This window comes from Rattus norvegicus, chromosome 6, assembly GCF_036323735.1.
Source record: "Rattus norvegicus strain BN/NHsdMcwi chromosome 6, GRCr8, whole genome shotgun sequence".
Lineage (NCBI taxonomy): Eukaryota > Metazoa > Chordata > Mammalia > Rodentia > Muridae > Rattus > Rattus norvegicus.
In genome coordinates this window covers 43896958-44041136 of record NC_086024.1, presented here as the reverse complement: position 1 = coordinate 44041136, position 144179 = coordinate 43896958, and the positions used below count along the sequence as shown (strand labels likewise).

Genomic DNA, 144179 nt, shown 5'->3' with positions numbered 1-144179 from the left:
CACACACACACACACACACACACACACACACACACACACCATTAGGCTGTGGGGGAAATCTGAGAGCTAACCATAACAGATTCTAAGTTAAAATCCCTATGGGAGATTTAGGGTGTAGCAATCTTGGAAGAGTAGAGCATCATGGGGCTGCCTCAGTTATCAGGCAATGTAGAAGTTCAGTTCTCAGTCCATGTACATCATACATACACCCTTAAGTAAGTAAATAGTTGCCTTCCATGATAAAATGATTCTTAATTTATCAAAGGTCATTGGTCCTCTTTGTTAGGCAAACTTTGTGAGCCTTCTTATCTTCAACTCACTGGATGGAAGTTCTTTGGATCTTCAGCACAAATACAGAAGCACAGTGATTAGTTCATCTGAAACATCTGTTTTTCACTTCCTGGAAGGAGCAGGAGAGGTTGCCAATGCATATGCATATTAGAACCAGGGCTTGAGCTGCACACATGGATGCAATACTTATTTGTAGAAAGTTCCAAGTAGCTGAGTGTCTCATTGGCGTAGAGAAGTAAGAGAGAACGTGTGGTAGAGGAAAATGAACAGGAACCACAAGACCTCCCTCCCCAAGAATTGTAGCCCCTAAGAAAGAGCCAAGAACACCATTAACAGTCAATGCAAGCCAGGTTCTGACTATATGAGCTGATGAAAGCCAGCATATGACTCCTTGAAGAACACTGTCTCTCCAAAAGAAGAGAGGGGGTGTAGTTGGCAGGAGCGAGGGAGGAGTTTGGATATAAGGTTGTGAATTGTGAGTGATGGACCACTTACATTTCTAATTTTGTGACTTTTTGTTACTCTTCCATACTCTCCAACCACAGTTCTTTTTACAAATAACTTGCAGAGCACTGACAGGAGTTGGATCCAGAGGGAAGGTTTGCAGACTTCCAGAAAAGATAACATTTTGTTACTTTAAGTATTGCATTTTTATTTTCGAAGTTACAATCTAATTACATAATTTCCTTTTTCCATCCATCTCTCTAAACTCTCCCATATACCTCTCCTTTCCTTGCTCTTTTTCAAGTTCATGATTTCTTTTATAAACAAGTTGTACATATACAAACATACATACATATGTGTGTGTATTCTGAATTATAACTTATAAAAATCAATACATAGAATATATAGATAACCAATCTCTAGAGGCAGAAAAACACAACCCACATTTAATAAACAGTATCTTCATTATCTTTGATGTGTGTGTGGGGGGTATGTATATGTGTGTGCATGTGTGTGCATGTGTGTGTACACATCCCCATGTGTAGGTACACATGTACATCTGAGTGCATGTACATGAAGGCAAGAGGTAGATGTCAGCACCTTCCTCGGTCACTTTTCTAGCCTTTGTTTTTGTGAATTTGTCCATGCTTGAACACTCCAGTGAAGATGTCTCATCGTAATGAAACATAAGACGCAGCCGGAAATCATTTAATCATCTTTCAAATTACATTTCTTTCATGTTGCTCTGCATGTATATATGCATACATGCATGTGCACATAGGTTAGCACATTTGTGCTACACTGGTTCAAAGTCGAGTTGAAGCATACATATAAAAGTAGTCATTTAAGGTACTAATTAAGTAGATCAGTTACTAAGTCAGCAGTACAGCATCCACATATGGTACTCAGATGAGGAAGTAGCCACGGAAAGTTAAAATGAATCCTTCTGAAAACACAGGATGGGATTCCTGGAAAATTCGATGCATATTGAAAGTTCACAAAATAGAATATGTATTTACATGAAAAGATAAATGTGTATTTATGTAAAGAAATTAATTAGATTGTACTCAAACATTCAGTTTCAGCCTCGTCTAGCCACTAAGTAAAACCCAAAAGATATTTTTTTCTATATTGTCTGGGAGAGTTAATATTAGGAAAATTACCAAAATTGGCTTTATAGTTACAAGCTTCTAGACTAACGTTAGTACAGGAAAAGTAGAACAAGTCTGGTAGCTCATGAATCCAATAGATGACAATGTGCTTATTTGGCTAATTCTTCATAAAAAAACAAAGTAACAGTTCAGAATACAGAATTCATGCACACATATGAGTCATTACATAAATTTTAATGAATGCAATTTTATTTAAAACTTTCAAAATTTGTTTTTGTCAGCAAATTAAAATTCTCTCTCCATATATGAAAATTTCTGCTTTTATTTCTATGTATTTATCATGTGTGACATATTTTGAAATGTGTATACATTGCATAATGATTAAATCCAACTAACTAACCTGAGTTATCTTTTATATCAGTGTTTTGTGGTGAAGTGTCTTAAGTCTACTCTTGGAAAATCTGAAAATTGTAATGGATTATGATTCATGATGGCTGCTATGCTGTACTACAGGTTGGAAAAATAACTCTCTAAGTTCTGTCATCCTTGGTAACTTAGCCACAGTGTGTGGTAACACATTTCTCCATGTCTCATGGGAAAATGGAGTTAGTGCATTGCCTTCCTCCCTTCAGTGCCAGTGACAACAAAATGTGAGGATTCATGTGAGTCTTGGCGCACAGGAAGGAAAATACCAAGTCCTCCAGAATCTTAGTCCATGACGTCCTCCTGTTTCTGCCACTCTTTTTATCTATTTCTTCTTTTCCACTTTATTATTAATGAAATTTAGAATTTTATAAAGAAAAAAGCAGAAAACATGCACAGAGTAGGATTTACATATCAAATACTTTCTAAACTAGTGGTTCTCACTGTTCTTTTTCTATTGGATATTTTTTTATTTACATTTCAAATGTAATCCCTTTTCCCCCACCCAACCACCTGCCCCTTTCCACCTCCCTGCCCTGACATTCCCTTACGCTTGGGGGTCCAGCCTTGAGAGGACTAAGGGTTTCTCCTCTCTTTGGTGCCCAACAAGGCCATCCTCGGCTACATGATGTTCAGCTGGAGCTATGGATCTGTCCATGTGCACTCCTTGGATGGTGGTTTAGTCCCTGGGAACTCTGGTTGGTTGGTATTGTTGTTCTTTTGGGGTTGCAAACCCGTTCAGCTACTTCAATCCTTTCTTTAACTCCTCCAATGGGGACCCCATTCACAGTTCGATGGTTGGCTGCGAGCATTTGCTTCTGTATTTGTCGCTCTCTGATAGAGCCTCTCAGGATACTTGGCTCCTGTCAGCATGCACTTCTTGGCATCAGCAATATTGTCTGGGTTTAGTGGCTGTATGTGTATGGGCTGGATTGCCAGGTGGGGCAGGCTGTGAATGGCTAATCCTTAGTCTCTGCTCCAAACTTCGTCTCCATATCTCCTTCTATATATTTTTGTTCCCCCTTCTAAGAAGGACTGAAGCAGATGTACTTTGGTCATCCCTCTTGGGCTTCATGTAGTCTGTTGATTGTATCTTGGGTAATTCGAGCTTTTGGGCTAAAATCCACTTATCAGCGAGTGCATACCATGTGTGGGTTTTTTTTTTTTTTTTTTTTTTTTTTTGTGGTTGAGTTATCACACCCAGGATGATATTTTCCAGTTCATTCCATTTGCCTATGAATTTCATGAAGTCATTGTTTTTAATAGCTGAGTTGTACTCGATTGTGTAGATGTACCACATTTTCTGTATCCATTCCTCTGTTGAAGGACATCTGGGTTCTTTCCAGCTTCTGACTATTATAAATACGGCTGCTATGAACATAGTGGAGCATGTGTCTCTGTTATATGTTGGAGCATCATTCGTGTAAATGCCAAGGAGTGCTATAGCTGGGTCCTCAGGGAGTACAGTGTCTACATTTCTGAGGAACCTCCAGACTGATTTCCAGAGTAATTGTACTGGTTTGTAATTCCACCAACAATGGAGGAGATGGAGGAGTGTCTCTCTTTCTCCACATCCTCACCAGCATCTGTTGTTACCTGAGAGTTTGATCTTTGCCATTCTGACTGGTGTGATATGGAGTCTCAGGGTTGTTTTGATTTGCATTTCCCGGATGACTAAGGATGTTGAACATTGATTTTGGTACTTCTCAGCTATTCGATATTCCTCAGCTGAGAATTCTTTGTTTACCTCTGTACCCCATTTTTACATAGGGTTATTTGACTCTCTGGAGTATAACTTCTTGAGTTCTTTGTATAGTTTGGATATTAGCTCTCTATTGGATGTAGGATTGATAAAGATCTTTTCCTAATCTCTTGGTTGTTGTATTCTATTGACAGTATCCTTTGCCTTACACAAGTTTTCTACTTTTATGAGGTCCCATTTGTTGATTCTTGACCTTAGAGCATAAGCTATTGGTGTTCTGCTCAGGAAATTTTCCCCAGTGTTCATATCTTCAAGGCCTTTCCCCATTTTTTTCTTCTATTAGTTTGAGTGTATCTGATTTTATGTGGAGGTCCTGGATCCACTTGGACTTGCTGAGAATCAATCAATTTGCATTGTTCTACATGCTGACCTCTAGTTAAAGCAGCACCATTTGTTGAAAACACTACCTCTTGTTCTATGGGATAGTTTTATCTCCTTTGTCAAACATCAAGTGACCATAGGTGCGTTGGTTCATTTCTGCATCTTCAATTCTATTCCATTGACCTACCTGCCTTTCTCTGTACCAATACCATACAGTTTTTATCACTATTGTTCTGTAATACAGCTTGAGGTCAGGGATGGTGATTCCCCCAGAAGTTCTTTTATTGTTGAGTATAGTTTTTGATATCCTGTTTTGTTTTGTTTTGTTATAGCAAATGAATTGCCAATTCCTCTTTCTAACTCTATTAAGAATTGAGTTGTAATTTTGATGGAGATTGCACAGAATCTGTAGATTGTTTTAGCAAGATAGCCATTTCTTTCTTCAGAGCCTTGAAGTTCTTTTCATACAGATCTTTCAGCTACTGGGTTCGAGTCACACTGAGATATTTTATGTTATTTGTGACTAATGTGAAGGGTGCTGTTTCCCTATGCTGTGATTCTTTCACATAGTTCCTCATATTGTGGTGACCCGGGACCGTAAAATATTTTCATTGCTATCTTGTTACTGTAATTCTGTTAGTTTTATGAATCATAATGCAAACACCTAGGCTTTCCAATGATCTTAGGCAACCCTTGTGTAAAGATTGTTTGACCACCAAAGGGGTTATGACCATAGATTGAGAGCCATTATGCTAAACACGAGAGATCATGTTTGTAAAATCTCCCACTTTCCTGAAATTTTCAGTGTTATTCTTACTTTAAGCCAAAGTAATATCACTCACAGAATCACAGAAGAGAAGAAGTTTTATTATTTTCTCATCTTTTATTGGATTGTGGTAGTATCCTTACTTTGGTCTGCTGTTGCTTCTCCCTTGGTTTATTTACATATCCTCAGAAATGTATTACATAATGCTATACAATTTTTGAGGCTTTACAATAGCTATATTTCAAAAAATGAACTTTCATAGACTCAAAGCAAAACCTGTGTGCATATGTGAGTGCACACATGCATGTCAGTGTGTGCTTGTGTATGTAAATGCTCAGGAAACAGGGCCACCATATCTTCTTTTTAAAACAATCATAATACATTAGATCATTAGTCATATTCTGCTAACAGTATTTTCTATTCAGTTGGTGTTTTTTCTTAATAAGAGGTGAACGTTTTATCTACTTAATTTTGAAATATAATTTTTAACGCAATTATCTAACAGTTAAATGACATCACTTTCTTTGGAAATATGAAGATCACATTTCTCATTTACAGTCAAAATAGACTAATACTGAATCACATAAAATTCCACTACTGAGTAAATATCAATTTTATTGTGCTATACTAAATCATTTTCCTGATTTCCTTTACTCTTAGCATGATGTGATCATGGAGAATCCCTTCCACTTACTGTAAGGGTCAGTTTCCATGCACTGTGACAGGATGCCAGTTAGGGTTGCTTTGGTGCTGTTATGTATTCAAATGCTAAATTCTGTACCCCTAGATATGGTTGCCCCATGATAATCATGTTTTTATGTTTACCACCAGTTTTTGTTCTGTAAACCTTGCTCTCCATGTTAATTGGTCAATAAAAAGGTAAACCCTGACATTGGGCAGTAGAGAGAGACAGGCAGGACATCCTGGGAAGGAGAAATGAACTTTGGGAAGAAGATAAAGGCTTTTCTTTTTTCTTTTTTCTTTATTTTATTTTATTTTATTTATTTATTTTTTGCCAGTAGATATTTGAGGAGAGGGATGTGATTACATGCTTGGAATGCATAGCTAGCCATGTGACTGGATGGAGGTAGGTAGATGGGTTAACATAGATAAGCTATTTAAGAGTCTGCCCAGCTAATGTCTAAGTTTTAAAATATTAAAGGGTCTCTATGATTACTTGGGGAACTAGCTGGATAATGGATAACTGCTACCATATTAATATATTAATTCCATTAATACAGATTATATAAAAACTTAGTCATTTTTACAGATACCCGACGTTATCAAGTGAAAGAATGAGAGGTTTATCTTGGCTCATGGTTTTGGAGGTTTCAGTCTATGGTTGGTTTGCCCTGTTGGTCTCATGTTATGATAGACAATTAATACTACGGAAGATCTCCCTGAGGCGGTAGTGAGAGTTCCTCAATACCTGCCCCAATGTTCTGATTCTTGAAAGAAGGATACACACACACACACACACACACACACACACAGTCTTATATTTTTATATGCCTTAATCAGCTCAATGTCTAGGTCACTTTTAAACTTCCATGTTGCTAATGCTTCCCCTCTGATCTTCCTGAGTTATCACTTACTAAAATCTATATTCCATCTTTGTTACCCTAGACCTATCTTCCCCAGGTCTTACCTGATTGGTATGCTCTCCCTTCAGCAGCTCTAAAGCCTGCATCATCTTATTTCTTTTCTCACAATTTTAACTCCTCCTTCTCTCCATCCCCTTGCCCTGGAAACTGAAAGCCTCGCCTCTGTCTCCCTGCCCAGGCATTGGCTACAGGCAACTCTATTTACCAATCAAAGCCAACTGGAGGCAGGGAGCCTCAGTGTCTTACATGTGGGATTCTCAGTCAATTTGGGAACCCGAATAGCATAATACAATCATTAAATCAGATCCACAACAGTCTCATGTCAGCAGTGCACATATGATATTGGAAGCATTCGACCTTCTCCCAAGGAAACAAATAGTGAGAGAAAAAAGGGCCAGTGTCCTAAAGGTTCTATTACCTCTCAGTAGGTTAAAAGTCTGGGACCATGCCATGTAATAATTGACCTTTGGGTAATACTCAAGAACAGGATGCTAGGATCTATTGTGCATCTAGGGAAACTAACAGTCTAAGTAGCCTGTGCAGAGTTACACTGTGAGTGGCTAACCTGAAGCTCATTAAAAACAATGCTAGTGGTTTGGCTTTGAGGCAGAAACTAAACTCTTCAGTGCAGGGTCCTATGCTAGGTTTGTTTGCCAAGGTTATACTAGTTATTGGCAGAGAAGTGATGTCATCCCTTGCAGAATGTATGCAGGGCATCATAGCTCATGTTATGCTGAATGTTACAGCAACTAGGATATCTGAAAAAACCACTCCAACTCTAAAGGCATGTTAGCACCACAGGGATTTGTTTTTTCCATGACCTCGATGCAGTGGTTTATGTACACAGGCTTTACCTTCTCTTAGAGTCTATCTATCACTGTGTGTTTTGCATGTGGAGAATGAAACTGTAGGAAAACTCTGAGAGACTTTAATGGCTGAGTCCCGGAAGCAATGTGATTGCCTAGCATAATCACATGGCTCGACTATAATGAGCTGAGTGTGGACACCTGGAAGTAAAACCATCGCCTAGAACTTAGTCACAAGACACATCTCTAAGGAGCCTGGAGAATGGGGTACATCAGCTGAGCACGCAGGGAGATGAGGTAATTTACAAATTTTGGTATTCTCAACTTGTGTTAATGTTGCCTTAAGTTGTGTTTTAAACTTAATCTTCACGTGATAAGATACAAAGAGATAGGGTTTTGAAGAGATAATTAGCATTCTTTTGTAAACTGTTTTTTTTTTTTTAATGTTACTAGATAGCATGTAAAAGTGATCCAGAGAGCTGGCTAACCTCTCCCACTATGCATGGTTACACTGAGACTTCTCCATTTAGGAGAAAGTGGTACTGTACCAGATACTGAATTTGAATTCAAATAAAGATCTATTATCTATAAGTCACCCAGTTTATGATATGAAAGTCTGAATGGATTAGAGCCCTGGGAGTTAATTCCATCTTCTCCTATATCAACGAGTCCACCCCTATCCTAACTCAAGGTCACACCCAGTCACTTTACCATCACAGGTCAGGAATTTGGGATATCAGTCAGGGCTGAACAAATCTTTGTATTCTAGATTCTTTGTATTGTGTGAAAAAGCTGAAGCTTCTTTCCATAGATAAATACATCCATCCTTCTGCACACACAAACACGCACACACACACATACACACACACTCACACACACACAGAGTGCAGTGAAAGGGATGACTGGCCACCAAACCACTATATAATCTCTTTGGAAAAATACAAAAGAAAATGTCCTTGGTCTCAGCAGTCCTGAAGAGCATCTGTCTGTCTTTGCAGTAGATGAGGCTCTGTGAGGCTCTGTGTTCATCAGGGCTGGTAGCTTTCCCCATCTATTCCTTTTGGTCTGTCTTCTTTGACCATTGTGGAGCTGAGTATTGGGATAAGCTTTGCTGGCAGATAGATCAGATTCCATACTCACCTTCCTACTTGTTCAAGTTACTTAAAGCTTTAGCAGCTAAAGACGCATACTATACCCAACTGTAAACCCCATGAACATTCATGCCTTCTAGAACTTGTCCACAATTGCTCTATTATAGTGGAGGCATTCTGTTTCCCCGTAACCAAAGTTCCACCCCTTCTCCCCTTGGACTTATTATTTATTTCTATCTTTATTTTATTCTCAAGTTGTCACTTTGATGTTACTGGAAAGATGTCAAGGAAGTCCATGCTGATCCTTAGGTCTGTGTCTGAGTTGCGCTATTTACTAAAGCCAAGATGGCTTACTGGCCCTACGTACTGGCAGATGCTGGAGAAACCAGGACTGGTATTTAGGAATGACTCTAGAAATAAGAGAAACATACTTGGAGACTAAGGGACACCGTTATCATGTTTGCCAAAAGAAAAACTACCCAAAGCATTACAAAAGAAAAAAAAACAGTTCATTCATTTGCCTGATGCAACCAATTATTTTTCTATGCACATGTCAAGACCTTCCTCTTCGAACAGAAGACACTGGGAATGATTGATCTGGAGCTGAGGGGTCTGACCCAAGTTTGGTGATGGAGGAAGTTCATAGAAAGGCTAGAGGGTGTTCCAAAGCTAGTTTCAAGAACAACAAATGACTTTTTTTTCTAATTAAAGAATGAAAACCAGTTAACCTTAATCATCCCACAGGCTTCTAAAGTAGTTAGAGAACCGAAAAACCAATTAATAAAATCTGAGGGATACCTAAGGACATTTGAAACAAAACAAGACGCTGGTGAGGCATCAAAGACCTTTTCTCTACCAATTCTTTTTTCAGATGGAGGGTAGAGTGGAGCTGTCCAGAGTTCTGCATTGATCAGGATGATGGCTGTTGTCAGAAAAATTTGTGTCCTCCTGGTAAACACAAAATTCCTCAGATCTAAAATATTCTCAAGGATTAACATAGTAGTTACGGTCTAATTTTCCATGGGTTTGCAGAGGTTAAAGAGATCACAGCCAAGCAGCTTCCAAGCATGGAAAAAGGAAGTAATCAAATTGGCTCATATCCCAGGAAATGGTGAGGTCTATTTACTGAACAATATGAGCTGGCAGAGAGGAGCACTTTTATATACGCACACACACGAACTGTGTGTGTGAGTGTGTGTGTGTGTGTGTGTGTGTGTGTGTGTGTGTGTGTGTGTGTGTCTGGGACCAGAATCTTAACTGGTTTTCCTAAGAAATGACCTTGGTCACTGACTTCTTCCATTCAGGGAAGCTTATATCCTGGTCTCTTCTATGTTCCATGGTGGAAGGCGGTGGCTTACTCCTTCATGGTATGCTTTCATATTGCCATCCTTGGGGATAATTTTTAGAAACTTAGGACAGTCTTCTTTAATGTGCCAAGAAGCAGCACGAAGATACACACAATGCCTATGGCATTGGTCCAAGGGCCTTCAGTGGAGTCTAGCCAACAAGACTTTGTAGGTGACCAGTTGATCAGTTACCTGACCTTGATGAATGTTAGCCGCCCCATCTCTACATGAATCTGTCATTTTTGTAATATCATCAAGATGACCACCATCTTGTGAGTCTTTAAATATCGTGCAAGTGTTCAGTGAGTGTTCATATTAACAAATAAAAACTGTTCCCATCATATATTGATATTCAAATGCAAACTATTTGTGGACACATTTTAGATATAATCATCATATATGCACTCTGAATCCATTTCATATTGAACAGGTTCTTTACAAAGTGAGACCCCATAGGGGAAAATTATGGGATCTGTATAATCAAAAACTTGTTTTCCTCTATGCCTCATCTTCCCTTAGATTAACTGAAAGCAAACCAGTAACTCCTGATATGCAATATGTGATATGACAAGACACTCTGAGGAGAATCAGTTCACTAGAACTTGAACATGCTAAGGAAGAATGGATCTCTGAATTGGCTTTGATATGATGAATAGTTCTTGTGATATGGCAAGTTTCTCCCTTCCCTTTGGAAGGGAACCAGTAGTTCTTAACCTTCCTAATGCTGTAAACCTTTAATACAGTTCCTCATGTTGTAGTGCCCCACAACATTTTCACTGCTACTTTACAACTGTAATTTTGCTGGTAGTATTAATTGTAATGTAAGTATGTTTGGAGGCAGAGGTTTGCCAAGGGGCTCCACTAGGCTACACAGTGCTGAGATGAACATACAATACTGGAGAAGAATCTTAAAGGTAACTCTTTGCAACTGCAAACAATGCAGTGATCTATGAAATTATAGTAAGACACTAGGATGCTCTCAATTGCTAGTGGGGAAAATGTAATCACAAAAATGCATACTTACTAGCAAGAAACTCCAGTCAGAAGGTGATGTCGAATTGACTGAGGAAGGCTATGTGCACCCGTGTTTAGAGTTGTCAGTGAATGCTCTTCTAGATGGGCACCTTTGACATCTTGGGTCTTGAGGACTTCTTGATTTGGGAGAATCATGATACTTCAGGACCATTCTATGGAGAACTAGGGCAGGTAAAAATCCATGAGTATAGCCTGTGAATACACTGTGTCACTGGAGGTAATGCAATGCAAAGAGTTTGTGAGGAAAAAGGGAGATGGCTATTTGGTGGTGCTATGGCTATGAATTGGTGACTGATAGCTTCTAAGCAGAGGGATGATGTGATTGGATTAGTGCCTTAGAAAATTTATTTTAGTAATGTTACTAGGAAAATGAGTACACGAGGAACGTGTAGAAATAGGAAGTGAGTACAATCATGACTTCTCACCCACCTCACCTCTGGAATTCATGCTCCAGCCAAAACATCTTTAAAGTGGAAATGGTCATGTCAAGGCCGTGGACAAAACATTCTGCTCATGTTTTTCAATAGCTGCTTGGAAATTCAGATCATGAGTCATGTTCATTACTGGAAGGACTTTCAGCCGTGATGTTTAGGAACATTTATACATAATTTGTTTAGGAGTTCAAAGGGTGTAATAGTTAGAACAGTGGCTACCATCCACAGATTTGTCCTAATGGGTGAATTTCAGCATCTTGGAAATGTTATAATAACTGGAGAATGAATCATCAGGGTTAACTGACCATTTCTGGACCAATGCTGCTGACAGGCAGGTGTAGCCAGTGGTGCCTGGTTCTTGTGAATACATGGTGGGTTTGCTGTCTTGCTACTTCTCAAATATCATTTTGGGTTCTGGTATATTTTGAATAAATGAATTGGGTCAATTAAAAGGTACATTGCTACAATCTGTTAAAGAAAAGCAGTAAACCCCAGTGCCAAGACCAGAAGAAAAGTCTCCCATGGAATGAGCCAAAGTCACCATCTTTGCCTGGAAAAATGTAGCCAATAATTCTGTCTGAACTGTGAAATAGAAGTGTGTGTTTTTTCTGCCTTCTATTGGCAGAGAGATTTGGACCACATGTGTATATATTGGTTAGTGGTAGATACTAGTTTATCTTGCTTTTATTTTCTTGCACTGATCTTCAGGATTTTCATTTCACTGTACTAGAAAGTTATGGGAAGGTCACCATTGTCCTCAGAGAGACTAACGTGAGTGCAGATGATAAGGAAAATCTGATCTTTGAGCCTGCGTGACTGTAGACAGTCACACATGTAGCATTGAAGCTGTAGTGCTGGTATATGATGTTTATTATTATTATTTTTAACATTTGGGTGCTGAAGGTTAAATGTTTGGCGGCCTACATGGTGATTTCACAGCAAAACTTTTCCCATGGTTAAAGTCATGACCCATGGTAGGAGGCTGTGGCATACATACAGCTTGAGAGACATGGCTTCTGGTGAGAGAAACCAGCTGACCTTCATAAGTACAGCATCATGCCTGAATTATTTTATGCTTGAGTATGCATAGAACTGCTTATGTTTATGTTCTCACACATAAAACCCCCATACTTATCAGTTTGATTTCAATTCAAAAACTCCATTCTCTTGATTTCTCACCAAAACATGAAATATAAAAGGGACAACATTTATAATATCTGTCAAACTAAATGTGCCATCCAACCAACTTCCTGCCAGCATTTTTTTCCTGTACCAGAGGGGTGTACTAACATGGACAGCTTTGCCAATCAACAGTTTGGTGGGTATTTTTGTTTTGTTTTGTTTTGTTATTTAGTGGTCCAGTTCCTTTGTTGAATAAAAATGTTCTGGAAGTTATTGTTTCTTAGGGAAACAGAAGTCAATGTTGACTCTTCAAGCTACAGTTTTTTTTTTCAAGAACACAAGTAATTTCATTTTAACCCCATTTTTTTGTGAATAAATGCGGGGATGTATTAGGTTATTTACATTGTAGAATCTTCACTGTGACCCCAGGCAAACTTCTTATCTGTGAGTTAGGATGACTGGACATTAAGACAACTGATTGTTAGACACAAGGGTAAACTTTTCCATCGTGCAAATGTGGAGAATCATTTTGAGAAGATGCTTCTTAATGCAGAGTGAGAGTTATGACAGTCCTATAGATCTCTTCAGAATAGCCCCTCTTCCCTCCTGCTATGTTGACTCCGTAGGATTTTGAGTCAATCATCCTAGGATCCTAGGATTGATGATACCAGTTATCCTCTTTGCCAAAAGTGTTAAAACAGGTGGGAAAATAACAAATCAAAACCTAAAACAATCCCAAACAAACAAAAAATTTCAAACAGGTGTTTCAAGGAGGAGGACTATGGCCAATAACTGTTGCAAGGGAGATTTATCTCTTTGACATCTGTGATGTTTTCTCTCCTTTACTGTTTAACCAAACTCCATTCTTTTTTTAAAAATTTTTATTGTATATTTCTTTACCTACATTTCAAAGGTTATTCCCCTTCCTGGTTTCCTGTCCATAAGCCCCCAGTCCCTCCCCTCCCCCCCCATATGGGTGTTCCCCCTATACATCCCCCTTATTGACCTCCCCCATATTCCCCTGCAGTGGGAGTCAAACCTTGGCAAGACCAAGGACTTTCCCTTCCACTGGTACATCAACAAAGCTATTCTCTGCTACCTATGCAGTTGGAGCCCTGGGTCAGTCCATGTATAGTCTTTCGGTAGTGGTTTAGTCCCTGGAAGCTCTGGTTGGTTGGCACTGTTGTTTTTATATTGTTGCAAGCTCCTTCAACTCTTTCAAACCTTCCTCTAATTCCCTCCAAGGCGGTTCTATTCTCATTTTGGTGGTTTGCTGCTAACATTGACCTCTGTATTGGACATGCTCTGGATGTGTCTCTCAGGAGAGATCTATATCCAGTCCCTTTCCACATGCATTTTTTAGTTTCATCAATCTTATTTAGTTTTGGTGACTGTATAGATATGGGCCACATGTGTGTCAGGCTCTGAATGGCCATTCCTTGAGTCGCTGCTCTAAACTTTGCTTCCATATCCCCTCCTATGAATATTTTCCCCCTTTTAAGAAGGAGTGGGAGCATCTACATTTTGGTCATCCTTCTTGGGCTTCTTGTGATCTGTAGATTGCATCTTGGATAATTTGAGCTTTTTGGCTAATATCCACTTATCAGTGAGTGCATATGAAGTATGTTTTTCTGTGATTGAGTAAACTCACTCAGGATGATATTTTCTAGTTCATTCCATTTGCCTATGAATTTCATGAAGTCATTGTTTTTGATAGCTGAGTAGTACTCCACTGTGTAGATGTATCACATTTTTTTAATCCATTCCTCTGTTGAAGGGCATCTGGGTTCTTCCCAGCTTCTGGCTATTATAAATAAGGCTGCTATGAACATAGTGGAGCATGTGTCTTTGTTATATGTTAGAGCATCTTTTGAGAATATGCCCAAGAGAGGTATAGCTGGGTCCTCAGGTAGTATAATGTCCAATTTTCTGAGGAACCCAGACTGATTTCCAGAGTGTTTGGATCAGTTTGCAATCCCACCAACAATGGAGAAGTGTTCCTCTTTCTCCACATCCTCACCAGCATCTGCTGTCACCTGAGTTTTTGATCTTAGCCATTCTTACTTGTGTGAGGTGGAAACGCAGGGTTGTTTTGATTTGCATTTCCCTGATGACTAAGGATGTTGAACATTCCTTTAGGTGCTTTTTGGTCATTTGATAATCCTCAGCTGAGAATGTTTTGTTTAGCTCTGTACCCCACTTTTTTAATCGTGTGATTTGGCTCTCTGGAGTCTAACTTTTTGAGTTCTTTGTATATTTTGGATATTAGCCCTCTATCAGATATAGGATTGGTAAACATCTTTCCCCAATCTGTTGGTTGCTGTTTTGTCCTTAATGACAGTGTCTTTTGCTTTACAAAAGCTTTGGAGTTTTAAGAGGTCCCATTTGTCGATTCTTGATCTTAGAGTGTAAGCCATTGGTGTTTTGTTCAGGAAATTTTCCGTAGTCCCCATGTGTTGGAGACTCTTCCCCACTTTTTCTTTGAGTGTATCTGGTTTGATATAGAGGTCCTTGATCCATTTGGACTTAAGCTTTGTACATTGTGATAAGAATGGATCAATCTGCATTCTTCTACATGCTGACCTCCAGTTGAACCAGTACCATTTGCTGAAAATGCTATCTTTCTTCCATTGTATGGTTTTAGCCCCTTTGTCAAAGATCAAGTGGCTATAGGTGGGTGGGTTCATTTCTGGGTCTTCAATTCTGTTCCACTGATCTACCTGCCTATCTCTGTACCAATATCATACAGTTTTTGTCACTATTGCTCTGTAATACTGCTTGAAGTCTAGGATGATTTCCCCAGAAGTTCTTTTATTGTTGAGTATAGTTTTCATTATCCTGGGTTTTTGTTATTCCAAATGAATTTGCAAATTGCTCTTTCTATCTCTATAAAGAATTGAGTAGGAATTTTGATGGGGATTGCAATGAATCTGTAGATTTCTTTTGGCAAAATGGCCATCTTTACTATATTAATCCTGCCAGTCCATGATCATGGATGATCTTTCCATCTTCTGAGATCTTCCTCAATTTCTTCAGAGATTTGAAGTTCTTGTCATACAGATCTTTCACTTTCTTGGGTAAAGTCACACCAAAATATTTTATGTTATTTGGGACTATTGTGAAGGGGGTCATTTCCTTAATTTCTTTCTCAGCCTTTTTATCCTTTGAGTAGAAGAAGGCTACGGTTTGTTTGAGTTAATTTTATACCCCAACACTTTGCTGAAGTTATTTACCAGGTTAAGTAGTTCTCTGGTGGAACTTTTGGGATCACTTAAATACACTATCATATCATCTGCAAATAGTGATATTTTGATTTCTTCCCTTCCAATTTGTATCCCTTTGACCTTCTTTCACTGTCTGATTGCTCTGGCTAGGACTTGAGTACTATAATGAATAAGTAGGGAGAGAGTGGGCAGCCTTGTCTAGTCCCTGATTTTAGTGGAATTGCTTCAAGTTTCTCTCCATTTAGTTTAATGTTAGCTACTGGTTTGCTTTTATTATGTTTAGATATGGGCCTTGAATTCCTGATCTTTCCAGGACTTTTATCAAGAAAGGGTGTTGAATTTTGTCAAATGCTTTCTCAGCATCTAATGAAATGACCATGTGGTTCTTATCTTTGAGTTTGTTTATATAGTGGATTACATTGATGAATTTTCGTATATTAAACCATCCCTGCATCTCTGAGATTAAGCCTACTTGATCATGATGGATGATCGTTTTGATGTGTTCTTGGATTTGGTTTGCAAGAATTTTATTGAGTATTTTTGTGCAAATATTCATAAGAGAAATCGGCCTGAAGTTCTCTTTCTTTGTTGAGTCTTTGTGTGGTTTAGATATAAAAGTAATTGGGGCTTCATAGAAGGAATTTTGTAGTGCTCCGTCTGTTTCAGTTTTGTGGAATAGTTTACACAGTATTGCTATGAGGTTTTCTATGAAGTTCTGATAGAATTCTGCACTGAACCTATCCAGACCTGGGTTCTTTTTGGTTTGGAGACTTTTAATAACTGCTTCTATTTCTTTAGGAGTTATGGGGTTGTTTAGATGTTTTATTCGTTCCTGATTTAACTTTGGTACCTGGTATCTGTCTAGAAAACTGTCCATTTCCTCCAAATTTTCCAGTTTTCTTGAATATAGGCTTTTATCGTAGGATCTGATGATAATTTTGATTTCTTCAGATTCTGTTGTTATGTCTCCCTTTTCATTTCTGATTTTCTTAATTTGGATATACTTTCTGTGACCTCTGGTTAACCTGGCTAAGAGTTTATCTATCTTGTTGATTTTCTCAAAGAACCAGCTACTGCTTTTGCTGATTCTTTGTATAGTACTTTTCGTTTCTACTTGGTTGATTTCAGCTCTGAGTTTGATTATTTCCTCCTGTCTTCTACTCCTCTTGGGTTTATTTATTTCCTTTTGTTCTAGAGCTTTAAGGTGTGCTGTCAAGCTGCTGACATATGCTCTCTCCTGTTTCTTTTTGCAGGCACACAGAGCTATGAGTTTTCCTCTTAGCACAGCTTTTATTGTGTCCCATAAGTTTGGGAATGTTGTATCTTCATTTTCATTAAATTCTAAGAAGTCTTTAATTTCTTTATTTATTCCTTGACAAAGTTGTCACTGAGTAGAGCATTGTTCAACTTCCATGTATATGTGGACTTTATGTCATTATTGTTATTATTGAAGACCAGTCTTAGTGCGTGGTGATCTGATAGGATGCATGGGATTATTTCTATCTTTCTGCATCTGTTGAGGCCTTTTTTGTGACCAATTATATGGTAAATTTTGGAGAAGGTTCCATGAGGTACTGAGAAGAAGGTATATCCTTTTGTTTCAGGATGAAATGTTCTATAAATATCTGCTAAATCCATTTGGTTCATAACTTCTGTTAGTTTCTCTACATCTTTGTTTAATTTCTGTTTCCATGATCTGTCCAGTGATGAGAGTGGGGTGTTAAAATCTCTTACTATTATTGTGTGAGGTGCAATGTGTGCTTTGAGCTTTAGTAAGGTTTCTTCTATGAATGTAGGTGCCGTTGCATTTGGAGCATAGATATTTAGGATTGAGAGTTCATCTTGGTGGATTTTTCCTTTGATGAACATGAAGTGTCCTTCCTTATCTTTTTTAATGACTCTTGTTTGAAAGTCAATTTTATTTGATATTAGAATGGCAACTCCAACTTGTTTCTTCCGGCCATTTGCTTGGAAAATTGTTTTTTAGCCATTTACTCTGAGGTAGTGTCTGTCTTTGTTTCCGAGGTATGTTTCCTGAATGCAGAAAAATTCTGGGTCCCCTTTACGTATCCAGTCTGTTATTCTCTATCTTTTTATTGGGGAATTGAGTCCGTTGATGTTGAGAGCTATTAAGTAATAGTGATTGTCGTTTCCTGTTATTTTCACTGTTAGAGGTGGAATTATGTTTGTTTGTTTCTCTTTTGGTTTCATTGCAAGGAAATTATATTCTTGCTTTCTTACGGTGTAGTTTCTCTCCTTGTGTTGGAGTTTTCCATCTATTATCCTTTGTAGGGCTGGATTTGTAGAAAGATATTGCATAAATTTGGTTTTGTCATGAAATATCTTGGTTTCTCCACCTATGTTAATTGAAAGTTTTGCTGGATACAGTAACTTGGGCTGGCATTTGTATTCTCTTAGGGTCTGTATGACATCTGTCCAGGATCATCTGGCTTTAATAGTCTCTGGTGAGAAGTCTGATGTCATTCTTATAGGTCTGCCTTTATATCTCACTTGACCTTTTTCCCTTACTGCTTTTTTAATAGTCTTTCTTTGTTTTGTGCATTTGGTGTTTTAACTATTATGTGACGGGAGGAATTTCTCTTCTGGTCCAATCTATTTGGAGTTCTGTAGGCTTCTTGTATACTTATGGGCATCTCTTTCTTTAGGTTAGGGAAGTTTTCCTCTATAATTTTGGTGAAGATATTTACTGGCCCTTTAAGTTAGGAGTCTTCACTCTCTTCTATAACTATTATTCTTAGGTTTGATCTTCTCATTGTATCCAGGATTTCCTGGGTGTTTTGGGTTAGGAGTTTTTTGCATTTTACATTATCTTTGACAGTTGTGTTGATGTTTTCTATGACATCTTCTGCCCCTGAGATTCTCTCTTCTATCTCTTGTATTCTGTTGGTGATTCTTGTGTCTACGGCTCTTGTCTCTTCGTTTGGTTTTCTATATCCAGGGTTGTCTCCCTTTGTGCTTTCTTTATTGTTTCTATTTCCATTTTCAATTCCTTTACCTGTTTGGTTGTGTTTTCCTGTAATTCTTTCAGTGATTTTTTGTGTTTCCTCTCTAAGGGCTTCTACTTGTTTACTTGTGCTTTCCTGCATTTCTCTAAGGGAGTTCTTTATGTCTTTCTTAAAGTCCTTCATCATTATCAAAAAATGTGATTTCAAATCTAAATCTTGCTTTTCCAGTGTGTTTGGATATCCAGTATTTTCTTTGGTAGGAGTACTGGGCTCTGATGATGCCAAGTAGCCTTGGTTTCTGTTGCTTAGGCTCCTGTGCTTGCCTCTAGCCATTGGGTTGTCTCTGGTGTTTCCTTGTTTTGCTGTTTCTAGTAGTGACTTGTCCCTGCTGTAGGCCTCTGCGTTAGCACTCCTGTAGAACTGTTTTCCTGCTTTCTTTCAGCCTTTCCTGAGAACAGGTGTTCTGCTCTCAGATATGGCTATGTTCCTGGAGACTGTCTTCCAGTTCAAGGCACGGGCAGGAATCAAAAGGTCCTGCCCCTGATTGCTCGTGTAGGTCCTTGCACCCAGCGGGCACAGTTGGCACTATGCAATTCCCTCTTGGGTCTGGACTGTGGGCAGAGATTATTATCCTCTGACTTTCAGGAGTGTCCACACTTCTGAGGTTCCAGATGTCTCCCCCACGGGATTTGGGTGCACGAGCTGTTTGGTGGGATCAGTTCAGACCTGGGCACAGACCAGAACTGCAGGTACCAGCAGCTATCTGTTCCTATATCCCTCTGTCCAGCGGCACTGTGCAGTTTCCCCTTGGACCAGGGATGTGGTCCTAGGTTTTCAGAGGTGGCAATTTGTCCTGCGGCTCAGGATGTCTGTATTCCTGGGTGGTCCACTCTCTTCCCCACAGGACTTGGGTGCAGAGAACTCTCAAACTCCATTCTTATCTTTAGACCATTGTTTCTCACACTGTGTTGTAAACTCATATAAGGTCACATAATTAAATGTATGTGTGTGGGAACGGGAAACATCACAAAAGTTGGACATCAGCAAAATATTTCTGTATATGTCATAACCAAAATGAATTCCAAATCAAATGCATAATTTGAAGAGGTTTGACAGCGACCCTCTGTGTTTCATTGGGTGAAGTCACTCCAAACAGCATGTGCACTTTGCATGACACATGTTTTCTTTCATACCCCACGAGACTAGTGTTTCAGTCATGAAGCAACTTTGTTCAAATCAGAGACTATAGGGTGTTTTGAATTCTAGTGATTTAAATGTCTATAAAAGGTTTTTGCCTTTAAGGAAACGTAATGGGTTAGTTATAGCAAACTGAACTAGCATATTGCTTCTATCGTGACCCATCATAAAAATGTCAAATAGTATAACTTTATATTAAATTGTGTTCAAGTGTTAGATTGTTTTAAAAGCTGCAATTTGACTTGCTCACTGGAGTCACATAAAAAATTATCAAATACATTTTGGCTTTGAATTTGGACAGGATTTCCAATAAGGCCTTGCAAATACTTCTGCCATGCTGTATTTCATATTTATGATCAACATAGATGACTTTAAAACCAAACTATCCATAAGTCTTGAAAAAACAATAAAGATGCTCTGAGTCCTACAAACATTCAGCCAAGATTTATTCCTTATATAGAAACAAATAAGCAAGTGTATCTCATTAGTGTGAAAATGCTTTTGTCTTTAATAAATTTTTGTGTCAATTGTTTTTGTGTATAAAGAATTACTTTAAAATAAATTTATCATGAAGTTTTATCAGTAAATATTTATGTTGGCTACCTATCTTATCTATTTGTATGCCAGGGTTATTGAAAAACATTGAGCAAAATGAGATTGTGCATAGAAAAAATGCATGAGGAGCCTGGTGTCAATCCTGCCAACCTGAACAACACTGTGCTGTAATCGCAGTCCTTCTGCACTGCACCTTTAAGTCCCACACTCTTCACGCATTCTACAGGTCTCTGGTGGCACAGGCCTTCCTTTACTGTTAAATGTATCCATACTCTTTCTTCTCTTGATACCTTCTAGAGCCCACCCACCTTTAAGGGTGAGCAAAACCAGGGCTGAGCTACCTGTGTCCTCACCCTTCAGTTTTACTCATGCACACACACCTGCTCATGCTCGCATAATGCTCATATTAACCAGCAAGTTCCATGTGGGTGAAGTGATCCTTTCCTGACTCTTCTTCATTGTCAGTGTCTGACTTTTTCTTACCATGTCTTCTTCAAAGCTTGTGACACACTAGTTTTATCGAGGATTTGGAGGTTTTGATTTTTGATTTTGGTCTCCTCCAGTAGATTTGCTAAGGTTATAGATGATTCTCAAGAATGTCCCCGTTTAGTAAATTGAAGTCCCAGTGGATGCAGCTAGAAGTTCTAGATAAAGAATAATCACATGACCACCACACAAAGTACAGAAAACAGCAGGGAAGAGAAAAAAAATACTGCATAGAAACCCTTTCATGCTGCCTATAGAAGGCCGTCTCAATGAGTTCTAAGAGGAAAATCTAATAAAAAAGAAGAGTATACACTGAAAAGAGGACATTGGACTACCCAGGCAAATCCACTCAGTCCAATGGATGTTTATTCTCCCGTGTGAGCGGTGCGGAGTTCATTGCTAGCTCAAAATAATGAATGAAACCAGAAAAGGCACAGAGACATTAAACAAATTGCAATAGGCAGTTTGATGGGTATGAAGGGGGCAGAGAGCCTCATTACTTATTTTAACTGTGGTCTCCCACAATACATATGCACAGTAATAACGACCATAAAAATATCTGATTTGTGGAGCCTTGAGAGATCAGGAAGATGCAGCGAGGGAAGGAGATAATCAATCCCAAACTCATCTGCACATCCAAATCTCAACATGAATAGATTTATCCTCATTGGCGTAGCAAGCACCACTTTCTTTCTTTACATACGGCTTGAAATACCCATTGCTTTAGAACTGGAAGACAAAAGAAACCACTTTCCATGTGGCAGAGTCTGAGAGAAGTCAGTAGGAGATAGTCACAAGTTAGAGGGAAAATTGTGAGCTGAATGGGCTAGGGTGTTTAGGAGTCTCATTCAGGTTGTAATTACTGATAAGTGTGTGAGCATTTTCATTTGTTATGATTAACCAGTCTTAGGTGATCAATTCTAGTTGACAGCTCTTGCAGAAGCTGGAATTTCCAGTCTGAGATGGAAATCACTCTAATATCCATCAATTCTTAGCAGTTCTCACATGACATTCTCCCTTCTACCAAGTCCGGGGTTCAATCAGTAACCTGCACATCTCATTTACTCTGTGTAGTAGCAAAGGGAAAACTATTAGGGGCTGGAACAAAAGCTTAGAAGTTGCTAGCCCTGACTGCTCTTCCTAGAGGACCTTAGTGGGTTCGGTTCTCAGCACCTATATGGCAACTCACAGCTGTTTATGCCTCCAGTTCCAGGGGACTTGGTACTCTCACACAGACACACATCAAGGCAAAAATAGGTAGGTGATGAAAAAATAAATAAAAGAAGAGCAATGAATTGGTTCATGAAATTTAGTTACAGTGCCTACATACAAAATTTGTTTCCTTTGCTAAGCAATGAATGAATTAGTCAATCAATATATCAGTGATGGTTTGAATGAGAAATGCCTTCATGGGTTCATGTTTGCGAGCACTTGTTTGCCAGCTGTGGGTCTGTTTGGGGAGGCTATGGAGCCTTTATAAGGTACAGCCTTGCTGGGGGAAGCATGTCACTGGGACTGGCTTTTAGGGTTTATAATTGGTGCCACTTCCTGTTCTCAATCCCTCCTTCTTGTGCGTGAGGATGAAATTTGCTCCTTCTGTATCCTGAGTGTCAGACCCATGTCTTGCTGTCACTCAGTGCCTGCCAAGTCGGACTGGATCCCTTTTCCCACTATAAGATAAAATAAACATTCTTCCCTAAGCTAATTCTGATCACAGCATTACAGAAAAATAACCAATATGAATTTTATTTTACTCTTTGTGTATGTATATTGTGTGTGTATGTGTGTGTATGTGTATGTGTATGTGTGTGTATGTGTGTATGTATGTGTGTATGTGTGTGTATGTGTGTGTATGTGTATGTGTGTATGTGTGTGTATGTGTGTGTAGGTGTGTGTATAGGTGTGTGTGTATGTGTGTGTATGTGTGTGTGTATGTGTGTAGGTGTGTGTGTATGTGTGTGTATGTGTGTGTATGTGTGTGTATGTGTGTGTATGTGTGTGTATGTGTTCTTGTATGTGTGTGTATGTATGTGTGTAGGTGTATGTATGTGTGTGTATGTGTGTATGTGTGTGTAGGTGTGTGTGTATGTGTGTGTATGTGTGTGTATGTGTGTGTAGATGTGTGTGTATGTGCATGTGTGTGTATGTGTGTGTATGTGTGTGTATGTGTGCATGTGTGTGTATGTGTGTGTAGGTGTGTGTGTATGTGTGTGTAGGTGTGTGCGTATGTGTGTGTGTGTGTGTGTGTGTGTGTGTGATGCTCATGTGTGTGAACTCAGGTGTGTACATGCTCTCAACTTTCACCTTCTTTTGGCTTCTTATTTGGTTCCCTGCATGACAAAATTGCTGTTACACAGACTTCTGGGATCCTCCTGCCTCTGCCTCCTCTTTCCCTGTAAATGCCCTGCTATTGTGTGGTCTTTCATGTTGTCTTTTTACACGGGCTTTGAGAATTTAAACTCAGATCCTCATACTTGTACTGCAAACACTTTATCCACCAATCCATCTCCCCAGCCCTAAATATCATCATTGTCATCATCATCGTCGTCATCACAGTTTTCCTGAAGAATGAATATGTGTGTGTGTATGCATTGCATATGTGTATATATATATATATATATATATATATATATATATATATATATATATATGATGTTTTGGATTTTGCTTTATTCTGGTCACTGTGACTATAATGAGCAAAACTAAAATTAAGTAACTTGTATTATTTTTTTAAAGTGTTTGCTCGCAATCACAGATGTGCAAAGTTGAGAGCCTGGGATGGCCAACTTACCCTCTGGGTCTGACAAAATGTCTGGATGGAGCTCATGTTCTGTGTCCTCTGGTCAGTCTCCCTCTCTCTTCTTATAAGGGCAGCACAGTGCACAAATGAAGCCCCTACTCAGATGACAGAGCAAAAAGCACCCCCATAAACACACTAGGCTAGGAGCCCCTGGTCCTAATATCTCACAGTGGTGAACCAATTTCCCACAGGAACCATCGGGGGACACCTGCACTCATGTCCACCCTGTGAGCAGCGAATGCTCTTGTGTGGATCGCCTTTCCTTTACACGCCCTTTATGTTGCCGGGTTTCCTCCTCCCTAATCTTGTCCCCCTCCTCTGCCTCATGCCATCCTCATTAGTCCCCACTCTTCTGACTTGTTCCTTCCATAGCATATGCGTGCGAAGGTGTGAGGAGGGGAGGATGTATGGGTGTGTTGGCCCCTTGTCTGCCACAGAGAGCACTTCACACAGCCTCGCCTGAGTGCGACTTCACAGTATCTGTGCTTTAGCGCTTCATTAGAAGAATAATTTGGTGATGAAAGGGTGTTTTCCTGACACATTTGACACACAGCAATCCTCAACTTCGAAGGACATGGAAGATTTCCAAGTGATTATTACTCTACTCTTGAGGGTTCCCTCCCCTTTTTAGTTTATTCGTTTTTTTTACAAAGCCTGTGCATGAGTACTGTATTTGCATCAGTTGCATTCTTCCTTACCCTCCAGCTCCTTCCAGGTCCTCAAATTCAAGATGCAGCCTTTATTATAACCATTAACACACACACACACACACACACACACACAATTCATTTTTGGATTTAAAAATTAGAACAAATGACCCTTCAAACAGAAAATCTTGGCTTTTTTTTTGATCAAATAATTAGCCTTTGATTAGAGTAAGAGAATAACGGTAACTTGTTCATAAAAGCATCACACCTCCCTGGAGAGCATTTTACTTCTCTGAGCTTCAAAAGACAGAGTGGGCACTGCACATTCAAGCAGCTTTGGAGAAACCCATGGAATGAAGGTTCTAGAACCGCACCATTGCTGCTGCTAACTGCCTGGACCATGATTGCCAGGCCATCTTTCCTCTACAAACTCAGTATCTCTCTGTGTGATGCTGTGGGGAAGAGACGGAGAATGGTAAGTGGAGGAATTCTCAATCCATGTCCAGTAGAGAAATGCTAGATTTCAAATCAAGAAAACACAGCCAGGCTATATTCAATAACCCATTTAGTATTATGATTATGATTGGTATTTTGATTTGGTATTATGATTTTGACTAGAGAAACAGACTTTTGTTTTATCCTGTGGGGCTCAGATTTCAATTAAGCAGGTGTGGTGAAACGGGGCATAGATAAGTCCAGACCTCTGTCAAGGCCAGCTTGGGTGAACAGGATCTAGATTCTAGACAAACCGAAACCCATGTGCTTGCAGGCAAGCACACCCCCTTTCTAAGAGGCAGCCTGAAGGCGGCAGTGTAGTGTGGCTCTGGCGCCCCCTCGTGGTCTCTTTCGCAATTTTCCTGCAACTTCAAGGACACCGGTTCTTGGAGGAATAAAATGCCCCTTAGAGAAAGTCTTAGTGATGATTGCATGGAATCTGAGAGATTCATGGGTGGGATTAAAGATGTATCCAAGGAAAAGATGAAGAAAGAGACTATATTTTTGTTACAGGAGGCAGAAGGCAGGTATTACAAGAGTATTTACATTCAAAACTAACATTCACAGTAGAGTCAAACATAAACTGAGGTGTTTCCTGATTGGTTGATACAGTGTATTCTCTAAAGTGTTGTTTGTTATTTTAATTCACACTAGCAGAAGCTGACTGCCGCTCTAGGAAGTATCTTAGTGGCTTTGTGTGAAAGGGAAAGGGTACCTTGGCTTTTCATTCTGTGTGTAGCTATAGTGGGGAGTTGAAGAGGGTGGGTGTGGACACCGGCGGATCCTGGCCCGCAGCAGCTCTCTGCTCCCAGACCCGGTGAGAGAGAGACCCAACCGCCTGGTCAGGTGGGCACTCCTGAGGCTGCAGAGCGGAAGAGACCACCAACACTGCTCACCCCTGCCCACATCCCTGGCCCAAGAGGAAACTGTATAAGGCCTCTGGGCTCCCGTGGGGGAGGGCCCAGGAGCGGCAGGACCCCTGCCTGAGACACCACCAGAACCTGAAGGAAACAGACCGGATAAACAGTTCTCTGCACCCAAATCCAGTGGGAGGGAGAGCTGAACCTTCAGAGAGGCAGACAAGCCTGGGAAACCAGAAGAGACTGCTCTCTGCACACACATCTCAGACGCCAGAGGAAAAAGCCAAAGACCATCTGGAACCCTGGTGCACTGAAGCTCCCGGAAGGGGCGGCACAGGTCTTCCTGGTTGCTGCCGCTGCAGAGAGCCCGTGAGCAGCACCCCACGAGCGAACTTGAGCCTCGGGACCACAGGTAAGATCAACTTTTCTGCTGCAAGGAAGCTGCCTGGTGAACTCAAGACACAGGCCCACAGGAACAGCTGAAGACCTGTAGAGAGGAAAAACTACACGCCCGAAAGCAGAACACTCTGTCCCCATAACTGACTGAAAGAGTGGAAAACAGGTCTACAGCACTCCTGACACACAGGCTTATAGGACAGTCTAGCCACTGTCAGAAATAGCAGAACAAAGTAACACTAGAGATAATCTGATGGCGAGAGGCAAGCGCAGGAACCCAAGCAACAGAAACCAAGACTACATGCCATCATCGGAGCCCAATTCTCCCACCAAAACAAACATGGAAGATCCAAACACACCAGAAAAGCAAGATCTAGTTTCAAAATCATATTTGATCATGATGCTGGAGGACTTCAAGAAAGACATGAACACACTTAGGGAAGCACAGGAAAACATTAATAAACAAGTAAAAGCCTACAGAGAGGAATCGCAAAAATCCCTGAAAGAATTCCAGGAAAACACAATCAAACAGTTGAAGGAATTAAAAATGGAAATAGAAGCAATCAAGAAAGAACACATGGAAACAACCCTGGATATAGAAAACCAAAAGAAGAGACAAGGAGCTGTAGATACAAGCTTCACCAACAGAATACAAGAGATGCAAGAGAGAATCTCAGGAGCAGAAGATTCCATAGAAATCATTGACTCAACTGTCAAAGATAATGTAAAGCAGAAAAAGCTACTGGTCCAAAACATACAGGAAATCCAGGACTCAATGAGAAGATCAAACCTAAGGATAATAGGTATAGAAGAGAGTGAAGACTACCAGCTCAAAAGACCAGTAAATATCTTCAACAAAATCATAGAAGAAAACTTCCCTAACCTAAAAAAAGAGATACCCATAGACATACAAGAAGCCTACAGAACTCCAAATAGATTGGACCAGAAAAGAAACACCTCCCGTCACATAATTGTCAAAACACCAAACGCACAAAATAAAGAAAGAATATTAAAAGCAGTAAGGGAAAAAGGTCAAGTAACATATAAAGGGAGACCTACCAGAATCACACCAGACTTCTCGCCAGAAACTATGAAGGCCAGAAGATCCTGGACTGATGTTATACAGACCCTAAGAGAACACAAATGCCAGCCCAGGTTACTGTATCCAGCAAAACTCTCAATTAACATTGATGGAGAAACCAAGATATTCCATGACAAAACCAAATTTACACAATATCTTTCTACAAATCCAGCACTACAAAGGATAATAAATGGTAAACCCCAACATAAGGAGGCAAGCTATACCCTAGAAGAAGCAAGAAACTAATCGTCTTGGCAACAACACAAAGAGAATGAAAGCACACAAACATAACCTCACATCCAAATATGAATATAACGGGAAGCAATAATCACTATTCCTTAATATCTCTCAATATCAATGGCCTCAACTCCCCAATAAAAAGACATAGATTAACAAACTGGATACGCAACGAGGACCCTGCATTCTGCTGCCTACAGGAAACACACCTCAGAGACAAAGACAGACACTACCTCAGAGTGAAAGGCTGGAAAACAACTTTCCAAGCAAATGGTCAAAAGAAGCAAGCTGGAGTAGCCATTCTAATATCAAATAAAATCAATTTCCAACTAAAAGTCATCAAAAAAGATAAGGAAGGACACTTCATATTCATCAAAGGAAAAATCCACCAAGATGAACTCTCAATCCTAAATATCTATGCCCCAAATACAAGGGCACCTACATACGTAAAAGAAACCTTACTAAAGCTCAAAACACACATTGCACCTCACACAATAATAGTGGGAGATTTCAACACCCCACTCTCATCAATGGACAGATCATGGAAACAGAAATTAAACAGTGATGTCGACAGACTAAGAGAAGTCATGAGCCAAATGGACTTAACGGATATTTATAGAACATTCTATCCTAAAGCAAAAGGATATACCCTCTTCTCAGCTCCTCATGGTACTTTCTCCAAAATTGACCATATAATTGGTCAAAAAACAGGCCTCAACAGGTACAGAAAGATAGAAATAATCCCATGCGTGCTATCGGACCACCACGGCCTAAAACTGGTCTTCAATAACAATAAGGGAAGAATGCCCACATATACGTGGAAATTGAACAATGCTCTACTCAATGATAACCTGGTCAAGGAAGAAATAAAGAAAGAAATTAAAAACTTTTTAGAATTTAATGAAAATGAAGATACAACATACTCAAACTTATGCGACACAATGAAAGCTGTGCTAAGAGGAAAACTCATAGCGCTGAGTGCCTGCAGAAAGAAACAGGAAAGAGCATATGTCAGCAGCTTGACAGCACACCTAAAAGCTCTAGAACAAAAAGAAGCAAATACACCCAGGAGGAGTAGAAGGCAGGAAATAATCAAACTCAGAGCTGAAATCAACCAAGTAGAAACAAAAAGGACCATAGAAAGAATCAACAGAACCAAAAGTTGGTTCTTTGAGAAAATCAACAAGATAGATAAACCCTTAGCCAGACTAACGAGAGGACACAGAGAGTGTGTCCAAATTAACAAAATCAGAAATGAAAAGGGAGACATAACTACAGATTCGGAGGAAATTCAAAAAATCATCAGATCTTACTATAAAAACCTATATTCAACAAAATTTGAAAATCTTCAGGAAATGGACAATTTCCTAGAAAGATACCAGGTATCGAGGTTAAATTAGGAACAGATAAACCAGTTAAACAACCCCATAACTCCTAAGGAAATAGAAGCAGTCATTAAAGGTCTCCCAACCAAAAAGAGCCCAGGTCCAGACGGGTTTAGTGCAGAATTCTATCAAACCTTCATAGAAGACCTCATACCAATATTATCCAAACTATTCCACAAAATTGAAACAGATGGAGCCCTACCGAATTCCTTCTACGAAGCCACAATTACTCTTATACCTAAACCACACAAAGACACAACAAAGAAAGAGAACTTCAGACCAATTTCCCTTATGAATATCGACGCAAAAATACTCAATAAAATTCTGGCAAACCGAATTCAAGAGCACATCAAAACAATCATCCACCATGATCAAGCAGGCTTCATCCCAGGCATGCAGGGATGGTTTAATATACGGAAAACCATCAACGTGATCCATCATATAAACAAACTGAAAGAACAGAACCACATGATCATTTCATTAGATGCTGAGAAAGCATTTGACAAAATTCAACACCCCTTCATGATAAAAGTCCTGGAAAGAATAGGAATTCAAGGCCCATACCTAAACATAGTAAAAGCCATATACAGCAAACCAGTTGCTAACATTAAACTAAATGGAGAGAAACTTGAAGCAATCCCACTAAAATCAGGGACTAGACAAGGCTGCCTACTCTCTCCCTACTTATTCAATATAGTTCTTGAAGTTCTAGCCAGAGCAATCAGACAACAAAAGGAGATCAAAGGGATACAGATCGGAAAAGAAGAGGTCAAAATATCACTGTTTGCAGATGACATGATAGTATATTTAAGTGATCCCAAAAGTTCCACCAGAGAACTACTAAAGCTGATAAACAACTTCAGCAAAGTGGCTGGGTATAAAATTAACTCAAATAAATCAGTTGCCTTCCTCTATACAAAAGAGAAACAAGCCGAGAAAGAAATTAGGGAAACGACACCCTTCATAATAGACCCAAATAATATAAAGTACCTCGGTGTGACTTTAACCAAGCAAGTAAAAGATCTGTACAATAAGAACTTCAAGACACTGAGGAAAGAAATTGAAGAAGACCTCAGAAGATGGAAAGATCTCCCATGCTCATGGATTGGCAGGATTAATATAGTAAAAATGGCCATTTTACCAAAAGCAATCTACAGATTCAATGCAATCCCCATCAAAATACCAATCCAATTCTTCAAAGAGTTAGACAGAACAATTTGCAAATTCATCTGGAATAACAAAAAACCCAGGATAGCTAAAGCTATCCTCAACAATAAAAGGACTTCAGGGGGAATCACTATCCCTGAACTCAAGCAGTATTACAGAACAATAGTGATAAAAACTGCATGGTATTGGTACAGAGACAGACAGATAGACCAATGGAATAGAATTGAAGACCCAGAAATGAACCCACACACCTATGGTCACTTGATTTTTGACAAAGGAGCCAAAACCATCCAATGGAAAAAAGATAGCATTTTCAGCAAATGGTGCTGGTTCAACTGGAGGGCAACATGTAGAAGAATGCAGATCGATCCATGCTTATCACCCTGTACAAAGCTTAAGTCCAAGTGGATCAAGGACCTCCACATCAAACCAGACACACTCAAACTAATAGAAGAAAAACTAGGGAAGCATCTGGAACACATGGGCACTGGAAAATATTTCCTGAACAAAACACCAATGGCTTATGCTCTAAGATCAAGAATCGACAAATGGGATCTCATAAAACTGCCAAGCTTCTGTAAGGCAAAGGACACTGTGGTTAGGGCAAAACGGCAACCAACAGATTGGGAAAAGATCTTTACCAATCCTACAACAGATAGAGGCCTTATATCCAAAATATACAAAGAACTCAAGAAGTTAGACCGCAGGGAAACAAATAACCCTATTAAAAAATGGGGTTCAGAGCTAAACAAAGAATTCACAGCTGAGGAATGCCGAATGGCTGAGAAACACCTAAAGAAATGTTCAACATCTTTAGTCATAAGGGAAATGCAAATCAAAACAACCCTGAGATTTCACCTCACACCAGTGCGATTGGCTAAGATCAAAAACTCAGGTGACAGCAGATGCTGGCGAGGATGCAGAGAAAGAGGAACACTCCTCCATTGTTGGTGGGATTGCAGACTGGTAAAACCATTCTGGAAATCAGTCTGGAGGTTCCTCAGAAAATTGAACATTGAACTGCCTGAGGATCCAGCTATACCTCTCTTGGGCATATACCCAAAAGATGCCTCAACATATAAAAGAGACACGTGCTCCACTATGTTCATCGCAGCCTTATTTATAATAGCCAGAAAATGGAAAGAACCCAGATGCCCTTCAACAGAGGAATGGATACAGAAAGTGTGGTACATCTACACAATGGAATATTACTCAGCTATCAAAAACAATGAGTTTATGAAATTCGTAGGCAAATGGTTGGAACTGGAAAATATCATCCTGAGTGAGCTAACCCAATCACAGAAAGACATACATGGTATGCACTCATTGATAAGTGGCTATTAGCCCAAATGCTTGAATTACCCTAGATCCCTAGAACAAACGAAACTCAAGACGGATGATCAAAATGTGAATGCTTCACTCCTTCTTTAAATGAGGAAAAAGAATACCCTTGGCAGGGAAGGGAGAGGCAAAGATTAAAACAGAGACTGAAGGAACACCCATTCAGAGCCTGACCCACATGTGGCCCATACATATACAGCCACCCAATTAGACAAGATGCATGAAGCAAAGAAGTGCAGACCGACAGGAGCCGGATGTAGATCGCTCCTGAGAGACACAGCCAGAATACAGCAAATATAGAGGCGAATGCCAGCAGCAAACCACTGAACTGAGAATAGGTCCCCTATTGAAGGAATCAGAGAAAGAACTGGAAGAGCTTGAAGGAGCTCGAGACCCCAAAAGTACAACAATGCCAAGCAACCAGAGCTTCCAGGGACTAAGCCACTACCTAAAGACTATACATGGACTGACCCTGGACTCTGACCCCATAGGTAGCAATGAATATCCTAGTAAGAGCACCAGTGGAAGGGGAAGCCCTGGGTCCTGCTAAGACTGAACCCCCAGTGAACTAGTCTATGGGGGGAGGGCGGCAATGGGGGGAGGGTTGGGAAGGGAACACCCATAAGGAAGGGGAGGGGGGAGGGGGATGTTTGCCCGGAAACCGGGAAAGGGAATAACACTTGAAATGTATATAAGAAATACTCAAGTTAATAAAAAAAAAAAAGAAAAAAAAAGAAGAGGGTGGATGTGGATGTTTGTAGGAGGTGGGACCATGGGGGGCATGGCAGAGAGTGTGTGATAGAGGAGGGCACATTATTTAGGTCAAAGGACATTAGGCATAATGGAAAAAGTAGAGGAGAATGAAGAACTGAAAAGTTTGGTTATCAAAAGTGAAGAGATGAGGTCAAAGGAATCAGGGCACAAACTGTGTGAAAACTCGTGACCAGTGGACGTCCCGTTTGAGTATGGCTGAGGGTCTTTTGTGCTAGAACTGCCTTGAGGGCTCTGTCACAGCAACCTTAACTGAGATGAAAGTGTAGGACTTAATGGCAACTGGAGTAGGCTGAGACACTGGATATTTCGTGAGGTCCAGTGCAGTGAGGGTCCATGCAGCTCATTAGAACAGGAACCATGTTGCGTGGGGGCGTGGTCAGCAGTTAAGGGGCATTGCTCTGCACGTTTGCTTTGCGGGCATCAGGATGTGAGAGCCAGGTGTGCAGGACTGGCTGTCGCCCCAGCTCTGAGAGCACAAGGAAGATCAATGGGACTTGCTGGCTGCCAGCCTACTGGGAAAACACAAGCTCCGTGTTTAACGAGCGGCTCTGCCTCAAAGAAACAAAGAGGACTGAGACAGACGAGGACACCTATCACCTTCTGCTAGCCTCTACAGCACGTGTGCACATATATGTGCATGCGCAAACACTCACACTGTCACACACACACACACACAGAGAGAGAGAGAGAGAGAGAGAGAGTGAATTACATTTTTTTCAAGCAGAAAAACCTATTTTTACATGAATCTGAGCCCCTTAAATTTAACTGTAAACCTTTGGAATCTTCATCCCAGAAGCATGTTTGTCACACCCACACTGACGTCAGCATCTGAACACTCTCTCTGCTCTAAGTTTCTAGCTGGGAGATAGTTCAATATTGGAGTGGGAACCTGCTGTTTTGTCCGCAATAAGCCAGATGGACTGAACTCTGATGTTTTTCAGATTTGTGCACTTCAGTTGGATAATGCCGGTGAGTCTGGTTTCAGTGGAATAAATGTAATGAGTCAGATAAAAAAAAAACCTGATGTCAGTTAACGGGCGCGGTGCAGAGGTGCACAGGTGATTTAGATGCTTCAAGAGCATAAGGGACTGACAGAATAGAGCCCTGAGAATTAGCAACATTGGTGAGATGCAGAATTTCTAAAAAATCAACTCCAAGGATTAGGTAGAAAAATCCTTTGTCATTTTAGAATTTTTTGGCAGTCAAAAAATTCATAATTTAAAAATAGTCCGTGAAAAAAGTTAAAATTTAGAAATATTAAATTCATTTAAATTTAGAAATATTAAATTCATTTAATATTTTATATATGTAAGCTGTCATCATGTTCCTGGGCTTTAAAAAAAATAAACTTTTTCCCATGGAGAACATTCTGGATTTCTTGAATCAGCAACAGATATTCCAAGTAGATTGTATGGATTGGTAGCTTGGGAAAACTCTAAAATCTCCTGTCAAAATCCTGGTTCAGTTGGTTTCCAGTCCTCTTCCCAGGTGGGAAGAGGCTCTCTGGGATGGCAGATTGGGCCAGGGTGTTGATACAAGGCTCTGGTTTCTGGGATTCCCACATGGGCTTGTTTGGTAACTTCAAAACTCTAGATAGGACTTAGTTTCCCAGCAAGAAATGGTCATCTCCAGTCACTGGAAGACTAAAAGGTGCAACCTCTTTCTACATTTCAAAGTTGTTGTCAGTACTGGACCAGGTGGAATGTAAAATGCTCCAGAGTTTGACCACATAGATTGGAAGATGGCTCTTTTCATGGGGATCTCATGCTCTCCTGGGGTTCTCTTTACTTAATTAGTCAATACAAAACACTGTCTCAGGAAGAGGGGTTGCTGGACTGCTTCTTTCTCCTCTGCAGAACCCTCTAGCTGATCCCTAGAATACAGGGAAAGAGTTTTCCACCCAGAGAATGTTCACCAAGGCATTCTGCACCCCAATGCTGAATGCCGGTTAAGCTGGTTTCTTATGGGCAGTGCCTTTTGAGAAGAGCATGGCTTTTCAGACAATACATTGGTTAGTTCTCCTTGGATTTTATCACTTCTGAACCGCTGAGGAATTAACATATCTTTCAAAGCTCAGACGATATCAGTGTTAGAATGAGAATGTACACAAATACAATAAGCATCGTAGCACGGATTTCCAGAAAGCTGGCAAGAGCTGCGTCTCTGCTTTATATTCCTGGCTTGATGGATGTAGCCTTGTGCATTCTCAGGGTTCAGATGAAATAGTCTCTAAAATGGATTACTGTATATTTGAAAGCAATTTCTCACTCCTGCTTCAAGAGTTCAAGAGAGATTGCCTTTGGAGGTTTAACAGCTGAATACTGACTGGGGGGCAGCTAACTAACCAAGTGGAGGATAGACTCTTGAATAAGAAATTACTTAGCAAATAACCTGATACAGTCACATGGGTAGATGTGCACATAAGGGTGTGGAGCACAAATATCTTTTTTCTGATATCATCTAACAACATTTTAATTTTACCAATGGTAGATAAAGCTCAATCATTTAGACATTTGATTTTGTGGCATCGACATGGCTTTGACTGACTTACTATTCCAGAATTATAATGATGGGGACTAAGGCAGGAATGGGTGGGGCTTTGCATCACCCTTGTCAGGAATATAACACAGTGCCCAACTGCTACATTCTGGAGTCTTGGCTTTTCTGGAGAAGATGGACAGGGATGCAGACTGGAACAGGGTTACTCTTCAGAAGAGGGAAGGACTACCCTCTCCTCTGCTTGTTGGGCAGATGCCCTCATATGCTACTGACATCAGTTACTTGTAGCTCAGCACAGCTGTATGTAGAAAAAAGACGAGGCTTTAGCACTGACTGGATAAACTATCTGAATACAGAGGAGCCACTGTGTTGTAAGATGTGAATTAGACTTAAAAGACGGACAGCTCCTACTTTCTTAGAAAGGGCTATAAAGCGGAGGTGATGGGGATGACTTGAATGACTGTGACCAGGGTCACAGATAGGTACAGAATACACGAAGACATGCTGGCCCCTGAAATGAACTCCTAGATCTTCCTCTGTCTTTCTTCCTGCCATTTCTTCCCTCTCTTCCTCTCTTCTTAATCCCTCTCTCCCACTCCAAGCCTTGTTCCAGAAGATCAACAGATTAAGGCTTCATGCTGAGAATGCTGTAACTTAGTGGATATACATGCATACATACACGAACACGCACACACACACACTCACACACACACACACACACACACACACACACACACTCACACACCCCTAAAGCTAAAGAAACTAATCATATCATTTACTTTGAAGTATCCACAATGTACCAATTGGCAAAGATCTTAGAAAATATTGCAAGTTCAGTCATACAAGTAATCAGGCTAAAGATGAATTTATCCTCTCAAATTTCTATAATCCTTGGCAAGTGGCAAAACCTGACATTTTCTATGGATATTTAGAAGAAATTCATGGTTGAAAAAAGAAAAGCAGAAGAGCAGAGTGAGAGAAAGGGTGACCTGTTCAAGTAGATCCATTTTATTCAAGTGTAATGTCTCTATTTTTGATAAAACCTCTTATGAGGTGAGTGTCCATGCTTAGGAGCATATGAGCATGTGAGAATGCTGTTTATTCCTAGAAAATGACCATGTTTGGTGAAATAAGGTCTTCAGAAGGCAGAAAACCAGCCTAGGGCAGATGCCTCGCCTCGAGATAGAGACTAAAGAGCAATTCCAGATGCTTTCCTGGAGATACCAGGGTAATTCTTTATATAATTATAGACCATAAGGTCAACATTCTTTTGAATATCCTGACCAAACTGTCTCCCCTAATAAGGCATTCAGAGATGGTTCTGATAACATAAAATTGCTTGGGCATATACAAACAGAAAGCAGAACGGAAGCTCTCAATCTGAGAGGAAATTAACTGCCACTCACAGTGCATTAAGCAAAGGGTGACATTGCAAAATTCATGATTAAATGTACATTATCACTAACTCATATGCACTGCCTGGAAATATTTGGAAATGAGAAATAACGAAGCTAAAACCTGATGAAGGAGAGTCTCCAAATCCCAGGGCACCAAGACAAAGAGGGCTTTGGATTTGAAGTGGTCAAAGGGATAAATGAATGGCACTTGGGTCTTGAAACCCTCTTTGCCAGAATGACAATAATTTTCTTTTAGTACAGATAATCTGCGACTATTGTAGAATAGATTTCTGATATCAGGTTTGTATGTTCCTATGAGTATACATACAGCACACTGAGACATTTAATTCCCAACAGTGAAAGTTTGCCTTGATTTTTGTCATAATATCAAGAGCTGCCTTCACTGTGTTCTGGACTTGAGATAAAAAAAATAAAACAAAAAGATTTTCCTTACTGTTAAGAGTTTCTTGAGATGGATACCTCCAGTTCCCCAACCCCTATTGCTACATACCACTGTTCAACTTCCTGACCCTCTGTACATGAATCCCAATCTCCTCCTATACTTGATTCTGACCCATTTCCCCTCCCCCTCCTCACTTCCTCCCAAGTCCCTCCCACCCTCTACCTCCTATATTTTGTTCCCCTTCTAAGGATTGAAGCATCCACACTTTGGTCTTCCTTCTTCTTGAATTTCATATGATCTGTGAATTGTATCATGAGTATTCCAAGTTTCTGCAAATATCCACTTATCAGTGAGTACATACTGTGTATGCTCTTTGGTAATTGGGTTACCTCACTCAGACGTTCCCAGGACCCAACATTTCTGACGTGTCCTGTGACAGTGACAGATGGCCTGATCAAGATCCTATCATGTCCAGTACCTCCCTAAAGGCAGGACAACCAAGGAACCTGTGACCTCAGCAAAGGCAACGAGGCATTCTGATAGCTTTCTAAAACCCAGAGACAGAGCTGTATGAGAAAAGAAACCCAGAATGCACAGGAAGCAACCGAAGGATGTGTAGAGCAATGAAAGTGTCAGAGGGGAACTTGGAGCAAGGTGGAGTAGGAGTCCCGGTGGAAGCTTGTTTTCCTTTACCTGAGTGTGTTCATGGTACACAGTGCTACGTTTCATTATATTATGTCATGTACTTTGACCATATTAACTGCACATTCTGGTTTTGGTCCTTACTTCCCCCTTCTAGTAGTTTCAATGGTCCTGATTTACGTTCTCTCTCTCTCTCTCTCTCTCTCTCTCTCTCTCTCTCTCTCTCTCTCTCTCTGTGTGTGTGTGTGTGTGTGTGTGTGTGTGTGTGTGTGTGCGTGCCCATGCTATTTGTTGAGCTAAAAGCCAGAAAGGTCACAAAACAGATGTAGCAAGGTAAAGCTAGGTCAACTGAAGCATTAGTCACTAATAGATATCAAATATGTGAAAGAAATGGTTTGGTATATAACATATAATGGAATCCAAGATGGAGACTAAAAGAATAGTTTACAGATCATATGATTATATCTGAAACTATTATTCTTAAAATTTCCATATTAAATGATACCAACTCAAAGTTCCCAGAGCAAAATAGCAGGAGGAAAACCACACCCAGGATAAGTGGAGTCATATCGGAACATCAATGAAATATATAGAAAAGGTTTGAGAGGCACCGGAGTCAGGGAAAGATAGTTTTCAAGACAGCAACAATGAGAATATTAGCTAATTATCATGTGTAATGAGCTGGGCTGAGACAAATGAACGTTTAAAGCCTTCCATTATCAGATTTATCTGGTGAAAGCGTCGTCCACAAAAACATAAAGTAGCAATAATTTAAACCCCCAAATGCTAAATGTAGCCCAGCTCCAATAAAGTTTCACTATATGAAAAACATTTCAGATGTGCTTATGTTCATATCTATGCAAACACACACACACACACAAACACACACACACAGACACACACACACAGACACAGTGACACAGAGACACACAGACACACACACACACACAGACACCCAGACACACAGACACACAGACACACAGACACACACAGACACACAGACACACACAGACACACACACACACACATAGATCATGTGTAGCTCATCGCTAAATCATATAAAACTTTCAACACACACACACACACACACACACACACATACACTATGTCTGAGCTTTGAGTTGCTATTTCACCAGTGACAGTATGTGACTGATAGTTCGTTTAACTTTGAAATAAACAGTGTTCCTGAATAAAATTAAATTTAAAACATGGCATTCCATACTTACAAAAAAGATTTAAGTTATGAAGACTGTGTGTATGTAAAAGACTGACTTCGGTCTTGAAGTTTGACTGGTAGAGAATTTCTGGTCTTCCTCCTCAACCTCTGGCCTACATCTTAGCAAGCTGCTGCTTCCTTTATTGATACTCGTTAAAAGTTTGCAGCATACTAGACCTGACCTGAACAGAAATCTACACACACCCATTATTTGCCAACTTGATGCATAGAAGCCATGAAACCCCACCAGGCACCACTTACTGTTTTCTTGAGCCATTTGGATATAGTTGGGAAGCAACATGGCTCTCTTCCCAGGAAACCTCATTATGTGAGTAGTAAATCTTTCCGACACTCTTTTTGTGTGAGATTGATGTCATCGGTCTTGACAACTGACCCCAGTTGGGGGTGGAAGGGTATAGCTTCATTCCATGGCTTTCGTTGGATGGCAGAACAAACATTACAAAATTCGGTCAAACATGCACTGGTGGAGTGTTCCTGAAGTCCTGCTGAAGTGTGGCACAATCTGGCACAGGAAGAACATTTGACATTTCCAGTTAAGCCATTTATGTACCCACTCCAAGCATTTTTCTTTCCATGGTTCCCCCAAGAGAAATAAAAGTGAATATACAATATGACTTATCCAGGGAAGTTAGGAAAACTTGTTAGCACTGCTTCAAATTGGAAGCTACCCAATACACATTAATACTATAATAGACACATTTTTGGTATATTCATGAACTGAGGAGTAACAGAGGGAAAAATATACTCAACTACATGGGATGGCTCACGAAATTTGTATATGTGCAAGGGAAGCAGCCATACTCACAGAGGCAGTGGAAAGTCACATTTATTTTAAACCCAAACATCAAAAGTAGTTTCCTCTCTTTGGAAGGAGGAAGCTAGAATTGTCTAGAAAAGGGTCCAAGGGAATTTTAAACATGCCGAAAAAAAAAATGAAGTGTTTCCTTCCAGGGCTACATGAGTGTGTGAAATTTCAAATATTACCGGTTTGAGCACTTATATACTCTGATACACATCAATTACACTTCAAACTTCAGATATTAATTGATGTATTAAGCTTGCTAGCAGGTTCCTCTTAGCATAGCATGTATGCTTGCTTCAAAATCATCTTGTTACAAAGGCTATCAATGCTGTGAGGTAAAAATTTATAACTCTGTTTTGTATAAAAAGAAAATTGAGCACAGGATTGCCAAAGGGGGAAAAAAAAGAGGGAAACCAAACAACAAACAAACAAAAACCCAAAAGTTCCCCAAACAAAATATTTTCCACTTAAAATACTGTATTTCAGTTTAGATTTTAAAAATCTTTGTATAGACATTTAGCCCACTCTTGCCCATGCCCATTTATCCTTTCTCTTGTGCCATCACCATCACAGGTGACCCCTGTGTTGACTAGTTTTATATAAATTTAACCTAAGCCAGGATCATTTGGAAAGATAGAATTTTCCTTTCTTGGTAAATTGTTCCCACCAGATTGACCTGTGGGTAACCATGGAGAAGATTTTGATAGAGGCAGTGGCACCCCTAGGTTGGCGATCCCATAATCCGTAAGAAAGCAGGTTGAACAGTAAGCAGCTTCCCTCCCTGGCCTCTGTGTGTCCTCCTGCCTCCAGGTTACTGCCTGGTTAACTTCCTTTAGCCATGGAATGTGGGCTGAGATTTGTAAGATGAAGTAAATCTTTTCTTCCTTAAGCTGCTTTCAGTCATGGTGTTCTAGCAAAGCTATAGTAACCCTGCCTAACACACCTCCTACATGTTTTCTTTTCCAGATAATTTCATGTCCACTTTCATATTCTGTACATGTACATGACTTGATTGTATAAAAGCTAGGGACCACAGGCAAGAGAGAGCAGCTGGAGTTTGCATTTCCATGGCTGGATTAATTTACTTAATGCGATTGTCCATTATATTACATAATATTCTGTTATGTATGTCCATAGTTCTGCAAATTACATGACTTCATTCTTTCTATGGCTGAATGTAATTCTACTCACTATATTTACATTTTCTTTGCCCATCCCTCTATTGTTGAATGCGTAGGTGGATCTAAAATAAAGATTGATTGCAACCATTTCTGTGACATGTTGATTTTGAGCTCTTTGTGGGTAGTATAGCAAGGTCATACAGTAGTTCTATTTTCATTTATATTAAGAAGCTTCAATGCTGACTTTCATAATTGCTGAATTAGTAGACATTTCCCACCTATAGGCTAAAAAACCCCCTTTCTGTTTACATTCTCGCCAGCATTTGTTATTTTATTCTTTCAAATATATAAAAGCATATAGTATACTTAACTGGTAATACACCACATTTTACCCTATTTTATTTTAAGTATGCCCAGACCACTTAGGTTAGCATACAGGTGAGTGAAATAACGTAAAAAATTTAAAACTATAATAGAGCATTGAGCTTCATGAAACTTGCTGAATACCATAAGTGGCAAATCAAATTGTTTGAGAACAGGAAACACCAATGGCCACTGTGGGGACATGATGGGCTGCAGAACTTCAAACAGGTAAAGCACCAGACACAGAGTACACCGTGGAGCCCTGGCTGGTCACTCCTGGGATCATTTCTTTGATAGCCTTCACTGCCGTGGCCTGTATCATTAGAGAGCATTGTACTGTGGGCCACTAGTTTGAGATATAATAAAATATTAAAATCCCAAGATTTTACAGAATATCACCTCTGCACCATTATAAAACTTAAAATTATGTTAATTTTATGTTGGGGAACTGGTACCTATTTACTTTTACCAATGTGTTTTATACTATATTTTCAAGTTACTGATCACCATTCTTTCACTTTAAGTTTAAGAATTTGTTTTTGTAATTCTCACTTAGTAACCGCTGTTTTCATTGGTAAAAGAGAATCTCAAGATAGTTCTGACTTTTGTTTCTCTGATGGCTAGGGAAGAAGCACATTCTTTTCTAGGTTCATTGGCTCAATTTCTGAAGGCAAAGGATGGCATAGTTCAATGTAAAATTCTGCTCCATGAAGCACAAGGCCCTGGGTTCGGTCCCCAGCTCCGAAAAAAAGAACCAAAAAAAAAAATTCTGCTCCATGGACTTACAATCTCAAGGGGCTCCCATACTGTGCCATTTACACCATGTGGTAGTTTTTTGGATGAATCTGGACTTTGTGCAGCCGAGCGCTGAACACAGAGCCTGAGCTGCAATGGACGCTGTCGATAAAATGGACTCTTCCTGTGATTTACAGTTTAAAATGCTAAGTCTTTCCTCTGGCTATCCAGGAGCCACAGGCTCAGAGAAAGTAACACACCTTAAGAGTATGAGATAACGGTGTATACAAAAGTCCCTCGAGTATTAACAGCACTGGCAGTAGGCATAGATGAGACCACACGCCAGAGCCCTTCTCTTCTGCCATGAGCCGATAAAGTAAGCAATGTTATACAATGACTGGAAAGGAAATAGATAGCTTTTAGCTGCCGCGTTTCCTTTGGGTGACATGATTACAATGCACCAGGGAGATAGGGGTAGCTGCCCTTGTCAGGAACAATTAGTTATTGCTGGTAATCATTACAGGTTACAAGGAAAATGTAAAGGACAAAGAGTAATGTCTAACAGCATTCCCCTTTATGCCTTACTTGTTTCGAAGATTTATCTCTTTCTATCTTTCTACATTCATGTGTATTTTTTCTTGGCTCCATAGTTGTTCTCTGATGTCTTTGCTCATCCCCAGGGAGATACAGTAATGATGGCAGGCATGTTCTTTCAATCAAATCTGTAAATAATGTTGATAGGAAACAAAATTGTCGAATAAAGTAACTTATCCTATTTATAGAATAGTTGTGTTTTTAGCCAATTAAAAAATTAATCACCATATGGAATTTGCAGTAATATTCTTGCTACCCTCACCACTAGTCTCTGCCCAATCAGCCATGAGGCTGGTAATTCTACGGCACGCATATGACCTCCACTCTACACAGAAACCTCCCATAGTTCCCAGCATTATGGGGCAATTTCAGAGATTCAGAGAATTCCAGAAACTAGAAATAGGAAGATATGTAGTGTTTAAATAAACCATAGGTCAACACAATTTTTCCTGTTGTAGATTAGACAGAGGTAAAGATGTTGGGCTTTGCACTAGTGAGGTGTCTGTCGGAATACAAAGCATTCATAGACAATGCCTAAATGAGAGGAAGTGAATGCCAATAAAACTTTATTCACAAAACAGGCGATAGTCACTGCCCTACAGTATAATTTAATGCTTCTGAGCCTAGACTGGCAATAAGGTCTATTTACATTTTCACTGGAATGTAGTTAGGCTTTTATGATTCTGGAAAAATATTTTTATTGTGTGAAAATGATACTGAAATTTGTAAATTGTATAATAAAACATAGCATAGTTTTTCTATTTAAACTCAGAAGAGTCAAAGGACTGTTTGAATATTTGAACATAACTTTAGGATTCATTCCTGACAAAGCCAGATATCCATACAGAAATAACTATGAACAATGATTAAATGCTGAAAGATTTATTACTAGAAATTAAACCTGTACAGTATTGTAAATATATTAATATTGGCCCTACACTTGAGAAATTAGTATTATTTTCTGAATTCTTTCTTCTTCATACCCAGTGTAGCCACATTAAGAAGGAGAGGACACGGTAATCAGTTGGTCACTGTATTAGTCAGGATTTGTCTTGCTGTGATGAAACACTACAACTGAAGGCAACTTGAGGAGGAAAGGGTTTATTTCACTTATATTTCTATATCACTGTTCACCATCAAAGGAAGTCAGAATAGGAACTCACACAGAGCAGAACCTGGTGGCAGAAGCAAAGTAGAGGCCATGGAGAAGTGTTGCATGTTGCTTGGATTCTCATGCTTGCTCAGCCTGCTTTCTTTAGAACTCAGAACTGTCAGCCCAGGACGGTCCCACTCACAAAGGGCGGGGCCCTTTCATTTGAACACTAATTAAGAAAACCCCTTAAAGTCAGACCTTGGGAGGCGTTTTCTCTGTTGAGACTCCATCCTCTCAGATGACTATAGCTTGTGTCAAGCTGGTAAAAACTAGCCAGCAAAGGTTGTCGAAGTTGACAAACAAGCACATCATGTAAAGCCACAACCTTTCTCTCTTGTTCATCCCCAAGATCATGCATTTTAAAAAGACGTCACAACATAAAACATTTTAAAACTGAAAAAGTCCCACGGGCTTACCAATTCAAACACTTCAAAAGCTGTCTCTTAATATCCAGTCTTTTTAAAAATACGGTCTCTATAAAACCTCACAAATCACTTTTTTATTTATTCATTTTTCCTTCTCTCACTTCTCCCAGTTCCTCTCCCAGATCCACTCCTCCTCCCTTTCACTTAAGCAAACAACAACAAAAACTATTCAAACAAATGAACGCAAAAGCAGAGCGGGCCTCCCAGGGATATCAACCAAACACGACATAAAAGTTATAAGACTAGCTTCAAATCCTCATGTTTAGACTGGACTAGGCAACCCAATAGGAGAAATAGGTTCCCAAGAGCAGGAAAAAGAGTTATCCTCGCTCCTATTGTTGGGAGTTTCACAAGAGCACCAAGTTATAAAAAATCTCTTTTTAAAAAGTTTAAGGATTTTAACTCTGGGCTCCTGTAAAATCAAAATAAACACATCCTTACTTCAAGAGAGAACCAGGGCACAGGCACAATCACATCGAGGCAAAACCAAACTCTGATAGTATGAATAATTCAACGCCCAATATCAGATATCCAATCACAGTCTTCAGAGCTCTTCCTGGAGACTTGTGTCACTTCTCTGGCTACACCCTGTACAGCACATATGTTTGTATTCTAAGCTCAGGCCAGCTCCAGTTCACATGTACTACTGTTATTAGAGCTCATCCCATAACACTGGCATCTCCAAAAATGCTTGAGTCTCTTGCGGCATTTGGGATGAACTTTCATCAACAGCTTGCCCTGCGCTCGATTCAGGGACTCTAACCCTGCTGCACAGAACCAAATCTCAGTTGTTCTCCATGACCCCTTCATGCCTTTAAAAGGAGTATCACCAGGGTGAGTCTTACTAAGTTCTCCAACCAGTTCAAGATACAATCTTGGCAGCCTCTGAAACACTTCTGCATGCTGACTCTCAAAAAACACTTCCTAGAAAATTTCATTTCAGTGATGCTCTTCTCCTCTTAATCATAACTAATTCCTCAGCTCCAGCAAATCAGTATTAATTGTCCCAGTAAAACAAAATTATATCACTGTAGTGATTCTGATATCTTGTTAATCATAGCTAATTCTTCAGCCTTAGATTATTAGGTTCCTTTTTATTCTCCTCTCATACATTACATCCTGACTCAAGTTTACCCTCTCACTTCTCCTTCCAATCCCTTCCCTACCACATCCCCTCTCCTGTAGATCCATTCCTCCTTTTCCCGTCAGAAAAGAGCAGGCCTCCCAAGAATGTCACCTAAACACAGCATAATGCGTTACAATAAGGTTAGGCACAAACCTTCATATCAAGGCTGGACAAGGTAGCCTAGTATGAAGAAAAGGATTCCAAAAGCAGAAGAGTCCGAGACACCCACCATGCCCACTGTTAGGAGTTCCACAAGAACACCAAGCTACACGACTATAACATATATTCAGAGAACCTAGTGCAAACACATATAGGCTCCATGTTGCTTGAGTCTCTGTGAGTCCCAGTGAGTCTGATTCAATTGCTTCTGTGGGCCATTTTATAGAGAAGCACAGATTCATAACTCAAAATAGCAAGTGGCCCTGATAGAGTCATTAAGGGACTTTCACTTCCCTCTGGAACTTCACAAGCTGGCCCTCTATTGTCTTGTATTGCTTTCAATATTCTTGTCTTTCGAGCTCCTGTAGAACTTTCCATCAAGCATTGAATACTCAATGGCTTTTCTAGGTCAAAATCGCAAAGTTTTTCCATGATTCTCAAAAAACACATGGTCAGGTCCATCACAGCAATACTCCACAATCCTGGTACCAATTTCTGTTACAGTTAGGATTACCGTTGCTGCGATGAAACACCATGACCAAAGCAACTTAGAGGGAGAGGGAGAGGGAGAGGAAGAAAACAGTTTATTTGGTTTGTACTTACTTTTCATCATTGGAGGAAGTTAGTGCAGGAGCTCAAGCAGGGCAGGAACCTGGAGACTAGACTTGATGCAGAGGTCATCAAGTTCTGGTTACTACCTTGCTCCTCGTAGCTTGTTTAGCCTGCTCTCATATAGAACGCAGGACCACCAGCCCAAGGGTAGCCTCATCCATAATGATTGAGAAAATACTTTACAGGCTCGTCTACAAACCAATATTGTGGAGAAATTTTTTCCTGTCCATCCTCTCGGATGACTATAGCTTGCGTCATGTTGATATAAATCTACTAGTACAATCAGTCATAACTTTGTCTTTGAGCAGAGTAGTTCAAAGTGACAGATTATAACATAAAATTGTTTGTGTGTGTGTATCCATAGTAGGGAATAGCAGAATTTTAGTTAAAACAGAAAACACTAGATTATGTCATATCATGCTGTCTGTCTGAATGTTATACAGTCATTTTTTATTCAATACATATAAAGCATAAAGTATATTTCCTTGAATATTTTCTTTCTATTAGATCCATTTTCCATTCATGGTCCACCCTTCTATCTGAAATAAAGATATTCATTGAACAAATATATATAAAAAAAAGTACCAATGACAAATGGTCAACCCTCAAAATGAAATCATACAATCAATATTATAAAGTGTGAGCAGGTTATATTTATGTATTTAGGCACATGTGTGTGTACACATACACACACATACACACAGAGAGAGAGAGAGAGAGAGAGAGAGATGAAGAAAGAGATGTGTATGTGTAACAACAACTAAAAAATAATATCTCATGAATTTGAAAGAGAACATGCTATTGTACATGGGAAGGTTTGGAGGGAAGAAAGGTATAATTATAACCTCAAAACTCCTTATTTAAGGGGACAGTGTTTCTGTAAAGTGATTCTTGCACCATATTTTCTTTTACCCCAACAGAGAGTTACTCTGCACAATACTCTGTGAAACTGTTTGGCCAGTTACAAAAACAAAACAGTACACAGCAGGATTTTAGTCAGCTGAGACACAGGAAATCACTAGGAGTCATTTCATCCTCCCTGTGTCTGCCTTCTGTACATTGATCTCCACTCTCCCAACAGAGTGCTGACCTTGACCATTAGTGTCCTGTGGTGTCTAACGCTGTGCGCTATGGCTTGGTTGTGTTCCCCTATGCTCAGAAGTGAGTTGGGAGCCTGTTCCCCAGATTCATCTATTAAGGACCCCCAGAGAAGTAGTTGAAGAGAAGATGAGGTCATGAAATTGGAGCTCTGAGGGTGACATCAGCGACTTTTTGAAGATGAGAAAGTGGGACCTGAGCTGGAACACTTCCTTTGTCTTACCACGTGATGGCCTATGTCTGTTACCATGTAGATGGGCTTTGCCAGATCAGGACACTGCTCTCTTGTGTTTCCTAACCAGGAATTTGCATAATATTCTATTCTTTCTTTATGGACAAATAGGATGCAAATATTTGTTTTGGGAACAAGAAATGAATTAAGTCCCGAGAGAGTAGGCTAGTGTGGAAGACATTTTCAAAGATGAGTTAACCTCCTACCCTACTTACGTGTTGTTTCGCAATTCATTTTTCCCTTCTCTCCCATCAAAAGGCAGAGTCTTGCTCTCTCAAAGGTTCTGCTATGACTCGGTGCTACTTAAAATGTGTCAGAAGGTATGCTGTCTGGTTTCTAGGCTTAAGAGGTTTAAGAGACCTTGTAACTTCCATTGACACCTTCCCTGCTGGAGTCATGGCTATCATAGGAGTCACATGCCTTACTAGAAACACTGAGTGGAAAGAGGATTCTAGTTGATCAGTCTGTCATAGTTGAAGTACCATCGCATCACAGCATAGTTTAATTTGACCGTATAGTAAATGTTAAAATTATAGTCATTATCTTTGCTAGGGCTCCTTCTGTGCTTTATCTGTGAATGCCTCCTCCTAAACCTTGTAATACACATCAACACACAGGAGAGAAAAACTGAGCACCTTAGCTTTCCCATGCCAGGATCAACGTCACATCTATATGTGTTAGAACACTCTAACAAGTGTTCGCAACTTTCACAGTCTAATACTCAAATGTTCCTGATCCTGACTACAAACCTGTTAGTGAATTTCTGTATGGGCTACTGAGTGCAAATATAAGCACATGAGCAGAGGTTGTCGTTCAAAACTTTCCTATATAAGGCAAAATTGTTGAATGAGAAAAGATTTTCTAAGTGCATTTAGACAAGCGATTTCCTTACTTTTGGCTTAGCTAACTCTCAGTAGCTAGCTTTCAATTATTTTAATGGTTATTGGTAATTATAGGTAGGAACTTTTCATGACTTTCTCACAGTAAGGTTTTGACCATTTCCCCCCAAATTTGTCTAGATGACTTCAGGCTAGCTGCTTAATCTGCCAGGTGGTAGATTTTCCACCAAATCCTCCTACCTCAACGGTAGTTCCTGTTTCCCATTCAGTAATGAGCTCGTGTTCCCATCTTTGGAGTCCTTTACTCTTCACATACAGGTTTGCTTATTGAGGTCCACTGTGGCTCTTCCTTCAGTATGCAAACTCCTACAGTGAAACTATTTGACAGATGAGAAGGATAAAAGGGAGGAGGATGCAAAAAGCTATCTGCAGTTTGGCTTTATGGCTTTCCGTTTGGTATTACTTTGAATTCAGCTGGGTTGAAGCAGAGTGAAGCAGAGTTCAGCCAACCATGGCCTTGACTGAGATAAGAGGCATCACAGGATCCTTGCTGCCCTTTCATAACTGAAGCGCCTTCCATCACTGACATCAGTGGATGCCGTTGCAGAGGCACTGATAACCCAGTTCCTGCCTCCCTAGAGGACGAGATCTGAGAGTGTATTCTGAATCCTTTTTTTTTAAGACTCATGCTCAAGAATACTGATTTATTTTTAGTGGGACTTTGTTCCTTTCTGCTTAGTAAGGATTCCTCTGAAAGACAATTTTGTACTACCAGGCCCCTCTGATTTAAGTGTCTCATAATAGATGGGAACAAATCGTGAAGGTCATGGAATCTTGATTAAATATTTTAGAATAGAAGATAGATACTAGTTCTCCAGTAAAGAAAAGGCTTTAAGATCAATTCAGAATATTTTCCATAATGTATAATTTTTTTCTTGCAGTCTTAGGAAGTGGATCAGCCATAGTGAAAGGTGTTAGATACAATAGGATAAGCTTGAGTGGGCGGAAACAGGTGCTGTGTAGCTCTGTTTTTCCTACAGTAGAAAATAACCACACCGGTTGATTTAGAAGGATTAGAAATTCATTTCTTCCAGTTTTGGAGTCTTGCACAGGATAAAGCCAGCCTAAATCCTAGCAGGAAGGAAGGGGAGGTTTATGGGCATCCCATCTATACCTGAGTCACTGTTGGTAAGATGAAGGCTGCTGGGGGAGGCAATGTCACTTTTTCTCCTTTTCTTTTTTGTTTAATTGGATATTTTATGCATTTACATTTCAAATGCTATCCCCATTTCCCCCTCTCCCTGTTTCTATGAAGATGCTCCCACTCCCTCCACCCACTCCCTCCACCCACTCCCACCTGAACACCCTGGCATTCCCCTACACTGAAAAAAGGAATCTTCACAGGACCAAGCTCTTCTCCTTTTGATGGTAGACAATGTAACCCTTTGTTACATATGCAGCTGGAGGGTCCTTCCATGGGTACTGTTGGGTTGATGGTTTAATCCCTGGGATCTCTGGGGGGTCTGGTTGGTTGATATTGTTGTTCTTCCTACGGGGTTGCAAACCCCTTCAGCTCCTTCAGTCTAACTCCTTCACTGGGGTCCCCTTGCTCAGTCTGATGGTTAGCTGCAAGCATCCTCATCTATAAGTAAGACTTGGGGTGGGGCCCCCTAAAAGGCTACCCATGTTCAAGTACGTGGTCCTACATCCATGCATACACAGCAGCATTAAGTGTGTTCTGTTTGTCTGGTTGTTTTAAATCACTTGAAGCTGAGAGGAAAAAGAGGAGGTGAAGTAGAAGAGAAATTGGTGGAGGTAGAGGGTATCATCAGAGTATTATCTTAGTCAGTGTTACTTTTATTGTGATAAAATAGCCTGACCAAAAGCAACTTGGGAAGGAAAGCTTTATCTGGCTTACACTTCCATATCCCTGTTTCTCATCAAAGGAAGTCAGTGTTGGCCTTTGCGCTGGAGGCTTTTCACAGAGATCTCTATACTGGTCAGGTGTGAGGGTTCAGGCAAAGGGAAGAGAACCTGAGCAGGGAGGGGGAATCTCCTCCACTTTCTCCACCGCTGCTTCAGCTGCTCCAACTCCCTCTCAGCCACTGCTACTTCCGTTGTTCCAAGACATCCTCTGCTGGGTTGAGCAAGCACAAGGCTGGCTGGGCAGCAAGGGGTGCAGGTGAGCTGTCTTCCCAAGAGGCAGTGTTGCAGCTCTTAAGACAGAGGCTGTCAGATGACAGAGTAGTTCTTGCACCCTTTAATCCTTCTGGATAGAATTCTTATTCAATTGGCTTGATGTGAGAGCATGGGAATACCTTATCTACATGCAAGAAGGTGTGGTTCTGCTTCTACAGTGACCAATGACCACAAGTCTCTCTACAGGGGACTGGGGGCTGTAGCTATGTGAGAGGGACCTGGCCTCCTGGGAGTTTAGGAAAAACACCTACTGTCCCTTAGGGTCGCCAAGGTTTTGACATTATTTCCACCAAGAACCAGGATACCTTTCATAGCCTGCCTCCCCACAAGTCAGGACAGAAGCTCAAAAAGGGCAGAAACCTGGAGGTTGGGTTTGATGCAGAGGCCATGGAGGAGTGCTGTTTACTGGCTTGCTCATCCTGCTCTTTGTTTGTTTGTTTTTTTAAGACAGTCTTTCTCCGTGTAGCCTTGGTTGTCCTGGAACTCGCTCTGTAGAGTAGGCTGCCCTTGAAATCACAGGGATTGCCTGCCTGTGCCTCCCAAATGCTAGAATTAAAGGCAGGTTCACCATTGCCTTGCCAGCCAGTTTTCTTATAGAATCTAGGACCACTAGCCCAGAAATGATCACAATAGACTGGGCTCTCCACATTAATCACTAATTAAGAAAATGTCCTTGAAACTTGCTTATAGCTTGATCTTATGAGGGCATTTTCTCCATTGAGATTCCCTCCTTTCTGATGACTTTAGCTTTTGTAAGTTGATCGAAAACTAGCCACCATGATTATGAATTATCTAGTGTTTGAAGTAATAAGAGATCAGTAGTTTTTGGATTGCTAAACTCAATTTACTTTTAGAGATATTCTCATTGGCATTCATGCCTATAAAAAAGGAGAAAAGAAATCTGGAGGGTTTTAAGGAGCAATGGAAAACTGTTATGTACTAGAAATTAGGGAGCATGTTTTCATTATTTAATGGTACAGCAAGAGACTAAGGAGATACAACATGTGAGAATTGTTTGCAAATTTCCAGAACGGCTCTTGTAAAAGAATGAGAGACTGGAATTCCTCAGGCAGGCTATCTAGTTGAGCTTTGTGGAAGAGAAATCAGAGGAGGGATGTGGGACAGAAATTCAGGGGGTAAAGCTGAACCCACAGACGTGGGTCAGAGAATGACTTGCTATCACCTGAAAATTTAGAGGTGATATCCTATGGGGAATGTGAGAATGTGGGGATATTTAGAAGGATCTGGAAAGCTTTGATCTGTACATTCCTATAAGATAGAAAGTATGAGGTTAGTCTTGACTAGATACTTGCAGCCCCCCCCCCCATAGATCTGAAGTCATATGATCAAGCAGAAGAATATTCACAGCAAATAAAAAGAAGTGAACTCCTACATAGGGAACTATAAAATGGAATTGCAAATTGTTTCATGAAGGTTGTGTAGGGTGCAAATTTACACTAAAAGAGAATGAACATCATCAAAGAAGAAACTGTTGTTCCAAGAATTCTATTGAAACAGCTTCACATAGATATCAAGATATGGCAAACTAAACTACAAAAAAATCTCTTGAATAATGAGACAATGATGAACGGTTCAGATAAACTTGAGGTTTGGTATTTATCCCAAACAGCCTAGACTCAAAGGTTAGTGTTGAGTTATGTGGACTAGAAAGGCACAGCCTGCCCTTGATGGGACAGTGTGGGGATGGAAATCCAGGTGTAAGGTTACATTACAAAACTGAATTGGGTTACCAGATGCCTAAGCAGTGACCAACAGGTATGTTGTCTCAGTGAGTTCTCCGCTTTTGTCATTTTTCATATCATCTGGAAATGGCATATGGATGTGGCTGTTGGCCCTAGGTTTATCAAGCAGATCTGTGAACGGTAAGAGGATTCACTTATCCTCAGCTTGCATGAAGGAGCTGTCTGTGAACCAAACAGTGCCTGGCTGGCTTTAGTGTCCACATCCCCACTCAAGTTTGCATATTTTATGACAGTTTCAGGGGTCTCTCTAGGCACACAGTCCATATGAAAGGAGCATGAAATGATGAAGCCCTTTGCGCAGTAATGTATAATTCAGTGAGGGGTTGGCAGATTCATAGGAAACTGCAATCCTACTTAATTTGAACTTTTGTAAAAGCTGCTGTCAGTTCTTATGCAAATATCAAGGGGCCAGGAGTCCAATATGGATGTCGAGAAAGCTGTCCTTACTGAGGTGTCTCGTGAGCTATCGGAAGAAAGATATGTCATGATGGACAGCTCAGAAGGGGCATGGTTGGAAATATTTAAATCAATGCAATGGTGAGATAAGCTTTTCTTTACTATGCAGAAGTAGACATTCCCAAACAGAGTTACTTTAAGTAAATTGTAAAATGAAGATGGCAGACCCCTCTGCAGCCTGGGACGATACAGGAAAAAGGCGGCAATTACAATACCAAAGCAGAAAGATAAACCTCCTTGCTTCAGAAAAATTACAATAATTGAGAGCCTATCGCAGAGAAGCCCTGTCCATGAGGTTTCTAACTTTAGTCTCCTGACTTGCTTGTCATACATTAGGTCAGGATGATGCAAGTTGCACCCAGTATAAACAGAATATAAATTTGGGTTGGTTTTGAATGAAGTTTTTTAAATGAATTATTTCTGTTTAGAGAGTTATATTAAGGACATCTTTGGAATTTGTCTCTGTGCTGACTGTAGCATTCATGGGTTAAGAGGCTTAGGGAAACCTCAGCTCTTGCCTTCCGAGCCAGACCAAGTGATCTGTCTCTTTAGCAAGTCTGTGGAAATAGCTGGAAAATGGTAAATGAATAAGAGAAAGACAAAAGACTAAAATTGAAATTCTCAAGTAGCTATAGGTTCCATTTAAGAAATCAACTGTGGCAGGCTTTGGAGGTGGTGTATCTGGCAATGCTCGTAGCATGCAAACATGAGGACCGTCTTGTGGGTACTGCTCAGCTGCATGAATGTGTAACTCTGGAGCTGAGGAACGGAGGTGGGATTCTCTGGAGCTTGAAATATACCCAAATAAGTGAGAGCCCTTGTCTCAAAAGGTGAGGTAGGCAGTGACTGAATAGGACCTCTGACTTCCACACTCACAAATACACACATAAGCACACATGTAAGAACATACACACACATCCCAAAACATAATTATATTTTATCAAAATGCATTATATTAGAAAACAGAAATAACATCTGTAAAATGTTACCTAAGCATGCTGCAGGAGTTTTTCTTGAAGGGCTTTAAACTTATATACCTACATTAAGGCAAGGAAGCCCATGAGCCAAAGAGGAAACCTTAGTGGCTTCCCAACAGAGCATCACTGCCCTGCAGTGCATCACTGTACATGTACAGCATCACTGTCCAGGCAGAGCATCACTGCCCCTGCAGAGCATCAGTGACCCCTGCAGAACAATACTTGGACCATGCATAGCATCACTGCCCCTGCAGAGCATCACCTGGGCCATGCAGAGCATCATTTCCCCTACAAAGCATCACTGTCCATGTAGAACATGACCTGGCCCCTGCTAGTCACTACAAATGCAAAGCATGAACTACCTTAGTGATTTTTCATCATATTCAGAGAAAGACATCCTGGTTCTACATTTAATAGAATAATCCCTTGATACATCCAGGTACTACCTATATCTGGACACACAAAAACAAAAGGCTATTATCATATTCTCTGTATGATTAGAAAGGTCATGTATATGGAGTTCAGGGATCATTTAGACATATTGACTCCAGTCTGGGATTCATCAGCCTTTAACAGTCAGGTATCTCAGGTCACTTTTTTTTCTCCCACGATTCAAGTTTTTGAGGGGGCATGTTTAACTTTGCAGTCCTTTATAGAACCTGTAAAACAATTCCCTGTTTGATATATAGCTGCCAGAGATGGTTGTTCTATTCTGTAGGCTATCTTTCTACTCTTGTGATTTTCTGTGCAAATAAGACAGTGTTTTTAAAGGTTAAAAAATATTTCCTAAAACTACATGCTATACATACACCCTACCTAAATCATAACTATGCATGTTGGCATGAGAAGGAAATGGAAATTTGCTGAGATGTTTTCACCTGTATACCTGTAGAAACTAAGTTGAATGAACAATGGCGTACATTTCATTATTTTGTCTCCTCAAAAATGGTGGTAGGGGCTCCATTCTTTTGGACCTCTCCTTCCACATTCATGAACTTTGAAACTTTGAACTATACGGGTTAGCTTCCCTTCTTCCACCAATCTTCAATGTTCTCTGAGCCCTCTGGGTCAAGCCAAACTGCTTGATGTCCCTACTGTCCCAGGAAGACCTCCATTCTCCAGCCACCTGTTCCCTCATCTTCATCGCACCTATAGATCCATATCAGCAAGGTTCCCTTTACCTCCAATATTCCTTGCTTTGTGAGCCCTGTGGGTCAAACTAAGCTCCCTTGAGCAGCTTGCTATCCCAGGGAAACTTCCATTCTCCTGCCACCTGTCCTCCAACCTTCATCAGACCTGAAACTCCTGAACTATACAAATTAACTTCCCTTCCACCATTATCTTCCCTGCTAGCTGAGTTTTCTAGACCAAGCCAAGCTACTCTAACAATCCTGCTGCTATCCCAGGGGAACCTCTGTTTTCCTGCCAGTTCTCCACCTACCTTCTTTGGAACTGTAGCTCCTGAACCAACCTGCAGGTCCAGAAACATAGAGCCCAAGGATACCCATCTGAGACTTGCCATACCAGGACCATCAAAATTCATCCCCTTTCCGATACCTACTACAATAAGGACATATACGGACAAAAACCACCAGATAGCTAAAAGTTCTGGGAAGAATACAATCATCAAAAGCTGGACCAATATGACATCTTCAGAGCACACCTACAGCAAGCCCTGGATATACTAACACAACCAAAACACAAGAAAATGACCTTACATTCAATCTTATAAAAATGATATGGATCTTTAAAGAGGAAATTGATACATCTCTTAAAGAAATAGAGAAAAATAAAATCAAACAGAGGTCTTTAATGAGGTAATGAATACATCTCTTAAAGACATACAAGGAAATATAATTAAATAGGCGAAGGAAATAAAACTGCCAGACCTGAAAGTAGAAACAGAAGCAATGAAGAAAACAAAACTGAGGAAACCCCAGAGATAGAAAACCCAGGGGAGAGAACAGGAACAACAGACGCAAGCATCAATAGCGTAATAGAAGCATGAGATAACAGAGGAAATTGATACATCAGTCAAAGAAAAGGGTAAATCTAAAAATTTCCTGACACAAAGCCACCAGGAAATTTGGATACCATGAAAAGACCTAACCTAAGAATAAAAAACAAATTAGAAGAAGGTGAAGAGTCCCAGTTTCAAAGACCAGAAAATATTCTCAACAAAATCAGAGAGGAAAACTTTCCCAACCTACAGGAAGAGATGCCTAGAAACATACAAGAAGCTTATAGAACACCATTAGACTAGACCAGAAAAGGAAATCCTCTTGGTTCATAATAATCAAAACACAGAATCTACAGAACAAAGAATATTAAAAGGAGTAAGGGGAAAAGGCCAGGTAACATACAAAGACGAACCTATCAGGCTTACACCTGAGTGCTCAATAGAGATTCTAAAACCTAAAAAGGTCAGTTAGCTTGCAATCTCTAAAAAAAAATAATACCACAGGTGCTACCGTAGACTACCAGCAAAACTCTCAATCACCATAGATGGAACAGACAAGACAAATCCAAATTGAAACATCTGTTCACAAATCCAGCCTTACAGATAATACCAGAAGGAAAAGTCCAACCCAAGGAGGTTAACTGCATTCAAGAAAACACAAGAAATAAGTATTCTATACCAGCAAAAACAAGGAAAGCACACACAACACATACATGCATGCGCACGTGTGTGTGTGCACGCACACACACACACACATACACACACACACACACACTACCACCATCAAAACAACAGGAAATAATAATCACTGGTTATTAGTATCTCACAACATCAATGTACGCAATTTTCCAATAATAAGACACAGGCTAACAATGGTTGGGAAAACAGGATCCACTATTCTGCTGCATACAAGAAAAACCTCAGCAATAAACATAAACATTATCTCAGATATGAGGGTTGGAGAAAATTTTTCCAAGCAAATGGACCTAATAAGCAAGCTGGAGCAGCCATTCTAATATCTCATACAATAGATTTTCAGCCAAAAGTAATCAAGAGATACAGGGAAGTACACTTCAAAATCATCAAAGGAAAAATTTAACAAGGTGATGTCTTAATTCTGAACATCTATGCCCCAAACACAAGGCACCAACCCATATTTGTAAAAGAAACATTGCTAAAGCTTAAATCACACATCAAACTCCACAGATTAATAGTGGGAGACTTTAACATCACACTTTCACCAATTGACAGGTCATATAGACAAACTAACAGACATGTTTAGAATATTTCACGTACATGCAAAAGTATACCTTTTTCTCAGTACCTCGTGGATCCTTCTCTAAAGTTGACCAATAATTGCTCACAAAGCTGGTCGCAACAGATATAAAAGTATTGAAATAATACCTTGTATCTTATAAGACCATTGTGGATTAAATCTGGACTTCAACAACAACAAGAACACTGGAAAGCCTACACACTCATGGAAGTTGAACAACTCTTTACTCAGATCACTGGGTCAGGAAAGAAATAAAGAAATGAAAGACTTTCTAGAACTCAATGACAATGATTGCACAACAAACCCAAATTTCTGAGACACAACAAAAGCACTGTAAAGAGGAAAGATCATAGCTCTAAGTGCGTCCATAAAGAACTTAAAAAGTTCTTATGCCAGCAATTTAGAAGTATACCTAAAAGCCCTAGGGAGAAAAAAGGCAAGCACACCAAAGCAGAGTAGAAGACAGGAAATAAACAAATAACAGGACTGAAATCAATCAGTTAGAAACAGCAAACCATACAAAGAGTCAACAAAACCAGGAGCGGGCTCTTTGAGAAAATAAACAAGATAGACAAGCACTTAGCTAAACTATCCAAGAGTCAGAGAGACAGCACCCAAATAAACAAATTCAGAAATGAAAAGGGAGATATAACAAGAGACACTGAGGAAATGAAAACTATCATTAGTTCTTACTTCAAAAGCCTGTACTCCACAAAATTGGGAAGTCTTATTGAAACAGACAGTTTTCTAGACAAATACCATTTACCAAAGTTAAATCAAGGTCAGGTAAACTATTTAAACATCCTTATAACCCCTAAAGGAACAGAAGCAGTCATTAAAATTGTCCCAACCAACAAAACCCAGGGCCAGATGGTTTTAGTGCAGAATTCTACCAGACGTTCAAAGAAGAGCTAATACCAATACTCCTCATGAAGTGCCCAGCTTAACATTACAAACTCCATTTTTCTTTCAGACTCCATTTTAGAATTAACTTGCCCTCTGAATGAACTCAGCTACTGGGAAAACCTCAACTCCTTCCAGGAGCCATGCCACTCTGATAACAATTACAATGCCCCTGGGCAAATAGCCAGTCCACTTTAGCAGCAACCAATCAGTTCTTAAGGGGAAAGTACCTAATGTCGGAAGTAGAGAGATTAAGTTAGCAACTAGTTTATACCAAGTTGAAATCATTACTAGCCAATAGACGTGCATCAAGCAAATGTCAACCAATCATACAACTGACAAGTTGCAAAGTCTCTCACTCTGCTACCATGATAAAAGACAAAGCTGTTACTAGCTCAGCACCTTTCACACCATCCACTGTGCTGGAGACATTTGAGGGCCCGAGCTCAACTTAAAGGCTTTTTGCTTTTACATATGAACTGGACTTCTAGTGGTCTTTGGTGGTGGACCTTGTGATCTAGGCACAATACTCAAACTATTCCACAAAATAGAAACAGAAGCAACACTGCCAAACTCATTCTGAGATCACGGTCAGTCTGGTCCCTAAACCACAAAAAACTAAACAAAGAAAGAGAACTTCAGACCAATTTCTCTTATGAACATTGATGGAAAAATACTCAATAAAACACTTGTAAACAAAATCCAGGAACATATCAAAGACATCATCCATCAAGATACAGTAGGCTTCATCCCAGGAATGTAGAGATGGTTCAATAAATGAAAATCCACCAATGTAATCCACCATATAAACCAACTGAAAGGAAAAAAAATAACATGATCATCTCATGACACTGAAAAAGCATTTGATAAAATCCAATAATGCTTCATGTTAAATGTATTAGAGACATCAAGGATACAAGGCACATACCTAAACATAATAAAAGCACTACAAAGCAAGCTAATAGCCAACATCAAACTAAATGGAGAGAAACTTAAAGAATTTCACTAAAATTAGGGACAAGACAAGGCTGCACTCCTTTTCCCTATCTATTCAACTTGAAGTTCTAGCTAGAACAATAAGACAACTAAAGGAGATCAAGAGCATACAGATTGGAAAAGGAAAAGTCAAAGTATGGCTATTTGCAGATCCTATGATAGTATTCAGAAGCAACCCCAAAAATTATACCAGAGAACCTTTAGAGCTGACAAATACCTTCAGAAAAGTGGTTGGAAACAAAATTAACTCAAAGAAATCAGTAGTCCTCCTCTATACAAATAAAAAATGGGCTGAGAAAGAAATTATGGCACATACCTTTTACAATATTCAGGAATAGAATATCTTGGTATAACTCTAAGCAAGCAAAAGATCTGTTTGACAAGAACTAAAATTCAGAAAGAAAGAAATTGAAGATATCAGAAGATGGAAAGATCTCCCATGCTCATAGAAAGGTAGAATTAACATAGTGAAAATAGCCATCTTACCAAAAGCAATCTACAAATTCAATGCAATCTCCATTAAAATTTCAATACAATTTTTATAGACCCCCAAGAGAGCAATTTTCAACTTTATATGGAAAAACAAACAAACAAACAAATAAACATAAATACAGGATAGCCAAAGCAATCCTGAACAATAAAAGAACTAAAGAAATCACCATCCCTGACCTCAAGCTGTATTACAGAGCAATAGTATAAAAACCGCATGGTACTAGTACAGAAACAGACATGTTGGTCAATGGAATCTAATTGAATACAAAGAAATAAAACCATAGACCTATAAACACTTGATTTTTGATAAAGAAACGCAAACCATACAATGGTGAAAAGAAATCATCTTCAACAAATGGGGCTTTTCTACTGAATGTCTACATGTAGAAGAATGAAAATAGATCCATATTTATTACCCTGAACAAAACTCAAGTCGAAGTGTTTGAAGGACCTTAGCATACAGCCAGATACACTAAAACTCATAGAAAAGAAAGTGGGAAATACTCTTGAATGAATTGGTACAGAAGACAATTTTCTGAACAGAACACCAATGGCTCAGGCTCTAAAATCAACAATTGATAAATGGAACCTCATTAACAATTTAGCTTCTGTAAGGCTAAGGACACTGTCAAAAGACAAAATGGCACCCTACAGATTGGGAAATAATCTTCATAAATCCTACATCTGACAGACGGCTAATATCCAAAATTTAAAAAAACTCAAGGAGTTAGACACCAACAACCCAGATAACTCAATTAAAAATGGCGTACAGAGCTAAATAGAGAATTCTCAACAGAGGAATCTTGAATGGCTGAGAAACAGTTAAAGAAATGAATATCTTAGTAAGATCACCGGTGGAAGGGGAAGCCCTTGGTCCTGCTAAGACTGAACCCCCAGTGAACGTGATTGTTGGGGGGAGGGTGGCAATGGGGGGAGGGTGGGGAGGGGAACACCCATAAGGAAGGGGAGGGGGAGGGATTAGGGGGATGTTTGCCCAGAAACCGGGAAAGGGAATAACACTCGAAATGTAAATAAGAAATACTCAAGTTAAGAGAGAGAGAGAGAGAGAGAGAGAGAGAGGTTCAAAGTTCTTAGTCATCAGGGGAATGCAAATCAAAACAACTCGGAATTTCATCTTACACACATCAGAGTGGCTAAGATAAAAACTGAAGAGATAATACATTCTGGCAAGGATGGGGAACATGGGGAATACTTCTTCATTGCTGGTGGGAGTGCAAACTTATATAATCACTCTGGAAATCAATTTGGTGGCTTCTCAGAAAACTGAGAATTGTTCTACCTCAGGAACTAGCTATACAAGTCCTGGGAATATACCCAAAGGAGACTAACATTCCACAAAGACATTTGCCCAACTATGTTCATAGAAACTTTACATATAATAGTCAGGAACTGGAAACAACCTAAATGTCCCTCAACTGAAAATGGATAAGGAAAATGTGGTACATCTGTGCAATAGAATATTATATAGCTACTGAAAACAAAGACACAATGAATTTTGCATATATATATATGTATATATATATATGAATACAACTTGAGAATATCATTTTGAGTGAGGTAACCCAGTCCCCAAAGGACATGCATGGTATATACTGAGTTATGAGTGGATATTAGCCATAAAATAAATGTACTGTGCTGTACTCCACAGACCCAAAGAAACTAAACAAGAAAGTGATGTTTGAATCTCACTTAGAAGGGGGAATAAAAGTCATAAGAGGCAGATGGAGGGAGGGAACTGGCCGGGAGGGAATTAGTTGGGGCATGGGGGTTTCAGGATTAGATGTGAGAAAGGACAGGTGATATGGCCAGATGGCCATGAAAATGAATGGAAATCTGCAATTAATATGGGTAAGAAGATAGGGGGCACTTTCAGGACTGGACAGAGAGAGAGATTTGGGATAAGAGAAGAGCTCAAGAATTAATGGGGGTAACCTTAGCTGTGATTCACAATATTGGGACTATGGAACATGAAGAGGCCACTACCTGTAGCCAGGCAATAATCACAATGGAGAGATAGTGACACCAATCCACCCACAAAACTTTCAACCCCAAATTTATCCTGCCAACAATAAAGGTAGGCACAGGGGATGGAACAGACTAAGGGAATGGTCAATCAATAACTGCCCCAACTTGAGAACCATCCGATTGGCAAGCACCAATCCCTGACACCATTAATGATACTGTGTTATGCTTGTATACAGAAACATAGCTTTTCTCTGAAAAGCTATACCCAGAAGCTGACTCAGACAGATACAGACACCCTCAGCCAAACAGTGGATGTAGTTGGGGACTCTCATGGAAGAATAGGAAGGATTGTAGGACCCAAGGGGGTTAGCAACTCCACCAAAAGACCAACAGATTCAACTAACCTGGACCCTTGGGGCTCTCAGAATCTAAACTACCAACCAAAGGACATACATGGGCTGAACCTAGGCCTCCCTGCTCATATGTAGCAGATATGCAGTTTGGTCTTTATGTGGGTCCCAAATAACTAGAGCAGGGGCTATTCTAGAAGCTGCCACCTGTATGTGGGATATTTTCTTCTAGATGGGCTGCCTTGTTTGGCCTTAGTGGAACAGGAATTACCTATTATTGCGCAGACTTGAAGTGCTATGGTGGGGCATACCTAGGAGGCCCCCATCACTCAGGGGAGAAAGGGAGGAAGGATGGAGGAAGGATTTTGGGAGGGGGTAACCAGAAGGGCATAAGCTGAATAAGTAAAAAATAAAATGAAAGTATAAAACAAACAAAATCGTGGTAGGGATAATGAAATAAGTTAAGATGGGTCTACATGTTCAAGGACAGACACCATTCAGAATGTCTCATTTTGTTCCTTATGGAAAACAAAGAAGTTTGATCCTTATTGTCCCCATGCATAGCTTGTGAGATATATCATGATTTCATAGAGTGCTTATGATGGGTGTTATCACAGTGGATATTTAGTTATAAATTGCAACAGGTCATAAGTAGAAGCATGGCTGGTATACCTTTGACATTTTTTTCTTTTTCCTTTTCTTCAAATTGAGCTCTGTAAAGGACAAGACATTTGCCTAGGATGACATCACTGGGAAGACTCATTTTTGTGTTTGTTCAACAGAACACTTTGTCCTCGTAATGCTACTTTGGTGGTCCATAAGAAAACCAGCCTTGAGCATCTGACATTCATGTCACTGGGTGTTATATTTTTCATATTCATAAAGAAGTGAAACTTCCAAATTTATATGTATAGTTGAAATACCATATTAAACATTTATAATTTTAATAATTATTTCTGGTATTCTCATCTTCACCAGAAGAGGCCACTATGATCCAATGTATCCATATTTAGTATGAGTCCAAGTAATTCCTTTTGGTTCGGAAATCGACTTGTTCTTAAAAAGCAGTGATCAGCAATGCTTCTTTATTTCCTTTTCTTCCCCTTTTAAAATAGTGGCCACCTGTCCTATTGAACAGCATTCATTTCCCTGGGTTTATGGAAGGAGCCAAGGTTTCAGGCACAGACATCCATGGATTCACAGCTTTATTCCAACACCAAGGCAAACTGTTTAATTTTTAATTTTTATAAAAGAAAGTAATAGAATTATTTACTTCACTTTATTATCAGAAGATCTAATTCCATCAATATATTTAGAATCTTCCCCATGCCCAGAACTATTTACAAATTCTAGCTCCTGTGCCTCAGGAAGTTCAACACATACATGTCTACACCGTGCCTCTGTTAGTAAACATGATTAAAGAATTCAAAGTGGTTTATATTCAAATACCAGGAGGTGGAGAAATGTGTGAGAAGGCAGTCTCAAGGATGTTTACAATCTTGAAATTGTAGGGTGGTTACTGACCCATAAAGTGGAATTATGAATTCATTAATTTTATCTTTAAGTTATTAATTTCTCAAATAATGAGCATGAGTGAATTTTTCAAATAGAAAGTATAGATACATAAACTATAACTACTCATTTTCTTTAGATATCACCGCTCTTGCTGTGTTATCATTTTTCGAACAATTCCTGCAGAAGTAGAAACTAAAATATGGTAGAAGCAGGGTCATTGGTAGACTGCCAATATGAACACAAACCTTTTATTTGGGTCAAGGTATGAGACTTTTATCACAAGAAAAATATTAATCAAATACAGTAACAGAATGACTCACTACACAAAACATCAGATGAAGAACACTTGGGATTGAGTATTCCATTTAAGCATTAATGGTAATAGGTGTAGCAGATATACTATAATGGCTTCTCTCTTTTATGATTGTATTTGTGCAAGCATGCATATGTGTGTGCATGCATGTACATATCTTTCTGTACACGTGCACATGGCATTTAGAAGACAACCTCAGATATCTACCTCAGAAACTGTCATCCATCTCCTTTGACACAGGGTCTCTCATAGACTTGAAGCACACTAGTTAGACTCAATTAGATATGAAGTGAGCTCCAATGATCCTCCCATCTCTGCCTCATCAGTTCTTGGAAGATAAACATTTTTCATTATGACCAGCAATACCGTAGGGGTTCTGGCGATGACACTCAGGTAAACCAGGCATGTACAGTACGCACATTGCTGACAGAGCCATCTCCTCAGCCCAGTGATGACTTTTATTGAGTTTGCCATACCTCACAATGCCTTAGAGATGAGTACAGGGTGATAAAACAAGAGCCATCATTATTAAAGTATTATTTCAGTAATTCGTAGACAGAGATGTGACAGCTACACTTATTACACAAAGTTGAGCACAGGAAGAAAGCACAGCTCAAGTAGATTTTAAAAAAATCCAACACTTCTCATATGCAATAATATTGTTGTGCATCATAATGCACATAGCTTCAGTGTACTCATATTATTTGTCTCAAACATACTACTTGTCTTTCTTGTGAAAGAAGAATAAAATACACAGAAAGGTTTTATGTCTAGACACCTCAGCACTTGTCATACTGGCCTTGGACTCATCTAAATGCTAAACATGGGGAAGCCACAATGCATTTCAGAAAGAGCTCGCATTTTCATGGCACATGCTACGTTGCCTTTCATGCAACATAGAAACTAGCTCCTGCACCCTGACTCACCTTCTCTCAGCTGAAGAAACAATTTCCACCTATGTTGATCCTTTCCATACTTCCCTTTCCAAAGGAAAACATGTTCCAGTTCCATATGATGCGAAAAGTAGCCAAGTAATTCCTTAAGGTCAACATTTACAATCGTTTTGTATGATCACACAAAATATTGGTTACAATTACTCTAAATCAAGAGTGGGAATTTTTAACATGCATAGGAGGATGTTCATTCCTGGTTCTAAAAATGTGGCCAGACCAGAAGGCTGGGAAAATACTAGCCCCAGGGGAGAATTTATCGATGTGGTCTTTTTATATGGACATGTGGTCAAACTGCCTTCTAACTAAATATGTTTGTACTCACTGGTGTGTACTTCTCTTAGGTAGAGCGACTTCTTACCGCAGTGGTTAGTGGTCAATGCAAAGACCCTCCGGAGTGCTGGAAATAAGTGAGTACAAGTGATCAGCCATAGAGAGGGTATCTATACCACACCCAACCCCAAAGCTCGGGGTGGATAGGATAATGCAATAGCCCAAGAGTAGGGGACAGTGTTGTGAACATTGACCTCTGGACATGGCATGACTCTTGCTCACATGAACTCACAGCAGTTGTGGTCACCTAGAAGAGATCAAGCCAGTTAAAGTTCCAGCATAGAGTGGGAAGGAGCTCCCAGGATCTTCTACTTGCTGGGGGAGCATTGGCAGTTGATGGCTGATGAGCATTGGGGGAAAGAGAAGCACTTTTCCCCGGACCAGCTGCATGTGGATAGAATGTACATTCCACAGTGGATGGCTCCATACCCATGTGCATAGGGGTGGCGCTTACTCAGTGGGACTATATATACATCATATACAATACACATATGTGTGTATGTGTGTACACATACATCTCTATATGTAATCTCCATCTCCATCTATCTATATCTCTTTCTATCTCTCTCTATCTTTCTATCTCTCCATTTTTATCTCTACATCTAATCTATATCTATATCTATCTCTCTTTACATATATACATACTCACAGAAACAGAGGATATGACATTGGGATGGAGAGATATGCTGAGATAGAGCAAGGACTAGAAGGGAGTTGGAGGGAGTATAGTAGATCTAATTAAGATACATTGTGTACAGGTGTAAAAGTATTAGAATATGTAATATGATACAGTATAAACCATCCATTCACTGACAGTTATTAAAAGTGATTTTGAAATTAAAAACTAGTTATAAAAATCTTGATAGAATATAGAAAATTCCCTGCATGTAATGTGAAATTAATGAAAAATGTGCTGTTTTATGATTGTTTTTAAAATAAGATTTAGTTTTGTTCTCAGTGATCCCTCCTGAAAGAATATTTTCTTTGATGAAATTCGAGTGATGGGGGACTTTCAGAGAGTCTGTCAACACATCGCACTCCTATATGCCAGCATCCTACAGCTCTGATCTGGTACCAAGATATCTGCCTGTTAGGAAGCTTGGCATCGCTCACTTTATACGACCTGCAAGCCAGAAGTTTGTGGGACCTTTTGAAATCTTTAACTTTAAGAGATCTTGTCTTTTGGCTGCTTCTATATTCTGTGCCAAGTCATCATAGGCCCTGGTAGAAGGTTTGACTTATAAAAAGGATTGCTTGTGGAGTTACTGCTGTTTGTAAATCAATCCCTCCATAGATTTTGCCTGCATAAGATACACGGTTCAGTATCTCCCCTGTGGCAGCACCCTCCAGTGAAGATCCTTTCTTTACATACTCTAACCAGAGTGTAAATATGCAAAATCCATACAAATAAGAAAAAGGAGCTGGATACAATTAAGATTAAAACTATACATTGAGTGTTCTCAATATTAACACTATAGCTCTAAAATTTGAATTAAGATTTCAAGTATCTCAGAGTGGTATTAAACATTATCCAGCCCTGATCTACATTGACTCCATTGCAGTGCTGCATTTTCTGTAAAAAAGAAAAGCCTGTGTGTGTGTGTGTCTGTGTGTGTGTGTGTGTCTGTGTGTGTGTGTGCGAGAGAGAGAGACAGAGACAGAGAGAGACAGAGACAGAGAGAGACAGAGAGAGACAGACACAGAGAGAGAGACAGAGAGAGAGACAGAGAAAGACTGAGAGGGGACAGAAAGAGACAGAGACAGAGACAGAGACAGAGAGACAGAGACACAACACACAGTCTCTTGTGTGCTGGACTTCGAGCTTCTAGACATTTTGTATCCATCTTCCATTTTACCTTAGGAATGCTGGGATTACAGATGATGTTTTTGAATTTTACAAGGGTCCTAAGGACCTGATTTTTATGACGGTCTTCAGACTTACATAGCAAACACTACCCACTGAGTCATCTCTTTAATTCACCAATGGCATGAATTAAGAACAGTCAAAACTTTGCTTGAACACTTTTATTTATATTCCCTCTCTACCACCCAACCACTTCTTGCTGGTTTTAGAGCTCAGTTCTGTGCTTAAATTGGATATCAGTTTCAACATTTATTATTCCTGTTAATAAACTAAGACCACAAGAGGAGATAATTTAAACTTGGCCTCTACTGAAGGAAGTTCATTTTATCCAACAGATGGCGCTATGTTGTCATCGTGTAAAGTGAAATTCACATTTTTAAAAAGCGTTCACCAAAACCACAATTGCTATCTTTTTTCTCCCTCAAGCAGAGTTTATGAAACATTAATCAATTCAGAGAAGCTAATAAAAAGCCTGGAAAATGGATCCCAATGTTACTTAAATTATGACCGTTTATCAGTAAACAGAGGGAATTTATGGGCCAGGTATTGGAGTATACTAAAAAGGAGGCTGGTTAAAACAGCTTTGTTCTCTAAAAGTCTGTAGACATTTTAATGCGTACGAGGTTTTAATTTGTCACTGAATTTGGGGCAAATCTAATTGTCTTTTTTTTCTTTCAGTGGGCTAAGTTTGATGATCTTTATGTTGAAATCGAATAGTCTATGCAAAAAAAAATCGGTGGTAAATTATGGGGTGATCTCTTCAATATGGCTAAAAATTAAAAATATGAGTTTCTACCATAATTAACTAACATTTATTTTTTTCCTGTTAGAAAAACAGCAAAAGGGTTGAGATCAGTTTACATGACAATTAATTGGATAGCACCTGGGTTTTCCCCAACAGGGATGAAGACATTGGAGAGACATGAGCTTAAAGAATTCCAGAGGAAGAGGTCTATGTAGCAATATGAAAAATACTATGTGGTTAGACAAACTGAAGACCAAAAAAGTATTTTCTGATCACCCCAAATAAATTGTGCTACATTTCACAAAACATTCAACATTATTCAATGTGAGATCAGCAATATCATAAGAAAGACAATCAGATGTGGGTATCACTAATTAGATACGATAGGTTACACTTTAAGGATAAAGAGAACAGAAGGGACTCCAGAGAGAATTATCTCAGTGGTTAAGAACATTGAGTGTTCTTCTAGATGACGAAGATTCAGTTCCCAGTTCCCAGAAGCCACTTGATAGCTTACAACCATCGGTAACTCCAGTCTTTAAGAATCAGATACCTTCTTCTGACTGTCAAGGGCATCGCATACACAGATGCAGGCAAAACACCCACACATACACAAAAGAAAACGAAAAAAAAAAAGACATTAAATTTTGGAGATGTGTTGGGAGGAACCTTGGAAAGTTGGAAGAAAGAATGAAGGGATAGGTATGATCACAATACATGGCATACATGTATGAAATTCTCAAAGAAAAAAAGTACATTTGAATAAAAAGACTGGGATCAGTCAGAGATAACTTGGAGGAACCATATGTTATAAAGTAAAATGACACAAATTCACAGATAAGCATAGACTTCATGTTTATCTTGTACATTTAAAACCCCTTAGACATCATGTCTGATGTCCTGCAATACAATGTGATACAGCATGCAAGACACTAAGCTAGGAGTTGCAAATACAGGTTTTGTCATTTTTCCTCAGACTTGTGTTTTTGTAATGTATACAAAAGTAAAGTGGAAAAGATTATTCTAAAGTCCCCAATAGCACTGAGACTCTATTATTATTTCTTTCCCTAATGCTGAACGTAATAGGTGTCATAAAATTTAATGACCTCCTTAACACAAGTGGTAAATTATATTTTACAATAAGAGGCTGAGTTGCTCTTCAGTAAATCTGTAAAGAGAGTCATGCATTGCAAGCATTTTTTTTTCTGACATCATCAGAGCTTGGGGAAATGAATTTGAAGCAGGAAAATTCAACTTAATTTGTGAGGAGTTTGGCTTTTTCCCCTATTGCTCTTCCTTCACAGATTTTTATGGACAGTTTCCACATGCTTGGCACTCACAGGATTGGTGACGGAGTGGACATAAGTTACACCACTACACTGCCTCTTGATGTTTAGGGCATAATAAATAAGTGGATTAAGAAACAGCTAGAGCATGGGAAGATATATACTCAGGGAAATACTGACAGACAGGCATTCAGAAAATACACTCTTCTCTAGTGTTCTTCAACTTATTTCATATCTTCCCTTTCCCAGGAGGCTTAGAGTTGATTCCATCATGTTCTCAGAGTCCTTCCCATCAAAGGGAGCATCTCTACACAGGGAATAGGACATTAGTTTCCCAGAACTGCTGTCATAAAAGGCCACAGCTGGTTTGAAATGGAAGTTAATTTTCTTCTAGTCCAAGAGATCGGAAACTCAGAACTATGGTATGAGTAAGCTATGTCCTGTGTTGTCTTGGAGGAATCTATCCTAGCTGCTGGAATGGCTGACCCTCATTGCTGTCCTATGGCCTAAGGAAGCAAATGATTATCAATTTATCTTTTCAGATAGCCTTCTCTCTATCTGCCTTTGTTGTGTCTATCTGTTGTGTCTGTCTTTGTATTCATGACCCTTATGCTTCATAAAAGACCTCATCTTAACTGATTACATGGGCAATGATTCTCTCTCCCAAACAAAGTCAAATGTGTGGTTTCTTGGTTGATAGGAACATTTGGAAGATCCTGTTCAAATGTATTGTTATGAAAACTAGTGGCGGACGAAAATAGGATACAGGAGGTAAATGTTTAAGAAGAGATTTTGTTGCGAGCTAAGAGATATTAGTGAATTGTGTGCATGTGCATTTCAGTGCCAGGATGTTTCCATCTGCTACTTTACTGCATGCCTCCAAGTCATAGACAATGGTGGTCTGAGAAGATTGTAGGACTTCCAGAAGTATTTAGATTTCATGAAGTTTGATAGAGATTTTTGTTATGTCCACCATGTCAGGATGAAGTATCCTTTTCAGCCCCTGGTTGATCGTTCAGAAACAACACTGAGATTGTCAAAGGAGAAAAGTCCCTGGAAAAAAAGAGACACACAGTTGGAGTGCTCTTGGAACAAAATAATTAGCCTTAGAATTACTGAAGATATGAAGAATTCTTGACAACATAATGATTCCACTAAATTTCTTCCCAATTTTCCTCAATTCAAAATCAATTTCAAATTTACTTATCTTGCCAGTAGGAATGACATGTTTAATATGAGGGTTTTAAACAATGACAGTGTGAAATCCTTTTATGATAGATGTGTTGTTAAGTCCTCAAATCACAAATCAAACTTTTAATGGCAAGATTTATGCTCTTTCTATTTATTCAGTGCAGGTGAATTTTCATTGAGGGAGAGAGATTTTGATTTTGCAAAATGTAAGGGAATTTGGTATTCTAAAATCTTAGGCATTTGCTATTCACAGATAAGAGCCCAACTGTGAACTTTAATGGAATACGTTCTTTCACATGGCTTAAATTTCCTTTCTCTCTTCTCCTTCTTTACCTCCTGTTTTTCCTCCTCTGTCCTTCCTCTGATCCCACTTTCTTCCTCATGTTCATTCTTGCTATCATTTCTCTGTCTCTTTCTCTTTATGTCTCTTCTTTGTCTCTCTGTCTGTCTCTGTCTCTCTGTCTCTGTCTCTCTGTCTCTCTCTCTGTGTCTCTGTCTCTGTCTCTGTCTCTGTCTCTGTCTCTCTCTCTCTCTCTCTCTCTCTGTCTCTCCAACCCTAGTTGGCTTTGTCCTTTTTCTTGCCCTTCCCTCTCCCACTTCACTAGAAATAGTATAGAATGAAAGCTCATGGATTGTTAATGACTGCTTTCTTTGTAGATGGCAGTCGATAGAGTCTGAACTTTGCATGAAAAGTAAACCTTCATCTAAAAGTGTCTTGCAAAGTCTAGAATCATAAAGTGGATTCTCAAAATGAAAGGGTAGAGGATAACATGGAGGCAAAAACAAAAGCTTCCTGAATTCACTCCATGTGTTTAGAAAATATGGGAGAACAATGTCAGATGGTCAAGGCTGGTTCTGCACACTGGGGGGACATTATTAATGCCTCTGTATGAAGTCAGAAAAAAAGACTCCTCTGCACAGTGAATTGCTTATCCTTATTAGTAATCATTGAGTGCATGCTTACCTAGCAGATGTCTGGGAATCATATTAGCAATATCTTAGGCACAGAGAGAACTTGGATTCCCAGTGAGTACTAGTAGGTAACTTTGAGGTTTGGATTTTATCTGCTCTTTATATGAATATAAGATTTTAGAAACATTACCTGGAAAGACTGAGGTAAATTTCATGTGCCACTTCTTACAGTGTTTACCTGTGATTTGTGGTTCTAACCCTAAACTTTCTTGCCTATAGTTATGACCTGAAGTGTTTTCCCTTTAGTAGTTTCAATGTTTCCAGCTTTTTAAAAATAGTATTTAATCTTTTTTGTTTATAATTCAGATTTTATCCCCCTCCCAGTCCTCCCTCTGACTGTTCCACATGCGATACCTTCTTCTGCTCACCCCCTTTCTCCATGAGGATGACCCCACTCCTGACCCCCACCCCACCAGACCTCTCCAATCTCTGGGGCCTTCAGTCTCTTGAGGGTTAGGTGCATCTTCTCTGACTGAACCCAGACCCAGCAGTCCTCTGATGTATGTGTGTTGGGGGCTTCATATCAGCAGGTGTATGTTGCCTGGTTAGTAGTCCAATGTCTGAGAGATATTGGGCGTCCAGGTTAATTGAGACTGCTGGTCCTCCTACAGGGTTGTCCTCCTCCTTGACTTCTTCCAGTTTTTCCCCAATTCAACCACAAGGGCCAGCAGCTTCTGTTCATTGGTTGGATGTAAATATCTGCATCTGAATCTTTCAGCTGCTTGTTGGGTCTTTCAGAGGACAGTCATGAAAAATCCCTTTTTGTGAGTACTCCTCCGCCTTGGCAATAATGTAGGGCCTTGGAGCCTCACCTGGAGCTGGATCTCACTTTGGGTCTGTTCCTAGACCTCCTTTGCCTCAGGCTTTTCTCCATTGTTGCCCCTGCAGTTCTTTCAGACAGGAACAATTAGGAGTCAGAATTTTTGCCTGTGGGATGTCAACCCCCTCTCTTACTTGATGCCTTGCCTTTCTTCTGGAAGTGGGCTTTACAAGTGACCACTCTCCACTGTAGAGCATTTCATTTAAGGTCCCTCCATTTGAGATCTGAGAGGCTGTCACCTTTCATGTCTCTGGTATATAATGGAAGGATCCCCTGAACCTCTTACATACTGAGATTGCCTGTCTATAGTCTTTCTATTGACCCTCGAGGCTTCAGTCTTTTTTCATCACCCAATACCTGATCATGTTTCCCTCTTCTCATCCCTGTCTCATGTCCCACCCAGCATCCTCCTTCCTTGCCCCCTCCTGTGATTGCTTTCTTCTCCCTCCCAAGTGAGATTGAGAAGTACTCATTGAGCCCTTCTGTTTGTTAACTTTTTGAGTTCTGTGGACTGTATCTTGGGTATTCTGTATTTTTTTTTGGCTAATATCCACCTATTTGTGAGTACATACCATGCATGTCCTTTGGATGTTTCCTCACTCGGGATAATATTTTCTAGTTCCACCCATTTGTCTGCAAAATTCAGATTGTCCTCGTTCTTAATAGTCGAGTAGTATTCTATTGTGTAAATAAACCACATTTTCTGTATCCATTCTTCTGTTGTGGGACATCTGGGTTGTTTCCAGCTTCTGGTTATCATAAACAAGCCTGCTATGAACATAGTGGAACATGTGCTCCTGTGGCCTGGTGGGACATCTTTTGGGTATATTCTCAAGTGTTGTATAGCTGGATCTTCAGGTAGGCCTATTTCCAATTTTCTGAGGAACCTCCGGATTGATTTCCAGAGTGGTTGTACCAGCTTGCAATCACACTGGCAATGGAATAGTGCCCCTCTTTTCCACATCCTTGCCAGCATGTGCTGTCACCTGAGGTTTTGATCTTAGCCATTCATTGGTAAAAGTTGGAATCTCAGGGTTGCTTTGATTTTCATTTCCCCGATCACTAAGAACTTTGAGAATTTCTTTGAGGTGCTTCCAAGCCATTTGAGATTCCTCTGTTGCGAATTCTCTGTTTAGTTCTATACCCCGTTTTTTAAATTGGGTTGTCTGCTATTTTGATGGTTAGCTTTTGAATTCTTCATATATTTTGGATATTAGCCCTCTATTAAATGTGGAGTGAGTGAAGATTTTTTTTGGCAATCAGGTAGGTTGCCAATTTGTCCTATTGACTATGTCCTTTACCTTGCAGAAGTTTTCTAGTTTCATGAGGTCCCATTTATCAATTCTTGATCTTAGAGCATGAGCTGGTGGTGTTCTGTTTAGGAAATTTGCCCTTGTACAAATTAGATCAAGGCTCTTTTCCACTTTCTCTTCTTTTGTAAGTTGAGGTTCTTGACCCACTTCAACTTGAGCTTTGTACAAGATGACAAATATGGGTCTATTTTATTTTCCTACATACAGACATCCAATTAGACTAGCACCATTTATTGAAGATGCTTTGTTTTTTCCATTGCATATTTTTTGGCTTCTTTATCAAAGATCAAATGTCCATACGTGTGTGTGGTTTTATTTCTGTGTCTTCAACTCTATTTGATTGATCAACCTGTCTGTCTCTGTAACCATATCATGGAGTTTTTAATCACTATTGTTCTGTAGTATAGCTTGATGTCAGGGATGGTCATTCCCCCAGCTGTTCTTTTATTGTTAAGAATTGTTTTCACTATTTTGTTTTTCTGTTTGTTTGTTTTTGTTTTTCTGGATGCATTTGAGAATTGCTTGCTCTTTCCATGTTTTTGAAGAACTGTGCTGGGATTTTGATGGGGGATTGCATTGAATCTGTAGATTGCCTTTGTTAGGATGGCCATTTTTACTATGCTAATTCTGTCAATCTGTGAGCATGAGAGATCTCTTCATTTTCTGAGATCTTCGATTTCTTTCTTGAGAGACTTGAACTTATTGTCATACAGATCTTTCAGTTGTTTGGTTAGATATTTTATGTTATTTGTGGCTATTGTGAAGGGAGTTGTTTCCCTAATTTCGTTCTCAGCCTGTTTATCGTTTTTATAAAGGAAGGCTACTGATTTATTTGAGTTAATTTTACATCCAGCCACTTTGCTGAAATTGTTTATCAGTTGAAGTAGTTCTCTGGTAGAAATTTTGGGATCATTATGTATGTTATCATATCATCTGCAAATAGTAATACCTTTATTTCTTCTTTTCCAATTTGTTTCCCCTTGTTCTCTTTTTGTTGTCTTATTGCTCTAGCTAGAACTTTGAGTGTTACATTGAATAGATAATAGGAGAGTGGGCATCCTTGTTTTGTCCCTGATTTTAGTGGGATTGTTTCAAGTATCTCTCCATTTAATTTGATATTGGCTGTTGATTTGCAATAAATTGCCTTTTTTTTAAAGGTATGGGCCTTGAATTCCTGATCTCTTCATAATACTTTTAACACGAAGGGATGTTGTATTTTGTCAAATGCTTTTTCTCCATCTATAGAGATGATGAAGTGATTTTCTTCTTTGAGTTTGTTTATAGTGAATTAAAAACCTATAATGAAGAAAACTGGAAAATCTAGGTGAAATGGGTCATTTTCTAGACAGATACCACATACCAAAGTTAAATCAAGAGCAGATAAACAAAACAGGCTCATATCACCTAAGGAAATAGAAGAAATCAATAAAAACTTTCCAACCAAGAAAAGCACAGGGCCAAATGGCTATAGTGCAGAATTCTACCAGACTTTCAAAGAAGACCTAATACCAATATTTCTCAAACTATTCCATAAAATAGAAACAGAAGGAGCACTACCTAATTCATTCTATGAAGCCACAATTATTCTGATACCTAAACCACACAAGGACACAACAAAAAAAGAACTTTAGACTAATTTTGCTAATGAATATCAATGCAAAAATACAAATAAAATTCTTGCAAACCGAATCCAAGAACACATCAGAACCATCATTCGCCACGATCAAGTAGGCTTCTTCCCAGAGATACAAAGTTGGTTCAATATATAAAAATCCAATGTCTCCAGCTTTAAATGAAGGTTTCTGATCCAGTTTCAATTGATTTTTGTAGAGGGTGGGAGATATAGATCTAATTTGATTCTTTGCAGGTAAATGTCCAGTATCACAAGTACGTTTGTTGAAAAAGCTATCATTCTATTCAGTGCATGTGAGTTGCCAAACCTACTCTATCTGAGGACTGGCCTCCATCTAAAAACAAAAACAAAACAAAACAAAAAAGCCTAAGAACTTGACCAGCTTAATGAAAGCTGCACCCAAGTACCAGGAAGGACCCACTTCCTTGGCCCATACCCCAGAGTTACTCCCTAGCTACTTCCTAACAACAGTTAATCAAAGACTGGAATGATTGTTTGAGAAGTACTTTCAGACCTTGTGATTGTTCACTGTCTTGCTTCAGAATATCCTCCTGTGGGCCTACAACAGTGATTCTGTTAGATACATGCCAAGCTACACCCTCCCTCACTTGCTCCCATTTCCTATAAAACCTTGTCTGTTGCTCTGCTTTCCTGTCCTGCTGTATCAAGGTTGGGTTGGAGGAGAGCCCACGCCCAAGCTTGTAATAAAGAGACCCTAGTGTGATTACATTGGAGTCAGCCCCTGGGTTGTCTTTTGCTGCTTGAGAATGAGGCACTGCACATGGTATTGACACCTTTGTCAAAAATGTAAGTGTCTGTGTAGCTTTATCTCTGTATCTTCTATTAAGTTTTCCTGATTTTCGTTTGTATTTTGTTCTGGTCATAACCATGGTTTCTCTTCTATAGTTTGAGATCAGGGATTGTGATTCTGCTAGTTGTGCTCTTTCTGCATAGAATTTCTTTGACTCTCCATGGTATTTATTTTTCCATGTAATTTTTAGGATTCTTATTTTCTATTTCTGTGAAGAACATTATCAACTCTTTATAGGGATTCCATTGATATTGTAGATTGCGTGGATTGCTTTTGGAGGTACAGCTATTTTTACAATATTGATTCTGCCAATCCAAGAACTTGGAAGCTCTTTCCAACATATGGTGTCTTTTCTCATTTACTTTACAGTGTTTCAAAGTTGTTTTGTTGTAAAATATTGCTTTCTGGACATGATGTGGCTGTTGTACTCATGTACTCAGAAGAACAGTAGCCACTGCATGATACCCACAAAAAAATTAGCTCTCAATATTTCATCACGGAGTGGGGAGGGGCTCATTAGGGCCCATTCCTCCCTGAGATCTACTGACAGTTAAGGAAGTTGCTGAGGACCAGGCTCAGCTTGGTCGGGGATCCTGAGTAAAGGGTGTCCTGGAGGGACAGAGTGACTTGGATTCAGTGATGGATGCAAGCTCATTGCTCTGTATTCTGCTTGAGATAGCTCAGTTTTTGCTGGCATTTTCTGGTGTCAAGCTAGTTCTCTCTTGCAGACCAAAGCCCAGTCTTTTATTTTCATAAGTTACTTCCTTATCTGTTTAATGATTTACCCCAGGTTCCCTTTTGATTATCCCACAAATTAGCATTTTATCATCTTAATCCCTTAACTCTAGCAACAGAGCCCCATGGCTGAATCTGCAGGGTTCTGCTGCTTGCTAGAGCTGGAATATGGCCCCATTGTTTTATTAACACCAGCTTTTTGTTTTTCAATTCCTTCATTGTTTAAACTTGGCTGTTCTGGAGTTTGCTCTGTAGACAGACTTAGTACTCAGAGATGTGCATGGTTCTGTCTCCTGAATGCTGGATTAAGGGCATTTACCACCACGCCTGGATGTAAGCTCTTTTTCACCTACAACTTGCTCTGTCTTAGGCTGGCATTGAACCAAGACATATGCTTGCCCTTGTCTCCTGGGATGTAAGGTGTGTACTTGCATCCCTGAGCCTAAGCTTTTTATGGTTACTTTTCCTCAAGATCTTCATCAAAAGTCTTTGTCTTCCAGCCTCCAGATCTGAATCACATGTGTGCCCTACATTTCTGGATTCTAGTCATTCCAGGTTAAAAGTCCAAACTATTCCTTGTTCAACTGCAAATGCAAACAATAATTTTAGCTGGGTGGCATCTTGCCCTGAGATCACAACTCCTTCAATCTTCTTTTCTCTTTTCTTAATATCATTCTGACAAAGCTGGCTCATTAGTGTCGCTGACTCTGTTCTTTCAGGTCATATTGCATGCTTATTTTTTTCATAGTTGAGAAATCCTTACATTGATTTATACATTCTTGAATTCATGTTTTCAGCATTCTTTCCCACAGTCTTAGGTTGTTATGATGACCACAGCATGACTATTTTGCTGAAGAATACCATTCATGTTCTTACTTCCTGGAATTCCACTGTTTCTGATTATGATGGAGTCATTAATTTTGGCAGGGAGAACATTCCCCAAAGGAAGAACATAAAGTAAAATATGTACATGATTATATATAAACAAACCATATACCTACAACAACTGTCAGCATACATGAAGACTCCTGAAGACCCACACCCTGCCAGCTGTGCTCCAGGAGTGGGAACCATGCCGCACCATCCCTCCATGTTGGACCTGGCAGGTAGTTGCGTTTGTCAGTGGTATAGTCACCAATAGTTATCATTACTCAAGTATATAATCCCCTCCCCCATGTTCATGTAACATTAATTAAATGAAGTGGGCCATGAACAAACAAAAGATCACCAGGAAGTGAAAGAGATCCATTATTGGGAAGGAAACAATATTCATTGGGAAAAGAAGGAGAAAACAAGATGACACTGAGGATATTATGCATGTTGTACGTGTGCGTGTGTGTGTGTGTGTGTGTGTGTGTGTGTGTGTGTGTGTGTATGTGTGTGTGTGTGTGTGTCAAAATTATGGAAGAAAAATACAAAAGAAAACTTCTAAGCCCACCAGGTAGGAAGAAAAAAGGAAGAACAATAGCTAAAGACACAAGAGGAGCATCATGAAACGTCTCTATCCATTTCTGTGACTATGAAGATACTGTGTGAACAGATATTTTCAATAAATTCCTTTACTAAGGAGAGGAACAAGAGCCAAAATACAGTTGGATAGGGAATTAGTTATTAGTTATCATCTTCTTCAGAATGGTAGGGTAACTATACTCATCAATAAGTTATTATATATTTGAAAAATAACTAAAGAAGAATAGGTAAAGGGTTCTACTACATAGAAGGGCTGTTGGGGATGGATAAAAGCTAATTACCCTAATTTGATCATTAGACAATGTGCACACATATCATATAATGCTATTGCATCCTGCAAATACCATTGTTTGAATTGTATGTGTACGTATTAATTGCCAAAGAAATCCTAGGTAGTGTCATTTCCATGTGTGCAGAAATGCCTTTGTAACTAGACTATGGTATAATCAGTACTTTTGAATACTCATTGTGGCTTCTCTGTGTGCTGTCTCATTGTTTATCCTCATAGAAAGTTTATGAAGCAAATATTACCATTTCCATCTCACACATGACAGCATTGGGCCTGTGAGGTGTGCAGTAACTTGCCCTAGAGAAACCTTACTAGCTGTACAAAAGCTAAGCCCTCCTGAAGCTCTTGGCATGTCCTTAGAACTACCCAGACTCATGGTAAAATTCTCTTTCACGGGAGCCTATGTCAGGAGTGTATTCATGTAACTTCACACAAGAGGTTTGTTTCAAGCATTATTTATCATGTGCCAGCAACAGATTTGATTCCTTTGCCTCCCCACGCATTAGTAACACACAGATATTGCTTGCTTATCTTATGTTCACTTCTTCTCCAGATGTGATGCATTAATGGTCTCCTGTGGTGCCTCTAAAACTATAGAAATGATCTTAGAATCCACAGTGTGCAGAAATGATCTTAGAATTCCAGAGTATGCGATTTCCTTTAGACAAGAGTAAAAGGAAGTTGATGTAACTAAGACCAGAGGCTTTGAAACTTAGCATTAATGCAACTAAATCCATGATACCCACTATGCATGCCAATAGCCAGCATCAAGCTAATGTATTCATTGCTTATATTTAAGTATTTTTAGAAATATTAAATTTAATGGACTTCCCCAGAAGCATGTGATCTAAGTCACTGGTACAAAATTAAAAAAAGGGATGCTCTGGGCAGTGAGTGTGAACCGGCAATTTAGAGTTCTTAGGAAGTGTTTATTATTTAGTATCTATGTGAAAGAGAAAACTGTGATTGTGCCATGAGTGGACAATTGGTTGTAGCTTTAAAGATGCAGGGAGAGATACTGGCCCACTTGTTAATAATGATCTCCATCCCGCAGGGTGCCCACTGCACAAAGAGGAACCAGGGAGTAAGTAAATCTTCTGTTAGAAACTTTTAATGTCTTGTGCACTATAAATGTCCCCTGAAAAAGCTGCTGAATGCATAGCCCATGAGGAGCAAGTGATCTTTATTTTAGCCAGCCAAAATTTGGCCTGGGTTAAAGTCATAATTTAGACTGTAAACTATGTCTCCTTATGAGGTTTACCACAACTGGCTTTAAGCATTATTTCTCAGACAAAGAGGAAGTTTTGTAACAACACTACTAAAACTCTTGTCTCGTAGGAGGTGCATATGAGTAAATACACCCTATCCAGGCACATGCATGGACAAATATACAACACCCATCACATACATATCAAAAACACAGATGCCATAAATCATGCACTGTGCTCACATATGCACATACAACACACATGACATACCAAATACATCTCTATCAGATATACCTCATGCACACCAAATACATACATACCATCAAAGATACACCAGACATATATACATATAACATACACACACCACGCACCATATACATGTATTCCACACATTCAACAACATACACTCACTCCTATTCCAACAATTCAAAATTACACTTATTTTTTTATTTTTTAAAACATGGCATATATTTGTTCCCAAAACAACTTGAAGGATGATAAAAAATCTAAGGAGAAAAATTTCCAACTATTATTTTGGTCTCACTGATTTTAACTGTGGATTTATTTAGAGAAAAAAACAATGGGAAATTTATAAGCAAAAGATTTCAGAGTGGGTTATACTCATATTAAAATGTACTAAGTTTCAATTTGTCAAGAAGTCACTCCTATATTCATTGATATTAAATAATACTTTTTTAAACTTAAATTAACTGACCATTGAGAGGTAAGTGGTATTTTTATAAAGACAAGAAGACTCTGCTGTACAGATCTCTCCACTTGAGAATAAATGTCTATGAGAGATAAGCTTTCCTGCTGACCTCTGTTCTCTGTGAAATACAAAAAGACCTATTATAAGCCAATGCCTTTTATCTTTTCAAATTAAATCCACCTGCATCAAGTCTGATAAAGATGATCTAAGTAGCTGGAAAAGTGTGATTTTCTCTTCTCTTGAGTTACAGTTATTGAAATGAATGTTCTTCCTCTTCCTGTTTTCTTTTTATTTCAATAACTATGGTTTAAACTTGATTAAGCGCCATGATTAACTAAAAGGGCATGCAAATGAGAATAGATTTTCTCAGAAGGAAGAACAGTTTAAGTCTTCAAAGAAAAGAACTACCAGACACATGAGAGGCTGTGGAAGGCCTCCTTTTTTTATTTAACAAAGCAAGTGCACAAATCTTCAACAGAAGAAAATATGGTTGTAAATAGGGAATTGTGTGAAAATGAGGAAATTCAGAGCCCTGAAAGCCATATCAGAGTCATCTGTTGGTATTTTCTTTTTACTGGAAAGATTCATAAGTCTGGAGACATTGAGTGGGTAAGAGTACTTTCTGATTAAGTATGGGGACCTGAATTTGGATCCCAGTACTCATGTAAAATACCGGACATGAACATGCACATGTCTAATTCCTGTAGTGAAGGGTAGAGGTGGGAGGATCACCGGGTTTTTATTTTGTCTGCCAACTTATCTTCAAAATGCAGTTCAGTTTCAAGGAAAGACCCTACCTCAAAGAAATATCACAGAATGATAAAGAAGAAACCTGGAGTTAACCTCTAGCATCTGCATGTAATCAAGCAAAGACATCAGAACAAGGATGCATATATGCCAAATACATATGCCATATACATGCAAATACATATACCCACATTCATAGACATATGCACATGCATGTCCAGATCTGCAACAGAGGATATGATCTGCTTAATGAATTTTCCTTAAATACATGACATTGTTGTCTGTCCTAGTTTCATTCTGTTGCTGTGACAAATACCATGACCAAAAGCAACTTGGGGGAATGAAATAAATTTTTGGCTTACATTTTACAGTCCATCATCAGGGGAAGTCTGGCAGGCACTCTAGCAGGATAGTGGAAGCAGAAATTATGGAGGAATGTTGCATGCTATTTTGTTAATGACTGATACTTAGCCAGCTTTCTTATATAGCCCAGAACCACCTGCATGGAGAATGGTGCCCCTCACAGTAGGATGGTCTTCCTTCTTAAAATAATCATCAGGAAAATCCCTCACATATATGCCCATGGGACAATCTGATCTTGGCAATTTCTTAGTTGAAACTTAGTTGAGGATTTAGAGAAAGCAAGCATTCAATGGTTAAACCTCAGTTCAGGGACTTTACTGACACATGTAAGAACTAGGCAGTCTCTGCCCCGTGGAAAGTGTGCATGCTCTACATGAAGAGTGCATGTGTGTTTGTTTTGTGGATATCTGACGATCCTGACACTCGCTCACCAAGGGTGAAGACCATGTGCTTTGGAGAAACTGAGTATGAATCAGTTTCATTTAGCAATGTAGAGGGGTATTAGCCCTTAAAACTTCTTGATTAGAATCCCATCCTAACTGCCCAGTTTAGCATGTTATTGTAGTCTTTCTCAAAAAGATGGTTGTTATTCTGTTAATAGATATAGATTTCATAAACATATATATGACATAATAATATTTAAGGAAAGACAGAGATAAATGTTATAGGAACTGAGACTTCTACTTTTTTCTTACAATTTACCAAGTACTTCATAATTTTAAAATAATTTCAGTTTATTATTCAACCAAATATCAATGAACTATTAACTGCAATCTAAATGTATCAGAAACCAATTCTTCCAGTTGACAGCACACTCCATTGTACAAGATTAATAGCCTTTTGCTTCCTAGGAATCTATAGTACATTAACAACGACAAATGTATTTATGCAAAATATTGTCAGAAGGTATTGGAACATTATCCCAGTGAGCAGGATTGTAATTACAATTATAAAATGAAAAAAATTAACTTCTCTAGGGAGTCCAAAATTCTTTCTTGAGAATTATTTTATTATTGAAATCTGAGCTTAAAAGTATTTTATCTGAAACCAAAGAAGAGCAAATGAAAGAACAGTTTACCAAAAATAAATGAAGAAATATAAAAGACGTGAGAGCTAAAAAGTAGATGTTCAATCACTAATAGAGAAATTGAGAGAAACAGACCTTCCGTACCAAACTCAATAGGTTTAAACCAACAGATTAATGAAGATATTTTGAAACGATGGGTGAATTGATATACCAAAAATGGCCAGGTTTTTTCTTGAACTTAAGTAAGGCACTGTTTAGGTAACAAAAATCATTTTTGCCATGCTGCTGCTGGAAACACTAGAGTCAAGAAGAATAGAATTATATTGCTAAAGTCCTTAATTAAATGCTCATCTATGTGAACATCAGATAAAGGCTACAAGGAGAATGAAGAGAGATTCTTTGGTGAGTCAAAGAAGACAAGGAAAGGCTGGAGAGAGGGCTCAGTGGTTAAGAGCACCGACTGCTCTTCCAGAGGTCCTGAGTTCAATTCCCAGCAACCACATGGTGGCTCACGGGATCTGATGCCCTCTTCTGGTGTTCCTTGTTTGTCTTCAAGGAACATACATAAAATAAAGAAGACAAGGAAGAGGGAGCTTTCAGAGTGATACACACACACACACACACACACACACACACACACACACACACACACACATATATATATATATATATATATAAAATGAAAATTTCACTCAGTTCTTCATACTCCGTGATTCTAAAGAATATGCTATAGCCAGGTAGCCAGGAGCCCATCTTCACTCCTAGTCTCTTACCACACCTGAGGCAGACACCGCATATAGCTCTGAGTTCCACATAAATTCAGTTATTCATGCACACATGGCAGGTGTGTGTATAACTCATATATCATCAATCTATTAGTTACAATTTCTGCATGTGACTGGATATGGAAATTAAATTCAAGTAGCTTTACATAGCATCCTCTAACTACCTTATCTCTATGTCTACTCACAGTTGGTAGCTTTATATAGAAGCCTCTAAGTAGCAGAGTTCTATGTCTATTGATGGTTTAGCAAAATCTGCCTAGCTTTTAAGCGCTGGGGCATAGGATATGGTATTCTCAGAGTCTGCCTTTTCAAATATGTCACATTATTTGAAATCATACAGTAGTGCTACTTTCTTAGTAATACCAAAATAAGAACTTTACATGCTCCTTGCATCCTTGCACTAATCTGTTTCTATTCTGTGCTAACGTTGATGTGATGGGATATTTCAGATCCATAGGGTAATTATAATTGTTTTGTTTTGCTTTTGAGAGAATATGGTGAATTAGAACCACGAACTAAGCAGCTTAAAACAAGATATTTATTCTCTTTCAAAGTCTGTAGGCTGAGCCTGGAGTTAGAATGTTGTCTGCAGAGTGAGGTCCTTCAAGCAGGATCAGCTTCTAGTGGGACAGACATTGTATATCATCAGTCGCTTTTGATTCACAGACACATCATTCGGAGTTCTACCGCTGCCATGGTGTGACACTCTCTTCCTGTGTTGTTCCTCCCTTCACTGTAAGTCATATTGGATGAAGGGGCTGTCTTAATGCAGCAGGATCTTTTCTTAACTAACTGTATCCGCAACAAACAACATCTCACTCTCGGTTTTTAAAAAGGACACGGAATTTGGGGTAGTTACTTTTCAATGTATTAGAGTTATAGGGGAGGGTGGTTTTTTTCTTTTTTCTTTTTGTCTGGTCTTACACCACAAAGCAGCATGCTTATATAACACAGAGAACAGATTTACTAGGATTCTGTTGGTCACACGGGACTCTTCCTCAGAGGGGAAGTATGTGAAAACCTAGGTCAGATTCTCTGAGAGTCCCTGCACATATGTGGCCTATGTGCAGCTTGGTTTTCATGCAGGTCTCAAACAACTGGAGTGGGAGGCCCCACTATCCTAAAAGCTGTTGCTTGTATGTAGGATATGTTCTTCTAGCTGGGCTGCCTTCTCTGGGATCAGTAGAAAAGGAAGTGTCTAGTAGAGACTTGAAGTGACAGGGCAGGTGGGTGGGATGCCCAGGAGGGCTCTACCTGCTCAGAGAAGAAGGGATGGGGATGGAGGAAGGATTTTGGGAAGGGGCGACTGGGAGGAGGACCATAAGTAGGGTGTAAAATGAATATTTAAAAAATATTCTCTGAGAGTAACAAATTGTGTTCTGTTATTTGGACAAATTATATTATTGTTTATTGTCTTCAGGGGTCTACCATTATTTCATTTATTGTACACAACAAACACTTCATAATTACCTATGTATGAGTCACTCGATTTCTCTTAGAATGTCCACTTTTTCATGCATTGCTAACATCTGCTTCTATATGTGGAAGCTAGCATGATTATATGTTAAACAGCAAAACAAAAAGAAATGAAGGAAGAAAGGAAGGAAGGGAGGGAGGAAGGAAGGAACGAAGGAAGGAAGGAAGGAAGGAAGGAAGGAAAGAAGGAAGGAAGGACGGAAATAAAACAAAATTACAAGATGATAGCTGCTTCCTTTCTGGGAAAGAAAGAACAGTTATGTTCATCTCATCACAGATGTTACAGGATGCTCAGTTCCTGACCCACAGGGATTCCCTCTTTGGATGACTCATAAATAATGTGCTTTGATGGGTTTGGATAGTTGACTGTAGTTAATACACAGCTCAATTTCCTCAGGCCCCTAAAATAGAGTACTATGGATTGGGTGAATGCATAAGCTGAAGAAAGTTTTACTTTTCACCCACTCTAAAAGCTCTGTGCTCAAGCTGAGAGTTTCAGCAGGGTAAGGTCTGTAAAGGGCTGAATTCTGGGTTACATATCGATGGGCACTTTCCCAGTGTAGTTTCATGTATGTGAAGTGAGCAGATATGGAAGGGAAAGGGAGAGAAGTGATAGGAGGAGAGAGTGAGCCCGTCTTTCATAACTCCATTGCCTCTAAAAGTCCCAACCTCGAATTGCTGCGAGCATTCTCAAATGTTCTCAGATGTGAACTGAGCAGATAGGGGACATTCAGTCCATAGCAGCACAACTATCTTCAGTCACTGTTACCAGACATCAGGAACTCGGCTGCTGATATATCCGTTTCTTCTAAGACCCTGTCATAACAACCATCATTTAAGAACAAAACAAAAGAGTGAAAGTGACTTCAAGCTTCCTGGGTGACATTTCCAGGAGATGCAATCTCACAACAGATATCCTGTTCCTCTGCCTCTTCCTCAATTCTGCTTCTGAGATTTTTTTCCCCTTGAGCCCTAGATGCATGCTTTATGTTGTAAATGGATCTATTGGGGGTGTCATTTTATCCCTTGTTCTCTGGATTTTGATAATCTGTGTTTTCTGCAATGGTCTCCATCTAGTGCAAAGGGAGCTTTCTTTGTTCAGGAGTGAAAGCTCAACTGGCGACATAAGGATATATATTTAGAATGCAGTTAGGAATTACATTCATTTAGTAAGATGGTTCTCTAAGAGCCAAGACTTGCAACAGCTCCAGGGAGTTATAGTCTTAATAGGTCTCCTAAACAAGCCTGAAGAAGGAGGGCACTAAGAAATAAGCTAACAGGGAAGAGGGAAATCTCATAGGGTCCAGCCCGATACAAAGCACAACAGGCTATCAACAAATGCTGGGAATGAGAATATGTCTTCTTTAGGGAGAGCCACCTATCTCTAATTTGTTATCTAATGCCAAGTAGTGATCCCTGAAATCCTCTACATATATCTGTCCTGAACTTGACAGAGAAAAATATACATAGGAGATGTTGGAAATAATGTAATTATATTACAAAATAAATACCTTTTAACAGATAATTCTCTTAAAGACTTTGTCTAGAGTTAGAGTTGTGAAGAGTTCATCCTTCTGATGGAGGAATGCTTTCATAAATCACATACATGACAAGGTTCACTTGAGGCTTAAATACAATAGAATTAAAATCATTAAAAGTTTTATGATTCACAGGAATCAATAAGCTTGAGAATTGCTATTTTTCTTAAATTAGCCCTCTCTAGCTATGTGCAGAAAAAAAATGACTCTGTTCATGTTGCTCAAAGTTGCTGTAAGAAAAAAAAAGATTCATTGTTAAAACTATTGTTTTCAAAGCTGCAAAATGTCTGCTTCTGCTGATACCTGCTGTGAAAAGTATGTCACATTGAATTTGCCCCGTTTAGGAGGGAAAGTAGCTTCTAGAGTCATATGAGATGAAAATAAATTTGTCACGCTTCCCCCAGACCATGGGCTTTGCTGTACTTTTGTACGTTCCTCCTGATTTTAAAAAATGTTATATTGTTTTGCAGTAGATGATTATCATTGTGTTTTGCATACACATACATACATATATACACTGTTGTCAGTTTCTCAAGTTGGGATTCATATACACATACATATACATATAGATAAATAGGAATATATAGATGTTATAGATGATATATAGATAGGTAGATGATAGAGATAGATAAATAGATAGATAGATAGATAGATAGATAGATAGATAGATAGATAGACATACAGACAGATTGATTGATTATAAGATAGCTGAATAAGAAATCTGCCCCTAAGGTAAGTATTTTTATGTTCATTCATCCAACATGAATTTACTGAACTTCATGATTTGCCTTCAATACTGAAACTCTGGCTACATGATGTTGACATTTTAGCAGAAAGAAGCAGGCAGATGGAAACTGCATAAGCCAAGGCCTCTAAGAGATCTAAATGGAGTGCTATTTTGATCCTGGAATATACAGTTGAGTGTGAATAAACAATACAATCTCACTAAAAACACTTGGGACCCTGTAAGGGACTGTCTCATTAATCATGATCTATTCTTTGTGACTCACATGGAAAGCTAACATGGGAAGAAACATTTTCTGTTTCCCCTGTTGGCCCAGCAAATGGAAAGGTCATTAGGTGCTCATATGGAGTGGTGAGTATCACTGGGGACTTGGACTGTGCTAAGGGAGGGAACCCAATTACTTTTTGTGCCAAAACAAGATTTCTCTTGGTATCTTTGCTCTGAAACTCAAAGTTTCATGTTTTGCTTGGGATTATTTTTAACCTCCCAACAAAATATACTGTATTCTCTAAAGAAGTTGCCACTAAACTAAATATATATATTTATATATATATTTATATGTATGTGTGTGTATAGTTTATATACATACACAAATATATATGCATATATATGTACATATATATATGTGTGTGTGTAATATCAGAATTCATAAGCTACACATTCAGATAAATTTTCTGGTCAGTACAGTGAGCACAATTTCATTTGGTAGGAAATTAGAGTAAGTACATAGTTATTATTTATGTACCCACGATGAATATCCATTGCCTTCCCTTAGACCTATCAGCTCCTTAATTCTGAGTCTGGAGCTTTGAAATTTACATATAGTTTGCACTAACTCTATGGCTCAGGAATTCATCAGGAATAATAATTCCTGATGACAATTAAGGCTTTAATACTGAAAGCATGGTGTAACATAATTCTGTTTGATTACTTCATGTTGAAGTACAAATATGACTGTTGCTTCCTCTTTTATGGTACACACATGTAGCTTAAAATTGTAGTTGCCACAAATTTGGGGAAAAGAAGCTGTGAGTGTGGTGTGTGTGTCTGTCTGTGTGTGTGTGTGTGTGTATGTGTGTGTGTGTGTGTGTGTGTGTGTGTGTGTGTGTGTGTATGTGTGTGTGTATTTGAGAAGAGGATTCATTAGGTAGGCCAAGTTGGTGCAAAATAATATAGATTCCATGCTTTCCTTGTTGCTCTTTGTGTTAAGATTCACACATATGTGCTATCAACCTAGTATGTATGTATATATATATGTATATATATATATTCAATGAATATTACTGGTCTCAGCTAATGTACTTCATGATGACATTTTCATGAAAATTACAGTGTATTTGATCATCTTCTCTCCATCATAATTCTTACCTCCTCTCTCTTTTCTTCTCTTTCATAATCCTAACACATCTTTTGTTTTCCTGTTCTTTTGAAAACCCAACATGTTCTTAATTTAAGGGAAATCATGATTATATTCCTGAGTTTTGTTTATTTTTCTCTGCAGGATAATGTCCAGTTTCATTCATTTTCCTGAAAAACAACATATTTGTATTCATTTCTATGGCTAAATACAGTGCCAAGTGTGTAGATATGAATAGCATCATTTTTATTCATGTATCCTTTGATGGACAGACATCTAGGTTGCTTCTTGTAGATTGCTGTCTGTAAGTAGGCGAAGGAAGGTGAAAGACAAGGCTAGAACCTGTGATTGGATAGTAGAAAAGGAGGGTGGGCTGGGAATTTTGGAGAGGTGTGGGAGATAGGAGAGAAAGAAGAAGGAAGGAAGATGGAGGGAGAGAAGGAAGAGTTAGATCCTTGTGGCTTAAAATAGCCACAGATAGCTGTGAATCATATAAGGAATGGATTATTACAGTACAATTTGTCCAATCTAAGTGGGCAGCTTATATCAATATCAATTGGCTCTGACTTCTTTCTATGGGCATTTTATAGGTGAATTTACTGATATAAATCTTATTGATAAATTACAAGTTTCTAGAGTTTTGATTTTACCAGGTTACACGTATTTGTGACAGCTAACCGCTACATGGGCAGTCGCTGCGCAGGGCTAGCCATGGGGGTGACAAGACTGCCACTGGGGCCAGAGAGTAGCCAGTGCTAGCTTGGAATGGTGCATTCCTTTTTTATTATTTAATGCAATGGTTTCTATAACTTGGCTACTATAAATAGTACAACAAGAATCACGGGGGACTCATATAAATGTATAGTTCACTGACTTGGATTCTCTTGTGTAGATGCCCACAAAAATTATAGTGAAATCATAGTATAAAGAGCTCTGCTTTTAATTTTTTTAGAAACCTTTGAACTGACTTCCACAGGGAAGAGACAATTTTATACTCCAAGTAAGTCATGCAGACTTGCTACTATTCTGCACATTCTTGCTACTCTTATGTTGTACTTCCTTGATGATAGCAATTTTTGTTAGACTAAGACGGAATCCCAGTGCATCTTTTCTTTTGAATTTTTGTTAAGGTTTTAAGTTTATAGTGAAGTGGCAGCTTTATCCATTCCCTTTCCTTCCTCCAAGTCCAGTCATGTTCTCCTTCCCTACTCTCCTTCAAATTCATGACTTCTTTATTTCACTAGCATTGCACACATGCATGCAGTGTATGCATATGCAGGCACATATACTTCCTAAATATAAGCTGTTCAATCTGCATGTTATTTGTATGCCTATCTTTAGAACTGACCATGTGGCACTGGACAACAAACAGGTGCGCTCTTGCCAGGGGAAGTCACTGCTTCCATTCCCAGCTCTCCTCAGTTGTCTGTGCTCGTGTACGGTTGAGGCCTTGTCGGCTTTTACCCATCCAGTTTTACACATTCTTTCATATCATCCTTTTTCAGCTCACTTCTGGGCAGTGACGTTTCTGAGACTTTAAGGGTGTAGTATGAGATGTCACTGCGAGACAGAATCTCATCTCAAAGTCCCTCGTCCTCTGACCCTTTCAGTCTTTCTGTCCTCCCGTCTTCCAGAGTGTTAGCTGAGCCTTAGGTGTCTGAGTGCTCTCTAGAGGCGTCCACTGGGGCCGCACCTCTGCATGTGGATGAGTTACAGTTTTCTGTGGTGGGCTCCTTCTTTTGAAAAAAGTTCCTTTGAGGAGGGGTGAAGACTATACTTATTTGTGAGTATAAGGGCAAGTGTTTTTAGATTGTTAGAATCTTATTTTTATTACTTAAGAACTTAATAGGTGCTTGCCCTTTGTTGGCTTTTTTTGAAAAAAATCAACTTGTAAACTTAATTATGAATTAAAAATGAAGTTCTTTAAATAATCCTCAATTTGACCAGATATGAAAAAATTTAAAAACTGTTAAAGGTGTATTAAGAAAAACCAGGCCTTTTTTTTTTTCTTAAAAAAATAAAAAAGTTTGTCATTACCAAGAAGAGACATCTTTAGGTAAAAATAATAATAACCCCATTCTGCATAGATAATGCACATAGCTCTAGTGTATCTGGTCAATGGGCAAAATGCAAGCACTTAAGGTGTTCATCTCCATCCTTATTCTTTTTGTTGGACTTTCATATTCATTTCTTCTTGGTGGATGACCAGACCAGATGATGGTAGAGATAGATGGTAAGCCGACATTTACTCGGCCCTGCCCTGCTCAGCCTTGGAAGAGAACAAATTCCCAGCTTGTGGGTCGGCTGTTTTTGTCTCTTTGCCATCTTGTGGTTTAGAGTTCTCTGAGCATCTGCATTGGTAAATGAAGTTGCAGGCGACACCGACGTTGAGGTGGCTGCTGGCATTGGGTCTCATCTCCTTGATTTTCCTTGTCCTTTTCACTGCTATCTAGGCTGTCTTTGGTGAGGAGGGCCCCTGCGGAACCATGGTCTTTAACCCCGATACGTATTCTGTCTCACTGCTCTACCTTGCTTTCCTGCACCTGGTTGTCAGCACTCCTCATCACTTCTCCTTGTATAGGGGGTTGAAAAAATGTGGTCGATGCGCACAGGGTCTCTGCATGTAATAAGGTGGGAACCTTCGCCTGTGATAGGGCTGGGCATTGTTGGTACTGGCCTTCTGGAGCACTTTCCAATTCCTCATTCTTTTCCCCACTCTCGCTATTCTGGTTAATTGTGCCGTTAATTGCATGGAAGACCCCTATAACGTGGATCGCATCTGTAATGGTTACAGTCTGCTGCATATTCTTAGTGAACTTTCCTCATATGGGATAATGATGCTCAATTCAAGCTCAAAAGAGCACCTAACAAAAACCATGATATTAGATACGAGGCACCCTCTTTTGAGTTATTGGCCAGGGCTGTCCATGAGATCTCCAAATCATAAGCCTTATGAAAGAAAGAGAAGTTGAAAGTAACTCTATTGCTTAAGACTTTATTTCAGAAACAGACCTCACAGACCCTGGAATTGGAAGAGACCTGAATACCCACTCCCTGAGAATGAGCTTTTGTGATATCAGAAGGGACCGTGCAAGATTCCAAAGGAAGGAGGCAATCAGCTGTCCTACCCACCTATGATCCCTGTGAACCACATTAACAACTAGCATGGCACAATAACCCCAAGGGTACAGAAGTGACATGCGTATTTTAGCAGTAAACAATAGATCTTCAAATGGTCTTAAAAATTTCTCAACAAGAGGGAAGTCATGACCAATACTGGAAACCCAGCTCAAGATTGAATGCTAGCAAAATCATAGTTATTGGAAGAGAATCTACACCCTCAAATTGTCTGGACCAGAATAATTCCTAACAAAAACGTGTAAACATTTGTCCTTAATTCATTTTGATTTGCAATTACTTGATGGATAAAATTATTCACACGTGTAAATGTACTTGTTTTGCATTTCTACAATTTCATTTGAAAAGTATCTGTTCATTTCATTTGTCTACATAGTAGATTCTTAATTTAGCCTTTCTATTATTTCTTTCTCTCTCTTTCTCTCTCTTTCTCTCTCTTTGTCTCTCTCTGTCTCTGTCTCTGTCTCTCTGTCTCTCTCTGTCTCTCTCTGTCTCTCTCTCTCTGTCTCTCTCTGTCTCTCTCTGTCTCTGTCTCTCTCTCTCTCTCTCTCTCTCTCTCTCTCTCTCTCCAGGTTTCTCTGTGTAGGCCTGGCCTTTCTGAACTCGTTCACTGGCCTCAAGCTGAGAGATCTACTTGCCTCTGCCTCCCAAGTGCTGGAGAAAATGGTGTATGCCATCACCACCCAACAATTTTTAAAATTCTGTTTATATTGGGTTTATTACCCTCTTGTTGAATAAATAAATGGCAAACATTTACTTCAATTATATTTTATTAAAAATAAAATTGATTACTTGACAATTACTTATAAAGAGTTTTTTCTATTATTTCAGCTGTCTCTTCTCTATGCATTCTCTGAAATACAGGGTTTACTTTCAAAGCTTCACACAATGGCACCTCAAAGCTTTCTTCTCACAGCCACTCTAGAACTACTGTGTATTGCCAGCTTCAGTAGCTTTCTGATACCTAGGATAAAGAATATAAGTTCCCCCTGGTCTCATATATTTCCTATTTCCAAGCCCAGTATCACATGTAGGATACTGCTTACTTCAACTACAGGCTTGGGATGGACCTTTGTACCTTAGAGTACACACAGTAGTGGTAGCTTTTGTTTATTGAGGTAATTATGTTCTAGAATTAAGCAATTCCTTTGGTTTTCTCCCTTTATGAGTTGGACTTAGCTGGGTACAATATTGCCACAGAAACCAGGTATTCAAACATATCAAAGAATTTCTCTTTCAGATTAAAGACATTTCTCATTCAGACTGTCACACCTTGTTTTAGGAGAAAGTCAGTATAGGGTCCAGTAGCAGTTTGAATACCAACAAAAATGGCCACATCAGAGAGGTATACACATAGTCTCTCTTATGTCTCTCTTCTTATGTCATACAAGTTCGAGGAGAATTTAGTGGGAAAAATCTAGTGGGAATATTGGGCCAGTGCTATAATGTGCGAGTGCTGCTCTGTCTATTTTGTTCATAGCATTCATTAGAAGACTGTATCTGTGTTCAAGGTTGCTTCTTGATCTGAGCCCAAGGTAAATGACACTCCAGTTGTTGCATCTACTTTTCCAGAAGCTGAAAAGAAGTAGAAAAAGATGGAGAAAGAAAAAGCCCACCACCAGCACCTCTAACAACAACAAAAACAACAACAACAACAACAGCAACAACAACAATCTCCTAGAACCAAAAAAAGCAAAATGTACTTTTCTGTGTCCTTTAAAATAAACTCTCCCTGAGCTTTCCCCACTTAACTTTCTATTGGTCAGAATTAGGTCACCGGGCTACTAGCTGCAGATCATGCTGAGCAATGCTGGCTTCTAGCAAAACATATTGCTGTCTTGAATGTAATTTGGATACATACCAAATAAGAGCACAGCAAGAGAGCAAGGCACTAGCATTCTCTAACCATTCACTAATAATATGTCCTAGCCAAAGGGGCAAGAGATAGGAGGTGGCATTTGGTGGATTGTAGAAACAGTGGTGATATTTTGACTGTGGATATGTGACAGGGTCCCTAATAGCAACTGCCATCATGTGTGTTTAACTCCCTTACATGCATCAGACATGTCATTGTGTACTTTTTATTAGAATGAGGCCTTTCCCAGCAGTTTCTGAAAAACAATGCACCATGGTAAGTAGAGAAATGAACCACACGGATGCCGCATATGAGACTGTCTTTAGAGATTGTAGTTTTTCCCCAGTGTTTCCAAGTTCGAGGAGACTTTGCAGGTGGCTGTCACCCAGGGTGGTTGGCTCTACTTTGGAGCTATAAGTAGCACTGTGATTACAATGCTTCCTTGTCATCAAGAGCTGGCAGAAACCTGTGGAAAAGCATAGTAAGCCAAACATTCAAGTGCTTTCTCCTTTAAAATATGCCCTCTTTGCTAGTCTTGGCTCAGATGGGCAAACTAAAAGAAAATATTTTAATAAGATCAAAAGTTTAAGGAATCTTTCAATAAATCTTGTCGTTAACACTTCACCTTGACTTTCTGATGGTCCCTGAAGTGTTAAATTGTTATGGGGGCACACTTGAGTTTTATTAAAAACTGTTTTCAAAATATTAGATTGTACACAGAGTAACATTCATATCAAAGAAGTGTTTAATGGGAAAGGGAGGGAGATGAGAGGGGGGCTAAAGGAATAAAATCATACACATATATGAAACTGTTGGTGGATAGAAAGATAAAAAAAACAATTGCAGAACTGGCAACATGTACTATGATGACTGTACTCTATGAACCATAGTTCAAACTTAGACCTTAAAACATTTCCTAAATCTCTAGGTCTCAGGAGTATCTTCCCAATTATAGCCTCCATTTGGAATTGTTTTAAACTGGCTAACTCTGGCAGAAACAAGGTAATGATAACTCCTGGGAAAGAGACATCTAGAGACTTTGTGGCTCTGAGAGTGTAGAAAGGGCATGATTGTATTTCCTGCATGCCTTCCTTTCTCCCTCCCTCCCTCCTTCCTCCCTCCCTCCTTCCTTCCCTGCTTCCCTCCCCCCTCTTTCCCTCCCCCTCCCTCCCTCCCCCTTCCACCCTTCTTTACCTTCTTTCTTTCTTTCTTTCTTTCTTTCTTTCTTTCCTTCCTTCCTTCCTTCCTTCCTTCCTTCCTTCCTTCCTTCTTTCTTTCTTTCTTTCTTTCTTTCTTTCTTTCTTTCTTTCTCTCTGTTTTATGTGTATGGCTGTTTTGCCTGCATGTAGTGTGCATGCCTGGAACCAAAAGAAGGCCAGAAGAAGACACTAACACTGAATTCCCTGGGACTGGAGTTACAGATGATTGTGAACTGCCATGTGGGTGTGGGGAATCAAACCAGGGTCCTCTACAAGAGCAGTAATTGCTGTTAACCATTGAGCTATTTCTTCTGCCCCACAAGTAGTATTTTAATTTTCCTACCTTCTTTCCACTCTCCCTCTTTCCTTCCCTCTCTCCCTCCCTTTTTCCTTTCCTTCCATCATCTCTAATACTTTCACTTAATTTATGGAACTTGTATAAAGTGGCAAATCAAGTTATTGCACACAGGAGTTGGGCAGGGCTAAGGGCTCTTCTTCATGACCCAAGTGTCTTGGGTTGGACAAAACTGGTAGACAGTGTAAACAGATGCATATCACTTTGGGAAAATAGATTACCTACTTTTTTATGTTACTTGTTGAAAATAGTGGTAATTAATATAATAAAATATTTTACTTCATACACTTATAGATGCTTCTAAAACCATTGTTCTCTGTTTATCCAGGTGATGAGATCACACATACTAAAGCACCCACATCTTATTTTAATGACAAATATCTCAGGTTTTCTGTGTTAATGCTGGCATGATTTGAATATCCTGGCAGTTTCAACTTCATGGACTTACTTAAACTTTTTCTGAATATATCCCAACAAAAATAATGGTTTGATGATAATTCTCCAGTATGTACTGTGACACATAATATTTTCACATTGTGGGCTTGTAGCATCAAAGGAAAATTTATCTTTATATGTTCATGTATATATTGTCTAAAGTCTCTAGCAATTCAAATTTCTTTCCCACCCCTTCTTTTTAATCTTTTTGTCTTTTAGCCCTTGTCCCATGGTGATATCTGGATACTAGGTTTGTAAATTTTTTTTTGTATATTTTATATATTAATCTTCTGGGTTATGATTTTATAAAGATTCTCTCTTGGCTCTTGACCCTTTTAATCAGAATACCATTAAAATACTTCTAAGTTTTATGAAATAAACCATATATTAATTTTCTTCTTAATAATTTGAGTATCTTACTTAGAATAGTAATATAATAATAATAATAATAATAATGATGATGATGATGATGACAAATATTCTTTTTTCAAGATAAAACACTTTAAATTGTGATTTCATTTTTGATGGATATTTCTTATTTTCATCACATATATGCATATATATGTATAGATATACACATATACATATGTTAGAATGTGAGATGCTGAGACTCATTTATAGTGGATAGGGATCAACGTACAGAAATTAAACTATCCATCATTTTAGGCTTTCATCATTTGTTTATAGTGAGTTGGATGGATTATTTTCAGGTATATAATGAAGTACTGTCAATTCTGGTCACTCTGTGTTCATAGAATGCCTGAAGTTTTTTTTCTCTTAATAATGCTCTTGTATTTCTTGTTGGCCTCTTCCAGTCCTGCTCTACCCAGTTCTGGATAGAGCTGCTGGATAACTTTCCAAACGCACCTCTTTTCTAAAAATTAACTTGTTTATTTTTTAAGAGTTACATACATTACTGAAATTACATAATTTTATTCCTCTCTCCCCTCTTTCCTGCTTCTTCTGTGTCTCTCTACTCCTGTCAATTTTATGACCTCTTCTTTTTCTATAATTACTTTTTAACACATAGACAATCATACAAACATACATATGCCATACTGAATTTAATGTTGCTCATATGAACATATATTTGGGTTGACTTCTAGGGTTGAATAACCTGCTAGCGGGCTCATTCTTGGAGAAAACTTACTCTTCCTCTCTCAGTAGCCAGTGATTGCCTGCAGCTCTTGATTAGGTGTGATATCTTGGATGGTTGCCCCATCCACATTGGCACATTGACTACTATCATTACGTAGGTCTTGTTTACCCAACAATATTCTGTAGATCACCTTTTTTTTGTATTCTAGTTATGAGTACTAGGATCATGTGGTACTTGATTTTTTGTTTTTAATGTTTTGCTAAACATGACACCTTCCAGACCCATGTCAACTGTCACAAATGCCAGAATTCCACTTGTATGGCTGTGTATATAGCAAATTTCATTTACCCATTTGTCTGTTGACAGGCATCAATAGCACTAATCCTCACCATTGCTAGTCCTGAATATTATGAGAGGCAGCTATCTTTCTGACCTGGTGATTTCATTATCTTTGGGTTTATGCCCAGTGCTAAAACATTGAATTGTAAATTAAGATCCATTTTTAGTTTTTCAAGATATTCCATGTCACAGGGCACCACAGATATGCTCATTGGTATTACTACCACAGTGGATAAGGGCCACTCTTTTTCTTTACCTAATCCTTCTATTTCCTCTTTCTGACTACAGTCTTCACTGAGGCTAGGTGACATCTCACTGTGGTTTTCATTTGTTCTTGACAAGTTGTTGATTTTACTGAACATTTTTCATGCATCTGGTGGCTTTTTGTACACAGACTTTTGAGACATGACTAGGTTTATAAGGGGTTGTATTTTTATAATTGGATTTATTAAATTTATTTTTAAATACTAGAAGCCAGAATGCAATGTTATTTTCCTATGGAATGTCAGTATGTCATTCTGACTACATTTTTTCACTTGACAGAAGAATCATACTTTTGTTGCATTATGTTCTCATAAATACTGAGGTTTAACTTTCAATTATCTACTTTCCCCATCTGAATTCTACCTATAATCACTGATGTGACCTCATTGTTGGTAAAAAAAAATTCTACTTCTTGCTAAATCAATTCCTGTCTTTTTAATAGTGGTTATCAACAATCTTGTGTCTATTTTGAGGCAGTCATTCTTTTCAGTAAAAATTCACAATAAGATGCTGAGGTGAAAATACTTATTAGTTCTGAATTGAATTTATATACTGTTCATGTCAAAGCTGACATTTCATTTAGTTAAATCATAACTGGAAGAAATCACATCCTTCGTTTCATAGAGGGCTTATTTTATATCCATAAATATATTCTGATATGATGGTTCATTTGGGATATTGGACTTAATTTGTGGCTGGCATACAATTTGTGGTTTCTATGAGATAGAATATCTTTCACAATTCTTTAAGTATATGACTAGAAAACATATATTCTTATTTTGTGTATGTTGTGTGTGTGTGTGTGTGTGAGTGTGTGTGTGTGTGTGTGTGTGTGTGTGTGTGTGTGTGTGTGTAACAGTTCCCATTTGGAGGTCGGAGGACAAGAATGGGTGATTGTTTTACACCTTCCTTATTGTTTGAAACAGGGTCTCTCATGGCTCACCCAGTGTCTTCCAGGACTGCTGACCTGAGCTTACAGGAATTATCCCACTTTGCTGTAGGATTTCTGTTGTGCCAATCACATGAACTTCTGGCTCTCTATGGGTTCTGGGGATCTCAGGTGCCTATATTCTGAAAGCTAGTATTTTACTCACATAGCCTTATTCTCATGCCCATATTAGCTACTGATCTATACTACTAGAAAATTTAAAAATTTATTATCATATTTTTGGTGCGCATTTATGTGGGAATTGGGGCATGCATGTGGAATCACACACAGGATAATTTGTGGGAGTTGCTTCTCTCTTATTCTATCAATGGTGCTAATACAAGGTTAAACAGAGCAATTAACAAAAAAGGAACATGCATTTCTCACACTCGTGGAAGTTGAGAAACCCAAGATCAAGGAGCTGGTATCGGGTAATATTTGTACTGTCTTTTGTTAGAAAACAGAAATGTAAGACAGTGTGAAATAACAGGAAAGGACTGAAATTAATTCTTTATAAGAAACTCCTCGCTGCAATGATGGTGCGAGTCAGTTCAAGAAGGTGAATTCACCATGCTGTCCATGAGTTTCACTCCTCCCGTTAGGGCCAACACCTTTAAACAATCGAGTAAAGATCACACATCCACCACATGGTTTTTAGGGGACACATGAAAACCAGAAGATCCTTTTCTTATTTCTTTGTCTCTTCATGCTAAAACATGGGAGTATCATAAGTGATAGAGAAACAGAGGTGGAGATGCAATGTGCAATTAATCTATCCCCTTGAGCAGCATAGTCAAAGCTTGTGGGAAAATGTTTCAAAGTGGATAGGAAGTTAGACTTCATTGAATTCATCGTGTCTTATTTTCCTAAAAACGCCTATACTTATAACTTAGAAGTATGTGGAAGCCTGTGGGGTGCAATTAAAATACCCATAGGAGGAGGGGGAGCGAAGGGGGGCAGTTCAGATATGGGAGAAGATAGGGGAGAAGTACAGAGGGTCAGGAATTTGAAAGTAGGTATATAGCAGTGGGGGAGGGAGAGCTGAGTGTAGCCACTAGAAAGTCCCAGATGCCAGGGACCCAACAGGTTTCCAGGACTCAAGAAGGAGGACATTAGCCAAAATATCCAACAAAGGGGAGAGAGAACCTGTAGAGACCATATCCAATACAGGCCCAGTCACAATTTGAGGTATGGAGTTACCTGCCCACCTCAAAAATATTAATCCAGAATTCCTCCTGTCAAAAGAAAATGCAGGGACAAAGAGTGAAGCAGAGACTGAAGGAAAGGCCATGCATAGACTGCCCCACCTAGGGATCCATCCCATCTGCAGACACCAAACCTGGACACTATTGCTGATGACAAGAAGTGATTACTGAAAGGAACCTGGTAGAGCTGTCCCCTCAGAGTCTCTGCCAAAGAATGACTAATACAGATGTGTATGTACACAGCCAAACACTAGACCACAATGGAGAAGTTAGGGCAAGGACTTTAGGAACTCAAGGGGTTTGCAACACCACAGAAAGAACAATATCAACCAACCAGACCCTACCAAAGCTCTCAAGGACTAAACCACCAACCAAAGAGTATATATGGGGGAACCCATGGCTCCAGCTGGATATGTAGCAGAGGGTGGCCTTATCAGGCATTACTGGGAGGTGATCTCCTTGGTCCTGTGGAGGCTCAATGACCCAGGGTAGAGGAATGCTATGGTGCTGAGGCAAAAGTGGGTGGTCAGATCAGGGAGCATTGCTCATACAGGCAGGGGGAGGGAGTAGGAGACTTGTGAAGGAGAAACTGGGAAGGGGGATAACTGTGAGATGTAAATAAATAAAAGAACCAATAAAAGTGAAAGAAAAACAATAGGAAGGGTGAGAAGTTGCAGAATGTTTCTCAAAATTAGTAGCTTAATAAAATAAAAATGGACTTTATATAATTTTTTGATATTGTTTTGTCTAGGTTCTAAAAATAAAACAGTTTAAGAGTAACTATTTGTTGGCATCTATGTTCTGGCTGTTAGAAGAGAGATTTAAGCTAAGTACTAAAGTGTGATATTTCAGTGCACTAAATTCCTGCTTTCATTATTTTGGGCTGTTTTATTAATTTATTGTTAGAGTGGACTCCAGAAGCTAACATGGAATCTGTCCTGCACTTCAGTGCTTCTAGAATCTTCCAAATTTGGGCAGTTGTTTAAACTATTTATATGCCCTCACAAGATCTTGAGAAAGACTATAATACTAATGGTAACTTGACTTTCCAGAGATCTTTTGTCTTCTTTTACCTTGAGCTTCCTTATTGCTGATTCAGTCTGGAACTACTCTACACATAACCTGGGGTCTGTCTAAACTGTTCTCGCTTATCCTTCCCTGGAGTTGGTTCTTACAGTTTGGCTGGGCTCAGTTCCTGGGCCTAAAAGTTAGAGTGAAGATTTGCTGTCAAGAGATGTAATTGGACTTCGATCATTATTACCTCCACTAAAGCTAGTCATATCTACTAATCTTTGATTAATCTTTGATAGGGATTTGATAAGAGATCTGCCTAAACAATGAGTAGTTTTAGAACTGTCCCAAAGTGAAAACAGAAGGGGGAAGGAAGTTAAACTGTATCAATTATTAGACATCTCTAAAAGGCTCTTCTCAATGATGGGCAGCTAGAGGATGAGTAGATGAGGCAGATGTCATTTAACCCTAGGCTCAGACTTGTATGAATACCAGTGTCACATTTGCCTATGCTGTGTGGGAAGTATTTTCTCCTCCATTTTCTCTATGACACTGCCTGTCCTGCCTGATTTTGTGTCCTCAAATTGGTAATGGTTTAATGTGGCTTATCGACTGAGTGAAAGAATATTTCAATCAAGGGCCAAGAACTTGTGAAGCACCATTAATGAGCAAAGCACGGTGCTTGTGTGAGAGGTCCTTGTAGATGAAATGGTCTTGCCAGGTGTGTAAAAATAGGGTTTGTCACATTGAAGGGTTCTCAAACCCCTGAATAGATAAACCTCTAGAATCACTGAATGGATAAGAGATTATCTAGACTAGATGAACTGAGATAAGAAAATCTGATGCTGATCATTACATAGGCTGCAGTTCCCGACTGAATAAAAATGAAAAGCAAGGGGATGGAAAGATGGCTCAGGGGTTAAGAGCACTGACTGCTCTTCCAGAGGTCCCAAGTTCAAATCCCAGCAATCACATGGTGGCTCACAGCCATCTATAATGAGATCTAATGCCCGCTTCTGGGGTGTCTGAAGACAGCTACACTGTACTTATATACAATAAATAAGTAAATCTTTAAAAACATGAAAAGCAAGTTTAGAATGTGATTTCATGGTTTTCTTCATCCTGACTGTATGTTCTATTTGATTATCCATTGCTGTTGCTGTCATGCCTACTACCATGATAGAATACATCCACAAGAATATGAACTAGAACAAATTATTCCTTTCAAACTTTTTTCTCAAATCCTTTTCTACCATCATTTAGAAAAGTCACTGACATGTTGGATCTTGAGTAATGAGACAGTGAGGTCTAGTTGAAAAGGGAAGACACCTTTTCAAGTGTATGCCAAGACCTTGTTGTAGGAGGAGAAGTTAAGAAATTAAACAGCAACAAACTAAATAACCCAATTAAAAAATGCGGGTACAGAGCTAAATGGAGAATTCTCTATGGAAGATTCTCTAATGGAAGAGAAACACTTAGAAGAAATGTCCAGTGCCCTTAGTTATCAGGGACGTACAAATCAAAACGACTCTGAGATTCCATCCTACATCCATTAGAGTTGCTAAGATCAAAAACTCAAGTGAAAGCATATGCTATGAAGGATTGGAGTGAGGGGAACAGTCCTCCATTGCTAGTGGAAGGTCTACAGAGTAAATCAAGCTGGGCCCATGGGGGCTCACAGAGACTGCACCACCAACCAGAGTAAGCATGGGCTTGATCTAGGCACCTTACAATATGTAGCGGATGTACAGCTTCTTCGTGTGTGTTCCCTAACAATTGGAGCGTGGGCTGGTTCTCACTCTGTTGTAGGCCTTTGCATCCCTTTTCCATAGCTGTTCTGCTTGTCTGATCTCAGTGGGAGAGGATGAGATTTGTCTTGCTGTGAGTTAATGTACCAGGATGGGTAGATCCTCATGGGTGTTCTCCCTTCTTTTAGGAGAAGGGGAATTAGGGTGAGGGAAGGGGTATAAGGTGAGACTGGAAGGAGAGGGGGTAGGGGGTCTTTGATGGGGCTGTAAAGTGAATAAATAAACAAATTAATAGAGAAAAAAGAAGAAAGAAAGAAAAAGGGGAATATTGAGATACACACACACACACACACACACACATGTGCACGTGTGTGCACAAGCACACACCAGGATTCAGGGAGTGAAGAGTAAAGTATGCAATGTATCTATGAGAAAAGGAAGTAGCATGCTTTAGTATACATTAAGTCCATAATATACTGCCAGAGGCCCATATGGTTACTGAGGTGAGCCACTGAGCAGTTTAAAGCACTATTGTTTACATAGATTAATTTAGAAATTAACCAGGTGACTTAGCAAAAGCCCTAAGAACGATTTTCATGAAATCTCATAAAGCATGTTTGTGAGTGGCTGTTAATGTTTATGAGTGTGTGGGGGGGATGTAGGGGGAAAAGCGAGAGACAGACAGTGGAGTGGGAGAGAGAGCCAGGTCTGCAGGAACAGCTTTACTTGATGCTTTACGTTTCTTCTTTCTTAGATTTAATTATCTAAATTACTTAGTCCAAATTCACCATATGACTAAACCATATTCTGTGTATATTCAGAACACAAATGAAAGCCAAGGATGCACTACAGGAATTTCATTCCAATTGAACTGCGTATTTTTTTTTTTTTTTGAGAGGAGGGTATGTTAATAAAAGAAGAGAGATTTACTAGAAGTAGGAAAACACATTGATGTTCACAGGCACTTTCAAAGGACATGTATTTTGTATTTGTCATCTCATCTGAGCCTATTGTTTCTATTTTATGGAAGAATTAATCAACACTGCTGAAGTAAGGTCTTTTGCCTCTGAGTACAAAAGTGATAGGAAGTGAAATGAATCAAGGATTTGAAGTGATATTAACAGACTGAAAATCCTGAGCAATTTCCTCTCTGCTTTTGTGCAGTCTCTCTCCCTCTCTCCCTCCCCCCCTCTCTCCCCTTTCTTCCCTCTGTCCCCCCCTCTCTCCGTGTGTGTGTGTGTGTGTGTGTGTGTGTGTGTGTGTGTGTGTGTGTGTGTGTGTATGTGTGTGTGTATGAGAGACAGGGACAAAGAGACACAGAGACAGGGACAGAGGGACAGAGAGAGACAGATATTTTGGACTGCTTAAATGTATGGCTGTTAAAATCAGAAAAAGACTTAAATAGTGCTTGGGTAATAGGTCAGCAGAAAGGTTCTAGGTGTTTCTATTAGGGGTCTATAGAAAATCAACATCTGTGGACCTGCTCTAGAAAGAACAGTAGACATAGGAATGAAATGGTTATAAAGAGCAATTGAGTGAGAGAAGTAGAGAGAGGGTTCTTATTAGGAGTTGTCATTTATGTTTATGGAGTCAAACAAATTCCAAGATCTTAAGTTGAGTCAGCAAGATTCTTGCTAATCTAACACATGCACACACACACACACACACACACACACACACACACACACACACACTGTACAGTGTGACACCTGGAAGTGTGCCAAGGACTAGAATGCTGATGGTACAATCCAAGAGCCAGTAGGCTTGGGGATTTACCTTTCACTCTGTAGCAGATGGATCTTCACATTCTTGAGGATCACACTGAGTAGATAAGGCTCATCTACATGAATACAAAAAGCCCAGCTTTGATCACTTTACCTCTTTAAGAGCTAGATTCATCCTCAAACCTTCTCACAGAAGCATCAGATATAGTGGCACTTTATGGCTCAGCGAAGTTGGCAAAGTCTACAGTCTACAAAGCTTCCAGGGAGGCAGGTGGTCCAACGGTTCTCATTTGACATTCATTTCTACCATATGACGACAGTTAGCAGGCACTGTTTATCAGAAATTGATTCCTCACCAGACAGAGTTTTTCTGAACCTCGATCTGGATTTTCTAACCTCCATAGAAAGCTAATGGTGTTATTTATAAGCCATAAGACATAACGTATTTTCTTTGAAGCCAGAGCAGCAGTAGAAAACAGAAAATTAATAATCTCAGCAGTGGAAAAAACCTTTCTTTTGAAAAAAAGTTTTCCTACTTAGATTTAAAGACAGAAAGATATAACTTGAAAAATAAAAGGGGGAAAAAGCCCACACTATTTCTGCAGCAAATTTCCCTTCCCTCCTTCATATCTAATTAGAGTCCTTGAAATTGCCACAACATCATATCCCACTGCTCCTTCCCACACATGCAATATGCTAAAAATGCCAGTACATTCTATTCCCTGAAGCCGTGTACTCACTTACCCCTGAGATTCTGTACTCTCCCTACTTGTCTGGCCCCCATCTTTCATGTGAAGTAAACCCACCTGTGGTGGTTTAAATGAGTAACTTCCTCACAGGCTCATGCCTCTGAACACTCTGTTCTCACTTGATGGCATTCTTTGGGGGACATGATGGAACCACGAGGAAGTAGAACCCTGCTAGCAAAAGTATAGCACCGACAGTGTAAAGTGTCCTGCTGTTTTTTCTGCTTCCATGTACAGATGTGAGAGATGTGATCTCTCAGCTTCCTTCTCCAGACTTAGCTTCTCATGTCTCCTCTCCATTATAAACTCTGTCTCTGATCCCACAGGCCAAATAAACTCTTCCTTCTCGAATTTGCTTTTGGTCATGGTATTCAACATAACAGCAGAAAAGGCAACTAATAGACCATGCCTCTTTTAAGGATCAATATATGAGCCATTTCCTCTACTGACACCATTATGTCCAATTAGTGATACTGACCTGTTCCTTCAGAGACTGTTATCTTCAGCATACCTTTAACTTGTGACCATAGATATGGTTTATGGCAGCCACCCTTAGGCTTCTACATCATTTATTAACACACTGTCAGTGTTTTACCTTTATGCATAATATTACCTTTGGCCAATTATCACCCACTGTTCCCTTTTTCTTTAGTTCATTTGTCTTACTGTTTGTCCCTGCTGATGACCTTGGCTTGTGAGGACATCCAGGGAGCTCTCATCTTCTCTATTGTTGAATTATTCTAGATGAATTATTATTAGGCGAGGCTTAATGAAGCCAAGAAGACTGCTATCTTCCTAGAAAGGATCCCTGGATTATTCTTGTCTGTTTTGACTCTCACACAGCAGGCTCATCAGCCTAGTTCACTCTGTGATTTCTCTCCTGTTGATAGTAATGCTCTGTGTGTGTGTGTGTGTGTGTGTGTGTGTGTGTGTGTGTGTGTGTAGAAATGGTATCTTGTTCATCTTCTTGCCTCTGGAGATTTCCATTTGCCAAAAATGAATTATATGCATAATTAACATGTATGGCATGAATAAAATTAAATGCATTTTTATCTTAAGTATCCTCTATGCTCCTCTTATCTTCTAAATATTTGTCTTACAAGGAAAAATTCCAGTCCCCCTGAGCTAGCTCAACCGGAGTTCACAAATATTACTTCTTTAACTGAATGTGGTCATATACTCTGTCTCTATGCTGTGTTAAGAAGCTCCTGGGAGCATTTTACTTCTTTCATACTGATACTTAAGAAGATGCATGCTTAAAGTCTACAGTTTGTGCTGAGAAACTTGTTCCAACTTGCTATCATTACTTCTTAAAAACATGATAGCATAATTATACCATCATCTATGTCATTTCTCCCTTCAAACCCTCCTACATACCAGTCTTTGCTCTTTTTCAAACACATGACTCTCTTTTACATTAATTGCTGTTACACACATAATAGTTACATATATATTGTTACTGACAAAAGTTGCAATGTCTATTTTATAATATTAACATGGGTTCTTGGGTGATCAATGAGAAGAGAAGGGTTATGCTTTAACAGTGATATATTTTGTGTGTCAAGTTGAGAAGTGATAGATTGTCCTAATTAGTTTGTATAATCAACTCGCCATAGCTTTAATTTACCTGGAAAGAGGAAACCTTGGTTTATGTGTTTGTTAAGTAAACACACATAGAGGTGGCACTATCTGTGAACATGCAACAGCCTCTGGAGAGATATATTCTTTTCTCTCCTCACTCCCCTTTCTTTTCCTCCTCTCCTCTGTCCTCTCCTCCCCTCTCCTCCCCTCACCTCCCGTCACCTCCCGTCACCTCCCCTCTCCTCTCCTCTCTTCTCCTCTCCAGTCCTCTCCTCTTCTCTCCTCTCCTCTTCCCTCCCTTCTCTAGCCCTCCAAAATTCAGGATTCATGTAGGCCTAGCTATTTACCTTAGTTTAGGGTTTTACTGCTGTGAACAGACACCATGACCAAGCCAACTCTTATAAGGGCAACATTTAATTGGGACAGCTTACAGGTTCAAAGGTTCAGTCCATTATCATCAAGGTGTGAGCATGGCAGTGCCCAGGCATACAAGAAAAGCTGAGAACAACATCTTGTTCTAAAGGCAAACAGGAAAAGATTGGCTTCCTGGGGCAGCTAGGAAGAAGCCTTCAAAACCTACCCCACAGTGCTACACTTTCTCCAACAAGGCCACATATACTCCAACAAGGCCATACCTCCAAATATTGTCACTCTCAGTGCCAAACATATTCAAATCACCACACTAGTCACAGATACTATAAGCTCAGTATAGCTTCCTAACTCTACTTGAGTCCCTTCTGTTGTATGAACTTGGCAATTTCACTAGGAACTTGATCTCAAGGCCCTGATTGGCATTTCAAGATTCATTCCATTGATCATCTCTGTCCACTTGGACTTCCAGAAAAAGTGAAATACAAATTGTAGTCATGTGACCGATGTGAGAGGTTTTGATGTTCTAACAGCTTTCACACTGACAATGGTTTCCATTCATATGGAAAAGGCACATGTTCCTAGTGGTTTCAATACTCATGGGACAATTCCATCCATCCAGCACCTCTATCCTGTTCTTTAGTGATCAAAACTCATCATTTCACTATGAAATAATTTATCTCAGAAGTTGGATCTCTGAAATTGACTACTTATAGCCCTCCCCATCTGCGAACACAAAAAAGCAAGCCCAGATCCTCATTTGTTAAGAGTTAGAACAGTGGAGACTTCTTGAAAACATAAGAGGTACAGCAAAAGGTAAGATCCTGATTGCCGAAAGGATTAGCTTATCGATCTAAGGTTCTAAAACGTTTCCTAACAATGAGATTATATGCCAAGTAAAGCTTAGAGTGAAAACGTCAGAGTGTAAGAACCACAGCATTCCTATGTGTTTGCTTAAATCATGTGCTATATATATATATATATATATATATATATATATATATATATGGTGTGCAAAATTAAATACATAAGGAATAAAATTAATCCCTATGAAATCATACTCTTTTTAAAACTGTTAGTTTGAATAATATCTTATTATCCCCGATGTCCACAATTAGTGACAATTACTGGTCATGGGCAAAGGACAGACACATCCGCAGATGATCTGAAGAGTGATTCATTACAGGCATGAGATGGACAGGTTGTAGTATAGAAATCAAGCAAGGATAACTCGCTGTGTCTATCCCAGGTGTTCTGAAAGAATTGCTGAGCAATTGAGAATTGAACGGACATCACTCTCTGTCTGCATCATTACACCATGATATTGAAGGCATCTGTAAATACCCAACATTCTTGCAGGCAGAATTTCTCCAGGGTAAAGATGGTGTGCAGCTCTTCATAGTTTTCTGTCTTTCCTTAAATAAAAAAGGAGCAAAATTAATTGTGTTAGATGGAATGGGGTCCCTAATGGAGGACTTAGAGAAAGAACTGTAGGAGCTGAAGGGGTTTGCAACCCCATAGGAAGATCAACAATATCAACCACCCAGACCCTGCAGAACACCCAGGGACTAAACCACCAACCAAAGAGTCCATATGGAGGGACCCATGGCTCCAGCTACATATGTAGCAGAGGATGGACTTGTTGACATCACTGGGAGAAGAGGCACTTGGCCCTGCGAAGGCTAGATGCTCCAGTGTAGGGGAAAGCCAGGGCAGGGAGGTGGGAGGGAGTGGGTGGGTGGGTGAGCACCCTCACAAAAGCAGGGGGAGGAGGATGAGATAGGGGGTTTCCAAAGAGGAAACTAGGAAAAGGAATAACATTTGAAATGTAAATAAAGAAAATATCCAATAAAAGAAAAGAAAAGAAAAAATGGAAAGAATGACTTGGCTGACTCAAGTGAGAAACAGGTAAAGGCTTGTTTCTGAAGTCGAGTACACAAGCAGATCCTCACCATTGACAGGAGAGGTTTCCAATAATGAGACGTGGCCAGTTGTTTTCAATGTGATTGGTGGACCTAACATCATATTCCAAGTCATTTATTATCCTATCTATTTGTAGTTATTTTTATAAAGATAATCTGGTGAGTTTGCAGCTTCAACTTCTTAAAAAAAATAAGTGAGAAAAATAGTATTTGGAACAGGTAGAAATGATAGTTCTCAGATCTGGAAATGCTTATTAAGTAGTAAATTCTTGGGAAAGTGTTCAACATCTAGGGATTGGGAAAACTCAGTTCAAACTACTTTGCAAATTTATCTCATCGTAATGAGGACATCCTATCTCATTAGCATTGCAATGTAAACACACACACACACACACACACACACACGACAACAAATACTGGATGTCTGGAAGAAAGGACTCTTACCCACTGCTCCTGGGAGTGTAAATTGGTGCAGCCACTGTAGAAATCAATTTTTAAAAATCTAAAAATAGAACCATAACATTACTCAACCACATCTCTCCTGGGCATCTTCCCAGTGGAAAAAAGTAGGAATGAGAATGCAGAATTTTGCCCTTCATCTTGGAGTGTGTTAGGCCAGAAGCTGGAGAAGGGGGCATGGCATAAGTTACAGGTATAAATAGTGGATCTGGTATATACCGGAATCTGGGATTTACTGTTAAGACTAAAGTTCTACTATATATATATGACTCTGAGCAGAATGAAGATGTAAAACAACCAAGAATGTTCATCATATCTATCCTGGTGTTTCCCAACATTGATTTAATATTTTTTTCTCGAGGTTGAGGGTCTTAGGCTTTTCTGCCTGCCTAAAATATAGCCATTAAAGAAAACAAACACATCAACTTAATAGACAAGAGGCAGAAGTGGTACTGGGCAAGCAGACGCCTTAAATACAATCTTTTTCCTCCATTCTTTAAATTTTCCCTGTAACATTTGGGCTACATTCATATCAAGAAAGTAAATCTAAGGTCTTGAATATCAATAACCTGGAACAGAATATTAAGCATTCCTCTGGGTCATAATTTCTTTTTGCATTTTATTACATTTTCATTCACCTGCTGGCTGTTCACAGTCAGGGAAAATCTTTCTTTCATTCAAGCTCCTGTGCGCTTTGTCTGTGTTATATTTCTATGTTATTCGGAGACATAGCTTTAAGTGTTTATTAAGATTTAAAAACATACAGATTGCTGTAATTTAAATGAAAAGATGTTGACATTTCTCTCTAAAATGAGTGAACTCCTTCCAAGTATTTGTCTTCTTAAATTGCCTTGGGAGATGGGTAAAAGCATTTTTGTTTTCCCTGCAATGTTATAATGTAAAATCAGTCCAGAGTAGGTGTGATCCAGTTTGTAATAATCTGTCACTACCACCAGAAAAGAAAATTAAAGGAACCAATTTGTTTCAAAAGATGAAATATGAAACTTCTCCTCCCTCCACAGAAATGAAATAAATATCTTGAGATTCTTTAATGACATTTTCATGATACTTCCTCAGTGGTGGGAGCATGCTGGCAGGGAGGGACTTTATTTGATCATAGTGTCCACCGTGAAAATACAATTGTAGGGATTGGGACCTGGCCTATATAGTATAGTGCTTTTCACATAAGAGTGAACCTCTAAAATCACATCTCAGAATCCACCTAAAAAGCCTGGTGTGTGCCTGTAAATCCAGCATTCGGATAACGGGTTTAAGAGGACCTTGTTGGGATTGCTGACCAACCACTCTAGCTAAATTGGTGAGAGACTTGGGGTTCAGTGAGAGTCTCTGTCTCAAAAAGAAGGTGGAAGAAGATGAAGAAAGAAACTGACATGGAGCTCTTTTCTTCACACATGTGTGTACAAATACATTGATGTATATTCACACATGTGCTACACAGAACACAACAAATCAACAAGACAACAAAAATGCCCCATGAATGCTCTGGATAGAATTCTTCATAAATCCACAACTCACTGTTCTAGGATTGATGGATATGGCATTGTTATATTTTAATTTAGCTCTAAAACTGCAGGTTGATTCAGTTCCCTTGAGTCATTTACAATCTGGGTAACAGTAAGTCTGTTCCTTCTTGCATTCTACCAACAAAGTTAGAAGACAGAGACACAACTCCATCTCATAAATGGAAGTAGTCCTCAGACCAAAACAAACAGACAATCCTAAAACAAACAAACAAACAAATAAAAAACAACAACAAAAACAAAACCATGAAACCAAAACCAAGCCATGTTCTTCAGCTTGAAGTTAAATTCTCTAAACAGAGAAATTCAGAAAGCCTATGTGTCATTAACTACGGATTGTTAATAGATGGTAGAAAGGAAAAATCTGGCTTACTGCCCAGCTCCCCCAGGAATTAACTGCTACTTAGGTCCATTTATACTCCAAGCTTGAGATAATTGGAAAAGATGCTGATACTTCTCTCTAGTCTCTTTCCATAAACATCCGACGTAGCTGCTGAAGGATGTGGGTAAATTTGTCCATGACTTTCTGCCTTAATATACATGAAGAGAAATATGCTCATGAATGTAGTTTGAAGGGCAGATAAATTAGGATCCAATCCAGCCTTAAAAGTTAATATTTCTGCCTGCCAAGGAGGTCTTGTCAGTATATAGTTCAAGTTTCTTTATAGATTTCAGTGTCAAAGAACATCTGCACTATTTTTAAATGCAATATGTTCTAGTTTAATAATGTCAAAATGCTAACTTAGCATTTTGTAAAATAAACATCTAATAGAAACCCAAAGAAGACTTTTTATAGCATTTTCATATTGGTCCTAAAATTGTTGTGGATAAAGTAGATTTTTATAGAAAACCAAATGTGCTGATCATAGCTCATGGACATTAGCACTTCTAGCATTGTGTAGGTGGAGAAGAGTCTTGAGAACAAAGTCAACTGAGTTACGGAAGAGTCTGTCTTAAAATACCAGGGCAGGGCAATGTCACATGGCAGCAGAAAACTTGCCTGGTCTTATGGTTTGGAAATGAAGTGGTTCCTACCAGTTCATGTGTTCAAACCCTTGGTCCCCAGGTGATAGTGTGAAATCTATTGGAAATTGGCACACAGACTCTTGTGCATGCCAGCATTTGAGTATTATAGAGCATGTCTGATTCTGGCTTAGTTCTCTCCCTCTGATTCCAGATCCTCCATGGTCTAAGCTACTTTTATGGCAGTCACCATGCCTTATTTGCCACATGTCTTAGGGTTTTATTACTGTTAACAGACATCATGACTAACACAACTCTCTCCCCCCCCCGCCTCCCTCCCTCCCTCCCTCTCCCATCCTCCCTCCCTCGCTTTCTTTCTCTTTTTATTAATTTTTTTAATTATTTAAATTTGAAATGTTGCCCCTCCCTTCACAGTTCTCCCTCAGTGAGACTCCCACCCCGTCTCCTCTCCACTTTGCCTCTAAGAGGGTGTTCCCCCGCCATATCACTCACTCCTACCTTACCTCTCTAGCATGCCCCTTCTCTGGAGCATCAAGCCTCCACAAGACCAAGCACATCCTCTCCCACTGAATCCAGACAAGGCAGTCCTCTGTTACATATGTTGTGGGGCCACAGACCAACCCATGTATGTATTTTGGTTGATGGCTTAGTCCCAGGGAGCTCTGAGGGGTCCAATTAGTTGATGCTGTTGTTTTTCCTATGGGGTTGCAATCCCCTTCCGCTCCTTCGGTATTTCTCCTAACCCTTTCATTGAGGTCCCGGACCCAGTGCAATGGTTGGCTGTGCATTTGTCTCAGTCAGCTGCTGGCAGAGCCTCTCAGAGAACAGTCATGCCAGGCTCCTGTCTGCAAGCACAATGTCCTATCAGCAATAGTGTCTGAGTTTGGTATCTGCACCTGGGATGGAGCCTAAGGTGGGGTAGTATCTGGATGGCCTTTCCTTCTGTCTCTGCTCCATTTTTGTTCCTGTATTTTCTCAAGGACAACATTTAAATGGGGCTGGCTTACAAGTTTAGAGGTTCAGTCCATTATCATCAAGGTGGGAGCATGGCAGCATTCAGGCAGGAATGGTACAGGAGGAGCTAAGAGTTCTATATTTTCACCTGAAGGCAGCTAAGAGAAGACTGAATCTAGGCAGCTAGTACTAGTGTCTTAAAGCCCACACCCACAGTGACACACTTACTACACAAAGGGCACACCTCCTAATAATGTCACCCTGTAGGTCAAGCATGTACAAACCATCAAACCATGATTGTACTTTCTGAACTATCACCCCCAAATATATCCTTCTTTCCTTAATTTGCTTCAGTCAAGAGTTTGGTCACAATAGAAAGAAAATAAGCTACTATCCCCAGCATACGCAAGTCTCTGAGTTCTATTTCAGAACAGCAAAAATAAATAAGTAAATAAATAAATAAGATTATTATCTTCTACTATAACATACTCATATAAAGTAATCGATAACATTGTAGCCTATCAACAAAGTGGAGACATAGTTCATAGGAGCACAAAAGGAGCCTAGAATTAAACTGGATGGTATATGGTAATTACATACATGACAGGTTTTACACATTAGAAATGCCATCACAAGCCAAGCATGGGATAGTACATAATGATATTGGCATGTATTACTGTGCCTTGCTACACTTCAACTTTAGTTCACATCTTAAAAGGAAATTTCATAATAATATTTTAAATATAACAAACAAATCCTTCCAGGTCCAAAGGAAATTAAGATATTTTTCATATACTTGCTACAAAAACTGTATATATTGAAAGTAAGGATGGCACTTGTATAGGACAGGCATACTGGGTCTACAATTAAAAGAACTTCAGACCCAGTCTGAGCATAATCCCCTTAAAATGGCTAGGGAAATAAAAATATTGAACTACTTTGCAACATATGTAGCTAATTAATGAGAATGAAACAGTCAATAGCCAGGAAACAAATTAAGTGTGTTCAACTTCACAGTGGCCAGAGACGAGCAATGAAAAAAGTTACTGGTGCAGATGATTTTATAGCCCTTTGTTTTGCAATGATGAAGAAATCTGGGCATAATCAATGGTCTTGTGTGTGAGAAAAATTACCAACTAATACTAAGTCTTTGGGAAGTAACTTTTGATTAATCGCATTGAAGATAATTTTTCTAATTCGTTGAAAAAGTACGTATGAACATAGATAAAAATAAATCATGTGAGTTTTAGATACTTAATTCACTTACTGGCTGATTAATTAAGTGCATGTATAGTAAAATTCTGTTACATGTAGAGCATGTGGTTTTATATAGGACTCTCCTCGTTGCTAAGATGAATACTTTGTTGGGCAACAACAAATCTAGTGGCACAGACAAAACTCAAATTAAATGAATGTGCACAGGGTTAGTAAGTTATAGTGAGAGTGTAAAGAACCATTAAAACAGAATGAAGGAGACAGGACTTAGAAAGGTGCTTGTAAATGAGTCATTTCAGAGTGACTATTCTGAAGGATTGACATTTGAGTAAAGACATCAAATGGAGAGACAAGGTTGAAACCCTGGAGCATTTAGTTGGATAACTGGATAAGTTAGATACTGTGATTAGAGCAGAGATGAGTGAAAGACCGAAAGGAGAGTAGAAAGGTTTGCCTCAGGGGCCGAGGATATTGCTCAGTGGTGGAATGCTTGCCTAGATCACCCACAGCTCCAGGTTTGACAATCTTTGTATCTGCCACAGGACAATGAAAGCCTTCAAATCCACAGCAGTTTTCTCTATACTTTGCTTTACTATAGAAGGGTTTTACACAGGATCAGTTATCTATAGGGCAGAGCTAAAGTTCTGCAAATCCACAGTAGTAAGAGGTGGTGGCTGGGAGAGATCTAGGGTTTCATCCATGGAAGAGGAGAAACTGCAAGTCTGAGGTCCCACAAGAGTGGTGGGATGATGAGAAATGACTAAGAGTAGGCTAGCCTGCCTAACCTGGAAATGATGTGAAAGCTAGTTACTTATTCATTGCTAAACTTGAGTGAGTTATGCCTTAGATTTCACATGAAAGCATCTTAGCACCTATACTCTGAAGACAGATAAGCATGGGAAAGGCATGCTGGGAATTTGCGAGCTCGCCATTATGTAGAGATCTAGTGTCCTGTAAGCTTAGGGAGGAAGGTCCAGCCAATGTACCAACTCCCATTGATGTCTACTAAGCCTCCAAATGAAACAAGGTTATGGGATCCTGAGAGGCAGCAGATGCCAAAACCAGAATCTAGTCATGCATTCCCTGATGCTCTTTTCCTGTAAAATGTACAGTAAAATGTAATTGCCAATTGAAACAAAAAAATTGAAACGACTGAAGTTGTGCTAAGTCGTACGTTAATTTTTAGATACCAATCATTTTCCTTAGGGGAGATTTATTTTTCCTTCCTTAATTGAATAATTTGGCTAAAATTTCTCTTCGCTAATCATTCTGGGTTTGCTTTTCCCCAAGCAAATGTGCTCTTTTATTGATGTAAACCATTTTATAATTTCAGAAACATGTTCTTAGATCATATCTTTAAGTAATATCTAATTCTTTACATTTACTATCTTACTGTGTACATTAGAAGTTCAGTCTCTATCTCATTCCTCTTTTTAGATGTATTTTTATTCTGAGGCATGTTTCTCCTTCCCTTTTCTTTTTATGTCTAATCAGTTTCATATCAGCACACTTGGTTCACATATCTTCTTATTCCCCATAGTTGCCAAGAGCACAACCTCGGGGTACTTTGCTTTGATAGTTTGTGTAGGACTCGGGGTATGATAGGAATGGGATGTTTCGTGTTTAGGACTGGTAGCTTCTCCATGACACTTGGACCAATTGGTCATCATCCATGTCATTGAGGGCAGAGCTCCCCTTGCCTAGGCTAAAGATGGCATTGCTTCTGTGTTACATGCTACAGAGGATATTTAAGTCAACTACAGACCAAGCTAAGAGGATGAGGAATCTGAAGAACTCCCTTGGCCCAGTCATAACTCTTGTTAAATGAGTGGGCTACAGTCTCCGAAAGGATGACCTTTACCCCACCACTAGCTGGATATCATTCATCAGTCAGGTTGTTTCCAATCTGACTGTGGAATGCTTTTCCATTGAGTGGAGAACTGACTGTTTTAATTTCTAAAACTAAGAAATACTTCAACAGAAGACAGTCTTAAACAGTTGGACTTGTGTGCTAAAGTGTGGAGTATTTGAAGGAATGTAAAGTCAGCATTTTGTAAAATCTATGTTTTTCTCTTTCTCTTTTCAGTAAGCATGAATGTTAGTAAGTCTTTTGAGTTCTGAGATGCTAGTTCACACAAATTGCTCAGCTGGGCAGCCATATGTAAAAATTTTCATTTTGAAAAGGGTGAGGTTTTGAGTGTAATTCCAAGGGAGTTGTGAATTTTTCTTTCCAATTTAAAAATTAATTAATTAGAGACTGAGTCTGTTATGTCCTAAACTGCCCTTAACCTCTTTAGGTTGCTAATTGTCTCATTCCCCTGCCTCCACCTCTGTCCCAAGTGCTGGGTTACAGGTATATGCTGCAATATTCAGTATATGGGGTGCTGCAAATGAACTTAGGGCGTCCTGTCTGTTAGGCAGCACTCTGCTGATAGAGCTCCACCATCGGCTATGATGAATCCTTTTTTAATTCACCTTTACCCTGTCACCCTTCAGTCTATGGGGACTTTTTGGCTGACAGTATTTCCCATGAATATGGCATAGAGTATAGACAGATAAAGAATTTCCGTCTTCTTTCTCAATAAATGTACTTGTAACAACACAGCTACGTCAAAAGCTACCTGAAGTAAAGTACTTCCAAGTGAACAATAATTGGATTCTAAATTCTAAGGAACAGGGAGATGAGAGCATTTTCCCTGCTAAAGCAGTTGGGAGAGGCTTTAATAAGTTGATCAAATTAGTGTATACATATTGAACTTCCTAAATATCAATACAGAGAGAAGAATCCAGTAATTGAGGGCTGGGAAACTTGATAGCTCCTGGCAGAGTGAGAGAGAGAGAGAGAGAGAGAGAGAGAGAGAGAGAGAGAGAGAGAGAGACAGAGAGAGACAGAGAGAGACAGAGAGAGACAGAGAGAGACAGAGAGAGACAGAGAGAGACAGAGACAGAGACAGAGAGAACAGAGTAGTTTTGAGGAAAACTAGAATTTCTAAGTTCTTCATTGACCAAAGGGAATTTACAAATTTACAGTGACTGTATTTCAGTGGTCAGATTCCCTTTTCTTTTCTTTTCTTTTCTTTTTTTTTGATTTGTACAGGAATAGCTTTTAAAAATAATGTAAACAAATTATTTTTTCACTGTATTTAGAGATTAGAAGTGTCCTCCTTAGTCTCTTCATCGAGGTACCAAGGGATGCTGCAATCTTCTTAATATTCAGGGAAAGGACTGTGGGTTCACACCTATGGAAGACTGCTTGGTTTGTGGCAACTGATCATGGAGAGAGATTTAGATTAGATGCTAATTCTACCAGTGCATTAGCATCTCAAGTCAGACACCAGTTGGGAATCTAAAGCACATGCTAGCCCACAACTGCAGTTAAGTCAGCCTTTACTGCTTCATTCTTCCAAAGCCCAAGGCTACCGACACATTTGGTACACATTAATATCAGTGTGCATTGTGGTTTTAGACTTGTATTTATAGTATTTGTTGTTTCTATTATAAACATTGTGGGACACCATGACAGACTTTTCCTACTGGGAGTAGGACTTAAATGTTTCTTACAGAAGTCAAAAGATAACAACTGGTGTCAGTGCTAGTGTACACAGCTACCAGATCCATGCCTGTTCTGTCTGGTAAGTACATTCCTAAGCAACAACAATCCACAGCTTTTGTCATTTTGGGGCAAACACTAGGCAACTGAGCACAATATCAGTAGCTCAGAGCTCAAGTCAGCTAACCTTTAATGGCTTCCTGTGTCCTGCATTGTCCTTAAATCCTGTGGTCTCCTTACTCTCACTATTTCCTGCCTGCCGAATGATGCAGGGGATTCCTCTTGGTGTCCTCTGTAAATGACCATGCTACTGCTCTAAAACGTGTATATAAGATAAATGGTGTGTTTTCCTGAGTTTTCTTGTGTAGTCCCTCATAGTTGTACCAAAGATCATCCGACGAAAGGAAGAAAAGAGGGAAGAAAGGAAGGGTGAAAGGAGGGAAGAAAGGAAGGAAGGAGGGAAGGAAGAAAGAAAGAAAGAGAGAAAGAAAGAAAGAAAGAGAAAGAAGAAAGTGAGTAAGGAAGCGAGAAAGAAAGGAAAGAGGGAAGGAAGAAAATATCACCTCTCTTCATGTCTTACAGAATCTAGAGTTTTTCTTAATCTATAAACATTCGTACCTCTTATAAAATATTTATCAAAATATTAGGGCAGAAGTTTTGACTGTGTTTACTTCACTATTGAGCTTAGTAAACTTGGAATTTTTTCTTCAGGTTTGAGTGGGAACAGTTTGTACTTTGGAAACATAAGACTGCACAAGGCAGTGTATTTGAAACTTTCTGGAAAGGGTTTCCAAAGCCCTGTTTCCTTTTCCTGCTGCACAGCGCATTGTATTATCAGAGGCTTTGCAGTAGAGCAGGGCAAGTCAAGTGACTAATTCTAACCAATGAAAAGTAAGCAGAGAAAAGGTCTTGTGTCATTCTTGTTTTTCTCTTGTCTCCAATTTACACGAGGACACCAGCTCAGGTGTTCTCTACAGGACAGCTGCAGTGAGCAGGGAGAACTGTTTGAGAATCTTCCAGTCGTTAGCCAGTGTTCTCTTTCCTGATTTAATTAGATTTTCATTTTAAAAAATAATTTGTACTTATTCTTTGAAAATGTCACATATGAGTATAATTGTATTTTAATCATATCTACCTTTCGCTACTTTCCTTCATTTTCCCCTAAATGTCACAACCTGTCTCCCTTTAAGTTTCATGGCACTGCTATTGTTGTTTTTGTCGTTGTCATAGTCCTTGTCCTTATCACCATCACTGTCAATTACCAATCTTAGTTTCTAGCCAACATTATCTTGTAGTTGGTCTGGTTTCGGTGACACAAACTCACTCATCCAAATTCTTTCTCCTGCAGATTCAGTTGAAACAAACCCAGGTATTACCCTTTGTCATGGTTCCCTGTAAGTCTATAAAATGTGACCCTGAGAGAACAGGGTTAAAATGTGCCAGTGGCACATCAATTATGATCTTGCTTCTTTGATACCATCAAATATCTTAGGAGCACTCTTTCCTCTATTCTCTCTCAAACTGTATGTGCTGATTGGTTTTTGTCAGTTTGGCACAAAGCTAGACCTATCTAGGAGGATAGACTCTCCATTGAGGAATTAATTAGCCTGAGGATACATCTTTGTAGATGTTTTACTAATTGTAATCGTAGAATGACAAAACCCATTGTGAGTGGGCCTGAACTGTACAAGTAAGGTAGATGAGCAAGGCTGGGTACACAAATCAGTAGTCAGCCTTTCTTTCTGGTCTCTACTTTGGTTCCTGTCTAAAGAGTCATGTTTGGCAAGCTTTTCTCCTTATCCCAATGATGATTCTAACAGGAAGAGTCAAACTGACCCTTTTCAAGTGTTTTTGGTCGGTGTTCTGTCACAGCAACAGAAAGCAAACTAGAATATGATATCTTCCATTGTTTGATTTAGAAAAAAATAACGTTTAGATATTTCAGGAATTCAACATATTTCTCTGCCTTGGAAAGTACTGTGGATCTCCTTCCTTCAATGTCTTTGTTTTTGGTTTTTCTGTTTAATATAAAAATCTGCATTTACTCATGGACTCTCACAGTGTGAATTTTAATGATTTCGTCTATATAGAAGGCATTATCACATCCTCTTCTCTCTGTATTTCTTTTCTTTTGTTTTTTCTTTTCTTTTCTTTTTTTTGGAGCTGGGGACCGAACCCAGGGCCTTGCGCTTCCTAAGCAAGCACTCTACCACTGAGCTAAATCCCCAACCCCTGTATTTCTTTTCAATTTGAGCTTACACAATGGACCTTCAGTTAAGGCAAGGCTCAGCTTTGTGTCCTGACTGCTTCATAGCTGACGTGATTTCATTTGTGTACTGTTTGATAACTTGATATTCTAGATGCTGGTCATAAATCATTGGATGCTAGTTTCACCAATTATTGAACTAAAGCTGTAATATATTAATATTAGAAGCACATCATTACTCATTTGTAACTTATATGCAACATGTCTCAAAGAAAAACCACTTCTTAAAAACTACTTGGTTATTCTGAGATTCAATTCAATTTGAAAATAGAACAGGGGGCTGGGGATTTAGCTCAGTGGTAGAGCGCTTACCTAGGAAGCGCAAGGCCCTGGTTTCGGTCCCCAGCTCCGAAAAAAAGAACCAAAAAAAAAAAAAAAAAGAAAATAGAACAGATGTTAGACTTTTTTTAAAAAGCCAGCTATACTAGAGCTTTCTAAAAGGGTTGTTGTTTGATATAAATGGGAATGTGTTCATTCTTCTGCATTTGATGTAGTGTGTGTGTGTGTGTGTGTGTGTGTGTGTGTGTGTCCTTGCATATTTACGTGCAGATTAAAAGTCAATATTAGGTGTCTTTTTCTGTTGCCCTCTACTGTATTTTTTGAGGCAAAGTCTTTCTCTGAAATTTGTGTTTACTCATTAAATATATAGATTTACCATCAAGTCCCTGACACTTGTCTGTCTCTGTCTCCTACCCCAAATATTTCTACTACACATAAGCATCAGTTGCTTGCTTTTATATGGTTCCAGGGATTTGAACTTAGGTCTTCAGACTTGAGCAAAAGCACTTTACCCACTGAGCTATCTTTCCTATCTTCCACAGTTCCTTGGGTGCATTTCCTTCTGGATTTTCCTCCTCCTCCTCCTGCTTTTCCTCCTCCTTTTCTATTTCTTTTTTTTTTTTATTAACTTGAGTATTTCTTATATACATTTCGAGTGTTATTCCCTTTCCCGGTATCCGGGCAAACATCCCCCTCCCCCCTCCCCTTCCTTATGGGTGTTCCCCTCCCAACCCTCCCCCCATTGCCGCCCTCCCCTCACCAGTCTAGTTCACTGGGGGTTCAGTCTTAGCAGGACCCAGGGCTTCCCCTTCCACTGGTGCTCTTACTAGGATATGCATTGCTACCTATAAGGTCAGAGTCCAGGGTCAGTCCATGTATAGTCTTTGGGTAGGGGCTTAGTCCCTGGAAGCTCTGGTTGCTTGGCATTGTTGTACATATGGGGTCTCGAGCCCCTTCAAGCTCTTCCAGTTCTTTCTCTGATTCCTTCAACGGGGGTCCTATTCTCAGTTCAGTGGTTTGCTGCTGGCATTCGCCTCTGTATTTGCTGTATTCTGGCTGTGTCTCTCAGGAGCGATCTACATCCGGCTCCTGTCGGTCTGCACTTCTTTGCTTCATCCATCTTGTCTAATTGGGTGGCTATATATGTATGGGCCACATGTGGGGCAGACTCTGAATGGGTGTTCCTTCAGTCTCTGTTTTAATCTTTGCCTCTCTCTTCCCTGCCAAGGGTATTCTTGTTCCCCTTTTAAAGAAGGAGTGAAGCATTCACATTTTGATCATCCGTCTTGAGTTTCATTTGTTCTAGGCATCTAGGGTAATTCAAGCATTTGGGCTAATAGCCAATTATCAATGAGTGCATACCATGTATGTCTTTCTGTGATTGGGTTAGCTCACTCAGGATGATGTTTTCCAGTTCCAACCATTTGCCTACGAATTTCATAAAGTCATTGTTTTTGATAGCTGAGTAATATTCCATTGTGTAGATGTACCACATTTTCTGTATCCATTCCTCTGTTGAAGGGCATCTGGGTTCTTTCCAGCTTCTGGCTATTATAAATAAGGCTGCAATGAACATAGTGGAGCACGTGTCTTTTTTATATGTTGGGGCATCTTTTGGGTATATGCCCAAGCTCCTCTTCTATTTCACACCCTTAGTTAAAGTTTTATTTGATACCACAATTACAAAAATTTGTCATTTTCTTAGAAAATCAGTAGATTCCTAAATATATTCTTTCTACCTGCTCTTCTGCATTGGGGGTGGTTCTATGAACACCACTTTATATCTATGTAATAGTACCATATATTAAACTCTTCAGCTCTTTTGTTACTTTAAATAGTGTTCCAGTAAATAGATTTGTGCATGTGTCTTTTTCATAGACATGGCAGCTGTCTCTATGATCCCTAGTTCCGATAGTAACATTGTTGGATTAGAGAAGAACTGCATATCCAATCTTACTAAATGTGGCCAAGTCCCCCTCCTTTAGACTCATAGCCTTTCGCACACCTAGGGGCAATGTGAGAGAAATCTGCTTTCTTATAGTTTTGCCAATAGGATATGCAGACAAACTTGAATTTTTAACAATGAAAGGGTTCAGGAAGAAATCATATTTCAATGTCATCTTTCATTGCTCCCGAGGCTCTTTTCCATTTTCTTACATTTCTGTACAATTCTTCTTCAAAACCTACTTCAAAAGGCAAACTAGACTTTTTTCTTTCTTTACATAAATGCTCATTTGTGCAGGATGTACATGTACATGGTGCTCACATTTATGTGTACAGGTTCCTGCCCCCATATGCACACATGTATGTGGAAGGTAAAACTTGAGATTGGGTGGTCGGGTGTTGTTGTCACTTGAGGTTGTTCTCTGCTGTTACTGAGCCAGAGACTTATGGTGAACCCAGAGTGCACCAACACCTCGAGCCCAGCCACCCAGCTTATTTTAGGAATCTCTTCTATTCCCATCCCCACCTCTGGGATTGGTCGCAGGTTGGTTTGTTTGTTTAGCTTTTGTTGAATGCTAGGGATTTGAACTCTGAGCCTTAAGCTTTTGGGACAAGCATTTTATCCCAAGTCATGACCCTAGCCAGCCTTTCCTATTTTGTGAACACTTTTCTACCAGGTGGTTGGGCATATTTATTTTCTTTACAAAGCTTTTCCTATTAGGATAACTAAATTTCATTTTATGCAGGTTGCCTTTAGAAATCCTGAGGTCAATTTGATTTCCCATATAACGCTTTTTGTTTTTTGAAAATATAAAGTGTTCTGATCTCATTTTATTCATTTTAAAGGCCAATAGTCTTGTTTGAAGATGTGTTGAACATTTCAAATGTTCAAGTTTAATTATCTTTTGTTTTTGAAAATGTTAAATTTTTTATTTTTATTAAGCATCCTATTTAATTCTTCTCAATTGACTTTACAGGTCTATAATTTATTCATGCATTGTTTTTCTCTTCTAGATCTGTCACTTCTATCATTTTGACTATTTTTCTCCTTTTGAAAAAATTTTTATTGGATATTTTATGCATTTATATTTCAAATATTATCATTTTCTTCCCTCTCCCATTCTCTCCTCCCTCCCCCTGAGTTTATGAAGATGCTTCCACTCCCACCCACAATCTTCTACCTCAACACCCTAGCATTCCTCTACACTGTGGAAACAAGCCTTCACAGAACCAAGGGCTTCTCCTCCTATTTTCCTTGATTGAAAGTTTTATTTTAAAAATGGTTTCCTGTGATTTTTGCATCAGGTATAGTCTTGGGTATTATTCATTTGCTTTCATAGTCCTTGTTGGAATCTTGATTTCTGAAATGGTTTTTCTTAAACAAGGTCTCATGTAGTTGGGGCCATCCTCAAACTCATTATGAAATCAAGGTTATTCAAAAATCCCAATCTCTGTCTCTACTATCCAAGGGCTTGGGATACCATTCTGCTTGGTTTTTTTTCCTTGTTTTATGTAAGCTTCTTTTCATATCTATGTGTTTTCTAATATCAACTTCATATTCCACATTTTTAGCTAATACACTGCATTTTGGGGGGCTTTGGATGCTGTGCTACCGCACACAATGATTTACTGTAGTTTTGGAACCCTTTAATTTCTGAGTGTGGTAAGTGCTAAGTGCATAGCCTACACCTATCCAGATCCTACATCAACAATGTTATCATATTTTTAATTGGTACTCATTTTGTTTATTCTCTCTTTTCCTCTTCTTATCCAATTCCTTCCTTCATTTCCTCCCCCTATCTCCCTTCTTCCTGAATTCCCTCATCTTTCTTTTGTTTCTTCTTTACTTTTCTCCATTTTTATTCTTTTTTTATTACTTTTTTTATTAACTTAAGTATTCCTTATTTACATTTTGAGTGTTATTCCCTTTCCCGGTTTCCGGGCCAACATCCCCCTAACCTCTCTCGCTCCCCTTCTTTATGGGTGTTCCCTTCCCCATCTTCCCCCCCCGATTGCCGCCCTCCCCCCAACAATCACGTTCACTGGGGGTTCAGTCTTAGCAGGACCAAGGGCTTCCCCTTCCACTGGTGCTCTTACTAGGATATTCATTGCTACCTATGAGGTCAGAGTCCAGGGTCAGTCCATGTATAGTCTTTAGGTAGTGGCTTAGTCCCTGGAAGCTCTGGTTGCTTGGCATTTTTGTTCATATGGGGTCTCGAGCCCCTTCAAGCTCTTGTAGTTCTTTCTTCAACGGGGGTCCTATTCTCAGTTCAGTGGTTTGCTGCTGGCATTCGCCTCTGTATTTGCTGTATTATGGCTGTGTCTCTCAGGAAAGATCTACATCTGACTCCTGTCGGCCTGCACTTCTTTGCTTCATCCATCTTGTCTAATTGGGTGGCTGTATATGTATGGGCCACATGTGGGGCAGACTCTGAATGGGTGTTCCTTCTGTCTCTGTTTTAATCTTTGCCTCTCTATTCCCTGCCAAGGGTATTCTTGTTCCCCTTTTAAAGAAGGAGTGAAGCATTCACATTTTGATCATCCGTCTTGAGTTTCATTTGTTCTATGCATCTAGGGTAATTCAAGCATTTGGGTTAATAGCCACTTATCAATGAATGCATACCATGTATGTCTTTCTGTGATTGGGTTAGCTCACTCAGGATGATGTTTTCCAGTTCCAACCATTTGCCTACGAATTTCATAAAGTCATTGTTTTTGATAGCTGAGTAATATTCCATTGTGTAGATGTACCACATTTTCTGTATCCATTCCTCTGTTGAAGGGCATCTGGGTTCTTTCCAGCTTCTGGCTATTATAAATAAGGCTGCGATGAACATAGTGGAGCACATGTCTTTTTTATATGTTGGGGCATCTTGTGGGTATATGCCCAAGAGAGGTATAGCTGGATCCTCAGGCAGTTCAATGTCCAATTTTCTGAGGAACCTCCAGACTGATTTCCAGAATGGTTTTCCAGTCTGCAATCCCACCAACAATGGAGGAGTGTTCCTCTTTCTCCACATCCTCGCCAGCATGTGAGGTGAAATCTCAGGGTTGTTTTGATTTGCATTTCCCTTATGACTAAAGATGTTGAACATTTCTTTAGGTGTTTCTCAGTCATTCGGCATTCCTCAGCTATGAATTCTTTGTTTAGCTCTGAACCCCATTTTTAATAGGGTTATTTGTCTCCCTGCGGTCTAACTTCTTGAGTTCTTTGTATATTTTGGATATAAACCCTCTATCTGTTGTAGGATTGGTAAAGGTCTTTTCCCAATTTGTTGGTGGCTGTTTTGTCCTAACCACAGTGTCCTTTGCCTTACAGAAGCTTTGCAGTTTTATGAGATCCCATTTGTCGATTCTTGATCTTAGAGCATAAGTCATTGGTGTTTTGTTCAGGAAATTTTTTTCCAGTGCCCATGTGTTCGAGATGCTGCCCTAGTTTTTCTTCTATTAGTTTGAGTGGATCTGATTTGATGTGGAGGTCCTTGATCCACTTGGATTTAAGCTTTGTACAGGGTGATAAGCATGGATCGATTTGCATTTTTCTACAGGTTGACCTCCAGTTGAACCAGCACCATTTTCTGAAAATGCTATCTTTTTTCCATTGGATGGTTTTGGCTCCTTTGTCAAAAATCAAGTGCCCATAGGTGTGTGGGTTCATTTCTGGGTCTTCAATTCTGTTCCATTGGTCTATCTGTCTGTCTCTGTACCAATACCATGCAGTTTTTATCACTATTGCTCTGTAATACTGCTTGAGTTCAGGGATAGTGATTCCCCCTGAAGTCCTTCTATTGTTGAGAATAGTTTTAGCTATCCTGGGTTTTTTGTTATTCCAGATGAATTTGCAAATTGTTCTGTCTAACTCTTTGAAGAATTGGATTGGTATTTTGATGAGGATTGCATTGAATCTGTAGATCGCTTTTGGTTAAAATGGCCATTTTTAGTATATTAATCCTGCCAATCCATGAGCATGGGAGTTCTTTCCATCTTCTGAGGTCTTATTCAATTTCTTTCTTCAGAGTCTTGAAGTTCTTATTGTACAGATCTTTTACTTGCTTGGTTAAAGTCACACCGAGGTACTTTATATTATTTGGGTCTATTATGAAGGGTGTCATTTCCCTAATTTCTTTCTCGGCTTGTTTCTCTTTTGTGTAGAGGAAGGCTACTGATTTATTTGAGTTAATTTTATACCCAGCCACTTTGCTGAAGTTGTTTATCAGCTTTAGTAGTTCTCTGGTGGAACTTTTGGGATCACTTAAATATACTCTCACATCATCTGCAAATAGTGATATTTTGACTTCTTCTTTTCCAATCTGTATCCCTTTGATCTCCTTTTGTTGTCTGATTGCTGTGGCTAGAACTTCAAGAACTATATTGAATAAATAGGGAGAGAGTGGGCAGCCTTGTCTAGACAATCCCTGATTTTAGTGGGATTGCTTCAAGTTTCTCTCCATTTAGTTTAATGTTAGCAACTGCTTTGCTGTATATAGCTTTTATTATGTTTAGGTATGGGCCTTGAATTCCTATTCTTTCCAGGACTTTTATCATGAAGGGGTGTTGAATTTTGTCAAATGCTTTCTCAGCATCTAATGAAATGATCATATGGTTTTGTTCTTTCAGTTTGTTAATATAATGGATCACGTTGATGTTTTTCTGTATATTAAACTATCCCTGCATGCCTGGGATGAAGCCTACTTGATCATGGTGGATGATTGTTTTGATGTGCTCTTGAATTCGGTTTGCCAGAATTTTGTTGAGTATTTTTGCGTCGATATTCATAAGGGAAATTGGTCTGAAGCTCTCTTTCTTTTTTGGGTCTTTGTGTGGTTTAGCTATAAGAGTAATTATGGCTTCATAGAAGGAATTCGGTAGTGATCCATCTGTTTCAATTTTGTGGAATAGTTTGGGTAGTATTGGTATGAGGTCTTCTATGAAGGTCTGATAGAATTCTGCACTAAACCCGTCTGGACTTGGGCTCTTTTTGGTTGGGAGACCTTTAATGACTGCTTCTATTTCCTTAGGAGTTATGGGCTTGTTTAACTGGTTTATCTGTTCCTAATTTAACTTCGGTACCTGGTATCTGTTTAGGAAATTGTCCATTTCCTCCAGATTTTCAAGTTTTGTTGAATATAGGCTTTTATAGTGAGATCTGATGATTTTTTGAATTTCCTCTGAATCTGTAGTTATGTCTCCCTTTTCATTTCTGATTTTGTTAATTTGGACACACTCTCTGTGTCCTCTCATTAGTCTGGCTAAGGGTTTATCTATCTTGTTGATTTTCTCAAAGAATCTATTTTTGGTTCCGTTGATTCTTTCTATGGTCCTTTTTGTTTCTACTTGGCTGATTTCAGCTCTGAGTTTGATTATTTCCTGCCTTCTACTCCTCCTGGGTTTATTTGCTTCTTTTTGTTCTAGAGCTTTTAGGCGTGCTGGCAAGCTGCTGATATATGCTCTCTCCTGTTTCTTTCTGCAGGCACTCAGAGCTATGAGTTTTCCTCTTAGCACAGCTTTCATTGTGTCCCATAAGTTTGGGTATGTTGTATCTTCATTTTCATTAAATTCTAAAAAGTTTTTAATTTCTTTCTTTATTTCTTCCTTGACCAGGTTATCATTGAGTAGAGCATTGTTCAATTTCCACGTATATGTGGGCATTCTTCCCTTATTGTTATTGAAGACCAGTTTTAGGCCGTGGTGGTCCGATAGCACGCATGGGATTATCTCTATCTTTCTGTACCTGTTGAGGCCCGTTTTTTGACCAATTATATGGTCAATTTTGGAGAAAGTACCATGAGGAGCTGAGAAGAAGGTATATCCTTTTGCTTTAGGATAGAATGTTCTATAAATATCCGTTAAGTCCATTTGGCTCATGACTTCTCTTAGTCTGTCGACATCACTGTTTAATTTCTGTTTCCATTATCTGTCCATTGATGAGAGTGGGGTGTTGAAGTCTCCCACTATTATTGTGTGAGGTCAATGTGTGTTTTGAGCTTTAATAAGGTTTCTTTTACGTATGTAGGTGCCCTTGTATTTGGGGCATAGATATTTAGGATTGAGAGTTCATCTTGGTGGATTTTTCCTTTGATGAATATGAAGTGTCCTTCCTTATCTTTTTTGATGACTTTTAGTTGAAAATTGATTTTATTTGATATTAGAATGGCTACTCCAGCTTGCTTCTTCTGACCATATTCTCGGAAAGTTGTTTTCCAGCCTTTCACTCTGAGGTAGTGTCTGTCTTTGTCTCTGAGGTGTGTTTTCTGTAGGCAGCAGAATGCAGGGTCCTCATTGCGTATTCAGTTTGTTAATCTATGTCTTTTTATTGGGGAGTTGAGACCATTGATGTTGAGAGATATTAAGGAATATTGATTATTGCTTCCTTTAAATTCATATTTGGATGTGAGGTTATGTTTGTGTGCTTTTCTTCTCTTTGTTTTGTTGCCAAGACGATTAGTTTCTTGCTTTTTCTAGGGTGTAGCTTGCCTCCTTATGTTGGGCTTTACCATTTATTATCCTTTGTAGCACTGGATTTGTAGAAAGATATTGTGTAAATTTGGTTTTGTCATGGAATATCTTGGTTTCTCTATCTATGTTAATTGAGAGTTTTGCAGGATACAGTAACCTGGGCTGGCATTTATATTTTCTTAGGGTCTGTATGACATCTTTCCAGGATCTTCTGGTTTTCATAGTCTCTGGTGAAAAGTCTGGTGTGATTCTGATAGGTCTGCTTTTATATGTTACTTGACCTTTTTCCCTTACTGCTTTTAATATTCTTTCTTTATTTTGTGCATTTGGTGTTTCGACTATTATGTGACGGGAGGTGTTTCTTTTCTGATCCAATCTATTTGGAGTTTTGTAGGCTTCTTGTATGCTTATGGGCATCTCTTTCTTTATGTTGGGGAAGTTTTCTTCTATGATTTTGTTGAAGATATTTACTTGTCCTTTGAGCTGGGAGTCTTCACTCTCTTCTATACCTATTATCCTTAGGTTTGATCTTCTCATTGAGTCCTGGATTTCCTCTATGTTTTGGACCAGTAGCTTTTTCTGCTTTACATTATCTTTGAGAGTTGAGTTGATGATTTCTATGGAATCTTCTGCTCCTGAGATTCTCTCTTCTATCTCTTGTATTCTGTTGGTTTTGCTTGTATCTACAGCTCCTTGTCTGTTCCTTTGGTTTTCTATATCCAGGGTTGTTTCCATGTGTTCTTTCTTGATTGCTTCTATTTCCATTTTTAATTCCATCAACTGTTTGATTGTGTTTTCCTGGAATTCTTTCAGGGATTTTTGTGATTTCTCTCTGTAGGCTTCTACTTTTTTATTTATGTTTTCCTGTGTTTCCCTAAGTGTGTTCATGTCTTTCTTGAAGTCCTCCAGCATCATGATCAAATATGATTTTGAAACTAGATCTTGCTTTTCTGGTGTGTTTGGATATTCTGTGTTTGCTTTGGTGGGAGAATTGTGCTCCAATGATGCCATGTAGTCTTGGTTTCTGTTGCTTGGGTTCCTGTGCTTGCCTCTCGCCATCAGATTATCTCTAGTGTTACTTTGTTCTGCTGTTTCTAACAGTGGCTAGACTGTCCTATAAGCCTGTGTGTCAGGAGTGCTGTAGACCTGTTTTCCTGTTTTCTTTCAGCCAGTTATGGGGACAGAGTGTTCTGCTTTCGGGCCTGTAGTTTTTCCTATCTACAGGTCTTCAGCTGTTTCTGTGGGCTTGTGCCCTGAGTTCACCGGGCAGGTCGCTTGCAGCAGAAAAGTTGGTCTTACCTGTGGTCTCAAGGCTCAAGTTTGCTCGTGGGGTGTTGCTTATGAGCTCTCCGAGGGGGCAGCAACCAGGAGGACTGGCGCTGCCCTTTCTGGGAGCCCCTGTTCACCAGAGTCCCAGATGGCGTTTGGTGTTTTCTTTTGGAGTCAGAGATGTGGGCAGATTGTAGTCTTTTCTGGTTTCCCAGGTGTGTCTGCCTTTCTGAAGGTTTAGCTCTCCCTCCCACGGGGTTTAGGTGCAGAAAACTGTTTATCCGGTCGGTGCCTTCAGGTTCCGGGGGTGTCTCAGATGCAGCAGACCTGCTGCTCCTGGGCCCTCATCTATGGGAACCCAGAGGCCGTATACAGTTTCCTCTTGGGCCAGGGATGTGGGCAGGGGTGGGCATTGTTGGTGGTCTGTCCCGCTCTGCAGTCTCAGGAGTGCCCACCTGTCCGGGCAGTGAGCTCTCTCTCCCATGGGGTTTGGGAGCAGTGAGCTGGAGGCAGGGAGGGAGAGATTGACTCAGAACTCTTAAGGATTGATTTCCCAGGACAATAACCGTAAGACCGTCCTTGCTGTAATTTGCACTGGGGTCGTATCCCACGCAGGGGCAGTGGAGTTCGACCTCCATTTTTTTTCTTAAGCTAACATCTTGCCATTTAGTCAAGTCTGGCATCAAAATGCTAGGTAGCCCATGTGAACTCATGTGAACTCATGGAACTCCTCTTCCTTCAGTCTATGGAAATGGATACCTTAGTTACTTTTTTTTGAGGTAAAACATCATGATCAAAATCGACTTATGGAAATAAACATTTATTGAGCTTAAAGTTCTATAGGGAAAGTCCCTAATGGAAGGGAGGCATGACAGCAGGACGGGAAACCAAGAGATCACATCTTAACCATGAATACTATGCAGCTAGAGGGTGAACCAAGAGTGGGGCAAGACTAATCTCTCAGAAAAAAAATTGCCTATGTTCAGAGTGATATGGCCTTATAAAAAAGCATAAAGCTCCAAAGCACAACCACAGCGATATGCTTTCTCTTGCAAGGCAGAGAATTTTGTACCTTCTAAAGGTCCATAAAGCACCGCCATCATGGAACAAGGCCGAATATGTGAGCCTATTTCTCATTCAAATTATCACACATGAATTGTAGGAATGAGCCACCACATTTAGGAACATTATTCTTTCTTTAACACACTAATGCTTTCTTCTAATGAGGAAAAATAATAATCTCAAATTACATGACATATTAAGTAGGGTCTTTAGAATTCCCCCTTGGCAGTTTTTGAAGTTTACCTGCACATCCTCTGAAGACAAAGTACTTAATCAAGGTTTTTATTCATTTATTTTTATTATTATCACTTGGGGAGTACCTCTTAACAAACTGCCTATCACACTGCCTATTTCATGTTTGGATTTTCTTTTCACAAATCTTTCCAGAAATAAAAATAGCTAAAGAAAAAATCTACAAGAACAGCAAGAATTGGATTCGAAATCTATGTTGTAATTTATGTTCAGTCTATAGGTTTTCTGTTTAACAACAGGTAACATAAAAATATGGTTTCCAAGAATCTCCAAAGATTTTCCCAAATGTTCTGAATAGTTTTGTCTGAAACCGAATCTCGTGTGAGTTGGATTCTACCAGTGCTCTTCAGGAAGCAGCCACTGACCCACCTCATAGAGAAGGTGTTTGACTTCCTGGCCTCTCTCATTCGCTCATGGGAGTTGCCTCATCTATTTCCCGTGGATTTTACAAAGGAAAAGAATCACCAAGACTGTGGCTAAAATGAATACAAAGTTATCCTTTATGATCCTGTAGAAATAGGACTTGGGTTAAAGGAAGATCTTCAGTCGAGCGTCCCTTTCTGCTGAAGACTTTTGTGAGAGTGTGCATTCATCTTTGCTTTTGACAATATTATTCAGTATTATGGTATTGTTCGTGCAGCAGAGCTCCTGCTATTTCATGGTGGAGTATACTTCAACGACCCTTGTGTTAGACTTCTGTCACCTAGCAGTACTGCTCTTGGGGGGTGGTAGAAACCTTAGCAGAAGAAAATGAAGTCATTAGGGTATGCTCTTAAAGAAGTATCAGGCCTGTATTCTAAGCTTTTTCCAGGTGAAAGGTGACCAGCCTAGGCAAATGTAAAGTGAGTCTTGCTCACTGCACACATGGGGAATGCCTATTTAGCCTAAATACATTCTTTCCTTAACTTAGCTTGGATATTCTAGCATCTGCCTGTTTGTGGTTTCCTGAATGAACCACACAAACTCTTCATCAATATTTTACAGCGATGTACAGTGATGCAGGTCTATGGCCTCAGCACGAGGGAGGAAGAGATGCAAAGATTATAAAATCTAAGGCCAAACTGAACTACATGGTGAGATTCATATTTAAAAAATTAAATAAATAAAGCAAGCTGGTAAAACATGAGTCCTTGACTCACGAGATCCTTTATTATAGGACTGGTTTTCACTTTATTTACATTTCTTGAATATCTTTTATGTGTGCTGAGCAGAAAAAAATTTTCTCTCTATAGACTTAAACTTTCTTTGGGATTGAAAAAGAGATATAGAAAAAAAGTTTGCTACAATGAGGTATGTAGAATATCAAATTAAATATTCTAACTAGTGTTCAAAGGGAGAGACAAAAGGAAAGAACCTTCTATGGATGTTTTGAAGCCCAAAGTAGAGTAGCTGTGAACATTTTGAATAGCAAGTTAGAGCTTTTGCAAGATCATTGCATTTGAGAAAAATGGTCACATTTCACAAAATTTTTGGTACTGAAGGAGATGTCTGTGTGTATATCTATGTCTTTTGCAATAAGGATATTTCTAAAATTTACTTGGCCAACTTTGGTGGGGTTCAACGTCACAACTTTAACACTCCAATGCCTGATTTGGAAACTGGAGTTCAGGAGATAGAAGTGGTCTAGCCTGAACTCAAAGGAGAAGAAGGAATCAGAGATCTGAGGAGGCAGTAGAGGTCCAACAAGGCCCAGTACAGGCTCAAGCAATGAGGTGAAGGTGATGGAGATGGCCGTTCAGGATGGTCTGGAATCTGCAGATTATGGCTGGTGGTGTGTACAGGTGGTATGCACAGGTGGTGTGTACAGGTGGTATGCACAGGTGGTGTGCACAGATGATGTACACAGGTGTGCACAGCTTGCCAGGTCACACAGAAGGAACTCACGCAGAAAGAGCACACCCATTCCCCACAACATTTCAGTGAAAACTTTCATTTACCAATGCCTTATGTATCCTTCACTCTCTCCATCCTTTCTGGTCTGTCACAATCTTTCTAAAAGCTAATGAGCTTTTGTTGGGTGTTGTTTTCCGTTGAAACCATTCAATTGACATCTCTTAATACATTGCAACATGTCAGCAACTCCACATGGCTTTTTGAAGTGAGCACTATTAAGTTTTTAATCTTGAATTAAACTTCCTTCAGGAAATAAAAAAAGAACTCCCCCCCGTCTCTTTTGATATTTCTAAGCACTTAGTTCAGGACTGGGTTCCAAGCTGAACTGAGCTTCCTGCTTCTATGGACCACACTTTTTCCAGTTTTTCCTATAAATCTAATTAAAGATGCATCCTCTGGAATGCTACTTCTCATTCTCAAAGGATATTCCTTCACCCCAAGGATGCTACTTTCCTCTGTTATGGTTGCACTTTGCTATTAAGATTTCCTTCAAGGCATGGACCTATTATAAAAAAGTGAAAATTAAATCTAAATGAGCAACACAGCTTTCTTCTAAATTTTTAAATCAAAAGAAATAGAAACATAGGGTGGAGGGAGAAGAATTAGTAAGTAAAATGTTTGTTTTCCAAGCATTGAATAACCTGAGTTCAATCCATGAAAATTTCATTTACAGAAAAGAAAAAGGAAGAAAACAAGAAAGCCGTTATGATTTGTAATCCTAGCACTCAGGATAGGGAAACAAGAAAAGAAGCCCCCTCCCTGCCTTCACTGGCTGTGCAGGCCTACTCCAGGAACCTAACAGAAAGGAAGGGAAGATGCCACAAAATGCCTGGAGAAGCTACTTCAGGCCGAGCCAGACAGCCTGTGCTTGATCTCTGAAGGCCACATTGTGAAAAGAGAAAACTGACTCCCTGAAAGTCGTTCTCTGGGGGTTGGGGATTTAGCTCAGTGGTAGAGCGCTTGCCTAGCAACCGCAAGGCCCTGGGTTCGGTCCCCAGCTCCGAAAAAAAAAAAAAAAAGAAAAGAAAAAGAAAGTCGTTCTCTGACTTTTACACATATGCTGTGACATGTGCACTATGGCACACGTGCTGAGACTGATTTGCTGTGGCACATATTCACCCTGCCATGACACAAGTGCACATACATAAATAAATGTAGCAACTGACTTTAAAAGGAAACAACAAATAAAGCAAGGTGGACAGCATATAAGAAATAGCAACCAAGATCGTTTACCATGTACAAATGTTCCTTCACACACACAAATGACAAGTTTGTCTTCATGGCTATAATTTGGTAAGTTATTTAAGAAAGTTTTAATATGTTCAAATTTTCATACATGTTTCAATAAAAGAGAAAAATTTGTGCCAAGTCTGCTACTGTCTGTTATACTCCTAGATTTTGTTTACATATATAGATATGTAGATATATGGATATATAGATATTTAGAAATATAGATATATAGATATCTGTTCATTCATTGACAATTTATAAATATTTTATAATTATCTGAATTAAGTGCATTGCTATCATTCATGTCTCCGGTTCTTATTTCTGCTGTAATTCAAAAGATATTTGGCAAGAAAACAAAATTATAGACAATGTAATATTGATATTTTCATGCTAATAAAAAAAGCAGGCAAAGGCACACTGTTACTGAATGTTTACTATTTCAGGAATTTCTGCACTGCCATGACAATCTACCTGTGAAATGCAGCTTCTGAAGTTCCACAGAATAATTTGACTGAAGCAATGTGGCTCTCACATGTAAAAGAATAACACACACACGCACGCACACACGCACACGCACGCACACACGCACACACGTACACACGCGCACGCACACACGCACACACACACACGCGCACGCGCACGCATACACGCACACGCAGAGGCACACACCTTTTAGAAAGCAAACTGATGATGACTGAGAGTCCAATCCTTTTATTTGGCAGATGTAATTGCCATGCCAGAGGCTTCCTGCTGAATGAGCTCACCCTTTCTAGTTCTTTCTGAACTCTGGCGGGCTATCTCAACTCACCCGTTCTGCCTCACACTCCTGTCCAAACTGAAGGATTCAATCTGGCTCCTCTCAATTTCTCACTGAATTGCTCTGCTTGATGTAAAGCTAACTCTAGCAATTGGATCTAGTCTTCTGTCTCCTTCTTCTTCCCTGGATTTAGCTGCCTCTGCTGCCCTGCACTAAACTGCACTTTACTCAGGAACGAACTCAACCCAACAGCGCAGCACTTATTGCATAAACTCTGATTGTACACCCACTGCACTGACTTCAGACTGAACGCAGCCGACTCAGTTCCATTCACCTGAACTGCTCGGCTGACTTTCTCTCCCTGTGGTGCTCTTAACTAGCTTTTCTCCTAAGAGCTGGGCATGCCCTATCTCTGATTCATTCTGTCCAATCTTTATCTCATTCTGTCACTTTGTCTGACTCTCTATTAGACCTCACTTGCAAACATGGCTGGTTCCTTCTACAAACTAACCTTATGAACATTGTGTGAAATTAAAGGTGAGTACTGAGGATGTGGCAGAATTCCACCCAGATCATACTGTAATCCACGGAGTGTCTGCATTCCAGCCTGATTACATAGACTAGACGGTCTTTGGTTATGATCCCTTGTCAAAGAAGCCATATAATGGATTAAAATTCCTTTACACCATCCTATATTTGGTCTTGCTTAGGATTTCCCTTATTTTCTTTTCTCCTTTTCTATTTTTCGGAGCTGGGGACTGAACCCAGGGCCTTGCGCTTGCTAGGCAAGCGCTCTACCACTGAGCTAAATCCCCAGCCCCGGATTTCCCTTATTTTCTATAAAGATTATTTTCTATTGCTACTTGTCTTACTTTTGATCATAATGACCATGGTTAAAACTTCAATCAAGAATAATTAAAGGTATTTTTCAATGAGGACCATTGGTATTGTGAACCTATTACCAGCTATCTGTAAATTAGCTATGTGGTTGCTTTAAGGCCCAAAAAAGTTCATTGTTAATAATTCATTTGTGTCCTTATCTGTTGCAATTGAAAAATAAGGGGGCTTTTAATAGGTGTTCTGGAGACAGAGAAGTCCAAAAACATGGAGCTAAAATCTGATAAGAGCACAAAGAGCAAACTTGGGAGCTCTTGTATGGCAAAGCTATTGATAAACAATTAGTTTGTTTACCTATTAATTACCTATTAATGGATAGATCTTAATACCTATAAGGATAGTTTTCATATGACTCAGTGATCTATCAAGGTCCCACCTTCAAATACCACTCATGTATGAATTTGAGGAGACACATTTAAAACAGTAAGTCATAACAAAATTTAATATAATGGAAGTAATTTAGGTAATAATACATACCTGGTTGATTTAATTCATATTGAACTTATCTCAAAGTTTCCAAAGTCAGGGTAACCACATAGATTTAGAAAATATTTCAAATGTTATTAAGTTAGGGACCTTGTTGGCCTTGTGGAAGAACAGAAGACCCAAGAGGAGAAATGGTCTCCCCCAGGTCAGTCAGTTTGCCATTTGGTTGTAGGGCTCAGAGCCTCTTCATGACTTACGGCTCATTTTTCTCCCAAGATCCTGTCAGAAATGACTGACTTTTTCCAAAGCTGCCTTAATCCGCAGGGTGGTAGTTAATCCCCTAAGAATTTTAAATAACTGTAGAGCAGTCCCTTGCTGACTTACAAATATTTCATAAGCAGGAAATCTCACACCAGTTCTTCACTAGCATCCAATTTTAAGGATTTGTGTTTCCTGTTTCTTCCTTCAAAGACCAAATAATACATTCATTTCAACTTTTAGTTATTTATAGTCATTAATTTTCCTCTCCTATGCATGAATTGCTAAGCTTATTTTATTTTTCCTGGGTACTCTTAACTGTGGGTATTCCTGGGAACACTTGTTTTCTTCTCATTTTGTTCTGCTTGTAATATTAATTAATGTTATGATTCTGTTCTATGACTTTCACAAAAATTTCTTCCTAAAACTTCTTTTCTGAGTGCTAATAACTGTGGTGTTCTTTCTCAATTTCAGTAGTCTTGAATGACAGTATAGTGGAAACTATGAGGATGAACAGCCCTAGTTTTCTTCCTGAGTATAGAGTTGTGAATGAGAGTTTGATGGCCAATTCGTTCTATTTTATTTCTCTCACCATTAAAATGGGTAGAGTACTGGCCTCATAAATTCCAAAATTTCTTGTTAATAATGAAAATTTCACTTGTGTGACAAATAGGATGAGTGGCATTTTTAGAATTTGATAATTTATTGTGGAATTATTACTGTCAATAACGTAACATTGCTTTTCAAAATTATTAATCTTTCTACAAGTTTTAAAGAAAACTTATTTAGTCATATGTAAAGAAGAGTCCATATGTACAAGGGAAATGGGGACCTCTAACATGCAGTTCTAATGAAATAATTAATGTACCTGTCTGTGGATCAGGGTTTTATATCAGACATAATATGAGACAATTATATTCACACATTTGATAACAGGTACCATGCCTCTGAGATCCTTCATAATGGGGGATCACTAGGTGGAAGACCACATTGACCAAGGTTATCTCATTGAAGAGTTGCAGAGAAGTCAATTCCAAGGAAAGAGACCGTGCTTGACAGATTGATGGATAGGAAACTCGAGAGCTAGAGGGTTGCACAGGGGAAAAATGGAAGGCTATGGCACTCAAGAAGTGTTGAGGGAACTCCAGGCTGGGAAGTGAGACTTACATAGTTTTTGTCTAGAACTTTGATTATGCATGGATTGTTTGAAGTTCCATGAAGACACTGCCAGATGTAGAGTTTCCTGATAAGCCAAACTATTGAAGGGCATGTAGTGCTGGCCGACTAAAGTGATGAGATTGGGAGCTTCAACCATTACATTGGGAAGCCACCATGACTGAGTTGAAAATAAGGACTGTGCTGCCTATTAGTGACATAATATAAGGGTCTATGATTCACATAAGAATGATACCCTGGACTCAAACAATATCTAAACACAAAGAGTGTCATATTCTTCAGAAATCTAGTGTGGTGGGGTCTCCCATTACCAAGATAGAGAGACAACCAACTGAGATCTCAGGCCAGATTTAAGGGAATTTTTGGAGTAGGTGATCTTCATCTTATTCCAATTCTAGGGTCATTCCAGAACTATTACAGGAGTCTGGGAGCTGGAAACTTGCTGAGGAAGTTTAGAAACTCCTGCTGACCCATTGTCCTTGCCTCAGCCCAGGTGGTGGGGCAGCTTGTGAGGCCTGGACTTACCCACTTCTTGGAAACAGAAATTTAGGCCTCATCTCTTGAACTACCAATTTGAAGCCTGTCATGGCGTCAGCTTAGCATTCTCAATCTTAGAACTAAGGAGAAATAAAGAAAATGCATTGTATAATGAAGTGGAAACAAACCTGCAAATATCAAAGCACAGGTCAGTGGCACAATTACCTACCTGTGGAGATAAAGCCTAACATTGTATCAGGCAGATGCCACAGTGTACCCTGACTGTGATGTACAAAACCAAGACAAAGGCAGTGAAGAAAACACATCCAAAGATGAACCAGACATTACAGTCATTCAACAGAGATGTAAGGAATGATGGCTCATAATGGGAAAAAAAGAGCACCTTTCCGGAGGAAAATTATACAATAAGGATCAGGCTGGTATTCTAGCAATGAGAAGTAAGCTACATGAAATGATAAATCCACTGAAGGGAAACAGTTAATAAGCTTAATAGTGGTTTGGGGAAAAGTATCTCAAACATAATTATATGAAGTAAACAGAAAACAAATGAATAAGAAAAATATTAAAAAGAATTAAATGGAATGACCCAAGTGACATATGATCTAATTTTCACCTCATTATTGCTCCAAATGGAAAAAGAGTGAAACAAAGTATCTGAAACTATATTGAGCAGACCAGCACATATGAAGGTTAGCTTCTAGGGAAGCTCCAAAGGGGATGAAGTAAGTATGTCTTGTGGGCAGGAACTCTTATCTGTGGAACTAAGAGCAGTTAGAAGGTCTCACAAGTAGATCCTTAGAATGGATTCAGTACTTCTGAGCACAGCAATAGAGAGACCTCTTCAGACTGCTCAGGGCCTCTAATTAGAAGCCCAACCTTGGTGTTATATTTCTGGTTCCTTCACACCCTGAAGGAAATATCTAGACTTGTTTGTCATGGAAAAGTTCTCTGTAACTATTGACTCATCTCTGCTGTGGAAGGTTTAGAAAAAACCGAGACACCTGACAGTTATATTTTAAGTATTTTGTTGTTGTCGTTGTTTCTCATCAAGCTTCACATTTGAATATTTGTGGGCACCTTTTCTGGTTGTGTATTTGCTTCATCTGCTGTAATAGACGTCCACTGAGGACCCCGTTCTTAGTCCAATCGTTGGCTGTGGCATCTACCTCTGTGTTTGTCAAGCTCCGGCAAAGCGTCTCAGGAGACAGCTATATCAGGTTCCTGTCAGCATGCATTTCTTGGCATCTGCAATATTGTCTGGGTTTGGTATCTTTGTACAGGATGGATCCCCTAGATTGGGCAGTTTCTGGATGGCCTTTCCTTCAGTCTGTACTCCACACATTGTCTCCATATTTCATCCTGTGAATATTTTCGTTCCCCCTTCTAAAACTGTCTGAAGCATCCACACTTTGGTCTTCCTTCTTCTTCACCTTTATGTGGTTTGTGAATTGTATTCTTGGTATTCTGGGCTTTTGGGCCTGCTCATCAGTGAAAGGACTGAAGTAGCTGAAGGGGTCTGCAATCCCACAAGAACAACAACAATATCAACTAGCCAGACCCACAAACACCCCAGAGCTCCCAGGGACTAAACCGCCATCCCAAGAGAGCACAGAGATAGACCTATGGGTCCATTCCAATATATAAGAGAGGATGGCCTTGTTGGGCATCAGTGGGAGGGAGAGGCCCTTGGTCCTGTCAAGGCTTGATGACCCAGTATAGGGGAATGTCAGGGTGGGGAGGTGGAAGGGAGTACCCTTATAGAAGCTGAGGGGAGGGGTGGGATAGTAGGTTTCTGGAGGGGAAACCTGGAAAGGGGATAACATTTATAATGTAAAAAATTTCAATAAATAAAAAGAACTTTCTCCTAGACAGTCCCTGGTCAAAGAACAGAACATGAAGCTTCATGTTCCAACTCTAGTTGTGAGGCTTTTTTCCATCCAATATATACAAAACAACAAACTGGCCAATCAGTTTCTTTAAATCTTATATTTTTACTTTTCTTTTAGATTTTCAAAGCAAATATTGATAATAGCCATGTGTGAAGTTTCTTTTCATTTTTCTGCCCTAAATGAGAAGGCTTCACAATTATCAATAGTGTCTGTGATCTTGTTAGGGAATTCTCTACTGTGTTTCCAGGCAGAACAAATGCTGAAATTTCCAGGTTGTTTTTTTTTTTTTCAATTTACAATGTCCCTTGATATTAACAAGACATGGCAGTGCTCAGCTTTGGTTGATAAACCAAGGTGACTCACCCATCACCCTCAGTATGGTTTGTGACAAGGTGATGATTGGGGATCAGGTTTAATTGGCTATGAAGACTTACACCTTCAATTCTGTACTGGTTAATTTTACGTGTCAACTTCGCTGGACCCAGGAATGCTCAGGTTGCTGATGTCATGAGAAGCTTTGTTTTTGTGGGTGTTATTTTCTGGAAGAATTTAGCAGACTGAGTACAAAAAAGAACCATTCCTGTTAAGGTGGTATGAATTGTCGAACCAGAGAGACAAGAAAAAGAAGGTTGCTTTCTTAGACTGATCACCTATCATTTCCTACTTTTAGACTCCCCTCTTGGTCACCAGACCCTTTAAAAAGAAATGAACAAAAACATTTGTTGTTGAGCAGATCTTGATAGCGTCTTCCCTTTCTTCCACACAAAATCTCTAACAAAATGATGAAGGCAACTATTATGTTTTTATTAAATATTTGGGTATGGATAAGTTTCAGACAACTTGTCTAAACTTTTAGAAAAGTCTGATATAGTTTCAAATCTGGGTTTGATCCCAGGTCTATGTATTGGTTAGTTTTTACCAGGCGAATACAAATCAAAACAGGTCTTGGAAGAGAGAAAGTCAATAGAGTAGCTTCCTTCCTTCGGATTGGACTAAGGACATTTTCTTATTCATGACTGCTGTTGGAAGACCCAGAGCACTGTGGGTAGTGTTGCACATTGGGGGAGGAGGGGTGTCGTAAGTTTTATAAGAAAATAAGCTGAACCGGATGTAGATCTTTCCTGAGAGACACAGCCAGAATACAGCAAATACAGAGGTGAATGCCAGCAGCAAACCACTGAACTGAGAACGGGACCCCTGTTGAAGGAATCAGAGAAAGAACTGGAAGAGCTTGAAGGGGCTCGAGACCCCATATGTACAACAATGCCAAGCAACCAGAGCTTCCAGGGACTAAGCCACTACCTAAAGACTATACATGGACTGACCCTGGACTCTGACCTCATAGGTAGCAATGAATATCCTAGTAAGAGCACCAGTGGAAGGGGAAGCCCTGGGTCCTGCTAAGACTGAACCCCCAGTGAACTAGACTGTTGGGGGGAGGGCGGCAATGGGGGGAGGATGGGGAGGGGAACACCCATATAGAAGGGGAAGGAGAGGGGTTAGGGGGATGTTGGCCCAGAAACCGGGAATGGGAATAACAATCGAAATGTAAATAAGAAATACTCAAGTTAATAAAGAAAAAAAAAAGAAAGAAAGAAAATAAGCTGAGTAAGCTGATAATATCCCTCCATGATCTCTGCTTCCCTTTTTGCCTCCAGGTTCCTGCCTTGAACTTTTGCCTTGGCTTCCCCTGATGATGGATTATAACCTGTAAATCAAAATAAACCCTTTAAAAAAAAATCCTAGCCTGCTTTATGTGAGTGTTTTATTCTAGCAACAGAAAGCTAACTAGAACAGTTTGATTACCTAACTTTTTTTTTTTAAATGAGCGATCCTCCCAACCCAGTCTGTGAGATTAAAGGAACGTTGATGTGTTGCTATTTGTACGTGCACTTCTTTGAATTCTTCTACGGGTATCATCACAATTCCACCTCCTCCTGACTGGAAGGTACTCATTTTAAGGAAACTATATTCCATAAATTAAGTTAGTCGATGCCTATTACAGCTCATCATTCCAATGTTTATAAATATTTACATATGTATATTAGTCTATATTGAAGGTCTGAGGAATCATTTTCTTGTGTGCTTTAGAGAGAAGAGGATTTTGAATACTTAAGTACATGTGAGTGAGTAAACATGAGAAACGAAATTAGTCCTGGAAATAAAGTGAAAAATCGAGTATGGCCTCTGCTTCAGTGTTTGAACTTAAGCTGTCAACTATAGTATGGGTCAAGGTCTTAGCAACTCCCTTTAGATGCTGTTCTGATAAGTAGATTTAGTTATCTAAGCACACAGTAGTATATACTTATTACATTTTACTTTAGACATTATTTTAAAAAAATGTTCCATTCCTGTCGTATATTGAATTAATTCTAATTAAATAACCATCTGTAAAATAGGTAGGAGCTTTTGTCTTAAGATTCACATGCATATGGTTCATCAGACACATCTAGAATCCTGTGATATTTGTGATGTCTTTGCCCATTTATACAGGATAAAAATAAGTAAACAACAGAATCATAAGTCAATGAATCAGGCCTCAATATAGTTTTAATTTTGAAGAATTTCTTATATGTGAATGTTAATATCTATCTTTTGCAGGCTAACAGTGTAAAATTTATGAGTTATTCACATATTAACTAGATCAACAGTTTATCTGCTGTGTATATGGTAAACATTTACAGTTTAATGTTGAAATTTTATTTCAATTATAATTTGTAACATAAGATGGTTTTTCTTACTTTAGTTTTAATTTGATTCTTTTAAAAATAATTGTTTTCTAAGGTAAAGTTTAGCTTATTATATAAAATATTCACTGTGGTATAGAATAAACATTTGTTTTTTTTTAGATAAGACCACTGTTTTTCTTTTTTGGCATTTTTTGAAATGTTTTAAATCACAACATTTTTAAATTTTGTATGATATCTTCTTTGGTTTTTTTAAAACTGTGACCCTCAATTTCTACCTATTAGGAAATTTCCCCGAAATGCACACATTTTGATTTTGTATTTAGTTAAATTCTGGATATATATCATGATAAAATGTTGTCTTTTACCTGGCACTGTAGTCCCCCAAGATATCTGGTAGGTATATTCATCTCATTCAGCAAAGCCTCTCGCCTGCCTTACTCCATCCCATATCACACTGACGATGGCTTCTCTCTGAGCCTGGCAATAGTCTCTCCACCTATTTAGTTCCCAAGGCAGGTTTCCACCACACCAGAAATACACATCCCAATTCCATGGGGGACCAGTGTCTCTAGCTCCCACACACTCTCTTAAACTTTAATCGCGGTCTAACTTCTTGAGTTCTTTGTATATTTTGGATATAAGGCCTCTATCTGTTGTAGGATTGGTAAAGATCTTTTCCCAATCTGTTGGTTGCCGTTTTGTCCTAACCACAGTGTCCTTTGCCTTACAGAAGCTTTGCAGTTTTATGAGATCCCATTTGTCGATTCTTGATCTTAGAGCATGAGCCATTGGTGTTTTGTTCAGGAAATTTTTTCCAGTGCCCATGTGTTCCAGATGCTTCCCTAGTTTTTCTTCTATTAGTTTGAGTGTGTCTGGTTTGATGTGGAGGTCCTTGATCCACTTGGACTTAAGCTTTGTACAGGGTGATAAGCATGGATCGATCTGCATTCTTCTACATGTTGCCCTCCAGTTGAACCAGCACCATTTGCTGAAAATGCTATCTTTTTTCCATTGGATGGTTTTGGCTCCTTTGTCAAAAATCAAGTGACCATAGGTGTGTGGGTTCATTTCTGGGTCTTCAATTCTATTCCATTGGTCTATCTGTCTGTCTCTGTACCAATACCATGCAGTTTTTATCACTATTGCTCTGTAATACTGCTTGAGTTCAGGGATAGTGATTCCCCCTGAAGTTCTTTTATTGTTGAGGATAGCTTTAGCTATCCTGGGTTTTGTGTTATTCCAGATGAATTTGCAAATTGTTCTGTCTAACTCTTTGAAGAATTGGATTGGTATTTTGATGGGGATTGCATTGAATCTGTAGATTGCTTTTGGTAAAATGGCCATTTTTACTATATTAATCCTGCCAATCCATGAGCATGGGAGATCTTTCCATCTTCTGAGGTCTTCTTCAATTTCTTTCCTCAGTGTCTTGAAGTTCTTATTGTACAGATCTTTTACTTGCTTGGTTAAAGTCACACCGAGGTACTTTATATTATTTGGGTCTATTATGAAGGGTGTCGTTTCCCTAATTTCTTTCTCGGCTTGTTTCTCTTTTGTATAGAGGAAGGCAACTGATTTATTTGAGTTAATTTTATACCCAGCCACTTTGCTGAAGTTGTTTATCAGCTTTAGTAGTTCTCTGGTGGAACTTTTGGGATCACTTAAATATACTATCATGTCATCTGCAAATAGTGATATTTTGACTTCTTCTTTTCCAATCTGTATCCCTTTGATCTCCTTTTGTTGTCTGATTGCTCTGGCTAGAACTTCAAGAACTATATTGAATAAGTAGGGAGAGAGTGGGCAGCCTTGTCTAGTACCTGATTTTAGTGGGATTGCTTCAAGTTTCTCTCCATTTAGTTTAATGTTAGCAACTGGTTTGCTGTATATGGCTTTTACTATGTTTAGGTATGGGCCTTGAATTCCTATTCTTTCCCGGACTTTTATCATGAAGGGGTGTTGAATTTTGTCAAATGCTTTCTCAGCATCTAATGAAATGATCATGTGGTTCTGTTCTTTCAGTTTGTTTATATGATGGATCACGTTGATGGTTTTCCGTATATTAAACCATCCCTGCATGCCTGGGATGAAGCCTACTTGATCATGGTGGATGATTGTTTTGATGTGCTCTTGAATTAAAAAATGGGGCTCAGAGCTAAACAAAGAATTCACAGCTGAGGAATGCCGAATGGCTGAGAAACACCTAAAGAAATGTTCAACATCTTTAGTCATAAGGGGAATGCAAATCAAAACAACCCTGAGATTTCACCTCACACCAGTGCGATTGGCTAAGATCAAAAACTCAGGTGACAGCAGATGCTGGCGAGGATGTGGAGAAAGAGGAACACTCCTCCATTGTTGGTGGGATTGCAGACTGGTAAAACCATTCTGGAAATCAGTCTGGAGGTTCCTCAGAAAATTGGACATTGAACTGCCTGAGGATCCAGCTATACCTCTCTTGGGCATATACCCAAAAGATGCCTCAACATATAAAAGAGACACGTGCTCCACTATGTTCATCGCAGCCTTATTTATAATAGCCAGAAAATGGAAAGAACACAGATGCCCTTCAACAGAGGAATGGATACAGAAAATGTGGTACATCTACACAATGGAATATTACTCAGCTATCAAAAACAACGAGTTTATGAAATTCGTAGGCAAATGGTTGGAACTGGAAAATATCATCCTGAGTGAGCTAACCCAATCACAGAAAGACATACATGGTATGCACTCATTGATAAGTGGCTATTAGCCCAAATGCTTGAATTACCCTAGATCCCTAGAACAAACGAAACTCAAGACGGATGATCAAAATGTGAATGCTTCACTCCTTCTTTAAATGAGGAAAAAGAATACCCTTGGCAGGGAAGGGAGAGGCAAAGATTAAAACAGAGACTGAAGGAACACCCATTCAGAGCCTGCCCCACATGTGGCCCATACATATACAGCCACCCAATTAGACAAGATGGATGAAGCAAAGAAGTGCAGACCGACAGGAGCCAGATGTAGATCGCTCCTGAGAGACACAGCCAGAATACAGCAAATATAGAGGCGAATGCCAGCAGCAAACCACTGAACTGAGAATAGGTCCCCTATTGAAGGAATCAGAGAAAGAACTGGAAGAGCTTGAAGGGGCTCGAGATCCCAAAAGTACA

General features: G+C 39.3%; 1 long non-coding RNA gene across 1 annotated transcript; it reads left to right on the top strand.

The window, feature by feature from the left end:
• The first annotated feature begins 32994 nt into the window (after positions 1–32994).
• Positions 32995–140285, top strand: LOC102556604 (uncharacterized). The gene is made up of 3 exons (XR_010052532.1): positions 32995–33137; positions 64086–82777; positions 139990–140285. It is a non-coding gene; the product is annotated as an uncharacterized LOC102556604 (long non-coding RNA).
• Positions 140286–144179: the final 3894 nt, after the last annotated feature.